This window comes from Protomyctophum parallelum (genome assembly GCF_964188405.1).
Source record: "Protomyctophum parallelum genome assembly, chromosome: 1".
NCBI lineage: Eukaryota > Metazoa > Chordata > Actinopteri > Myctophiformes > Myctophidae > Protomyctophum > Protomyctophum parallelum.
In genome coordinates, this window is record NC_139697.1 from 64,062,967 (window position 1) to 64,205,917 (window position 142,951).

General features: G+C 42.2%; 11 protein-coding genes and 1 long non-coding RNA gene across 17 annotated transcripts in view; 5 read left to right on the top strand and 7 right to left on the bottom strand.

Annotated features, from left to right (window-relative positions):
• Positions 1 to 6,580: 6,580 nt before the first annotated feature.
• Positions 6,581 to 14,421, bottom strand: serpinf1 (serpin peptidase inhibitor, clade F (alpha-2 antiplasmin, pigment epithelium derived factor), member 1). Its single transcript, XM_083780551.1, has 8 exons — positions 14,293 to 14,421; positions 11,728 to 11,788; positions 11,187 to 11,379; positions 10,458 to 10,613; positions 8,752 to 8,955; positions 8,492 to 8,631; positions 7,730 to 7,940; positions 6,581 to 7,307 (listed from the first exon to the last, which is right to left on the bottom strand). Exons 2-8 carry the CDS (start codon positions 11,785 to 11,787, stop codon positions 7,057 to 7,059), a joined length of 1,215 nt encoding a protein of 404 aa, XP_083636677.1. The 5' UTR covers position 11,788; positions 14,293 to 14,421; the 3' UTR covers positions 6,581 to 7,056.
• A 1,529-nt stretch (positions 14,422 to 15,950) lies between these two features.
• serpinf2a (serpin peptidase inhibitor, clade F (alpha-2 antiplasmin, pigment epithelium derived factor), member 2a) lies at positions 15,951 to 23,874 on the bottom strand. Its single transcript, XM_083758423.1, has 9 exons — positions 23,825 to 23,874; positions 22,033 to 22,101; positions 21,270 to 21,519; positions 20,142 to 20,285; positions 19,828 to 19,870; positions 19,090 to 19,235; positions 18,854 to 18,996; positions 17,784 to 17,988; positions 15,951 to 16,542 (listed from the first exon to the last, which is right to left on the bottom strand). The coding sequence occupies exons 2-9, from the start codon at positions 22,084 to 22,086 to the stop codon at positions 16,217 to 16,219; spliced, it is 1,311 nt and encodes a 436-aa protein (XP_083614549.1). The 5' UTR covers positions 22,087 to 22,101; positions 23,825 to 23,874; the 3' UTR covers positions 15,951 to 16,216.
• An 8,126-nt stretch (positions 23,875 to 32,000) lies between these two features.
• LOC310854054 (Na(+)/citrate cotransporter-like) lies at positions 32,001 to 58,553 on the top strand (the record flags this gene model as incomplete). Its single annotated transcript, XM_083758535.1, has 13 exons — positions 32,001 to 32,129; positions 37,230 to 37,358; positions 39,569 to 39,705; positions 39,905 to 40,158; positions 42,651 to 42,845; positions 43,206 to 43,404; positions 43,742 to 43,864; positions 45,659 to 45,871; positions 51,541 to 51,635; positions 51,898 to 52,013; positions 52,230 to 52,391; positions 55,290 to 55,427; positions 58,425 to 58,553. The coding sequence occupies 13 exons, from the start codon at positions 32,001 to 32,003 to the stop codon at positions 58,551 to 58,553; spliced, it is 2,019 nt and encodes a 672-aa protein (XP_083614661.1).
• Positions 58,554 to 61,709: 3,156 nt separating this feature from the next.
• Positions 61,710 to 65,361, top strand: med31 (mediator complex subunit 31). Its single transcript, XM_083784298.1, has 4 exons — positions 61,710 to 61,935; positions 62,441 to 62,515; positions 63,878 to 63,974; positions 64,530 to 65,361. The coding sequence occupies exons 1-4, from the start codon at positions 61,914 to 61,916 to the stop codon at positions 64,741 to 64,743; spliced, it is 408 nt and encodes a 135-aa protein (XP_083640424.1). The 5' UTR covers positions 61,710 to 61,913; the 3' UTR covers positions 64,744 to 65,361.
• A 323-nt stretch (positions 65,362 to 65,684) lies between these two features.
• On the top strand, positions 65,685 to 73,422 carry LOC310862406 (uncharacterized protein). Of its 3 annotated transcripts, none has more exons than XM_083770302.1 (10): positions 65,685 to 65,798; positions 66,520 to 66,735; positions 67,244 to 67,382; positions 67,923 to 68,065; positions 69,534 to 69,586; positions 70,238 to 70,362; positions 70,793 to 70,900; positions 71,243 to 71,452; positions 71,896 to 72,174; positions 73,325 to 73,422. In XM_083770302.1, exons 1-10 carry the CDS (start codon positions 65,773 to 65,775, stop codon positions 73,388 to 73,390), a joined length of 1,365 nt encoding a protein of 454 aa, XP_083626428.1. In that variant the 5' UTR covers positions 65,685 to 65,772; the 3' UTR covers positions 73,391 to 73,422. The 3 variants fall into 3 exon arrangements, with proteins under 3 accessions (XP_083626428.1, XP_083626429.1, XP_083626430.1); XM_083770304.1 differs by lacking the exon at positions 65,685 to 65,798 and adding an exon at positions 66,151 to 66,236; XM_083770303.1 differs by lacking the exon at positions 73,325 to 73,422 and having other exon boundaries at positions 71,896 to 73,323.
• Positions 73,423 to 73,773: 351 nt separating this feature from the next.
• LOC310862394 (P2Y purinoceptor 6) lies at positions 73,774 to 77,098 on the bottom strand. Of its 2 annotated transcripts, XM_083770282.1 has the most exons (3): positions 77,020 to 77,098; positions 75,277 to 75,918; positions 73,774 to 74,766 (listed from the first exon to the last, which is right to left on the bottom strand). In XM_083770282.1, the coding sequence occupies exons 2-3, from the start codon at positions 75,744 to 75,746 to the stop codon at positions 73,851 to 73,853; spliced, it is 1,386 nt and encodes a 461-aa protein (XP_083626408.1). In that variant the 5' UTR covers positions 75,747 to 75,918; positions 77,020 to 77,098; the 3' UTR covers positions 73,774 to 73,850. The 2 variants fall into 2 exon arrangements, with proteins under 2 accessions (XP_083626408.1, XP_083626407.1); XM_083770281.1 differs by lacking the exon at positions 77,020 to 77,098 and having other exon boundaries at positions 75,277 to 76,767.
• A 1,038-nt stretch (positions 77,099 to 78,136) lies between these two features.
• On the bottom strand, positions 78,137 to 88,101 carry LOC310869764 (schwannomin-interacting protein 1-like). 2 transcript variants are annotated; one of them, XM_083780661.1, is made up of 8 exons: positions 87,249 to 88,083; positions 85,777 to 86,016; positions 84,742 to 84,869; positions 84,162 to 84,240; positions 82,771 to 82,887; positions 81,913 to 82,030; positions 78,990 to 81,406; positions 78,137 to 78,837 (listed from the first exon to the last, which is right to left on the bottom strand). In XM_083780661.1, the coding sequence occupies exons 2-7, from the start codon at positions 86,011 to 86,013 to the stop codon at positions 81,312 to 81,314; spliced, it is 774 nt and encodes a 257-aa protein (XP_083636787.1). In that variant the 5' UTR covers positions 86,014 to 86,016; positions 87,249 to 88,083; the 3' UTR covers positions 78,137 to 78,837; positions 78,990 to 81,311. The 2 variants fall into 2 exon arrangements, with proteins under 2 accessions (XP_083636787.1, XP_083636786.1); XM_083780660.1 differs by having other exon boundaries at positions 78,137 to 81,406; positions 84,156 to 84,240; positions 87,249 to 88,101.
• LOC310869776 lies at positions 84,928 to 85,752 on the bottom strand. Its single transcript, XR_014570184.1, has 2 exons — positions 85,316 to 85,752; positions 84,928 to 85,204 (listed from the first exon to the last, which is right to left on the bottom strand). It is a non-coding gene; the product is annotated as an uncharacterized lncRNA (long non-coding RNA).
• A 4,232-nt stretch (positions 88,102 to 92,333) lies between the features above and the next one.
• On the top strand, positions 92,334 to 103,723 carry LOC310869856 (P2R1A-PPP2R2A-interacting phosphatase regulator 1). 2 transcript variants are annotated; one of them, XM_083780819.1, is made up of 10 exons: positions 92,334 to 92,716; positions 93,022 to 93,310; positions 93,879 to 93,963; positions 95,425 to 95,481; positions 97,196 to 97,242; positions 97,485 to 97,542; positions 98,203 to 98,267; positions 98,618 to 98,673; positions 98,856 to 98,940; positions 99,520 to 103,723. In XM_083780819.1, the coding sequence occupies exons 2-10, from the start codon at positions 93,210 to 93,212 to the stop codon at positions 99,641 to 99,643; spliced, it is 678 nt and encodes a 225-aa protein (XP_083636945.1). In that variant the 5' UTR covers positions 92,334 to 92,716; positions 93,022 to 93,209; the 3' UTR covers positions 99,644 to 103,723. The 2 variants fall into 2 exon arrangements, with proteins under 2 accessions (XP_083636945.1, XP_083636944.1); XM_083780818.1 differs by having other exon boundaries at positions 92,334 to 93,310.
• A 4,546-nt stretch (positions 103,724 to 108,269) lies between these two features.
• bacc1 (BPTF associated chromatin complex component 1) lies at positions 108,270 to 113,458 on the bottom strand. Its single transcript, XM_083780839.1, has 6 exons — positions 113,127 to 113,458; positions 112,827 to 112,921; positions 112,071 to 112,172; positions 110,981 to 111,210; positions 110,771 to 110,875; positions 108,270 to 109,475 (listed from the first exon to the last, which is right to left on the bottom strand). Exons 1-6 carry the CDS (start codon positions 113,145 to 113,147, stop codon positions 109,411 to 109,413), a joined length of 618 nt encoding a protein of 205 aa, XP_083636965.1. The 5' UTR covers positions 113,148 to 113,458; the 3' UTR covers positions 108,270 to 109,410.
• Positions 113,459 to 113,804: 346 nt separating this feature from the next.
• rnasekb (ribonuclease, RNase K b) lies at positions 113,805 to 117,154 on the top strand. The gene is made up of 3 exons (XM_083774932.1): positions 113,805 to 114,025; positions 115,822 to 115,904; positions 116,423 to 117,154. The coding sequence occupies exons 1-3, from the start codon at positions 113,948 to 113,950 to the stop codon at positions 116,565 to 116,567; spliced, it is 306 nt and encodes a 101-aa protein (XP_083631058.1). The 5' UTR covers positions 113,805 to 113,947; the 3' UTR covers positions 116,568 to 117,154.
• Positions 117,155 to 141,282: 24,128 nt separating this feature from the next.
• vamp2 (vesicle-associated membrane protein 2) overlaps positions 141,283 to 142,951 on the bottom strand; it is a 7,489-nt gene continuing 5,820 nt past the window's right edge. Inside the window, exons 4-5 of the mRNA XM_083777798.1 lie at positions 142,686 to 142,737; positions 141,283 to 142,240 (exon numbers count right to left, since the gene is read on the bottom strand). Of these exons, the coding sequence (XP_083633924.1) occupies positions 142,224 to 142,240; positions 142,686 to 142,737 (69 nt within the window). The 3' untranslated portion in view covers positions 141,283 to 142,223. The remainder of the gene's footprint in view (positions 142,241 to 142,685; positions 142,738 to 142,951) is intronic.

Consider the following 142,951-nt stretch of genomic DNA (forward strand, 5'->3'; position numbering starts at 1 on the left):
TCATGTCAACTCTGTCAGACACACTAAAATCCCTTTTAATTGAATTTGATAATTTCAATAATAATATAAAGTCCTCAGTTATCTTATAATGGCTTTCAGTAATCAAGTTAAGTAATACAATTCTTTTAATAGTTTTGTTCCAATATCACACTATTATGAAATATCCAATTTCTCAAATCCGTCATTTCAACCTTTATTTTCAATATTATAACATGAAAACCATGTAAAAAAAAAAGGATCATCATTACGTATCATTTCAGTTGGTGTTTCAATACATAAGCACAAAAGATTTAACATTGAATTTTCTATTTCTTTGGAAATTAACAAAAACATCACGGGACGAACGTCTGACGGAGTTGACGAACATCTGACGGAGTTGACAAGTTTAACTGATTTAGGTTCTAGACCACCTAGGATCTTGATTCTGGTGACTAATCCCACATTTTCAAGGATGAGGAATACAGTGGTACTATTTATATTGGCCCTGTGACCATGGCAGCCATTTTCAAAATGGCCGCCACCTGCTGTTATTTTACAATAACTCAAGTTCTACACCACCTAGGATCTTGATTCTGGTGACTAATCCTACATTTTCAAGGAGGAGGAATACAGTTGTACTATTTAGATTTATCCTGTGACAATGGCAGCCATTTTCAAAAATGGTGGACCTGCTATTATTTTACCAATTTAGTCAGGGAATATTATCAGAATAATGTCAAATCTGTGATTACATTTCTTACCAAGACTTTTTTCACCAATGTGTTTGTAAAGGTGTCTACTAACATATCCCAAATTGGTTTATATTGAACCACCCTAGGGGCATTTTTGACAGCTGCTGAAAGTTGGGTACCATACCAAGTGGCTATGGCCAAACTAGGGAGTCTATGGCCAAATTAGGGGTCAAACCCCTTGGGCTAAATTCGGCCATATATCCACTTGCCCAAATGTGCTGACCTCATTTTGTGATGACGGCTATGGCCGTCAGCCCAAGGAGTGTTCTTCATGCATAGCTAATGCTTGGAATGCATTCAGAATCATGAAAACTCCCTAGTTTGACATGTCACATGCTACTTAAAGCATAATGAACATTTTGCCTTATATAGGTTGTTGATGGTACCCCAACTTTCAGCAGCTGTCAAAGGTTCCCCTAGGGTGGTTGAATATAAAGCAATGTGGGATATGTTAGTAGACACCCTTCCAAACACATTGGTGAAGAAAATTCTTGATAAGGAATTTATTACCAGATTGTATTAATATCCCCTGACTAACTCATCTTCTAGACCACCTAGACCCGACTTCACCAACAGAGACCCGATTGACACCTAAACAACAAGTTTGGACAGCCCCACCAATTAGTGTTACGGAAAATAGCAAGTGTCTACCCTAGGCCCAGAGGGAGACACAGAACTTAGATGCGGCTCACATGTTGCATGACTCCTCAACAAGCTGCCACCAGAGATGAGAGCTGAATTCTGCCGCACAATGCTCTGCGGCCCAGGAGCAACCAACACCATGTTGGAGTTCTCTGAGTGGTTGAAGCACGAGTCCTAGCCATATAGCCTGTGCAAAGGCAAACACCTTGAAGACCTGCTTGAGGTGAACAGTGAGCAGTGAACAGTGAGCGAAAGACTGAAGACAGAAGATCTGCCTTCAGGACTATCAGGCAGGATGTGCAGACACTGAAGGCATCAGTGTCGTTCTGTGTCCCCAGCATGTCAACCAAAGCAATGTTACCAAATCAAAGAAGCCTTCACCTCAAGTCACCTGGGGCTGGGTGAGCAATCGTATCCTGTATCTAGCCTCACAACTAAATACAGACACTTGGCCAGACTGCCGTTTGAAAGGGTCAAACCCTTCATCCTGATTGGGGAAGACCACCCCACCTAATTACACCAACCGAACAAGTGAGGTTGGGGCCTCCAGGTGGGCCAGCAGCCATCTGCACAAGACTGGGCTGGACCCTGCAGGAAAGCAATCTCCAGCCAAGACAATGTAAGTTGACTATAACAGAGCCCCAGAACACAGAGCTCATGAGAAGGATGGAGAAACACTGGCAGGAGGCCACCAAGATACAACGCCACACTGCAGTGGCCAGTGAAGTCAAACTGTGCGTATGTACCTGAAAGCGACAAGTCAAAGGCCAGAAAGCCCACCTCCTTTTAATGTCCTGTCAGTAGCAATTCAACCTGCACCTGTCAGACCAGGTGCTCCACTGTTGCAACAAATATAAACGGGACTTGGAAAAGGAGTCTTCAGGCTAAATCTGTCGACAATATTTTCTGATTAATTTAAGACTTTAAAAAAACCTGACGGAGTTGACGGGAGACGTGGGACACACATTTGATATGAGATATCTAATGGAAAATATAAATAAAAATTAACTGTGTATATTGTTTGCTATGTTGTTGACAATCTACTTTAATTTAGTATGTATATTTATGTGATTGTGACAGTATTAGACACTTTTTAGCAGTTTGAAATTGTGACCACTTGCTGGGGACAGGCTAAATACAGGCAGATGTATGATATTATATATTTTATGTTGAGCAAAACTTCAACAGGGACTCAGTGACAGTGTAGGGCAGGCTACTACAGCTGGCCATGCTTGGTCGTTTTGTAGCTTTTGTGACTGTTATTTATTTTCCTTGGGGGGGGGGCGGTAATAGCAGAACATACAGAAAAACATTATACACATTCATACCATTTCCGATGTACATGACAACTAAAATAACAATCTAGGTTTACGAAACTATATTATATATAACTATATATATATATATATATATATAGGCTACTATATAACTCAATTTCTGCTGATAATTAGGTCCTGTGTGCGTGTGTGCATGCTTGCGTGCATGTGAGTGTGTTTGAGTTTACACAGCAGGCGTCAGTTTAATACACACTGAGGCCACAGGGTTGTAGCAGCTCTGGAGAACAGCAACAGAGCAGCAGTTTACTTTACTTTCAATTATAACTGATGCTCCTGTCCGGGAAACATGTGCATGTGATTGGCTAGTAGCTGGTGTTAATTCTAAGCTTAATACCATAAATTACCCTCCCAGACCCCAACTGTTTTGTTTGGGGTCTACTATGTTTTCTATTTTGATGTGTTATATATTTTTTGTGTTATTCTTTTAACACCATTGTATAATCGTACTGCAAACTGTTAATAAAGTATTACATTTGAAATAAAATAAGAAATATTGTCATTCCCAACATTGGCATGTCAGTGGTTAACTGATTGATTGTTAATTGGTGGTTTTCATTTTTTGCAATGATGCTTTCAGGGGGAGACGAGATGACATGTGAACTGCATTATAATGTATGACCATTTTTATTTTGTTTTTCGAGACTGCACCAAAAGAATGCCATCTTCCCACATGGCCTGTGTTATATCTGACCCTTTCCAGCAGGTTGTGTAGACCCAGGTTCATGCAGCCACATAACTGGTGGTAGGGATTCTGAGTTTTGTACATTCTATCTCCTCAGGGTGGACACTAAGAATCTGGGATGGGATGGGTTACAATGTCAACTGTGAATTAAAGTAGCACACCTAGCATAGAGCCCTGGGGTATCCCAGTCAAATAAGTCAGGTTTAAGGCCGGGTAGGGTATGCTCACAACTGACTTTGATTCTGCCTATCTTTTTGCAATGGGAAAAGGATCGCTTTGTTGCCATTGTGCGGATTTCCACAAAAAACAAACAAACAAAAGTTATATTCCCATTGATAGCCATTGCAAAAAGCCACATAGGCAGAATCAAAGTTAGGTGTGACTGTAACCGTTAGAGGTGCATGCTAACAGAATAAACTAGAATACAGGCCTACTGCATCGAGTTGTATGCCTCCGCCAACAAGTTACAGCTATTAGTGAATGAAGGATCTTGAAGGATCATAATTTTAATTATGTTCATGAAATGAAATTCCGTCAAACATTTAGCATCTGAGTTGGCTCCAGTGTGGCAACCAATATTCCAAACCTCTGTAGAGACAGAGACACACACACACACACACACACACACACACACACACACACACACACACACACACACACACACACACACACACACACACACACACACACACACACACACACACACACACACACACACACACACACACACACACACACACACACACACACACACACACACACACACACACACACAAAACCACTACCCAAAATTCAATGTCCAAAAGAGCATAAGGATATTATAGACCCATAGCTCTCACTTCAGTGATTATGAAATCACTTGAAAGAATGCTGTTACAACATCTTGTTAGTATAACCAAAGAAAAATTCGACCCCTGTCAGTTTGCTTATGAAAAGGTACAGAGGACCTTGTTACACTGGTCCACTTCATTACAAAACACCTAGATAAGTCAAATAAGAATCATGCAAGGGTACCATTCTTAGACTTTTCTTCAGCTTTCAGTACAATACAGTCTGATAGTGTAAAAAATGGTACAATTGGAACTGAATCTCTTTTCTTACTAACAGAGTACAGAGGGTGAAAGTGAACAGTGAACACAACCCTCTCCTCAGCATTAACTTAATAATGTTGGTGCTCCCCAGGGGTGTGTGAGCTCAGCTGTACTTTTCACCCTTTATACTGACAGCTGTCGTATTGAGGAATGTGACGTCTGTCTGAATGTCACACTGACACTGTGACACACCAGAACAATATACAATATATTCTAAAATACTCAGATGAGACCGTTTTGATTTCTCTCCTACCTAGATAGTTCCAGTGATCCTGGACTGCACCAATAAGGTAAGGTAAATAAGGTGGTTGAATGGAGTGATAACAATTAACGCTCTCATCATTAACACAAAAAAAGACCAGAGATACACAGATCCCCCATTAGTATTCATGGTGTACAGATCAACCAGGTATGTTCATACAAATACCTAGGAGTAGTAATAGACCATCTGTTGTCATGGAAAGTCAGTGTAAGAAAACAAAGCAAAGAATCTACTTCCTTCGCCGTCTAAGATCCTTCGGTGCTAGTAGACAAATTCTTCTTTTGTTTTTCACTTCCGTTATTATGAGTGTTCTTCAACTAAGTACCACCTGGCATGGATGTTTGTCTAAAACTGAACATTTGTTCAAAGATTGTTGGACAACCACTTTATCAGCATCCTAGCAAGGAATGACACCTCTAATACTAACCATGTGTTGTATGTTGAATATACAGTAGGTTGGTACCTTCAGGAAGAATGAAGATATGGTGTACCAGCATACAATAAGGTCAGACTAAAGAGGTCCTTTGCCCACCAGTCGACATTGAGGCTTAATCAGGAGTTGTAGTAGCCATGGGGTAATATAGGCGGTGGACATTGCTATTGTCTTCAAGTCTTTATGTATGTAATATTGTTTTGTTCTTTGTGCTATGTCAAATGTGTGTATGTGTCCTGCATACTTGACTGCTGGGTCGCAACTCGCAAGACAAATTTCAGTGTGAACTGACAATAAAGTACTATATCATATCATATAATTTGTTACTAGTAGCCCTTATCCTCTCCCATCTGTCTCTGTTGGTTGCAGATGCCTGGTAGTGGGTAGATGTTGTTTTGTTGTTGTCGTTTGTTTTTGGTCTGTCAGGAGGTGTGTTGCTGACTATGTACACTATCACCCTTGATCTAGCTCAGCTGGTAGGTACTCAGAAGAGGTTGGTTGAAGGCTCAAGGTTGATGTTGAGCTTGTTATTTGTCCCCCTCTGGTGGAAAGAATAGGACGGTGCTTCTGTGCCACAGGAAGTAAGATGAATGTGGAGAGCTAGACCTGCAAGAAATCTTTGCCAGTGAGATATTCAACACTGGTCAGATGACGCCGTTGACAGGAAAGATGGTAATTACTTTTTCGAAGATTACTGGAATTATGCAGAACCACTATTCTACAACTGCTGTTCTAAGGCCGGAAGAATGTAGACTGGATGCCAACACTTGGTTCGATCTCCAAATGTTGAAACTTTTCAACAATCAAAGTTGTCAGCAAGCATCTGTCTCTTTCTGTCTGTCTGTGCAACCCTTTACTCTAGTCTACAACATTGTAGGCCTATCCATTTCCAGGCCTACTTTGATTCCATAGCATTTTTTTAACACCCTATTGTTCTAGCTTTGACATTCTTGTCCTGCCCACCTTTCTGAGTTATCCCATCTGAAAATATTACATCTCACACCAGAGTAGGATCACAACATCAAAATGTATAATTTAGTATGCATGGTGAACCCTGGTAATTCCTGTCCTCTTTTTGTATAGGTTCACCTGCTGCTGTTTTGCTCTGAGTCATCTTTTTCCCCCTGTAGCCACAATATTTGTGTGGCTATATCTGACTCATTTTGCCTTACTAGTAGTCATAGAGGTTTACACATATACTTTTGCCAGTTAAAGTGTAATATTGGATTATCTTCGATAAATAGAACACCACCAACTGTAATATGTATGACTCTTTGTTTAATTGGGTTCTCTTTACCTACCGTTGTTAATCTGATCTTTTGGGTCACATTTATGCAGACATAGAGAATTCTAAAAGGTTCACAAACTTTAAATCACGACCACAATCACTATTGTGTTGTGTGTTCATTTTTATTAGTTTATTGTTCCACTGTTTTATATGTTTACATTCATTCTTATTTTTTGTCCTCACTGGATGACAATGACAAAGAACGTGGTACATTTACTTTAGAACTATCATGTTTGACAACTTTTGATTTAAGAAAATAAAATAATAATGATGTTCCTTCTGTTGAGTACAAAGTACCTTTGAGACGTCCATCAGATAAACATGATCAGACTCATTTTGTTTCAACATGAAAACTTCAAATTCTTCTCACATAAAATGTCCAAACCGTTCCAGGGGCTGTCAGTTTTGAGAGTTAAATAAAGTCTAAATACTAATTGGCCTTTTAATACAAAGTCAAATGTCTCCTAGCTGCACATCCATTTACTAGTACATGCACTCATTACACAAAAGCAAACAGCCGTTTTCCCTCCTAGGACCTGCTAAGAGTGTGTGTGTGTGTGTGTGTGTGTGTGTGTGTGTGTGTGTGGTGCCTATTTCCTCAGGTCTTTGGGGCTGACCACCTTACCAATGAAGAGCAGAGCCCCCGAGGGCTCATCCCTGACCAGGTAGAGGAAGGGTCGATCCACGCGGTAGGAGATGGGGCTGGGCAGTGCCGTGGTGCTAGGATACTGCGTTCCCTCAGGGGCCATCTCCATTGCGACCTTGTGATTGACACTGCTGACCTTTAGCGGTTGGGCTGATATCTTGTCCAAGTTCGTCTCTGCCAGCCAATCAGCAAGACCTGGAGATGGAAGGAGGAGAAAGGTGGACAAAAGGTAGGGAGAAGTAACAGTGTCGAGGACATAACGTAGGATTGTTGAATTTGGGTGACAAATAACCACTAGAACCATAGAATCCCCATTCTGGTCATTATAACAAAAATAGACAATCTACAAGCACACAACACATCACATTGTGACATATTTTGGTGCAGAGGGGACAAAGAAGGGGGGCAAGGATAGACCCCTCAGGGGTCAATGTTTAAGTGTTTAAATGCATGGCTCACTTGACTGCTTTTTAGTCCTCTCGTACTATTGTGAAGAGTATCTACTCTATGCTGGATCCCGTGGACATTTTAATGTGTGTGCATCAGTGTATTTTATCTATGAGAGAAAAGGAGAGGGAAAAACAGAGAAAGAAAATGTTTTCTTATTGTCCACTCACCCAGGTCAGTGAGCAAGGGCAGCAGATCTGTGGAGTAACTGAATTTTAGGACAGGCAGAGTGAGGGACACGTGCGCTGGGTGTAGGTTCAGGGAGAGGTCCTGGACGAATTCGGCCGTCAGGCTCTCCTCCATCAGGGTCATGTTCCGAGTGACATCATCAGGAAGGAACACGAACATGCTGACATCATCCTGCATCTGAATCTGAGCGATCTGTGTGCAGAGATTGTGGTCAATGTGGGCTTTAACCACTTCATATCTATATACTTTGTTGTATAACAATTAGCAAAATAGAAGATCTACACGATACAACACCATTTTTACTTTTAAAATTATTATCTAATAATAATAATTTATATTATTATTTTTCTTGAAACATTTTGAAAAATTGCCCAAAATAGGTACACCAGATTTATGGTATAAACATCTTGGCCTTAGCTTAACCGTCTGGGCACCTAGGCTACCAAGCCACTTGGACGGCGTACCGCGGGTTCGACTCCCGAACCCGACGGCCTTTGCTGCATGTCACTCCCCATCTCTCTCCCGCTTTCCTGTCTAATTACTGTACCCTATCAATAAAGGCAAAAAACGCCTCGATAAATTGAGGGAATGGCTTTAGTGAGAAAATTATATTCTTTTTCAGCAGCACCTGTTTTACATTCATATAGCTACATAGTACATATGCAGTGCAAGTAAGTTACACTGTAATTAGGTGAATTGTCAGCGTCAGCCCTTGGCCGTTCATTCAAATAGAAAATACTCACTGTGCAACCCAGGTCTGGGTCAATTCCCATTTTAATTGGGTAGTTGTCCTGTTGCATCATGGGAATGCGGGCGGGACCCTCACCATCGAGCTGGAAGGCTTCCATGGCTCCGCTCTGACCAAACCGAGTCATCCACTTCCCTAAACACAGATTGACAGTATTGACAATACAGACCTGTATATTTGTAGAAAGGTAAAACTTTATAGCAGCTTACATGGTAATATTGTCAACAATATGGACATTTACCTTTTTAGACTTACCTTTGAAGTAGGCAGCGCCTACTGGATTCACCCCTACGGTACGAGGTAGAGGCTTTGTCAGGAAGCGGTCCACCTTCCCACCTGTCTCCTGTTTAACCCAATCGTTGACGTCCTTTGTATCCTTGGCACCGCCCATGAGAGACTTAGGTCGAACGCCATACTGTGTCTCCACCAGGCCAAAGAATTCCTGTTTCTGACGCACCCCTACAGTGAGACAGAACATAAAGAAACGAAGGGCCCTGTATTGGTGCAGGCACACTGGCATGAGGCATGCAGTGGATAGGAGAATTGCAGATTTCCAGAGGTATAGTGGGATTTATTTCCTTTCTTGTAGGGGTGAGAATAGATTGAAATTCTTGCCAGTAGTAGGCCTACCCCAATCTTCATTAAGGGTGTGTGGTTTGGTCATGAATAAATAAATAAAGTATGGGAACAAAAATAGAGGGTATGCGCATGCTTAAAGTGAATGGCACATCGAGTGGCAAATCGAGTGGCAAAGCAACATCCAAAGTGAGCTTAACATTGTTTAATGCAATCAGATAGGACTTTTCTGTTTGGATGCATGGGTTGTCAAGGCCAGATAGTAGTTTTTTGCCACTCAGTAAGCATTCCTGCATAACTTCCAGGTTTGATGATGATGTCACACGCATACCCTCTATACATCAAACCAGCCCGATCTCACCCAAACACGGTGAAATAGCACGGTTTGGCAATTCCGTACATACACGCCTAGAAAACACAAAAATCCGTACTTATTACACGACTACTGTTTTGAGTGGCGTGGCTTTCACTAGTATTGTATGTACGGAATTGCCAATCTGTGCTGTTTAAAGAGATTCTCATGCACATTTATTACATTAAGAGTTGTTTGGCCTGTTTGAATAATGAACATCATGAAAAAACATGACTTTTCTGTCATTTTACTTGGGATATTTGAATCACAAAACAAAGGGAATGAATAGCACAGCAGTGGGGTTCCGCCCTCCAGCACAAACATGCTGGAACAATTTAGAAGCAATTTAGAACTAAACTAATTGTTGTTTATGTGTCTGTGGATTTTGGCAGGCATCTTCTGTCCCCAGTTCCCAGGTACAGTATACTGGACCCTACCAGATGCCAATGTGTTAATGTTGAAGGAGAGCATATAGCAAATGTGTCATATGCAAATCAGCTGCATACTGAAATGCTGGTGTCCCAAGAACCACAATCTGGAAACTCATTTGGCAAAAGTGTTCCTCCCCTTTCATCATGGGTGCTTCTGTTTATTCCTACTAACAACAACAAGTTTAGGGCAGCGCTGCTCACAGATTCTGCTGTTTTGCTATTTTTGTCACTGCGTGTCAATATCTGCGTTTGGAACCAAAGTGGTGGATGGACGGCGAGACGGACAAAGATTGCTATTCTTAGAGATAAAAGAAATCACACTTGTGTGAAGTGAGGGTCGCTCTTATCATCATACATCATCATACATCATTATACATCACATTCCGTGCTCAAACGGACAGACAGACAGACACACATACACACAAAGCTCTGCATAGGAGCGACTAGTGGCCCTCAAAAAGACCAAACATTAAAAGGAAGAAAGAATAACAGAGTAGCTAAGATTTCGTTGAAATCACATGGCTCAAATTGACCCATAATGGTCCATTTTGTTGTATTTGTAACCAGTGTTTACATACAGTATATAGAGTCAATATACTCACTGCGAGCCAGGTAGATGCGTGCAGCAAAGCTGAGGCCCTTTCCAGGGGATCTGACAGAGCCCAGGAGCTCTTTCAGAGTGTTGTGCAGCTGAGGGTCTTGCAGGGTGTGGTACCTCAGAGCCCTGTACAAGTGCCTCTGGCCACGCTCAGTTGCTCCTGGGTGGGGGGAGATTAGGGCAGATTTTAGATTAGACTAAATATTATGAGATTTGTAAACCACATAGTGATAACACTCTTCCTAATTGTGTGGTTGTGTGTGTGTGTGTGTGTGTGTGTGTGTGTGTGTGTGTGTGTGTGTGTGTGTGTGTGTGTGTGTGTGTGTGTGTGTGTGTGTGTGTGTGTGTGTGTGTGTGTGTGTGTGCGCGCGCGCGCATGCGATTAACCTTTTAAAACCGGGAAAGCATGTGTCATTTTAGATTTTAGCTATATACCTGTATATAGCAACATAGGTTTTTCAGAGAACTCTTAGTATATAGAACACTGGTTCTCAAAAATACTGTATACAAGCTCACATACTGTAGCGAGTCACTTGCCACACTGCGAGCTTGTAAAATTGTTGAAAGTGTTTAATTTTTTTGAAATCTTCTCTTCTGGGGGGTCCATGTCACAAAGCCATCACAGATAGGGGCCCACAGCCAAATACATATAATTTTGGGGTGTCCTTAGCACGAAAACGTTTGAGAACTACTCATTTAGAAGGCATTTGTAGAATCGGCCTCAGATACCAACCCAGAGAGAGCTGTGAAAGTGCTGCAGAGATGCTGATGGGGGACAGGAACACGTTGGCTGTAGGGTTACTATTGGTCATGGCACGAAACAGGTTGTAGCCAAAATCTGAGGTGGCGGCACCCATCTTTGTTCTAGGTGTTGTGAAGAGGTCAACGTGCTCCTCCTCGGCTGCTCCTGTCTCCTCCGTGTCTGACTGTTCAGTTCAGTTCAGTTTTATGTTGGTCATAAAAAAGAAAAAGAAAACATCACATTACATATATTCATTTCGTTGTGTTTTTTTTACACTTTTTTTTTGTAGAGGGTTTAGGCTGAAGCCAATGGCTTATTGTGCCTATCCCAGTATCCCAAGGGGGGGGGGGGGGGGCATAAAACTAACAGAGAAACAAACAGAAGAGAGAAAACTGTAAAAGTAAAGTCAACATGGAGAAAAGTCAAGCAGAACGACCACCCAGATAATAGGTACAAGGAAACTGAGCACTATAACATATTGATGACAAATATACACAGTTGTGGAACAAATTTAACAACACGGTCTCATCACCTGCGCTTGAGAAAAGGCTAAGAGCGCTGCCAGAAACAGCATAAAGGTTGTGTGCTTCATCCTGTAACACAAAAAGTGTGATAATGAAATACAGATGTTTGTCTTCGTACACTAAAATGCTCCCTCCTAATGTTTCTCTCTTTCTCTCTCACTCACACACACACATACACACACGCACGCATGCACGCACGCACGCACGCACGCACGCACGCACGCACGCACACACACACACACACACACACACACACACACACACACACACACACACACACACACACACACGCACATACACACACACTTTCTTATGCACTAATATACACATCTGGTTTTCATTGGCCTTGTCTGGTTGAGTTGAAGAATAAAAAAACAAACAAAAGATCATGTGCACCTCAGACCACAAACCACCAAAACCTTTCTCTGTTCCTTTCTCCTGTCTCAGCCATTTTATCTCCTCATCTTTTTCCGCTCCAGATGTTTGATGGTAAACCCAGATGCTCATCTTTCCCCAGAGGTAGACGTCCAAAACCACAGCATCAGTCTTTGTCCCTGCTGCTCTGAAGCAGGTCAAGGCTTTGATTAAAAAAGTGAAATCCTCTGTGTATGTGCTTATTATCTCCCAAATAAGGATATACAGTTAAAATGATGATCTCATACATTTCTTTCAATCCTCTCAGTCAACTCAAACTCAATTGCCCTTTCCTTGCTAAATTGGGTTTAAAAATACATGATACATTTATTATATATATGAAATTACTGATACATTGGTTAAATGACAACCCAAAAGATCAAGGGCAAGAAACAAGTTTTGACATTGGATAGCAATAGCATTCTACTTTGCCCCGATCGTCTACAAGTTCAAACATCACTATTTCACTCTTAGCGTGCCAAACGAAACCCCCAGTTTTGGCTCAAAAATATGTTTCACACAGGACTGGATGGCTTCACAGGAACATTCCATAGGCTTCAGACAGGTCCAGCCTAAAATCTTTGGCAGTCAAACCATTACTCTAACTCTGGCCCTGTGTGTCTGCATCTGAATGCCTCTAATCCACATGCAACATTTTCTCACACCGCAAATGATGGTCCATCTGTCAGAAGAATATGGGTCTTGTGTGCAGAGGGGATATATCAAATAGTAGGATTACCAAGTTATGAATTATGCTGTATGTATTAATTATAATATGTAGCCTACTAATCAATGTTTTTGAATACTTAAGACAGATTAATCTTGGCTACTGGTTCTCTGTCGAACTTTACCATTTAACCCTAAAGAGAGACTTTTAGAGCTGTATGGTTATTTTTTAAATACCTGTCTATTTGTCAATGAGATCATTATCATTACACTTCATGTCACATTACACTGATTGATGCCAGATTGCAGAAACAGCCAAGAAGGTTGAGTAGCACATGTAAAATCATGCTCAACCGTGTCCCAAAATGCCCAACCATGTTTTGGTATGCATTGAAATTGGCTGCAAGTCTCTTTGATATCAGACGAGTGTTTTTCTTTTCCCAAATCTGGATCGGGGCCCAAAGGTGGGGTGCAGGGGCGATTGAAATCTGGAGAAATTGGTCATATTTATTTATTCTAAGCTGTCAAAGGCTTTCACATGAATACATAAAAAGGGAAAGTTGTATGGCACAAGAATTGAAATAGAAAGTTTAAAGAATATTGTCTACTGTTAGTAGTAGTGCCAGTTTCTAAGTGAGAAAATGGAACTATTATGTAAGCCTTGTGTAGCTTGTGGAAAAGATTAGTATAGTATAGTAAATATGTATAGTTTATATGTATAGTGTCATTATGAAGATATGTTCTAGTTACATTCTTAGCTCACGCATGTTTCATGATAAATGCATTTTATATATGTGATGTATTCCCATGCTTTTTTGTTCTTGCCTAATGTAAATCGCTCTGGATTCTGTTAAATGCCTAAATTGTAATTGTAAAATTGTAGTGCCAGTTTCTAAGTGAGAAAATGGAACTATTGTGTAAGCCTTGTGTAGCTTGTGGAAAAGATTTGTCAAAATTGTGTCTCTGGCAGTGGTAGCCTACACGAGAATGGAAAGTAGATGGATTGGGTTGTCTTTTCTGAGAAAGAAGTTGTGTGGAGGACTGGAAAGACTCTGTAGCATTATTAGTATGATGAATCAATGCACGTTAAAGAAAATATACAGTTATTGTATATTGACGGCCTGCACACCAACCCCTATCTGTTTATCCCCCCTCTTGTCTTTCCTTTTTTAAGACACGCTAAATCAATGACAGACATTTTTACCTAAAATAATAGGTATGCCATTCTGCTTGAATTGATGGAGGCTTATTTGACTCAAAACTCTTTCATTGCAACATGACGCACTGGAAACACACATACCTCGTGAACGAATTATGTCCAGAGAACTAACGTTATTCAAAAGGCAATATATAGGCCTATTGGATACTTTACAAAACAGTTTAAAATCACCTAAAATAAATAAATATTAGTACAAAAAAGGGTTTCCTGTTATTAAACAAATGCAACACGTACGCGATGCGAAAAGGTAAAGATGCGTAAAGGCAGCACTCACCTTTCAGCTTGAACAGCCGTATCCACGCCACGGTCGACTCCACTGTCAGCTCAGTTATAGTGCTGCCTGCCTGCCTGGGTTGGGGTTCTAGTGGAGTGAACAGGAGGGAGGAAAACACAGCGGGGTCGACTAGCATGGATTCCATTCCTCCCGCCCCTCTCTGACGTGCATTTGTGCGCTCTGCCTCCTGGAGACTGGAGTAACGCGCGTTGCGTTTAGAAAGCTGAGAGAACTATAGCTGTTGCTTTGTTGTTCACTTTGTTCTTTAATGTTTTCTGTTTGTAATTCCCCCCTGGCTCTATTAATAACTTTGTTGTTTGTGTTTGTTTGTCTTAATTGTTTTGTATTGTAATGTATGTCATGACTGTTATAAAGATGTGCTAATAAAAAATAAAAAACGCGCGTTGCGTTTGCTCAGCTACTGCATTTTGTGACTGCAACTCGGAGAGTGTAGGCTACACAATGTAAACACCACTTCTGTTTACATTTGTAGGCATAAAAAAACATGTTGTCCTGTCCGATCAGGTGCATATCTAACGCTATACGCTATGCACCATAAGGTATTATTATATTGTACAAAACAAAAAATGCACGTGTGAAGTGAGGGCCCCATGGCTGCCACAGACGTCAATCAGATTTTATCAGAATCTATAGTAGGCCTATTTATTTTATTCTATCACATTTTATTTTGCTTAAAGTGAATGGCACATCGAGTGGCAAAGCAACATCCAAAGTGAGTTTAACATTGTTTAATGCAATCAGATAGGACCTTTCTGTTTGGATGCATATGCGTTGTCAAGGTTAGAAAGTAGCTATAGTTTTTTGCCACTCATTAATATTCCTGCAAAACTTCCAGGTTTGACGCGCATACCCTCTAGCTCAAAACAGCCCGATCTCTGCACCCAAACACGGTGAAATAGCTGCACGGATTGGCAATTCCGTACATACACGCCTAGAAAATACAAAAATCCTATACTGTTTTGAGTGGCGTGGCTTTCTTTCACTAGTTAGTATTGTATGTACGGAATTTCCAATCCGTGCTATTTCACAGTGTTTGGGTTTGACATTATCTAAGATTCTGTGCTATTGGGTTTATACAACTCGGAGGTTCCCTACACTTTAGCAAATATATTATATAATTCAGGCAATTGCACAAATATAATATTTAGTCTTATTTTATTTGGCTTTTTGTGAGCAATCATGAAAGGGAAATTAGGCAAGTTTAAAAACATAATATAAAATAATATAAATTATTCTCAACACATGCCATGTCTAAATATTATTGGTATTGTAGGCCTAATACATTTTTACTTCACGTAGGTTTGCATGCTGGATAAAAATTGAAGCAAAAATACATTCAACATTGCACAAGTGTAGGGGTAACAATTGCAAGCAATAAAGTTATAGGGCTAAGCAAATTATAAATTAATATCATCAACTACTCAATATTAATCTAAGAACAAATACATGCATTACAATACACTGTGACAATGATAGCTGTGTTGTGAATTGTTTATCTACAGTAGAATGCATTCAACCCAAGCATTTTTACATCACTTGTATAATACAACAGAGACGCTATAATATTTTGTTCCGAACACAGTCATACAACATAGTACTCATGATTTCTCAGGATGATATATGCTCGCTCAGGATGTGTGTACATTATAATTAACACCTTAAAGTGTTATTATAACAATCTCACTCTTGGAGCTGTGCGCATTCGAATTCTCTATGATGCTGCGGGAGTGAGACCATTGATTTTCAGATGGGGTTGCTGTCTGCTCCATGTCCACCTTCATTTCTGAGACATGTCTGCTGGAGACTGTCCTCGCCATCCTATGATTGTGTGCTGGTATCTCCCAGGCCACCCTTGCTAATCACATTGTCACCATTGTTCGTTATTTACGTCTGTTCCAATTGTTTACGAATCTATACCGGGTTCATCACTCTGGGTGCTGTTGGCTAACGGATCGTCTTGGGGCATCGGGGCATCGTCTGGGGCGGGGTTTGTAACCATGCCCAGGAAGAGGGGGGTCATGGAGGCCTCGTCAATGACCGCAAAGAGGAAAGGAGAGTTGAGGGAGAAGCTCATGGAAATGGAGCGTGAGGTGCTGACTGCAGTGACCGCGGATGCCTCGACCCCATCCTCACTCAGCTCCATTTCGCTGGCGTGACGGACACTTGTCACCCTCAGGGGAAGGTCTGAGATCCCAGAGAGGTCTGGTCCAGAAAACAGAGATCCCAGACCTAAGAGGACAGGGGAAAATAACAAAGAAGAAGTTTGATTGATTGATTGATTGAAACCTTTATTTATTCTCGACAAGAGCATTGATGTTCCCCCTCATTTGCAATGCTGAAGAGATCACATATATATATAAAACAATTTAAGACAGATATAAAACACAAATCAAGTCTACACGTAAGGCATAGAGACATAATATATAGACAGTGAAACAAAACACAAGTTAAAATCACACCCGTATGAACTGAGTGGTGCAACTCCCCTCTCCCCCCTCCCCTCTCTCTCTCTCTCTCTCTCTCTCTCATTAGCAGGCATCAGTGCAGCACATGCAGCACTATCTCTCTCTCTGTTTCTGGCAAACAGCGCTTCTACTGGTTCTAATAGTCATTCTCGTGCTCATGGCCACATAGTTAGGTACACACGGACATTGCTGTTCCTTGGAGTGGTTGCACCACTCAAAAACAGTTACATATTGAGGTAGGGAGGTTCAGAAGCAGGTTATTAAATTGACCATATGATATTGGGGTACCAATTTTCTGTGTTTGCTGTAGAGCTGTAGAGTGTTCCATGTAGTAGGGGCATCGAAGCAGAAAGCAGATTTTCCCAGTTCAGACTGCACAGATGGGACCTCTAGTGTAAGCCATTCACTTGAATCGGTCAGTATTTCTTTTCCAGTTTAGCAGCAACGTGATGTAGGGTGGTAACTTCCCATCATTAGCTTTAAAAATAAACTGGTGCCAGTGCCTGGTTCTCCTCTCAGAGAGGGACAACCAACCTATTCTATCATAGAGGGTGCAATGGTGAGTGCTGTAGCTTTCACCAGTGATAAACCTAAGTGCTGAGTGATAAACTGTATCTAGGGGTAGAAGAGTGGTAAAGGGCAGCATTTCTAGAGAGAGGGTCATCATGAGATACTAGGAGAGTGAAGAGCGAAGGAAGGCAGAGACAGGAGAGTCTGGTCATCTGTCTTCACACACACATTTCTTTTTAATATGTTGCGACTGCAATTATTATAATTTTTATTTAGCAGTTTTAAATATATTCACATGTACACAAATGACCACATAAAACATACAAACACACAACCCCCCTTCCCCCTTTCCACCTCTGTATTGCCCTACCTTCTAAAACAGTGGTTCTCAAACTATTTAATTTCAAGGACCCGCTCAAGGAACCCTGAGGGCCCCTGAACACCACTGTTCTAAAACATGTCCCCTCATCATGTTAGTGAGGCACGTGGTCTTACCCATGCTAGTGAGTGCCTCCTGTAGCTCCTGTCGGTACTGCAGTTTAAACTTGGGCAGGCTGACGTGCATGGCTCTCTCCTGAGGCAGGCGTCTGTACACCTCAGAGATGTTCAACTTGGGAAGCACAGATGAGACATTCCCTCGTCCTGGCAAAGGCATTACAACCAGGAAACTGGTGTTGCCTTTGAAAGGGAAACATGCAATCTAGAAACCCAAGAAAAGACAAAAACATAACATGCTAATAGAGAGATCCCGTTCATTACTGGCTCACTGTCTTTTGTGCCGTTGAAGATGCATAATGATGGATGCACACAATGGCCGCTCGGCTCGTTCAATAAACAGATTAACAACAGAGTCTCCTGACGGACACCTGGATTGTCATTTCCAACACACCACAAAGAGAGAGTTGAGCTCATAGATGGAAATAACCAGCGTTAAGTCTGGTTTCATGCTGGCCTTAATTTTCTTGGTAACACCAAGAAAATGTAATTAGCCATTCCAATTTTCAGCCTCACCCATAGAGTTAAAATAATATGTAGAGGGCGAACTGGCCCGTCCCCAGGTATTTATTTCAATGAAAGTTGCTTAGTGGCATTTGAAGCACCCGGAAAAATGCTCTTGGCCTCACTGGCTGCCACCTATGATGTACTAGCGTGAATTCACTCCAACAATCTGGCTAATGCTGTACTGCATCAGACAGTGTAAGTATTATTAGTACTTGATCATGGCGTGAAGAACAGTATGTAACATTGTTACAAGTAATATATTCTGCCATCCAATGCCAACAGCTTTACACCTCATCTAAACATTATCAACACATACACACATAGTACAGCTCAGTGCAATCCAGTCATAACAGTAATTTTACCCACTCAATGTTTATACAAACAAGTACATGTATCAAACAATGCAGTTCAAATGATCTGTGCCAATGTCACAATTTCATAAGTCACCAATGTCGATGTAATGTGAATGATGATATGATGGTGTGTGTGTGTGTGTGTGTGTGTGTGTGTGTGTGTGTGTGTATGTGTGTGTGTCACTTGGGATCAAAATGCATCTACTGTACCTGAGCCTTTAGTTGTGCATCATGCAGTAACCGTAGAGGGTAATTGCCTGACTTCATCATGTCTACGGACACAGACTTCTGGTTGTCCAAATAGAACACTCCTTTGGAGGTGGCCTGCGGGTCAAAACGGGACTCCCATTCACCTGTCAACAACAGCGGCAGACACAGGGGAGTCATTACAAACAGTGGAATTGCCAAAGTATATTATAATTAGGTTATTATAATAATTATTATACCTTTGAAGTATACTGCATTGATGAGCATAAGGACTACATCATGTGGAAGGTTTGGCAAGAAGTTGGCAATGTGGCCTTTGGTGGCATTCTCCACCCATTGGTTGACTTCCTCTACAGAGGTAAGGGGGGCGGGCTCTGATCTGTATCTGAGGGAAACCAAGACAATATCCTCTCACAACCTCAAACCAACAAAAAGGTGCATGAATCGTTGAGTGAGTTGAATGAATTTACAATTTTCAATGTCATAAACATAATGGCATCGGCATGTACTGTATTTTGATGTTATTTTTATGCTATGTTGATGAATTGAATACAAAGGACCGCAATGGAAACAATAGCTTAAATGTCTGACTGTAAGCCTACCTCATGCCGTTTATATTTCTGTCTAATAAAGCATTCAATCAATCAATCAATATGGCTATTTGCAAGATTCAGAGGTTACTGGCAAATTATGTCAAATGTGTTTCTGCCAGTAACGAATACAAAACAACGAAGTGAAATATATAAAGAATACTAACATGTATCACAAAATGTATCTATATATTTGAATTTGTAGTTTAAACTATTTGGGCAACTCCTCAGTAGCCCACTGCCCAACAGCAGGCAGTGGGCTACAGTTGAGAATGACCAGTTGAGAATGACTGGTCTATTTGAATAATAAAATTGATATATTTATCATCATAGCTTTCACTGTTTGATTAATTAAAATAAACTATTTTTTCCCTCTTTTGTCGGTACCTGGCAAGCGAGTCTTCGATAAAGGAAAGCTTCACATTAAACCCTGAGGAGAAGAGGGATAGAGATAGAGGCATGAGTAAGATAAATGTGCAATATTTGTATGAAGAGGGTGCATGTATACACATAATGTCTAATAATGTTTATGTCTATTCATTTCAGTTTTCTTCTGTTTTAGTTTCCATTATTGCTTTTTTAATGTTTTGTTCATGCAAGAGGGTGCACGCACACGCACGCACGCATGCACGCGCGTGCGTACTGACCTACACACTATACTTAAGCAGACGTATAGTATACAAACATACACCCCCACACACCTGGTTGCAGGTACATGCGTGTAGCCACTTCTAGTGTGGTGTTACTGAGATGACGTTGCAGGCCCCCCAGGATGTGATGGTAACAAGGTAGGTTGTGGGCATGAAGAGACTGTAGCAGCAGTGTTTCTGTTGCATTTTGAGCACCTGAAGCAGAATTCACAGTTACAGATATTCATCATGTGTGCACCTCCATCACAGGCGTTTCATTGAAATAGACCAATGTAGACCCATGTGGTTTGATTTAAATACTTGAATCCTATCATACATTAAGGAAGGTCAGTCACACTCTGTCCCCGCATGGTTCTCCTCACTGGATGGAGCAATTGATCTCAACTTGCACATAGGCACTGACTATTAGAATTATGCAGACAATGAAGAAGCCTGTTTTCCCCCAAATTCAAGACGTTTATTAGCCTTTGGAAACTAACTCTCAACCGTGGTTTTTGCCGCTGTTTTCGCTGAATGTTCGCTCCATAGGTCACTAGGTTTAAAGTGTTTTAAAGTGATGTTAAACTTTGAGCATTATATAAGTCCTAGATGTAGGGTGAACCGAGTCTCAAAACCACAGACAAGACAGACAAAACTGACAAAGTAAATTCTACCATTATAACAAATTGTTCCGGTATAATTTGGGCAAAGTGAAATTGCCCAAATTGTTCGGGTATAATTTGGGCTGTGGAAATACCCTTGACAGAGGTTGTCTAATGTCTAGACTAGCACAGCAGAAATGTCAGAGTGCTGTCAACAGAAGGCGGACATATACGCAATACTATCTAGAATAAAACATATTTAGACAATTTGACTTGGCCAGGTAGCTGTATAACTGAAGATTCTACTAAAGTTCATCAGCATTTTAACAAGCAGATTCGGAACCTATCCCAACTCCCAAGGTGTAACTAGAATGTCCCTACTTGTACTGCCCAGAACGTAAAGCACATACATGCCAAGATTTTGGCAACCACAATCAAGGAAATTGTGGTCAACACAAGTTTCATAAAATAGTAAATGATTGCCATGACCCATGAGACAACTTTGTTCTGTCGTGTTGTGCACAAAACCTGAACACACTGACACACACCCACCCACACATACAGGCCTGCCCACTCCCAAGCAACAATACACACAGACCTAGGGTGAGCTGTGCCAGAGCGAAGGCCACACTGAGAGGGGATATAATGATGTTAGGTTGCTGTGGTCCGACCGGCAGCTTCTTCAACAGTTGCAGACCCAAACGCTCGATGGCACCCCCTACTGCCTGGCGTGCCCGCATGCCGAACACCTGATCTCCTTCACACCCCTGCTCTTCCTCTTTCACCTCCTCCTCCTCCTCCTCCTCCAGCTCAGATGCAGCACTTGTAGCATTAGGGGGGTCATCATCCTGGATGTAAAATGCAGAGCGAGACAAAAGAGAGCTTATGCTGGATGGATGGATGGACGGTTCCCAACAATGTGTAGAAGACACTTAACCCCTAACTGCACCCTGGATGCTGCCCTCGTAGCACCGACTGCTTCTGAAGTAGGATGGGTTAAATGCTCCTATTAACTGTATATGCAAATATACAGTGACAAATACCACAAAGGATTGTGGACCAAATTATTATGGATAGAAGGATGCATGGATAGATGGTTGGATGGATGAATGAATTGTATTGTATGTCTATCAATACTGTATTGATAGACTTGAAATCTAGTAGTAGCCAATAACCACATAGCTGTGTGGTATAGTGTAGCTAGACCTGGTGCAGCACAGGTGATTAATGGTGTGGTAGTGTAGCTAGACCTGGTGCAGCACAGGTGATTAATGGTGTGGTAGTGTAGCTAGACCTGGTGCAGCACAGGTGATGCCATAATGTAGGCCGGTTGATATTAGTATGGGGAGTAGTGTTCTTACAGTTGTTCCCAGACGGCATAAACACAACAGGAGCAGAGGCACACACAGCTTCATTTCAAAGAAACCAGCCTGAAACACACAAACATTAAGTTCAGTCAGGACAGCCCATTAAAATAAGTTTAAAGAATATAAAATGAGCAAGATATTTATTTGGGTTTGGTGTGCTTTAGGTACTCTTCACACTGCATCAACCCTACCAATTAGGGGTCTTCGAAAGGTGGTAGCTGGGGTGGGGAGTGCGAGCAGCAGCATAAGGCACAAAATAAATTATAAACAGTGTGTAGTAAGTGAAAACTTGTTTAAATAGGGTGGTCTGAGATTGAAGTGAGTATGTGATTGGTTCAGTTACTGTAACAAGCCTGGAGCTGAAACCGACCAATAGTCGGCCGCCAGCAGCTGCACTGAGTTTCCTGACTGAACCAAGGTAATTAAAAAGAAGGTACAGTTATGTATGACTATTCGTTGCACAGGGACACAAACTGCAGCCGAGAGTTTGGTATAATACTACATACAAGTCAATGAGAGCTAGCTTATGAATAAACGCTAGTTCTAAACGACCATTGTAAAATTCTCGGACCAGGGAATTTAAAAAAGACATATCACACATTGTTTTCTACTGTGTTGCTTTTCGACACATCATTCAGAAATAGTGTTTGTTCACAAGCTGGTCACAAGCTGGTCCAGCCGACTCTCATTGTCTCCAATATATTTCACTGAACTTCCAGTTTTGCCTCCCATGCAATGGCGCCTGACTGGCCCGTGGACTGACACTACCTCTATCATGCCTTGGGCTGAACTTGCTCTGCGCATCTGTCATGTGTGACACTCATTAGTATATACAGTAATTAGTCATATTTACTTGCATCATGTCCTGCATAATGTTTTGCAGTCTGTGTATATAATTTGGATTTCTTCTGTATTGATAGTTTCATACTGTGTTACAATACTCAATTGTTACTGAATTAGAAGCCTTTGTGCAGCTGACAGAGAGAATACGGGAAGGACTGGAGAATAGAAAACAGAAAAATTGAAAGCAGAGTTATAAGATTCTGAAGGAGTGAAACGTTTTAACACCAATAAATCCTCATAAAAACAACACTGAAAATACACCACTATAATGATATGCATTAGGGACTAAAGTAGATGTGGTTACAGTGGCCTTATTTTCCCATGTCATACACGTTTGGGATTCTGTGAGTTATTCTGATTCAATCATCTCCAAGTCAAACAATTATCTTTACAGCTGGTGCTGCACATGCACGGGTTTTGTACACATATTTGTTGAGCATACAGTAATTGGATTCTGATTCATAATTGACCAAAAACACCAACAACATGTCATACTATTCAGCAGGTAGTTTGCAGTGTGTTCCCTTCCTTAACCACTGTTATTCTAGGCAATTGCTAGTTATTCTAGTGTTTGCCAGAGGAACAAAGGTTATGGTTTCACTGCTCCAGTTCAGATAGTTTTGTTTGGCAGAGCGAGATTTCTCAGACACAAACAGCAAAAAATAATAACCTATAGTCAATCTAGTCTATGTACAGTTATTTCTGCAGCAAGAGCTGCTAGAGTCTGCAGATGCGTGTTTAGTGGTCTTCAATTTAGATTTAATTTAAATTGCAACCGTGATTCTGCCATGCTTAATACTGACAGAATTTTGCAGAATCGCAGATGGACAGGCAGCTAGAATGCTCATGCATGATGTGAATCTTTCCTCTATAATTCATCCTCTATACTATAGAATACAGTCAAGTAATTTCATTGAGAAAACAAAACACTGTCCAAACTCACCTGGACGATGTCTAAGGAGGTGGAGGACAGCAAGAAGAGAGGTTAAACCTTGACAGAGAGGGGTAGAAAGAGAGGGAAACAGTCGATGCTCGTCGATCTGTGTTCTGTACTCAAAACTCGCATCCCGCTCGTTGGCCAGTTAATATTTAATTCTGGATTGACACACAGCAGTTGTTACTCACGACTAAATGTAAATATTAAGACCCGTTGTGCCCAGAGGTCGCTGGTGATTCAACTGTAATAATAATTTGGTATCAAGAAGTTTGCCTGAGTGAACACAGGAGCCTATTAGAAAACCGGGCTCAAATAATATCCATTAAATGATTCATGTTTTTTATTCAATCTAATATTACATTTATCATATAATATTTTACGGCCCTGGTCAGCAGATTGTGGATGTTATCTCGGAGAGCGACGGAGACTGAGAGAAAGAGTGATATAACATTTGCTTGCCATATATAGTAGCTATGTTGCAAATAGAGCACTTTGATTTAGGAAAGGGCCCCTGAACTTTCAAAAGTGTGAGTGTGCCCACACACATGCGCGCCCACGCTCGCACGCACGCACGCACACACACACACACACACACACACACACACACACACACACACACACACACACACACACACACACACACACACACACACACACACACACACACACACACACACACACACACACACACACACACACACACAGAGAGAGAGAGAGAGATTCAAGTCTTTGATCCATGGAAAACTCCATAATGACTTCAAAGACAGTCAACATAGAGATTGTGGGGGTGTATTTTTACCAGACTAACTTGTTCCAGCAGTACACCTACGCACATGACCTTGGCACACACACACACACACACACACACACACACACACACACACACATGCATGCATGCACACTTATGTGCACTCATACACATTTTACACATTCACACACTCACAGCGCCTCGCAATATGTTTATATGGGGGTCACAGCCTAAATGGTTTGGGAACCCTTGCTGTGTGATATTTTTCGTTTGTGTTTGTTCAGTAACCAGTCTCCAACAGCCGTCATCTCTGCAGCTCTTTCGTAAAAACAGAAAATACATTTTCATATGGGTCACCTATTTCATCCAATCAGGAGAGAGACTCCTTTAATCAGCTGAGATTTAAAAATGTGCCTGTTGTTTGTTTGTTTTCATCACTTCCAGTTTCACATCATTCTGTATCTTGCATAGTTCTCTCTTCTGATTGGATAAAAGTGGTATCCTGACCTGAAAATATATTCTCTGTTTACTAAAGAGCTAGGAGTGGAGTTGAGTATAGGCTATTAGGGGGTTAGGGTTAGGTAGAGGTTTATTAAGGTATACTGTAAGTATGGGTTCAATGTTAGGGGTTCAACTACAGTTCAATGTACACAACGGTTTTAGACGAAGATGCTAGATCTACAAGCTGCTTGTAGGTCTGCTATTTTTGGCTCGCAACACCATGGTGTGACGGAGCATAAATTAGGCATTAGGGCTTCCATTAAGGGTACAGTGATAGGGGTTCAAATAAGTGTTCAGTGCCAAGTACATTGATGGAGATTATCCCTGGATAGACACAAGTTCAGTCTTTCTAAGCACCACTTTCTTCTCATCTGTTCATACAAAGATATTAGCCTACATTTATGCACATTCTATTTTGTAAAACAACAGCCTGGCTAGGTCAAGGTCAGCCTGGGTTTGCCAACTGCATGTACTGTATGCAATTCAGTGACCACAGGGTGGCAGCATAGGATAGATTCACAGTATAACATTAGTTCAGTGCATAATGAGCTATATTAATTCATTTAATGAGTGAATATGAATTAGTATAATACATAGTATTCATTATGCACAATACATTACATTGTGATGTAATAATGATCAACTTTGTTCATAGAGATCATTTGCAAAGCTCAGAATGAAAATATCTGTGTTCATTATAAATGCAATAAATGCATGTGTCTGTGTGTGTGTGTGTGTGTGTGTGTGTGTGTGTGTGTGTGTGTGTGTGTGTGTGTGTGTGTGTGTGTGTGTGTGTGAGTCTCACAATTCTCACTGACAAATCAATCATCTCAGCAACCTACTGTTGTTCTGAGGAAACTCCATCCTTCTTCCTCCCTCCCTTCCTTTGTTCTCTGCCCTCCCTCACCTCACCTCACCTCTCCCTCCCCCTCTCCCTCCCCGCCTCTCTCTCTCTTTCACTTTCTCTCCCTGTCTCAGTGTCTCTCCATGACAGAGGGTCTTTGTCACTAGCAGGTTAGATTTTAGACTCTGAGGTCAATTGTCTAAACATGCAGGATAGGCGAAAACGGAAGAGGTGATTACAATTTACAATTTAGGCATTTAGCAGACGCTCTTAATCCAGAGCGACTTACATTAAGCAAGAACAAAAGCATGGGAATACATCACATAAAAGCATTTATCATGAAACATGCGTAAGCTAAGAAAGTAACAGTGGAATATCTATATAATGAAACTATACATATATACTACTATGCTGTACTATGGCGTGCTATGACTATATATAATGCAATTATAGTGCTGTCTACATAACATGCTATAAGTCTGTATCAAATGCTATCTAAGTCTACGGAAGTGCTATCTAAGGGGGTAGGGTAAGTGCTATGGGCCATGATGGAGTCTGAAAAGGTGGGTTTTCAGACTACGGCGGAAGATTGGGAGTGATGCTGCAGTTCTGACTGCAATGGGAAGTGCATTCCACAGTTTTGGAGCCAGAAGGGAGAAGAGTCTGGGACGTGTGGAGCGTTGTCCCAGCGTTTTTAGTGAGGGTACTTCCAGCTTCCCTGCGTTGGCTGATCTGAGTGCGCGGGGGGGTTTGTAGGGTTCAAACAGGTGATCAGAAGCCAAACAGAAAAAGAGTTCAAGATGGTGAACATTTTGTAGGCCTACCTCACTTCTCCTCCTTTCATTCTCTTCTGTACCTGCTCTAATATGCCCTTGTTTGGAAAACCTCTCACTTCTGCTCTCATCACTCTTATTTCATTTCTTGAACTTGTCTTGCACGTTCCAAAAGCACAGGAATACCAACAGGGTATAATGACTCTGACCCTTGAACTCCATACAGTCAGCTACGTGTAGCCTGTAAGGCTGTTGCACACAGAGTCCAGTCTTTAAAACAGACCATAGTACAAGCTCAAATGCATCAGCGTGAGCGTGAGCTTGCAACAGAGTCGTACATCAAAGTATATGGAGGTTGCCAATCTATAGCAACTGAAGCTTTTACTAGAACAGTACATCCTACTATAAATGCGCCACGTCTCTAACTGCGACACACGTGTTCCACACCCCCACAGGGAGGGCAGTGCCCGGCCTCGAGTCGGTGGCATGCATCATTTTCCAGAACCACCACAAAAGGCTCTGGTCAGGCTCTGCCAGTGGGCCTAATTAGGCCAAAGCCTCTGCCTCAGACAATTGATTGCCATGGCAACCTCACACCTGCCAATTGATTACTTAACCAGTCCACTTTTCACAGTCAGTTTGCACTCTTCGGACATAGGCACATACACAGATCTCCATGTGGGACACAGACAGACAGTTAAAATGGGTGCAATGACAACGGGTATTGCATACTACAGAGATCTCCATATACAGTATGGGCACAAAGGGGACACAGACAGATAGTTCAAATGGGTTCTATGACAACGGGTATTATTAGGTTCCCAAGTTTCATCGTTCCCAAGTACTGTAGGCCGGTGGCCGACGGGCACGTACAGGTCTAGTATTGTAAATTTAAGTGAGAGGGAAAGGTATAAATTATGCATGTGTATTGGGGACGTATTGGGAAGGAAAAGGAACGGATAAAGAAAGATAAGTCATTGAAGTATTCAAGAAAGAGAGAGGGAGGTGTATGCAGGAGAGAAGAGAGTGTGGAAGAGTGAAGTTCAGGGGACAGCAACAAAGGATCAGAGTTGTCAGTTGTGACATGATAAAACATTAGCGAATACCACAGTCAATCATATTTCGGCCAGTGTGTGTCTCCAACTGTCTGTCCCATATGAGTTAGTAACTTTGAATACCAGGAATGGTAAATGTAGCACCCAAGTCCTATACTGGTTGCAGAGGAAGTTCAGTCGTATAAATGAGAAAACAACAGGTCATACTCATAATATACTATAATAATAATAATATGAGTATAACCATAATATACTCATACTCATAAGTAAAGGTACAGAAATGTGTCTTGCAGAGACGTATACTGTAGACAGTCTTTCCCAGCATTTGCTAACGCACATGGCAAAGCACGAGAGGACCTCACACAGAGTGCAACGCAGCAATGAAAGTCAGATTATGATGGTAGGCCCAACCTCAAATGAAAGGTTACTGTCTGTCATTTATTTTTTCTTCATTCATAGTTGGTGTGCCATTTGTCTTGCAAAATTATTAGATGATGGTGCCATATGTGTCCCTAGTCCGACTGGGAGTTGAATCACTTATACCTTATACCATACCCCCAGCCCAGGGTTCTATAGTACCATTCTACACAAAATTTCTTCACTGAAAATAGACTATTACATGCTCACAGCGCATCACAAAGTGATATGTTGTGAGTTGGTAGATCTGCTATTTTTGGCGAATATTTGCCCCAGAATAGGGATGCTAGCGTTCATGTGGTTAAATATATTCAATAAAGTCACTGAATCGCTACCATACAATTTCAAACCAGTCCAGTTCATAAATGTTTGACCACTGTACTGTCTCTCGGTGATGACACATTATTATTCCTTGGAGAGAGAAATGTTTATTTCATGATACTGCCACTGTATTGAACCGTGTACTCCACATTTAGCTGCCTGCAATATATGGCATGCGTTTTGCCATGTGTGTGGTACCACAATGTGGTTGTCATTGGTTGACCTAGCTGTCAAGGAGCCAGGAGGCGTCACAACCAACTGATTTAGCTTTTGGCTGTCATCTGTCTGTCTGTAGGTCTGTCTCCATGCGAAGTCGTGCGGCAATTTTTACATTTTTTAAAAACTTTCTGAACATTTTTTAATATATACATATTTATATATATTTCTGTTGTTGGATATCACATTTAGAACACTAGACCTGTACGTGCCCGTTGGCCACCGGCCTACAGTACTTGGGAACGATGCAACTTGGGAACCTAATAATACCCGTTGTCATAGCACCCATTTTAACTATCTGTCTGTGTCCCTTTTGTGCCCATACTGTATATGGAGATCTCTGTAGTATGCAATAACCGTTGTCATTGCACCCATTTTAACTGTCTGTCTCCCACATGGAGATCTTTGTATGTGCCTGTGTCCGAAGAGTGCAGACTGACTGTGAAAAGTGGACTGGTTAAGTAGGCAGAGGCTGGAACCAGTGAGAGGACTTGGCCAAATTAGGCCCACTGGCAGAGCCTGACCAGAGCCTTTTGTGGTGGTTCTGGAAAACGGTGCATGCCACCGACTCCGGGTAATGCACTCCCTGTGGAACACGTGGGTCGAATTTGAAGTCGGTGGGGCAAACGGTTCTCGAGTTACGTGCATTAAAACCGCACACACACACACACACACACACACACACACACACACACACACACACACACACACACACACACACACACACACACACACACACACACACACACACACACACACACACACATTTGGCAAATTAAATGATGACTCCCAGGGCCTCCGCCTACAGGCAGGCATGGGTGACACAGATGCTTCTAGCTATGCAGTGTCTTGTACATTTACATAAGAAGAAACTCCAAAGTAAACATGTCAGTGCAATTTTAAATGAAAATGGTGTCATGATAGAGGATGAGAAAATGAAAAGGGAAACTGTTAGAAACCTGTGTGAAAAAATGTACAGACAAGAGTTGAGGGACGCAATGGTCCAGTTGATTAAGGGTAAATCCCCAGGTCCTGATGGCCTGCCTAATGAGTTGTATCTCTCCTGCACAAACAATTTAGTTGACCTGCTAACCTCAGTTTACAATGATGGAATCAAGGAGGGCAAAATGCATAGGAGACATATTACATTAATGAACGTAGATTATAAAATACTGGCAAAAATAATAGTTAAAAAAGAGGAAAAAAGAAGAAAGAGAGAGAGAAAAAAAAGAGGAAGTGTGTCACTTCATTGACTTGGGTCAATAGGCAGCACCTGTAGACATGATATTATACAGGGTTTACAGTCTATGACCTACAGCAGGGGTCTTCAACAGGGGCTCTGGGACCCCAAAGTTACTACAGGGAGGCCAGCAAATCTTTGTTCCCAAAATAGCAGATAAACTAGCACAAAGCCTCACGCTGAGCTTGTACACAGGCTTTTTTCGGCAAAGAGGTGAGGTTTGGTGTAGAGGAAGTAGGCTACAGAGTGAAAGGTCAAGTTTACTGAAAATACACATGAACACAAATCCAACACAGATGATAGTGCTGTCAAACAAAATGTTGAATCGGTAATATGTTTTATATATATATATATATATATATATATATATATATATATATATATATAAAAATAATGGAAATACTGAATAGGACATATGTATTTTTGTTTATTATTATTATTTTACAAAATTATAAGTAAATTGTTGCCACTGGTAGTCAAAGGCCTTTGGGCCCATTGGCCTGAAATGTAATCCGTCCACGTAATTAAACCAAGTGAATATAGACAGGAAAATGTAAGCCATCGTTCACATGTTAATGATAATCTAAACATTTTTGTAAAAACATCTTGTTTAAAATAAATCTGCCTAATGATGATGTCACTGGAAGACTGTTTCTAAACTGCCCACAGCCCTCCTATAGACTGAGTAGAAAATAATCGTGCCATTTTATCATGATTATTAGTGAGGAGTGAGGACCTATTAAGATAGGTTGAAAAGTGGTGAAGTGGTCATTAAGGAGTTGTTATTTTTTTAGTTTTAGAGGGCAAGTATAATATTTTAATGCATAGCCTATTTGTCTTATTAGCCATGGGATCCTTTTAAAGGACCACTTCACCACTTTTCAACCTATCTTCATATAATAGGTCCTCACTAATAATCATGATAAAATGGCACGACTTCTTTCTACTCAGTCTGTGTCTCATAGGAGGGCTGTGGGCAGTTTAGTCTTCCAGTGACATCATCATTAGGCAGATTATTTTTTAAACAATATTGTTTTACAAAAATGTTTAGATTTTCATTATCGTGAGAACGATATGGCTTCCATTTTCGCATTGCAACTTTTCAGGACTAGAAAGCCTGCAGTTTTTATTAGCTTGTATTCCCCATCGATGATGTCACTGGAAGACGGTTTCTGAACTGCCCACAGCCCTCCTATGAGACGCAGACAGAGTAGAAAAAAATTGCGCCATTTTATCATGATTATTAGTGAGGACCTACTATATGAAGATAGGTTGAAAAGTGGTGAAGTGGTCCTTTAAGATTCTGCGTTTGAGCACGCCGTATAAGTGTGCACACCAGGCACCTGTTGTGTAATTATGTAAATAAGTGATTTAGAGATAACATGAGTGCAGAATTCAGTTTAATCAATGAAAAGCCAAAGGTGATGTTGCCTTTGCGTAAAAGCGGAATATCATTTTAATGTATCTTCAAAAATGTTTACCTTAGTAAGAGTTTACCGTAAACTCGCTCCAAGGAGCAGTCATCTCATCAGAAGTTAATATTTAAAGTATGACAGGAAAAGGCTTGGGAAAAGTGTAACGACTCTACTCACTCCCAGCTGTAGACTAGAGTAAAGTTGCGCCACGCACAGGTACGCGATGGGGGAGGGAGATGGGATGCAATGAAACGAGTATGATAAGACAGAATAATCAATTGTATTTTGTTTCTTTGTTTGTTTTTTAGGGGGCGGATGATAGGAGTTGAGAGGGAGTAGGCCTGGGCCAGTAGGCCTACTTAAGTTTGGGGGAGAGAGTCAGACAGACAAGAGGGCGAGAGGTGGAGATTGGAGAATAGGCAGAGTATAACCTCGCATCACGCAGGCTGCTACAGACTGTGAAAGAGAGAGACAAAGTACATTGGTCACGCCACGTCCTAGTAAAAACACGGTTGGAGTTTGGAGACGGTCAGACACCCCATCACACCACTTCATTGACACAACGGGCAACGGCGAAGCAAATTTTCGGATCCAAACGCGCAACGCGGTCGGTCATCATCACCGTAACGCATTCATTCAATTTCAAACCCATATGGCGCTCTTACCTCTCCACAAGAAGGTCTTCTCCACACTGCGCGCAGTTTGGAGACTGAAGAATGGGGCGATCCTCTTCTGCACGCCGTTCCTCTTGCTGCCACTGCCGCTCCTCGTTGGCACGTCGGTAAGATTATGCAATTTGAATTTGGTAACATATTCCATTGATTTTAAATTAATTTAAAGGCTATACGTTCATTAATTTCCCCCTAAGTGCAGCCTTATGGTGAGTGAGTGTGTGACTGTGAGTATTATAAATTCACTGCTGGAGGGGGAAAGAAATTCGCAATTCCTTTTTTATGACTTATTGGTGACTGGAATTGTTCAACAATGAATGAATCTGCGGTTCAGTAAAGCGCGCAACATTGAAACAACTAAATGTCGTGCTTTAGCCTATCTGTCACCATCACTGTGCACCACTGGAGCGGCATACAGTTTATATGCATATAGCTAGTCAATTAGGCAATTTAATATTTCAATTTAGCCTAAATCCAAAATAAATATTTGAACATATTATTTGAAATGGTCCAGTGCTTCAGTATGTTCATATTTGGTGCGTAATTCTGCACATCTGATGGCATTAGCCTATGCACATCAAGCGTGCGTGTGCACGTGATTGTGCCCCCCGTGTGCGTGTGTGTGAGGAGGGGTCATGATAAATTGAACAGATATTGAAACGGGTTCCAAAGCCCAGTTCAGACCAGGGGGGCAGTCAGACAGATATTTTGTGAAGCCATAAGGAAAAAGGGATTTCCTGAAAATTCATATAATGGCCTGTTGTGGCGCTGTCATTGGGCTCAAAAAACCCCATAGCTCCATAGAGATCCATGTATTTGGGCCCAACTTCACCTAGACTGTATTACCTTAATAAACATGGTCATGAATACTTTCTGCTTCCAGTCACTAGTTTAAAGTCTCATTTCTAATGTCATAATATTCTTTTGGGAAAATTATGGTCCCATTTATTAAAAAAATGTATTAAAAATAAAGTCGCGTATGTTCTGAGGGGCGTGGCTACTGTTACAATCTATGAACGGGATCCCCCACCCACTCAAGTCAAAATAAAAACCAACGAAGAAGAAGGGGGGAAGTCCCGCCTCGTTGTCTGGGCCAGCCAATGGCTCAGCTGGGCCCAAACGGATCCATATCAGACCCGGAGAACGCTTTGTCCATATTTTTTACAGTCTATGGTTCAGACTCAGAGAAGAAGAAAAAAAAATCTGCCACTCTCATTCAGTGTATTTTGGGGTCAAGACCATGCACCGGAAAAACAGTGCCCTAGGCACAAATCTAAGCTAGCAAATATAAGACGATCTCTTCAAAATAATAGTTCCCTAGAGTATTGAAAAAAAGTTTTGCACTTTTAAACTATAAATTAAGCATTTAAACGATGCTACAAGAAAAAAATAAGTAATGTTTCTGTGTAAAGATAAGTAATTAATAAGTTATCTAAATGGATAAATGCTATTCACTGGAGTGCATGGACTTTATAAAGTGGACGCTGGACAAAGATCCCTTCTATGTATCGACTAGTGTGACATACATACGGGGAGACCTCCTCTACAACACTAGGAAAAATCACTGGCCTATAACAACAGACATTGTATGTGTAAAGTGGGCATACTCAATCGGCTATAGAGGAACTACTCACACCGATTCAGATTAATAGTGACAGGCCCATAGTGCTTTTAAAAGCCAGTATGCGTATCTTCAATCAAGATAGCATGAGTATGTACTTGTTACGCTGCTGGAGAATAGTGGTAGGAAAGGCAGATAACAAAGATTTTAATTTCTGTACCATAAGGGCATGTAAGCATGATGGAGGACCTGGAAATAGAGGAGATATCTTTGGATATCAAGTCCACTATTCTGCCATGCCTACTTGTGTAGTGCCCCCTGTATACATGGCACCCATTTAACCCATTTTGACCTGAGGCCGATTCTAAACGAAACGCCTCCTAAAAACCTAACCTAAGGTTTTCTGAAAACCTTCAAATTCTTATAATTAAAATTAACAAATAAATGATGTTGCTATATGACCCGCAGAGGTGTATGAGACACAGAGGTCGCATCCGGCATGACACCAGATCTGAATGATGTGGGACATGGTTTCAGCTTCAGTAGTAATGTCATTGTTCCGACCTCCCGTTAGTCAGACCGATTATAACAAAAAAATACATCGCATGGATGCACCTGGGACGGATCTTCAGTGATGTTTCCTGAGGTCAACGGGGTTTCGGGTCTTCCAACATCATACCCCTCACTCAGGCGATCCAGCCGGGGTTGATCAAACCCCGACTTATGTCCCAGTAGCTACCCTCGATCAGTCCATCGGAATGAGCAAGGCCACACAATCCGTTGCTCCGGAACTACTCTGCCGGGACTGGGAGAACCAAAATCTGGCGCGTGGAAGGACTCGCTCTGTGGGTTGACTCCTGTCCGGGCCCCTCCTACGTCTCACCAGGTCCACTCCTGCTCTCACCATGTCCAGGACCTGTGCATTGCACCAGACTCCCAGCACCAGGCACTCCATTCAGGAGTGGTGGATTATAATGGCCCTCCTAAGGCCTCACCAAGGTTGTCACATAGTCTATTCCTATGAGTCACTATAAATAGAATAGAGAGGAATGAAAAGATTGCAACTTATCGTGCTCAAGACAGTACATTACTGGTATTCACAGGACCTCAGCCTCTGGGCATGTATGTACTGTATGAGTATACTGTACGTATCACAGTGGAACAATCTGTCATCACACACATGATGGATATGAGTAAAAGAAATACACAAGCTAATTAAATCATTAAAACATTTTTCACCCATCATTCTGTCTTGTCTGTCTGTCTGGAAAATGAGAACAAGGATACACACACACACACACGCATGGTTAAAATGGAGTTACAATGGGTTTGTATAGGAAGGTGCCGGGGCAGCTAAAATTAATATCTAAATACTGAATCGAGCAACTTCAAAACTGTCTGGAGTGTCCACATGAGCCTGAGTGGACAATAAACGTTTTTGTAAAATGAGTGAAATATATATGTTGTAGAGGAGGTCTCCCCGGACATGTGCATATGTCACATATTGTCCAGCGTCCACTTTAGTCCACTTTAGTCTGGAAATGGGATGTTTTTTTTTACCTCTGACCTCGCTGTATGGCGTGCCATTTCTTTTTACACCTCTGCTGCCTAGGGGAGGGTGTGGTGTTGTAGAGGAGGTCTCCCCGGACATGTGCATATGTCACACTAGTCGATACATAAAAGGGATTTTTGTCTAAAGTCTAAAGTTTGTATAAAGTCCATGCACTCCAGTGAATAGCATTTATCCGTTTAGATAACTTTTTTTACGTTATTTAATTACTTATTTTTACACAGAAACATAATGTGTGTCTTTACAATAACTGTAATGTAATAATAATACTAATACTAATAATGTAATGTAATAATTATTTAATTAACGGCACTTTTATTCTGAAAGCAACCGTATGTCTTAGATTTTGCTAGCTCTCACACAGGAAGCTCTAGATTTGCCAAAAAGACGGAGCCCATGCACTGGATGGGGTGAAATTCCTTCCTCTCCAGTGGGGGATTTCATTTTCACATGACACAATGCTGACCTCGTCCTTGACCCCTTTGTTGTCTTAGCCAAATCATTGGGTAGACAAACTAAAACCACAAATGGGGAATCTCTCATAGGCCTATATACATACCTACCTATAGCCTACATCTCAAACACACATGACTGGTTCTGTGCATCTATAGTCCTGGATACTATTTAAAAAAAGGTAAAACTAGAAAAAGTGCCCTTCTGGGCACAGGTCTCCACCAGGTTATCCACAGATCCGTGCAGTTAGAGGTAAAAACACTTTTGGGCCAGTTATAGCGCCACCTTGAGGCTGAGTTGAAATTGTTCATGTGGCATTTCGTCCTCGGCCTAGTGGGAATGTGCGTGCACAATTTCAGGGAAATCACGTGATGTGTTCATGATTTGCAGCATTTTGTTTGAAACTGAGCACTCCTGTGAACTTTGGAAGCCAATCTTAACCAATCAGGATGGAATCTGAAAAATCTGAAAGACCCGTTTCGTTGAATGGCTCTAGAGAGACTGTGTACTAATTTGCGTGATGTTTGGACAAAATCTGTAGGTGTACTGTGAAAAAACTTGTTTTGCACAAAGCGGCCTCCTGGTGGCGCTATAACAGGCCGTTCTGGAAAGTTTGGGGCAGAGGTTCATGGTTGGCATCCAGGGAGTGTGTGTGCAAAATTTGGCATCGACCGGGTTAACGGTGGCTGAGATTAGCTGGTCACGGACGGACGGACGGACGGACGGACGGACACACGGACACACGGACGGACGGACGGAGTGCAAAACATACTCTCCCCATGCCTTCGGCTGGTGGAGACAATGAAATGAATCCACTCATTGAATGATTTGAGTGTCTGAGTGCACGCACAGCAGGTGTCTCTGTAGTATCTCGTAGCTACTCCAGTGGAAACGGGTTTTGTTGTTGTAGTAGGCAGGTCAGTGAATAAAAGTAAAAACATTCCATGAGATCCCACGTTTTGAGAAAGAACGGTCTCTGTCATTGTTTATACACTATTCCCATAATCACTGTGGCACCATGGACCCCTGACTTGGTCTGAAACTCAGAGACATATAGGTTTCTTAGGAAAAACAATACATCTGTCTAGTATGAAACATAAATGTAATTGTATAAGTAAGAATCATCACATCACCTGAAATGGAGCTGTTGACATGAACTAAGGTAGCCTATTAAACTGAGGTTTGCATTCATAAGTGTATAGGTGTCGCTTAATCTTATTTGTTTTACTTCTGAGAGTTGTGATTGTAACAAAGAGAGAGCATACAGACATATGTGCATAGATACATACAAACCTATACACTACATACTGTACATGCATACTCCATCTTAAGTGTTATTGTAAGTCTGAGAGTAAACATCTGATTGTGTTTGTGATTTTGAATAGTTGGAGAAGCAGAGAAGTTTCTACTTATAGGAGTCATCTAATGTTTATACTGAGCATATCCTGTGTGTGTGTGTGTGTGTGTGTGTGTGTGTGTGTGTGTGTGTGTGTGTGTGTGTGTGTGTGTGTGTGTGTGTGTGTGTGTATGTGTGTGTGTGTGTGTGTGTGTGTGTGTGTGTGTGTGTGTGTGTGTGTGTGTGTGTGTGTGTGTGTGTGTGTGTGTGTGTGCGTGCGCACGTTGCAGGAGGCTAGCTGTGCCTATGTAATTGCCCTGATGGCAGTGTATTGGTGTACAGAGGTGCTGCCGCTGGCTGTGACCGCAATCCTGCCCATTGTTCTCTTCCCTCTGCTGGGAGTCATGGAGTCCAAAGATGTAAGATTCCTCCTTACAACTAATATATAATGATAACAAAATATTCTTAAAACCATGAACTTCACTCTTCAGTGCATGCTTCCCATTTGTTCTTTACACTGAGACCTTTGTACTTTTCTGCATTGACCAATACTACTAAAAAAATTGGACAGTAAACCTACAGATTTTGTCCAAACATCACACAAATTGGTATACAGTCTCCTCTCTGGAGCCATTCAACGAAACGGGTCTTTCAGATTTTTCAGACTCCATCCTGATTGGCTAATATTGGCCTCCAAAGTTCGCAGGAGTGCTCAGTTTCAAACAAAATGCCGCAAATCATGAACACATTGTTAGATTTCCGTGAAATCCCACTAGGCCGAGGAAGAAATGGCACTGGAACATTTTAAACTCAGCCTCATGGTGGCGCTATAACTGGCCGATTAGTGTTTTTACCTTTAACTGCATGGATCTTTACACCAATTCTACAGATCAGAATACACTTCATGTTGAAAACTTTCCCCTTAAGAAAAGTCTACAGTGTAAGTCAACTCACTAGAATTAAAAGAATATGCAATGTTCCACAACAATATGATAAGTATTGCATTGTGCATGTGTAGACAACAAAAATCTATTACTAAGCCACACCTCATTTTACTACACTACATTCAACCCAAAAGCACATACTTTTAAAACATTGTCATATATTCTAAAATCTAAAAACTTAACTTTTAAAAGAAGAAACACTTGTCAACAAAAGACAGGGTAATTAGACACATACAGTAAGTAGAGTGCAAAGATGCAATTTAGTGCTTCAAAGGAACTAGGATACGAGGCAAACATTACAACTAGCATCTGTCTAAACAACATGCCATCTAAATAACAACCTTAGCATTTGTGTCTTTCACTGCCGCCGAAACCCTCATCCACGCATTCATCACATCCCGGATTGACTACTGCAACAGCATACTCAATGGCACCACCTCCAAAGTCCTCAACAAACTACAACACGTTCAAAACTCCGCTGCCCGCCTGCTCACCAGTACACGCTCCAGAGACCACATCACACCCGTCCTCCACGACCTACACTGGCTTCCCGTCAAACAAAGAATTCACTACAAAATCCTGCTCACCACCTACAAAGCTCTCAATAACCTGGCTCCCCCCTACCTCTCCGATCTTCTTGAACCATATGTCCCCCCCCGCTCCCTCAGGTCCAGTGAAGCTAACCTCCTGAAGGTCCGCAAGGCCAAGTACCGTACCTGGGGGGACAGGGCCTTTTATGTTTCTGCCCCCAAACTCTGGAATGAACTCCCCAACCATCTCAGAGCTGCTCCCTCTCTCCTCTCTTTCAAAACCTCACTAAAAACCCACCTCTTCAGAATAGCCTTCCCCAGTTGAGGCCTCGTTTACCTTTTTATCTTTTTAACCCTGTATCTGTTATTTTTTAGCTTTGATCTTTTTTCTTAATAAAGTCTGTTCCTGGTGTTCATGTAAAGCGCTTTGGGTATTTAGAAAAGCGCTATATAAATCTGAGCTATTATTATTATTAGCTATTATTAACAATAACAACGATAATAACGGTCTGCAGTCTAAGCCTTTGGCAGCATAACTAAGGGCCAGTCCAGGGCACGGCTGAGCCAGTCCTAACTATAAGCTTTATCAAGGTTCCACAGAAAAGGACCATGATCGTTGAAGGCACTGCCTCACATTCTACTTTTGGGACATTCTAGGAACCACAAGAAAGCCTGCATTCTGGGATACAATGAGCAAGATATGGTATGATGGTGCCATCATACCATAGTGAATATCGGAGAAATTGTGAATATTGGAGAAATATGATCTCTTTTCCTAGTTCAGGACCGGCTAGAGAGCCTTGAAAGATATGTTGGGGCAACCTGATAAGGAATTGTAATAATCCCACCTGGATTTAACAACTGTGTGGATTTGTTTCTTCACCTGTATCATTTTGTGCCTGTTTTTGCAATTAAAGGTGTTTTAAGTGTGTTGTTTGTTATGTGTTTCATGATGACCCTGATGATTGTCACAACTTAAGCCAAAACATGTTCTACATACAAGTTATTCTACATACTGTATACTATACTATACTTTACTTTACTAACATCATTTTGACCTCAGACTTTTTCATGTTGTGTGAATATTATTTACCTTTCAGATAGAGTTAGCCATCACATTTTATTAGCTCTAATGTCTACTGTTGTGTGTACTAGGTGTGTATGCAGTACATGAAGGATACTAACATGCTGTTTGTGGGTGGTCTGATGGTGGCAGTGGCTGTAGAACACTGGAACCTTCACAAGCGTATTGCCCTCAGGGTTCTGCTCATCGTGGGCGTCCGGCCTGCCCTGTGAGTAATCACTTACACCTGTTATTGCTGACAAATGTTAATGATACCTCAAAGTTGTGACAGATAAGAGCATGTGCTAAAAGCATTACTTGTACATTGTTGTACATAGAAGAAAGCCTGCACGCATGGTTCAGAAAATAAATGCTTTATCGTGAAACAAATAACCAAATATATATTCCATCGCCCTGCTATCTCCCAGGTTAATGTTGGGATTCATGGGAGTGACTGCCTTCCTGTCCATGTGGATCAGCAACACAGCCACCACAGCCATGATGGTCCCCATCGTCCAGGCTGTTCTCGACCAGCTCAACCAGTCTGAAGATTCCCAAAGAACCCCCAGGAGCCAGAAGAATGGTACAGTCCCATACCAGGACAATCAGAGGAAAGTCACTGTCAACCTGCAAGATGGGGGTGTTGGACAGGAGTACACCGCCCCAAGGATTATAGAAAACGGTATGCCTATATTCAAGGATAGTCAGGAGGAGGATAGGAGAGTAGATTTTATTGTCAGTTCATTGTAATGTTCACTTTCCACCTAAGTGAATGATGAACATCTTACAATAAATGCACCGAATCTCTGTACGTGTCTGTACGTACGTTAGCCCTCCAAGCAGAACCCAAATGCTACTGAAGTTTCTGACATTTGTTCGACCCAGTGCATTGGGTCCTGTAGCACTACTACCATGCCACCTGGGACGCACCCATTTTAAAACATAAACAACATGTTTAACGGCTCCCCGCGCTCTTTGACGATATTTTTCAGTGTGAGGCTTTCTGAATATGTAAAGTATAAGTACCCATACATGCCGCTGCGAATATCTCCTGTGGCGCGGAAGCCGTTAAGTATTTTTAATATATGTTTGCCCGATTTGGAAGCTTGGATTCTTCTCTTCCTTCCTTGTTTATTGACACCTCATTGTACCGCCTATCTGGCTAGCTAGTGGCGCTATAGCTATGACACAGCAGATCAGAGGCAGGGACGTAGCCGGCACAAGCCAACCGCACACCGGGAGGCGGTACAATAAACGGTAAACAAACAAGAAGAAATAAAGCGACCAAATCGGTCAAACAAAGATTAAAAATACTTAACGGCTTCCGCGCCACAGGAGATATTCGCAGCGGGATGTATAGCTACTTAAAGTTACCGAATTCAGAATAACTCAAGGAAAATAATGCCGTCACTTGGCGCAGATCCTATTTTAGAGAGAATTTCTACATCCGTGTACTGGAATTTCCATACGAAAACACATCACCGCACAGGGACCCTACGGGTCAGCCCGGTTCGGTTCGGATTGGGCTGACCCAGGGGGTTCCGAGAGGGGCTATACGTACGTCTGTAATCTGTGTAACTCGAGAACCGTTCGCCCAACCGACTTCAAATGTGACGCACAAATGTGACGCACATGTTCCATGCCACGACACTAAGTGCAATTCCCGGTGTCAAGTCCGTCAGATAGCCGGTTGTCCAGAACCAGCACAAAAACCTCTGCCCAGGCTGTGGACAGGGCCCAAATTAGCCAATTGATCACACCTGATCACCATAACTGGGTGTGCCATGCATTTCCAAACATTCAAGAACAGGCCGGGGCACTGTTCTAGTGTGCATAATAGTCTATTTATTATGCTTGTTTTGTACAGCTGAATGAGCAGTAAATAACACCAGAATGCCAAAGTTAGGCTTTCTTTTGAACACGTGTATGTGTTTAATGGGTGTTGTTCATGAGTGAGGGGAGGATGAAGCGGGAGATCAGCCAGAGAAACGGAGCAGCATGGGAGTAGTATTGTATTCGCTGTACCACACTGTTGTGATCAAAAGACAGCTGAGTGAGAAGGCAAAGCTCTCTGTATACCGGCCAATCTTCCTTCCTACTCTCTGACCTATGGTCATGAAGTATGGGTCATGACCAAAAGAAGAAGATACAAGTGCCCGAAATTATCACAGCCAGAAGGTCCTGGGTTCGATTCCCGCTCGGGACGCTGTGGGTGCTGGCGGCGTGTTTCCTCCTCCGCGTCATCAGTGCTCATACCCGAAGGCGGGGTTGGCGAAAGGGCCTTTCTGTGTGGAGTTTGCATGTTCTCCCCGTGTCCCCTAGGGTAGGTACCCTCACAAAAAACATGCAGTAATCCTGGTCACTAAACTGCCTCCCCCTGGCCAGCCGGGGCGCCTGATGGAGGGGAAAGGAACTGGTTGGAATAACGTGTTCCTTCCACGCGCTACGTCCAACCAGGGAAACTCCCCCCTGTCAGGTGTAAAGGAGCAACTTGGACACTCAGGCATGAAGGAAGCATGAGTTCAAGACCGTTGCTCTCCCCTTGTCCCCCATATATGGGGACTAGGTTGGTGGAGGGTGTGTAGAGCCCAGGATCACATTAGATGATTGACACAGGGGTGAAAAATGGGAATCGTGGGATAAAAAATATATTAAAAAAAAACAAGTGGCCGAAATGAGTAGAGCCACTGCTCCTTCACGTGGAAAGGAGCCTGTTATGGTGGTTCGGACATCTAGCGCGGATGCTTCCTGGGCATCTCCCTAGGGAGGTCCTATGGGCACGTCCCACTGTGAGGAGGCCATGGGGCAGACTATGGACCAGATGGGGGATTTGCCAAGCCCCCAGGGAGGCTCTCCAGTGTTGAAGCACTCGACTGCAGGCGGACCCGTGGATTCATGACGAGGAAACCCCGTGCAGCTGGGCTTTAACATTGAGCGCTCGTTTGCACTTCCTCATTTGACCACCAAAATTTGGTGGTCAAATGCGGAATTATTCCGGGTGCTTCAAAACGCCACTGAGCAACTTCCACTGAAATAGTGGTTCAGTCTTTTATTCCTCTATGGGATTTGCTGGCCTTGGATAAAGTGGCTGGAACTAGAACCCGATAACGGATGCATGTGATAAAGCATGAGTTGTGTTTTTCATCACCTACTTTTCTATTTGTTTTTGCCCAGGTGTGAAGGATACTGACACACGACAGGACAACCAGGAGAAAAACACTTACCTACATGGCATCGTGACACAACAGGACACAATTGGCTCAGAGGGTCACCCGGACAGGTGGGACATAGTAACCTTCCAGGCCGTGCCAGCGCCCCAAGACAAACCTCCCTCAGACAGTCCCAACAGCAAGCGTAACAGTGGGAATGGTGAGTCCATCCATATACCAACTGTTTAAGTCTGATCCTGTGCCTCCAAACTGCTGCTGGTTTTCATTCACAGAATAATTAAAAGTAGTGTAAGTGATATATTTTGGTTAAAAACAAAAGATGCTTAAAATAATTATTTCATAAGGAAAAGGTCTTCACCACAAATGCATAAATAAGTACCGTATATTACAACATATAGCAGAGCTGGTGCAATAGGGCTGTTGCTGCAAAATTCAAAATCCCATTGATTACTGATTGGTCAGGCGCGAGAACCAATGAAATTGAAATTCCAATATTTAACCCTGTCCAGTAATAAGACATCCTGTGTGTCGGTAATTAATATCTCCACTCGTTGTGCAGTGGTTCTGCCCACGGCAGCTCTGAGGTGTCAGATGGAGCTTGAGGAGCTCTGCGGTGGGGACGAGGAGGAGGTAGAGGAGGAGAGGAAGAGGATGTGTAAAGGCCTCCTGCTGTGTGTGTGTTACGCTGCTAGCATTGGAGGCATCGCCACTCTCACAGGCACCGGACCCAACCTGGTCCTCATAGGGCAAATGAGCTCGTGAGTACTACGACAAACATGTTCATGTATACTATACACATGTACGTATCGATACATATATAATACACACCAGGGATGAGTAATGTAACAGAATATAAATGTATCGGTATGTATAATAATTGAGGGATCAGGGACTCAATCCCACTGCGATGTTGAATGTGTCCCATTGAGTCATTCACACTAGTCTGAAACCCAACAATATATTCACTGCAGATCACTATGATTATACAGTAGACTACTTTCATGTCTTAGAATGAGTTATCAAGTGAATGAAAAAAAACATTCGTTTTCCAATCCAACCGCCCTCACTCACTTTCTGTATCGCACTTCCACACAGACTCTTCCCACAGAATGGTGACGTCATCAACTTTGCCTCCTGGTTTGCCTTTGGTTTCCCCACCATGTTGATGATGCTGATCCTAGCTTGGTTCTGGCTTCAGTTCCTCTATATTGGCTTCAAGTGAGTATGGCAACAGATCTACAGCAAAAACCTAAGCTGAGAAAGTAGGCAGAGTTTGTAACAGGTAACACAATCTCAGCGATAGCAGGTACAAGCATAAGTCAGGGAAACAGGCATGGTCATTATTCTGTCCACCCTTTGCATATGAAAAGCAGTGTTGGGCTTTTATACAAGCATTTATGTTATTGTCGTGATAACCCGTCACTTCTCAAAGGCCTAGTCGCAGCTGATAGCAACAGTAGCACTGGATAACAACAAAACATCTAAAGACCCTTTTCCCTCCCCTCTCCCCCCTCACGTTCGTTTCTCTACTCATGCTTTGATTGACAAGCTAAACAAGTTATCAGCGTTTTGTCAATGACCGGACCTGGCCGGTCGCTCATCGACGCCCGACTAGAAGTCCCGGCCCGACTGCACAGAGCTATCTACAACAGGTTGTCGGCAGGTTGTCGGCATGAGATACTTTCCAACGCCGGGTCAGGCTCATATCGGTGCGGTGGAAAGTTGCCTTTACAGGTAGCGGGTTCCCTAATAAGAGCATGTGAAAACTGTAAGTCAGATGACAGGCAGGGTTCGTTACATGTAATCAGAATGCATAATGCTGGAAGACCACGGGTAAGACGCTGGCATGATCTGGCAAGGAACAGGTTAATTGCAGGTTATGCATAGCTCAGACAATAATGAGAAGATGAGAAGCAGGTGCATGACTGGGAGGGGAAGAACATGGAATGAAGTGAGGTGATCTGCAATCACAAGAGAGAGTGACTAGGTGGGGCAAAGACGAAACCAAAAACCCACACATTGCTCACACATTAAACAGAGACACACAAGAAAGAGGAACCGCAGGAAATGTACAATTCAGGAATTTAGCAGATGCTCTTATGCAGAGCAATCTAACCTAGCATCTTTCAAAATATTATGCTATCTAAATAATATTCTTACGTCAAGCATCTGTATGTCTACAATAACCAACATTATAGTATACCTATAGCATCTATCAAAACAAACAGATACAGGGAGCGCCATAGACTCCCTGTATTAGCTGATACGTGTACGATAAAAAGGGGTGTAGGGGTGTATGTCCTAAAGATAAGGGGGTGACATGCTTTTGATTGTCTTGTAGGTCATCATCACCACTCACCAGTGTTTTAAATTGGATGCAGGCAGCAACCGGAAGCACATGAAGAGAAAGATAGGGGTGAAATTGTAGATCAGGCATCCTGGAGGACTTGAATGGGTTTGAGTGAGGATGCCGGCAGACGAGCAAGGAGGAAGTTGCAATAGTCACGCAGATCTCCAGAGATGACTGAGGTTGGTCAAGGAGCTGGACAGAAGTGAGATAGGGTCTGATTCAATGGATACTGTAGTGTAAACCTACAAGATAGGATTGTGCATCTTTGTATAGGTGCAAACCTACAGCATCAGGATGGGATGAAAGCAAACAGGTAGATGGAGAACAAACCGAGTGCCATGCCTGTGATATCAAGGTCAGAAAGGGTGTCCAGTGTCCACTAGAAGCTGGAGGTTGACATTATCTACAGCACTCAAGGAATGGGAGTGTCACTGTGACAGCATGATTATGATTATATGTATGTTGTATGGTGTCTGAACTGATTGTATTGAATTCAACTTTCATGTTGAAAGTAATGCCTCCACAACCCTGAACTGTGTCTAGCCCCGCTCGGAACCCTACGTACAGTTTGTTTACTTTACACTTTACGTAAAGTGTAGTGTAAACAAACTGTACGTAGGGTTCCGAGCGGGGCTAAACTGTGTCTTGCTTTTGTCCTCCAGTCTGAAGCGTACATGGGCCTGCGGCGCGGTCCGATCGGAGAAAGAACAAGCAGCATACGAAGTGATCAGAACAGAATACCGCGGCCTGGGCCCCATGTGCTACGCAGAGCTCAACATCCTGGCCCTGTTTCTGCTGCTGGTTGTGCTGTGGTTCACACGAAGCCCGGGCTTCATGGACGGATGGGCCACGCATATCTTCAACGCCAAGGCTGAGTAAGTACACAATGGAGCTGAATAAATGTGCTTGAGCCTGTTCATCGGAATCGTTTAGTGTAACAAGTGACTTCATTAGGAATTGAAATGGCTTTTGAATTTCATTTTCACCATTATAGAATGTTCATGATTACTGAAGATTGTTTTATACACAAGGGCAAGGGCCACACGTTTAGCAGAGCTGCCATGTCTCACCCTTTGAGTGTGACAGTCACGCAATTTAACCCTTTACCACGCACAACGCCACACATGCCATTTCACACGCATTATAATGATAAATAACAATTTTCTCTGCGGCTCCGCCGCGTAATAACGCACGCTCATGTGTGCGTCCTTACAAACGGTAAAATAGCCGATCTGCATGCAGCGCTGATATATGCAGGAGGGTAAACAGTGGACCAAATGTCAGCAGGGTCCCTGACTGTGTGACGCATGGAAATGAGCCATGCTGAGTTTAATATCGCTTCGAAATATTTTTCATGGAAGACAATATAGCCCCCACAAGTTACAACAAGTGAGTAAGTGACTATCTCTCTTCTATACTGGTGTGTGGCGTCTCTTGCGTGATATGAGGAAGTGGAACGGTGCCATAGCCCATGCACATTATAGGGACAAAGTCGTGTGTGTGTGTGTGTGTGTGTGTGTGTGTGTGTGTGTGTGTGTGTGTGTGTGTGTGTTATTCCGTGGTTAGTCAGACCAGATTTTGTATTGCACTAAACGCAGGGCTGCCATATTTCAGAAAATGTCAAGAGTGAGACTCTAGTGTCTTAATGTGTTCGACGCCGAAAAAAATTGGCTTTTGAAGCTTTTGTGAAGTGAAAGGGAAGGGGCCGCATCGCGACTTGTTTCTGTTCATAGAGAGAGAGAGCCCACAGATGTGTTTGAACTAAGAAAATGTAAAAATAAGGAATTTTCCCACATTCCAGTTTTCTGACATATTCCCCAATTTCCACTGAGATTATAAAATGGTGCATTTATATAGCGCCTTTATCCAAGGCGCTTTACAGAGATTGTGCATTACATTCACCCATTCACACACACATTCATACACCGATGGCAGCGGAAACCATGCAAGGCACCAACTAGCACATCGGGAGCAATTAGGGGTTCAGTGTCTTGCTCAAGGACACTTCGACAGTAACTCTGGGGGAGCCCGGGTTCGAACTGGCAACCTTACGGTTACCATCCAGGCACTCTACCCCATGTTATGGGGTGAATGAATGTGGCCAGACCCATCTTCTCTTTCTGTCATAGTGACATTGTCCTGCATCAGATCATGTCCAAATCAGGTTCTCCAATCTAGCCTCTTCAGTTTTTTGAAGATTTTTTGAGTGGTGCAACCACTCCCTTACGGAGCTATGTGTGTGGCTTGCTGGCTGGCTGGGTCTGAGCACTATGTGTGTGGCTTGCTGGCTGGCTGGGTCTGAGCACTATGTGTGTGGCGTACTGGCTGGCTGGGTCTGACTCTGAGCACTATGTGTGTGGCTGGCTGGCTGGCTGGCTGGGTCTGAGTACTATGTGTGTGGCTTGCTGGCTGGCTGGCTGGGTCTGAGGAGCATAGATAGATAGATAGATATCTTTTTCATTTCTACTTTAAGCATGAGGAGGCTGTCAGTGCAGGGAGAGCAGCTGGCATGGAGGTGAAGACATCAGTGTTAAGGTTAAATATCAACGTTAAAACGGGCCAAATCGACATTAAAAAAAGCCAATTTTTTTCGGCGTTGAACACATTAAGACACTAGAGTCTCACTCTTGACATTTTCTGAAATATGGCAGCCCTGCGTTTAGTGCAATACAAAATCTGGTCTGACTAACCACGGAATAACACACACACACACACACACACACACACCCACACACACACACACACACACACACACACACACACACACACACACACACACACACACACACAAACAGGAATCTAAGGTGAAATGCAAACAGACAAACTGTGCCTTCGCCAACTTGCGTCATGCCAACAGATCAGCCTCTGATATGGACAAGGATCATTCTGGATGATCGTTGGGCCATTAGTCAATAAAACGCATATCATGTCCCACATTTCCCTGTGCTTCTCATTCCCATGCATTTTACTTGAATAAGGCACACGAGGCAGATGGAAAGATCACAGGTTAATGAGGATATTTGTGGCTCTGTATATCTGTTGCTCACATGGTCGTTGACGTCATCAAGCAAGTCCGTAGTAACGTGTGTCATTGCAGCTACAGTTGTAGCTTTGCATCTGGAAGTTGAACCCAGCTCAGCTTCAATTTGTAGCTTTGTAGTTTTTGCAGCAGCTACAAACGTTGGATCAGGACGCATCGGATAAACGTACTGTATAGCATCTGCCCATTTGAAGTAGACATGAAAAGCTTCCTTCCAAGATGTGATATCCATAATTTTAAAATGACACCTGCACATAAAACAATCTATCTAAAAGCCCTGATTATAGCTGTACTGCTCTTTACTGCACCAAAAGAGACCAAAGGGGTGTATTAGCTGGGAGGGAATTCGGCAAAATCATCAAGATTGTGACAGGTTTTACATTTTTGGCAAGGTGTTAGGTATGGACATAAGGTTTTCAAGTTGGGCTCGACCACTAGTGATCTGTTTGCAATGAATCATGAGTCAGGTTGAAACCCCAAATAATTTATAGAATGAGAATTTCAATGGATTCTGTTACTATTGGGTATGCTAAATAACATATTAATATTCAGGAAAATCTAAGTTCTGGAAAGGCATCATTTTCAAGATGGCGTCCATGATGGCTGCCAGGTTTTAGATTTTTGGGTATACGGTTTACAAAAACTATTGCAAAAAATGCAAACTAGTTGGGCTCGCCCCCTAGTGGTCTGTTTGCAATGAATCCAATATTAGACAGGACAGTATGGTTGAAACCCCAAATAATTGATAGAAAAAACTTTTCAATGGATTCTGTTAATATTGAGTATATTATGCTAAATAACATACTAAATAATTATGGAAATCTGACTTCTGGAAAGGCATAATTTTCAATATGGCTCCCATTTTAATTCTTGAACTTAGATTTTCCAAAAAGTTTAGTATGTTATTTAGTATACCCAATAGTAACAGAATCCATAGAAAAATCTCTTCTATCAATTATTTGGGGTTTCAACCATATACTGACTTGATAGCCAATTTCACTTTAGACTCCAAGCCACGAGTCAACATACAACTGTAAAATCAACGATTGTCATTTTAAAATAAAATAAATATTACATAAACCACTAAGACGCGAGAAGACGGGCGAGAAGCGAACCCAACCTTGGGGTGGCTAACCAAACAACTGATGGGAAATGCACAATTTCATAGTAAATGCTACTTGCAGTCGCAATAAACCACATCTTTACTAATACTAGACAATTTGCTGTGCACAAAGCCACGTAAACATGCAAAAAGGTGTGTTGAAGGGCATTACTTTTAAAGGGAACACACGTAAAAGTAGGTCAGAGCAGACTTGTATGTGTAACCCACCACTCACCGAAAATAACAACATTATTATTTTAGGACAAACATCAATGGATATCATACACACTGTGTTTTTCTCCTTACCCCTTTGGTCCCCTGGTGATGAATATGGGTTAAAAGTTACTAAGAATCAAAGGATGCAGACCTCAAAAAGACCATAGTTAGTTTGTACATTATATTGATTTTATGTTATCTTCTCTTGAAACAGCTGGAGTGGATGTCCTATTTAACTTTCATCAAATGCTTGTTTAAATATAATGAATACTGGTAACCATAATTATGAGTTGAATCAGTCACATTGGTCCATCTTGTCAAACTTCGTATGAACTTATGTGAATTGATGAATCATACAAAGTTTTATACAAAAGGTTACATTTACATTTTGTGTTCGAGTCCATACAAAAGCTAAAAGCAAGGTTATTGGTAAATATATATATATATATATATATATATATATATATCCTCTTCATAGTGTGTTGATTTTCAAATATTTATAATGTAATAATAATAGTGTTATTAAATCCAGCATAATTACTAGGACACAGAGATTCAATGTGTGCACATAGAATTTTACAGAAATGACCCAGAAATATTGTTCCATGCTTGTGACAACACAATCCTATTTATTCATGATAATTAGAAATAAATTGTTTTACTTCCATTTTATACGGTTAACTAAATGGATAAAGCATTTGTGCATTCACTAAACAAGCAAGAGTTTTGGACACACAATTTGATCTCTGTCAGGAAATATTTTTGTAAAGCCAGCTCTTAAAAGTACAGAAATAAATGTAACAGCATAATCTCAGTACAGTATTTTAAACAATTAACAATTTAACTGATGTTTCTGCCTACACAGTTGTGACCGAAAATATATTTCCCACAACTCAAGTTTGTTTCCCCACCCAGAGTTTGTGCACCACTAGTCTAATTGAGCTTAGTCTAATGAAGGTTGATGAAGATTCCCCTCGTCCTCCCACGCTCCATTCACTGCAGGTCTGTCCTCCCTGCTTTGTCCTCTTGGCAGTTCCTGCCCGGCCAATTGTAGATGACCCTGTGTTTTTGTTTTTGTCACTGGGTCCATGCAAATAGAAGTCAGACATTGATTGACTCCATGGTGACATCCTCATTCATAAAGTAGCAGGCATTACAACATGGCATCCTGCCATTGACCACATCACAACAGAACATGAGCAGCAAGAGGCCTATAGACGTTGGCAGCAGTACAGGCGCCAGGGCAAATAGTTGCCAAATACAGTTTTATGCTTGAAAGACTTTTTTGTCTGTCTGTGTATACATTACATGCTTAGCTACATGTCTCCTCATCATCTTTGAAGTTAGATAAAACTATAACGTGGCTCAGTGGTTAGCACTGTTGCACAAGAGACTGTAATCTTCTGCTGCCTTATGTTTTATTTCTTTGTTTGAGCATACACTTTGCAATATTATGACATGTTTGTTTTTATTTATAATTGTTATCCCACAAATTTGCAACCCATTTTTTCACCCAGTGTCAATTATCTAATGTAATCATGGTGGTGTTAGGGCACTACACTTCCTCTGCCAACCTGGACTGGATGTCAGTGGAGTGGACTGACATCATGCTTCCTTCTATGCATGAGGAGTCTGCTTCTTTTCACTTGACAGGGGAAAGTTTCACCGGCCGTAGCACGTGGAAGGAACACGTTATTCCAACCTGTTCCTTTCCCCTAGTTTAGAGACCAGGATTACTGCATGTTTTTTGTGAGGGTACCTACCCTAGGGGACATGAGGAGAACATGCAAACTCCACACAGAAAGGCCCTTTCGCCAACCCCGCCTCAGATATGGGCACTGATGACGCGGAGGAGAGAAGACGCCCACAGCGTCCCCAGCGGGAATCGAACCCAGGACCTTCTCTACTAGGACAGCACTACCGACTGTGCCACAGTGCCCCTGAATTTTATGACATGTTGCATTGTATGTTGTAAAGTGACATTTTCCATTGTTTCTTTTTCTATGTTTATATTTTGTCACTGCAAATCGTTGGGAACTTAATTCCACCCACTCATTTACACCTGCAAACATTATAGTTATTGCCTCTTAGCAAGAAGGTAGTTCCTCTGGGGCTGACTACTGCAGCCTTTCTGTGTGCAGTTTGAATGTTGTGCATGTGTGTGACTGTGTTTTCTTTTACTGTAGGTTTGTGACTGATGCTACTGTGGCCGTGTTTGTGGCTGTCCTACTGTTTGTCCTGCCCTCTGAACCACCTTTCTTTTGGAGGTCCTCTGACCCAGGTACAGACAAACACACACTCTCACTTCCTATCTGAGGTATGAACCCCAGGCCTCTTCTACCCTCACAAAGTAAAATACTCAGTGTTCATTGAGATTGTCACAATTGTTATAGATGGATGGAAGAGTTCATTTGGGCCCCTTTTATTTAATTGTAAAAAATGTTTACACTTCCAGAGTTCAATGAACACTTTGCTGTGCATACTGTATGTGATTGACAATGATTGTTGACCGAAAGATGACATGTGTGTGTTTGTCCTATCAGACGTGTCCTATAGTCCATCCCCTGCCCTCCTGACATGGCAGGTGACTCAGAAGAAGATGCCTTGGAACATTGTACTGCTTCTGGGTGGAGGCTTTGCCATAGCAAAGGGTAGTGAGGTGAGTTTTTCTGTGCGTGCGTGCGTGCGTGCGTGCGTGCGTGTGTGTGTGTGTGTGTGTGTGTGTGTGTGTGTGTGTGTGTGTGTGTGTGTTTGTGTGTGTGTGATTTAATTGAACCCCCCCCCCCCCACCACACACACACACACACACACACATACACACACAAAGATCTCCTGGTGTCATCATTGCGGCTAACACGTGCCTCTATATTTCCAGGTGTCAGGTCTCTCCCTCTGGTTAGGGTCTCAGATGACTCCCCTTCAAACCATCCCTCCCTGGGCCATCGCCATCATCCTCTGCCTCCTCATCGCCACCTTCACCGAGTGTGCCAGCAACGTCGCAACGGCAACACTATTCCTGCCAATCCTGGCTTCCTTGGTATTTAACACAGTGTCATACATACAGTACATACATACAGTGCCTAGTCAAAGTATTCACTCCCTTCACATTTTGTTATGTTACAGCCTTATTCAAAAATGTCCTCAAATTTCTACACACCCCGTATACCCCATAATGACAAAATATTCACATGTGCATAATAAGCACTCACACCCACACATTTCTTTAGCTGAGGTGCATCATGTTTCCACTGATCATTCTATAACTTCATTGGAGTCTGCCTATGGTAAATGAGATTGGTTCAACATAATTTACCAATGCTCACACATGTGTCTATCGGGTACCACAGTTAACAGTGCATGTCAGAGCACAAACCAAGCCATGAAGTCAAAAGGAATTGTCTGTAGACCTCTGAGACAGGAGCCACAGATCTTGGGAAGGTTAATACCTAAAAACGTTGCGCTGCATTGAAGGTCCCAACGAACACAGTGGTCTCATTCATTCATAAATACAAGAGGTTTGGAACCGCCAGGACTCTTCCTAGAGCTGGCCAGCCGCCAGAGGCCACCTGGCCAAGCTGAGCAATTCACCCTTTGTCAAGTCCCGCCCGTGGTCGCAGCTTCACACCCCTTAGTTGCCGTTTCGTGTTTGGACAAAAATCCTTTCTCTTCATCCACTAGAACGTGTTTTTCAGTTGCTTTGTATTGATATTCTATGATCTATGTATTCAATTCTTATTTTAAACTTGGTGTCAGTACAAAGGAACATCACAGATGCCTGGGCATATCATGTTTGTTTTTAGTTTTTCCAAAAATGTGGTTTTAGCTAATTCAACATTGGTGGAACAAGGCAGAAATAGCCTGCTGGTTAGTCAGTCAGGGACCAATCAGGAGGCTGACAAATGGTGAATTGGGGGAGATGGGTCTTGCTTAGGGAGGTGTCTCTTGGTCTTTCTGTCTCTACCGTATGTCATGCTCATTAGCAGATAGTGAGAGATAAAGGAGTAGAGACAATTTGTCATCTGTTTTATACATAATCACCAATCTTAGTTAAGCGTAAATAAAACAAGGTGATGTAATAGTATATGACACATTAAAAAAGAACATATTGGACATGACAAATCTTCCCACAACACCGTGGGAGGAGAGATCATGTCATGCATGGTGACCTTTTGATTGTGACCAATCAAGCAAAGTAGTCACTCAACTCCTTGTTACAAAGCAAAGTGCATTAATCAAACAAATACCAACATTTCCGACACAAAGTGTCTTTTTGATTAACCACTTATACCCTATATACTTTGTTGTACTGTATGGCAAATAGAGAGCCGATGTACAAGCTCACAACGCATCACAGCGCTGTTTTGGGACCTTGTAGATCCACTGCATCTGATGAATATTTGTCTATTTTTGTTGAATGTTCACATATTATGACAACGTATCGTACAATCACTGTCAGCAGTGAAAAGTGGGAGGCTAATCAGGCTATAGTGAAGTGAAGATGTGAAGACCGTAGCATACTCGACTCCTCCGTAATCCGTAAGTTTCATGTCCTATACCCTGGATTTGAACAAATTTCTACCATTCTTTAAAACATAATATAAATATTGCCTGAAACTCATAAGCTCAATATATATATAGATATAAATTGAGCTTATGAGCTTCAGGCAGTACTTCTTATCAACCAGTAGGTGACGGTGTCTTACCTGACACCAGGGTCTAAATTTCACTGTGGTAGAGTAAAGAGGCCATGCACCTCCAACCACTGCAGATGTACTATAGTTATATTGTATTGTACAGTATTACAGACACCCATTTTGGTGTCGGCATCATGTCATGCTTTAGCTATTGAAAAATAGCAGATCTACAAGCTCATATCGCGCCACCGAGTGGCGCGATAGGTCTGCTATTTTTGAAAAATCGAAGAACGACTGACATTTTTAGAATCTGATCTCAGGTCAGAATGGGTTCGTCAGACCAGTGTGTGTCCCAGTGGAAACCTCGTATGAATCTGATCTCAGGTCAGAATGGGTTAACAAACTCTGTCATACAAATTGGTTAAAGAACATTATTATAATATTCATTCAAATAATGTTCGGATTGCAGCTTTAACCATGATCTTATATTAGGTTTCCGCCTTGTTAATCCTGGAATGTGCTGAACAGAACATCATAATGGCCCAAATGAAAGTACTCAGTCAGGCTCCCTGTTGAACAGAATCTTTAAGGCAAGAATGAAAGACGGCTACAAAGAACAGAGCAGAATAGTACTGAAAGAAAGAACCAGATAAGACCAGAGTGAAAGAGTGAGCAGGAAAAAGGGTGAAATGGAAGAAGGACCAAGACAAGGGTGCGCACACACACACACGCACGCACACACACACACACACACTCACACTCACACGCACACGCGCACACACACACACACACACTCACACTCACACGCGCACACACACTCACACTCACACACACACTTTTATCAGGCTTTTTTATTATTTTAATGCTACTCTAATTTATAAGTACTATTATAAGTATTTATAAGTACTTTACAGTACAGTGACAGGATGGGCAACAAAGGACAAGATTAATTCATACTCTTGATGATGGAACATATTATTACTTATTGCAACTTTACCCACTAAGTGACAGGGACACTACTTGATGTCAGGCATAATGTCTAACTTTGTACTAGCTCAAAATAAGAATATGCACATTCATTTTGGAGCGCAAAATGAAAGGAAAGGAATAGTCTGCACTTGCTACTCCAATATGTTTCTGTAAGACCAAAGACACAAACAGGTCGTTTGTGTCTTTGCACTGTACATTTTTATTCAATTTTTATGATACAATTCTACATGGATTCTATTCATTAATCTGACTTATTTGCCATTAATATAACTTGATTTTGCATTAATGTGATGTGATTTGTTTGTGTCCAGTCCCAGTCTATAGGAGTGAACCCTCTGTATGTGATGATCCCCTGCACTCTCAGTGCCTCCTTCGCCTTCATGCTGCCTGTTGCCACGCCTCCCAACGCCATCGTGTTTAGCTATGGCTACCTCAAGGTGTCCGACATGGTGAGTCCACTCTCGCGACAGGATATGAAATTCAGTAATTGTAGTAGAATTCTTTGTAGTTTGTAGTTTTAGCACTATCAGTATAGGTGTAGCCATATTAGCCATCCTTCTACCCTAATAGACAGGGGGTACACGAGCACATGGCCGTTTATCCGTGCTCCTTCTCCTACCAAACCACACTGTTAGCACACATCTCTCAATGCAAAATAAAATCTGCACGCTCCCAGAATCCAGCTGCACTACATTGCATCCACATTGTACAGTACAGTACAGTACAGTACAGTACAGTACAGTACAGTACAGTACAGTACAGTACAGTACAGTACAGTACAGTACAGTACAGTACAGTACAGTACAGTACAGTACAGTACAGTACAGTGGAGTATAGTAGAGTCCAGTGCAGACAGACAGACAGACAGAGCTTTACTGATCCAGAGGGAAATACAAATGTCATAGGCTAGCAGCACTGCAGTAGGCACCACAGAAACAGGTGTTAGTGTAGAGAGGCACAAGAAAGGTGGAAAATATGGGCCATCTGCAATTAGACTGGCCATGCTCGATTATTGCGAACGCAGTGATTGCGAATTCAGTGAGCACTAACTATGAGACCCTGCAGATCGTGTCTGTCTGTCTGTGTGTGTGTCTGTCTGTCCCGCTGTGACACCACCCGCCCGCCACCAGAGGGCGCAGCTGTAGCACACACACACACACACACACACACACACACACACACACACACACACACAACCACACACACACACACACACAGTAGAAAACTTAAAAAAATTACTAACTAAAAAGAAAAAAAAAGTAAGTAATTTATTCTAATTGTTGTTATTGCAATTTACGAGCTGCGTTCGCTTCCCACGTTTGCGCGTCTTACTTGTTTATTTACTATTAAATAAAGGCATAAGTAGGCTACCATGCAGAATCTATCACCATGAAAGAAGACTTAAAGTCTGGCCTGACCATCTGCACTTGGACTGACTGGATTATCATCAAGTATGAACCATTTGTAGATATAAATATAGACATGTCCTAGATATAAATAAAGCCTAATTTATACTTGCCTCTGTAAATGCCTAAAGCCATGAGCCACTCTTGGCTCAAAGCTCTGTATGCCCAGATCTATGAGCGATACCATGTCTCATCCACACAGTATACATTAGGTTTAATGATAACCTCAGTAACAATAGCAGCAGTGATAGCAGTAGAATTGGTGGTAGCAAGTGTAACAGTAACAATAACAATAGTTGTAACACATCAGCAGCACCATAATAGTGCAACCACTAATAGCAGACGTGGCATCTGGTCAATGCCAGTTGAAAATGTAACAATACGTGTGCATTGTTCAGCTCTCAGATGCAAGGTTGTTTGTATGTGACCCTCCGTCCGCAAACCCCCTGCAACTAGGTCACTACTTCACAACCAGCTCACTACTTTAAATGTGTCAGTGCTCTGACTCAACATGACATTTCAAAACAAACAGACAGAGACACAACTAAACATATATCTGTAAATGCACCAAGTCTCTGTATGTATGCCTTCAATGTGTACAACGCTTATTTTTAAGTTTAAAAACCAGGTATTAAATACATTATAAAACATTAACATGTTACTAAAACCTCAACCCAAAAGATTTACAACAACAAAGAAAGAAACATAATAATTATTATTACTACCACTATAATAATAATGTTAATGATTATTATTATTATTATTATTATTATTATTATATATTTCTTTAATTATTATTTAAACCAATGTCCAAAAACAAAAAAAAACGTATTGTTATAAAAAATCAGGCCATGTTCATAAAGGGTAGGCAGCATAAGCCTTGGCTTCAGCCTACACCTTTTCTGTGCCACTTTTATAAGTGGATCCAACCGCATGTATGTAGATTTATGTATGTATGTATACTGTATATGTATATATGCATATATTATGTGATCCCTTTGTTCTTTTAAATACACCGAATAAATGTACCCTACCTATGTATGTACATCTGTAATCCATGTAACTCGGAAACCGTTCGCACCCACCGACTTCAAATTTAACACACACGTTCCACGCCACCACAGGGAGTGTAGTGCCCGGTGTCCCTGCCCAGGTTCTGGACAGGGCCCAAATTAGCCAATTGATCACAGCTGATCACCCCTAGATCTCCATATATGGAGCTGTCCTGTTCTGACATCACAATGAGGTTCTGACATCTGCATAGACTCCATATTTGGGCAGGGTACGCACGTTTATCCGACACACCAAAATTCAGACATCAAATCACCCGCTGCTCCCGACATGTGTTGGTCCGACATGCCTTGCATCGTGCTTGCGGTTGGGGATTGGGGTAAGGTGTCGGACTAATGGCTGTCGGACTGTTAGTATGTCTGAACTTATGCTTGTACCCCAAATGGGCATGCCCGACAAAGAACTCCATATATGGGCATAAAAGGGACACAGAAATGATAACTGGGTGGGGCATGCATTTCCAACTTGCATCGTTCCAAGTAGTGCAGCCAAGTGCCCAACGGGCACCGCTCTAGTGTCTTTAAAACGTTAAACTACATGATGGCCTTTCATCAGTATGAGCTCCCTACACTCACACGGACGCACAGTCGCACACACACACACACACATGCATGCACACACACAGTTATATAGCTGACGGATAAAGTATTTTAGATTTAACTTCAATTTAATGAAGCAATTTATAGTTGTTGTTTAACCACTTAAGCCCTATATAATTAGTTCCTGAAATTGTTCGAATTTCCTCTATTTTTGCTGAATGTTCCCTATTTTGCTGAATCTTCTCCTATTTTTGCAGTATTATAACATGCCTGGAAAAGGGATGCAAGGGTTCATGTGCCTAAAGGTTGAACATTTTCCATAATGTGTGTGACACTGTGTACACTGTCTGTGTTCACTATGTACCTACAGTATGTAGATTGATGTATGTACATCAATCTTCTCTTATAACTCTTTCTGTCTCTCCTGCAGGCAAAGACAGGTTTGGTGATGAATATCATCGGGATCCTCTGCATCACGTTGGCCATTAACAGCTGGGGCAGAGTTCTGTTCGACCTGGATACCTTCCCCTCCTGGGCTAACGCCACTACTACTGTCTAGTACTGTAGTGCAAGAACCTTATTCATACTAAAAACCAAAGAACTTGTCCAAACAAACAAACAAAAAGTATTGTTCACTTTTATAAGTGGATCAAACCGCATGTATGTAGATTTATGTATGTATGTAGTGTACTGTATATATGTATATGCATATATTATGTGCTCCCTTTGTTCTTTTAAATACACCGAATAAACTTACCTTACCTATGTACGTACATCTGTAATCCAGAGTTCTGTTCGACCTGGATACCTTCCCCTCCTGGGCTAACGCCACTACTACTGTCTAGTACTGTAGTGCAAGAACCTTATTCATACTAAAATCCAAAATCCTTTTTTGGTTGGCTTTGTGTAAATTGTTTATTAGAATGTGGTGATCTATTCTAACCTGTACTTGAAGGAGTATAGGCTGCAGGCTGCAGCATACTACAAAATGATACCATAAATTTTTCGGCTTTGGCAGGACTTGCCAAACCCAACAAAGTTCTTAGAGCAAAAATAAATGTAGTCACTCCAAGTTCTCAGCGCTAGACCTCGCCCACTCAGTAGTCTGCCTTGCAACACCGCAGCTTGTTCGAGCCACTGCCCACTGAAGCATTGTGTATATATTTTTATATACATTTTTTATCAACCTCCAACATCATTTTTTGTCCACAGAGTCTTTGCGACGCAGACACTCATTTTTTGTCCACAGAGACTTTGCGACGCAGACACTGGACAAAGGGTGTGCTATCTCTCTTAGTTAGTTTCCATCTGGTTGTGTTTGTAGTCACTCAGAAAGGGATTATCCTCAGCCAAAACTATTCATTGTATGTGTCAAGTCCAATTATGGATGGACGGGATTTATTCTCAGAATTGGAGTAAAATATATATTGGGTCAAATTGATTGATCAACTGTGGTTCTCTAACTGTAGAGAGCTGTGGGTCTTCACATTCCATTAGGTGAAAAGAGCTGAGGGAACATAGGGATGACCCCCTCTCGCAGAGAGGGCAGAAGAAATGGTCAGTGGCAAATAATAATGATAATGTAGATTTAAAACCACATAGTCCACATAGTGGTAGCCTACTACCACTGAACTAATCTGAAAACCATCAAGGAACTGAATTGTATCTGATCTGAATGGTTCTAGACAGGGCCGATCTAATGCAGTTTAGAGTGTTCCAGTAAGAGCTATACTTCTACCAGACAGCAGGGTAGGAAATAGACTGTTAGGGTGTGCAAAGCCACATGCCAGGGTACTGTTTTCATCTTGTGTTGGGGAAGTGTGAACAGAACGTGTGAATGTATGTTATGTTATGTGTTTTATGTTTAATAATGAATTAATAAAAACCCTATGAAAAGCATGTTTGAGTTTGTCAAAGATAAGCGATTATTGGAACATTTAGTCCAGCTGTGCGTGTTAAACTCTTGTAATTCTGCTTGTATTCTTGAGCCCGTCGGGCGTTCGACCTAATCTCACCGAAGACCGAACACACAAACACACTGGCATGCCCTAATTTTCTTCTGTAACCATGACCAAATATGACATATTCTTAATAAGAATAACTTCTTGATGATGTAAACAATATAGTTTTAAGATCATTTAGAATTTTTGTATAGCTGCCTATTTAAGACTGACTTTTTATGCAGTAAGATACATGTAGCTATTTATGAGTATACTGTACATAATTAATTTCTAGTTTTTGTATTGAAATGTCTGACTAACAGTTTTGTCTATGATTTTAATAAAAGCATTTAAGCTACCTTTGTGAAGGCTGAGAAATTATAAAATTGACTTTCCTTGTTAACTTCCCTGTCATTGTTTCTGAATAATGTAAATCTTTTGTTAGTAGCTCAATTGTTCAATTTGGAAATGTATTCATTATTATTTTGTTCTACTGTATATTTAATACATTTGGCGCTTAAACAAACACATGCACACATCTGTGTGTGTGTGTGTGTGTGTGTGTGTGTGTGTGTGTGTGTGTGTGTGTGTGTGTGCGCGTGGGTGTGCGCAATCCACATAACTCGAGAACCGTTTGCCACACCGACTTCAAATTTGACACACACGTTCCACACCCCCACAGAGAGTGCACTGCCCGGTGTCGAGTCAGTCGGACCCATGGTTGTTCAGAACTGCCACAAAAGGCCTCTGCCCGGGCCAGACTATACAGCCGGTCACCGGTCTAGTTTTGCAAATGAGAGTGAGGGAGAGAAATAGATGCAAAAGCAACTTAGGCAAGACACTTTTCCACACTGTATAGTCTAAAGTCCGTCCCCTGTTCCTCCGGCCAGAAGAGAAACTACTGACTGACGTTATCTATTCACTCATCACCGACAACCATGTATATCAAAACCAGTGGTGGATAAAGTTTACTTAAGTAAAAGTACCAATACGGCAATGCAAAAATTCTCTGTTACAAGTAATAGTCCAGAATTCAAAATGTACTTGAATAAAAGTACAGAAGTATTGGCATCAAAATGTACGTTTTGAGTGAATGTCTACAAATATTTTGAAAATAGCTATTTTTCAATAAATGTAGTGGAGTAAAAGTACAATATTTGGATCTGAGATGTAGTGAAGTAGAAGTAAAAGTACTGTAAATTGGGAATACTCAAGTAATGTACAAATACTTCAAAATTGTACTTACAGTAAGTACAAATTACAATACTTAAGTAAATGTAATGTAATGTAATTTTACTATACACCATGACAAAACAAGTAACAACTAAGAAATGTCCTTCAGGGCCGAGTGGCGATTGAGTGCAGGACCATAGATATAATGTGCAGGACAACATGGGCAAAGCTAGATTCCATGTCCTATCTGGAGTTCTGGACATAGCCGCCCTATGGAACAGGGCAAAGAGTCAAGTTGCACAGTCTTCATCAGTTCTCAAACTTTTTTATTTCAACTTTTCAAAGACCCCTAGTTTGCTTCTTGGTGATGGACTTTGGCTTTGACACCAGGCTCTGATTGACAGATCTGTAGCTCTAAATGTCAATTCAAATTGAAAATTAAATCTGTTCAGTTCAACTTGAACTTTTATTATCCATAGCAAAGTTTAAAAAACGCACAGGTGACCGACCAAGCACAGGAGACAATACTCCCCTCTTGTGGTCAAATAATTAAACTTCAGTTGTCGTAAACTGTCGTAAATGTTGAAGAATTTGGAGTTGTTGTGCTTTTTGGCAAATGGCTACTACGGTGACTGCTCCCGTGCTAAATGCTAACTGTTGTTGTTGTTGTTGTTGTTGAGCAAACCGGTTCAAAGACATAACCTAAAGGTTTAATTAGGTTCGATTTATATTTTCCGTCGAAGATTATTTATCGATTCACTAAATAGGCAGTTGCTTTTTTGTTCTTTTGGGTCGCCATTTTTCCCATGGCTGGCGTAGTAGAAGCAGGTATGGGATTTATGAAGGAGCTCATACATGGAATAGATGGATTACAATTACATTGAGACCTCGTCATAATGCTATAATAACAATTAGGCTACCGGTATATTAAAACATAATTATAACCATCCCTCTTTGAAAGCTGTATGTAAATGGTACCACCTCTGTTGGTTTATGTATGTGCTTGAAAAGACATAACAAAATGGAGATTGGCGATGAGTAGCCCCAATATGTTCCCTCAGTCCCTTCCCTACGCTCATTCTGGAGCTCCGTAGTGCTGAGGGAACATACTGGGGCTAGGAGATGAATACGAATTTGAATAGAGAATGTGTGTATTTCCACTTGAGTTCAGTATAACGACTGTTGGTGCGTTACAAAACAAAAACAAACTAGTAGAGTATCCATTCAAGATAAATCAGAGTCTTTGTGGTGGTTAAAGTATGTCATGTTACGTAGCCTTATAGCCTTTTCAATCGGCCTACTGTATGATGAATGTATTGTCTTTACTTCACAGAGGAGCAGGCGAGGACCCGCTTTCAGTCAGAGCTGGAGTTTGTCCAGTGTCTGGCCAACCCAAACTACCTGAACTGTGAGTTGACCACACAACTTTGATATTATTACAGATACATTGTGACATTATGAATTGTATAAAACCAAAAACATTGAAAGTTTACTACTGTATGTTTCTGTCATGGTTCCTGTTGGCTCACACAGGTCTGGGTGGCACAGTGGGTTAGTGATCAGTTGTCATGGTTCCTGTTGGCTCACACAGGTCTGGGTGGCACAGTGGGTTAGTGATCTGTTGGTGCTGTTGCCCACTGGTAACCCTTCTACAGGAGTAGCATTAGTTATCACCAGGAAATTCCACAGTTGATTACTTACACGAAGACATGGTTTATTGTATTACAAGTTTACTGAAATTGTACATTTAAATAGGCAAATTAGGCATTGTATAGGAAATATGCAAACAATGAAAAAGCTACTATTGTGGAAGGAAGGGTTATCGTATAATATTAATTTACTTATATTGACCCTATAAACAATTTAATATATGTATGGTTTTGTCCACTCAATTCATAATTAACGCTGGAACTCTGGCTCATGGACTAAGAACCTGGCTGGTTCAACCCTGGTGGAAAGGTGGGTGCAGTCACTGTGGCTGGCTGCCGGTGCCCACTGCAGCTCCTAAGAGAACTGTTCAGTCACTGTGGCTGGCTGCCGGTGCCCACTGCAGCTCCTAAGAGAACTGTTCAGTCACTGTGGCTGGCTGCCGGTGCCCACTGCAGCTCCTAAGAGAACTGTTCAGTCACTGTGGCTGGCTGCCGGTGCCCACTGCAGCTCCTAAGAGAACTGTTCAGTCACTGTGGCTGGCTGCCGGTGCCCACTGCAGCTCCTAAGAGAACTGTTCAGTCACTGTGGCTGGCTGCCGGTGCCCACTGCAGCTCCTAAGAGAACTGTTCAGTCACTGTGGCTGGCTGCCGGTGCCCACTGCAGCTCCTAAGAGAACTGTTCACTTGTTCAGTCACTGTGGCTGGCTGCCGGTGCCCACTGCAGCTCCTAAGATAACTGTTCAGTCACTGTGGCTGGCTGCTGGTGCCCACTGCAGCTCCTAAGAGAACTGTTCATTCACTGGCTGCCGGTGCCCACTGCAGCTCCTAAGAGAACTGTTCAGTCACTGGCTGCCGGTGCCCACTGCAGCTCCTAAGAGAACTGTTCAGTCACTGGCTGCCAGTGCCCACTGCAGCTCCTAAGATAACCTTAATTATAAATGTTCTATTTTGGGCATGTCAAAGGTGTGAATTTTCATAAATGTAAAAGAAAGCGCAACTTCAAGCTTGTAGACACATTGTAAGCTTGTAGATCTTATGTATTCATAGACATGAGGCTAAGTCAAGTTTCTAGTACTCATGGTGGAACTGGAAAATAATCTTATCTGTCTGCATGTCTTCAGTTCTGGCTCAGAGAGGATTCCTGCGAGACAAGTCCTTTGTCAACTACCTGAAGTACTTAATGTATTGGAAAGAACCCGAGTATGCCAAGTTCCTAAAGTAAGTCATGGTAAAAAATAATCCACATTAGCCACAAACCCAAGACAAGATACACCTTTATTAATCCCCATAGCAGCAACAGTAGTAAAGGCGGTTGCACAATACGGTTGTGATAAAAAAAAAAACCCCACAGGCTTCAATTTTAAAAAGAGACACACTGTCACATCACTGCATGGTGTTTAAGAGGTAATAGAAGTGGGTGTTTATTTGAAATGTTTGGGTACAAGTGAAAGTCGATAACCAAACCAAACCACTAAATATTTGCAATGGGTCTCTGTATATGTTGACATCTATCAATAATTGTGTACAGTCAATGAGAGTATATTAATGACTATATGCTGAAGCTCAGGAATCAATCAGTTTTCCCAGTCATAATACAGATATTCTAACCCTGAATGAAGTTTCCCTATGGACCCACATTAAATTCAATTCAACTTTCACACCATAGAGGGCATTTGTGGGTTGGATTTCAGTCAGCATTTCATTGGTCATTCAATGCAACAAAAAATAAAAGTGGCCGATGCTGTCGAATGATGAATAATTATGTTCTTGCAGATACCCCCACTGCCTGCACATGCTGGAGCTGTTACAGTACGAGCATTTCCGCAAGGAGCTGGTGAACGCACAGTGCGCCAAGTTCATTGATGAACAGCAGCTGCTGCACTGGCAGCATTACTCCAGGAAGCGCACGCGTCTTCAGCAGGCACTAGCAGAGCAACAGCAGCCTCAGCTTACACAGCCTCCACACAGCAACGCTGCCACCAAATAATGACTTTGGGTGTGTGGGTTTTTTTTGTTGTGCCAATGCTTTGTGGTTATGTGTGTGTGAGTGTCAGAGAGCATATGTGAGTGCCAGTGATTGGGATGATAGATGGATGGTGGGTTTTTGAGGTTCCATAGGTTTAATAATGTACTGCAAGTATGTGCTATAAAGCCGACAATTTGCATGGTTACATACCTCTGTTAAAGAATATTTATAGTTACATGCCTCTGTTCAGGATTGTTTTTCTTCTCTAATTCATGTTTGTCCTTTTAGACAGGCTCATTCCGACAACAAAAGTGCACACTGTGATGCAAATAGCCTGCATCCTTAGACTCACTCAATTGAGAGATGATGCAATCATGTCACCCTCCAGGGATACTGGGATGCAATACTGTACTCAGTACTGTACGTTGTTGTAGGACTCATAAAATGACCCTGGGTTCCATCTAAAAGACCACCCCTGGGCCCCGGTACCCATTACATTGAAATCCTATTTACTGTGGGGAAAGAGCATATAACAATTGTTGATTTATTAACTGCTTAACTGTGTGTCTCTCTCTGTCAGTCTTTTGCTTTGGATGTTTTTTCTTTTCTTTTTTTCAAAATAAAATATTTGAAATTGAACATGTTTTAGACAGTTTGATTTGGGTTAATAAACAATACAGACAATAACAATTAGGAACAGGATTTAGGATTTATAAACGTATGACTATAGCATATATTTTTGCCATTAACATATAGGTTAATATTTGCTTTAACCCAAATAATTGCATTATTGTTTCTACAAGTAAATTACAAGGACAGGCATTCAAAGGTCAAACCATTATGGAAATCTGACGTGTAACGAATTCGTTTTTGAAAACGCCACAAGATGGCGCTAAAGCAATGCATGATTCAACTTGGTTACTCTTTAGAAACCCGGAAGATAAACATTTATGAAATGTTCTGAACCAGTAGTGCACAATGCACATGATGCACATCTTCCACGGTTTGATATTTTATCTAAAGTAGATGGAGGAATAATGAAAATGGAAAATGACAGCCCTGGGAGTTATTACTCGGTAATTTAACGTACTAGCACAAATAGCAGCACATATTGTTGTACCTATATAAGTGCATGCGGTTATCATGCGTCTGATCATAATAAACCCAAGTAGGCTATGCACATCGTGAATAGCAGTTTTTCCAGTTTGCTATTTGGCCAGAAAATCTGATGTATAACGGCTTCCATGTTATCATTAGCTAATTCTTTAACAGACGAGGGCCAAACTTTGGGTCCAAAACATTGTACCTCTCTTCAACTTTGCACGTAAAACATTTATTGTCACGTGTCTGCATAACAATTCGTTGTACCAAAGTCCAGCTGTGGTACCGTACTGCTAGTCTATACAGTCAATGAATGGCTATACAGAGAGGGAGGTTGCAACTTTGGCTGTTACAGCCTTTAATGTCACTTCTCAGGCCAGACTTGACAGGCGTTTTTGACACCACCAGAGCAGGTATCATCACTGGTCTTTGCAAAACCGTGAGGGTGATTGATATGATGTAGGCCTAGGCCTATTGTTGGATAATAGTTTGCTGTTTCAGTTCTCCTTTTGTTTGTCTGTCTGTCTGTCTGCCCCGTGTCTCATTCTGTCTGTCTGTCTGTCTGTCTGCCTGCCTGTCTGTCTGTCTGTCTGTCTGTCTGTCTGTCAGTTTATCAGCATTATGTCCCTTGATCATTTGTGAATCAATTTGAGACAAACCAGGTTTATCCAATGTTTGTCATTTCATTTCTCATAGAGCCGTGAGGATGGCCCGTTTGCGTGTGGCAGTCATAGGGGCTGGGGCCGCTGGCCTGTGTGCAGCTCGACACATCCTGGCTCGTCCCGAAGCCTTTGAACCTCCTGTGGTCTATGAGCTCACCGAGCATGTCGGTGGCACCTGGTTCTACGATGAGCGTGTGGGCTGCTACGACAATGGCCTGCCCATTCATAGCAGCATGTACAGAGATCTCAGGTGTGTTGCTATGCTGACTGGTCGACTGACCAAACCATTTTGGTTTCATGGTAGTCTTGGGCCCTGGGCAGGTGTCCAGCATGCCGTGTTTCGGTTTGTAATTGTGCAAGCTCTCTCTGTCTCTGGCACTCATGTTTTTCTTTCTACAGAAGTTTGATTCCGTTTAGTCATTAACGTTTAAAGGGATGTAAGTGCTTTTATTTAAACATCTCGCCAACTCTAGTAAACATAAAATACATTTTCAGGTCGGAGATGAAACAAAAAATGAGCAGAGGAATTTTGAATTGGAACACTTTAAAATTGAAGCCGATAAATGCATTCTCTCTTCTGATTGGATGAAATTGGTGACCCGGCCACCTTATTTAAGGAGCTGTAGAGATGGCGAGACCCCTGGTACTGGACAAATAATATAGCAATGATCAGAATATAGTGCCTAATTGTTTAAATGGAAAAAATGTTTTAACAAAGAAATATCACTTTTCAATTTTCATCCTGTCATGCGTCATAGGACCAATCTCCCCAAAGAGGTGATGATGTTCCCAGACTTCGCCTTTGACCACCAGCTGCCCAGCTTCCTGCTACACCAGGAGGTCCAGCGATACCTTGAACGCTACAGTGACAGCCATCACATCGTGCCTCACATCAGGGTAAGAATCATAACGCTACAGTGACAGCCATCACATCGTGCCTCACATCAGGGTAAGAATCATAACGCTACTGTGACAGCCAGCAGGGTAAGAATCACCCCTATAGGTCATGCTCATTCATGCTTCTTAACTTATTTACCACTGAACTGTCTTTCATGAAGCATATTAGATACTGATCAAATGGTGGTTTCAGTTAATTCAGTTAAGTGCACCATGTCTGAAGCTCTCACCACCTGGAGTACAGATTCAAAGCAGTGACTTTCTTACCATGGCATGGGCTCTAACGTTTAGGATACTGCCTGCCTTAAAAAAAAATCAAAAAGCGAAGACATTTAGGGATAAGGTTTAAGGCACCAGCAGAAATAGGGCCCCAAATCCCCCACCTCCCCTTTCTGACTTACTAATTTGGTATGTCACAGCACATTGTGTTTCAACACTTATTATTTAGTGGAACCTTTTGATAACAGTTTTTTTTTGTATTGTATTTGTAAGTAACTGTATTTGACCTGGAATCTCTCTTCTTGTTTACTGACTGTTCAGTTCAACACAGTAGTGGAAGAGGTGAATCCTGCCACTGTGGAAATTAAAGCACAGAGGTCAAAACAGAGCTGGGAGGTGACGACATCCGACAAGTCAGGATCACAGAAAACAGAGATGTTTGACTCCGTTTTTGTCTGCACTGGGTAAGACGTTTGATGGGGAATCCTTATACACTTGTCTTGGCTGTGTCTTTTATATTCTGTACTAAATATATGATTCGTTCACATTACAAATACTTTGTCCTGTGGACACAAAGATAATCATATTATCTTATATATTTTATATTACCTTTTGCTATTAAGCTAAATGTTGCAAATATAATAGAAAAGCTTATATTATAAGCCTTTGTGTAGTGCTCTGTTTTCCCATAGGGGGTGTGTCGCCCCATTGCACACACATTATAGGCCAGCCGTCACTGATAGAAGCCTCTGTTTCCATCTGTGTGCATACCATAGACTGTAAAAAATATGGACAAAGTGTTCCCCGGGTCTAACATGGACGTAAAATGAAGCCTGTAATTCCTTGCACTGTAAGTCGCCATATTTCTAGATCCGTTTGGGCCCAGCTGGCCAATGGCTGGCTCCGTTTGGGCCCAGCTGGCCCAGACGACGAGGCGGGACTCCCCCCCCCCCCCCCCCCCCTTACTCTTCGTTGGTTTTTATTTTGACTGAACGGGGGGTGGCTCCCGTTCATAGACTGTAACGGTAGCCACGCCCCTCAGAACATACGCGACTTTATGGTCATTTTTTTAATAAATGGGACCATAATTTTCCAAAAAGAATATTATGACATGAGAAATGAGACTTTAAACTAGTGACTGGAAGCAGAAAGTATTCATGACCATGTTTATTAAGGTAATACAGTCTAGGTGAAGTTGGGCCCAAATACATGGGCCCAATGACAGCGCCACAACAGGCCATTAAGTCCCGATTTCCTTAGTGGCTTCACGAAATATCTGTCTGACTGCCCCCCTGGTGCATACTGTAGGATTTTCTGCAGCAAGGTGAAGATTGATAATAACAAGCCTTATATGGTATAGATATAATGCTAAAGTGCTGAACTATATACTATGCTGTCTCTGAAAAACAACCACACTAACTAAAACATTTACTGAGCTGTATTTTGCGTGTCTTACCTAACTTGAGTAAACTAAAGACCCGGAGGCGTGATCAATGCTCTTTGGCCACTCAGAATAGCCAAATGGCATTGATCACGCCTCCAGGTCTTTAGTTTACTCAAGTTAGGTAATAAGACCTGGTACTTAAGACACGCAAAATACAGTCCTGAGACTCCAAAAAGATGTGCTCTCCAGTTCTTGCAACCATTAAACCCAACCAATATTGATTTGTGTATTCTTATACACATGCATGGCAACTTACTGTTATACATATACACATGTGTTACACATTAGTAATACACATAGTTTTACCGCAGCATTAGCTGCAGCTAACAAGCATCAAAGCATATTAGTTATTGGCTGTTTTTCAAAATTCAGGAGCAGCATCATATTTGTTCCTGTCCTTAAACTAGTCTACATCCTTTGTGAACTCGTACTGACTGTATCTTCGTCTTATAGACTCTAAAGTAAATGAAAATGTACTCCTCTTCTAGGCATTACTCTGACCCGCACATCCCATCCATCCCGGGGATAGAACATTTCAAAGGTGAAGATTAAAGCAATGAATCTCCTTTCCATCCATCTTTCTTGATGCTAATGCACTCTATAGGTAGAGTGAGTGATACACAGTGAGTCCTACAGGTATCCACATCCTTTCTCTGGACAGTCTGTTCATTTCTAAAAATGCTATATCACATTTAATGTGATATACGTTATTTTTATTTTTTTTGTATTATAATATAGCCGTTGCCAATTTCTCATATGTATACAGTATATATGTGTGTTATCTGAGGAAATTGGGTCTCTGTGGTGGTGGGCAACTGTTTTTAACTCTTTAGCTCCACATCCCCCCCCCCCCCCCCCCACCCCCCCCAGAATATGGACGCTAGGGTTCATATGGTTAAATCTAAGTCTAATGTCCTGGTTCAGATCAACAACCTGATATATAGCCAGTGCTGTCACAGTACGGTTCAAAGGCTTTTTAAGGCTGAAAGTGTAGAGAGACAGGAAGCTGAGGGACCTTTAAAGACTGACAGCCATTCAGCCCAGTTGTAACTTATAGGTGTAAGTTGGAGATTGGCAACGGCAAAGACTCCAGTACGCATAGCAATGACAAAATTAACTGACAATGGTGGAAACAAACTTGAAGCCGATACCCCCTCTGTCCAACCTCTGTTTGTCAACCTTCTATCCATAGGTAGAGTGATACACAGTCACTCCTACAGGTATCCACAGCCTTTCTCTGGACAGTCTGTAGTGGTCCTAGGAGCTGGGGCGTCAGGATTAGATATCGCCATTGAACTTGCCAGTGTTGACGCCCAGGTAATTACTGTTCTCTCACTCATTCCCTCTACATTATTAAAAGAAGAGTGTTTGGTTTAAATAGCGCCCCAGGTTCAAGGGGCCACCGTGTGCGTCGCTCACAACAGGTTGTCAAAAGGATAAGCACAATAAAGCTAGATTGCTCATTTCCATTGTGATCGTTTGAGTGTAACTACTTCCTCCTCCTGGTTACACGAGCGAGGCACTGAACAGTTCCCGATGAGTGGGTTTGTGCCTTACATGGTTCCTCCGCCATCGGTGTACGAGTATGTGTGAATGGGTTTTATTGAACATATAATGCACATTGTAAAGCTCTTTAGAGAAAGGCGCTATAGATATGCAGACCATATATGCATATGCCATTTCATGACCACATTATAAGTTAGTACACAATGTAGTGTCTCATGTTCTTCTCTACCTCTCTCTACAGGTGATATTAAGCCATGGTAAGCCCACTCTGACAGTCCCTCTGCCCTCGGGGGTTCGGCAGGCCAGTCCAGTGGTTGGGGTCCAGGAGGACGGGTCGTTGTGCTTCCAGGTTAGCTTAAAATATGATACCATTCAACGTTTAAATTTTACGGCCTGACACGCTTTTCCAGGGTGACTTAGTAGTGCACTGTGCAACCCCAAAGAGTGTAGTAAGTACTAAATGTCAAACCCATCTTTAATTCTAGTGTAAAGTGCATTGAATTGGTATTGTAATAATTGTATTGTACTTTTCCAAAGATGTTCCTGTGACGATTAGAACAATCACAATGGCATATTGAATGTTCATATTTTAGGTCACTCTTTTTCTTGTGAAACCACAAAACATGGGAACTAAAGGAAAACGCAAAAGGAAAACAATTGATCAAATGTTCTAACATTGCTCTGCTATTAGGACGGGTCGTTTTCCCGGCCGCAGGTGCTGCTGCTGTGCACAGGGTACAACTTCACCTACCCCTTCCTTAACCCAGCTAAGCTGGGCCTGGAGATCCTACCACATTTGGTGACTCCTCTCTACCGGTTCATGATGCCACCAGCATTCCCCTCGCTGTTCATCATTGGCATCTGCAAAATCATCTGCCCCTTCCCACACTTTCACTGCCAGGTGTGTACTCTAAAATCATTGGGACCCAAATTGGTGAAAATATCAGATCTACAAGCACACAACACGTCGCTTCGCGCCGCATTGTGAGCTTGTAGAGCAGCCATTTTCACTACTTCATAAACATCTGTTTTCTGAATTTCTCATTTTCTTTGTTTTCTTTATGAAATTACTGAAAGAATCATTGAACTTTGCTTTTAATTCATGTTTTTGTTTTTGCTTTTTTAGGAATGTTTTTTTTTTAATGTTTTGAAATAATTAAAAACAAAATGTAGGAAACTAAAAATATCCGTAACCCACAAATGGGTCCTGAGTCCTGACCCAGTGTTTGGGAAACAGTGCTCTAAATGGGTCCTGATCAAATTCACATACCGGTGAAAAACCCATTCTACACACCCAGACAAATAGTCACCGTCCTACTGCATCGTCTCTACTCTCTCCTGCAGGTCCAGTTTGCTCTGGGCACTCTGGAGGGCACTGTGTCGCTGCCGTCCAGGGCTGAGATGGAGGAGGAGGTGCAGAGTGAGAAGGACATCAAGGTGGAGCGCGGTGTCCAGCAAAGACACTTGCTGAAAATGGACAAGGACCAGTGGGAGTATTGTAGGACTCTAGCCCGCAGTGGGGGTTTCCCCTCGCTCGCCCCAGTCGTACAGAGCCTATATGAGGAGGTCTGGAGGCAGAGACAGGTTCACCCTCGGAATTACAGGAAACTCAACTACCGACTGGTCAGTGACACCCAGTGGGAGCTGAGGGAACGACAAAGTCGTGAATGAGTGCCTTGATATGTGATTATGCGTACATCTATATATGCATATCAGATGATAATAGATCTTATCTAGGATATTTTAGGCTTACCCCATGATGCAAACTCTACATTCTCATTCTTGATCATAGACTGACACCTAGTGGTCGGTTAATTTAACAGTAGCAGGATGTGCATCCATTTTATACACAGTCTGGGTATGTTTTTAATGAACGGGCACCACACACACACACGTGAGTTGTTGATCCTCTCACTACTATAAATTGATAGCCATATTCATTTATTAATAGTAGCCTACTACCTCACTGACCAATTTCATGTTGATGGGTACCGTACTGTTAGATAAACCTGTGTTGTAGTTTCAATTGGAATCAATTTTAATATTTTTGGGGGTGGGTTCAAGTCCCATATGCAGTATGTGGGTTAGAGTCTTATTTGTTGTCGTTCCGAGTTCTTCTGTTATTGCGGGTTTAAGTCCCATATCTGTATTTCTCTTTAAATGCATTTTGTATAGAAAGCACACCTTTGTGTATGTGCTATATAATTAAACTGGCCTATTCTGTGCCTCTAAAGCCCTAACCACACCAAAGGGTCACCATGCAACTCCTTGGGTCCAAACGGTTGCAAGGAGTTAAAACCGTCTTGACCCTTTGGTGTGGTTTGGGCCATTGAATTCCATGCGTTGAATCACTAGGGTGACGGGTCAACGTGGGTCAACGTGCAACAAGACTTATCACACCGCAGGGACAAAGCTAAAACCGTCTTGACCATTTGGTCAAGACACCTAACTATGTCAGGTGGTCAACACCTAACATAGTGAAGTGAAACTCAAAATAAATTATTTATCTATTTATTTACTACTCTACAAAGTCCATAATTCATATTTAAATTTAAATTTAGCAATAGTTTCTGAGTCACTCCATTGCCAATAAAGTGCCAATAATCTCCAGAGGTGTTTGTTGATGTTTATTCTATGGACCAACATGTGTGAGACAGCGAGAGCATGTGTGTCTGTGTGTTTATACTGTGACAGAGTGACGGACAGAGAATGTATGACTCAGCAATGACTTGAGGATGTTTTTAATGAATGAGCATTTTTGTTTTTCACCCAGCGGATGTGTTTCCTTCAGATGAATGGAGAAGATCATTTACCTTCCAGAGCCGGCGGCTTTTATTGATCCACAGTACTTCATGTTAACCATAAGCAAGTTAACAATGGGGACGATAAAGCTTAATGAAGTGGGGGCAAAGTACCACCACCCTGGAGACTGGGATTAAAATACAACACGGTGCAATGTCTTTTGAAGCAGGAATGCCCCCACCCCCAACCACATTTTCATATTTTTAGCATTCATTGTATTTATCACATACAAACGAGACCATATATAGTCTATATCTCATCACTAATGATAAAAGTGCTGAAATCTTTTGTGTACAAAGGTCCCGGACTATGATCTCCCTTCATTTGTTTGTCCATAGTTTAAAATAGATTTAAGACCCCTGCTTTGTCTAGGATAGCGGTTCTCAAAGTAGGTTCTGGGGACCCCCAGGGTTCCTTGAGGGGTTTCCTTTCCCTTCTTAAAGGTCTGTAACTCTGAGAGTGTACACTTTTGTACAGGTTTGAGAACCACTGCTCTATTAGAAGATAACCCTTGAAGACTTGGACTCCATCTCCGTGCCCACCTCCCTTTCTGCTTCTACCTTCTCAGTCACCTCCTGATCCTCCTCTCCCACCCCCTCCTTCTTTAGGAGCTTCAGTGGCCACCAGAGGGACCCACTGCGGCGGTCCCGTCGGAGAGTGGGTCCTGCCAGCCAGCAGCAGCTGGTGCCCTTGTCCCCCGTCAGGAAGTAAAGGAGAGCATTGAGCCAGGCATTGCAGGAGGCCAGTGGCCGGGTCACCTTGTAGCAGATGGAGACGGTCTTCATGGTGTTGCAGCCCCCGACTTTACCTCTCCGCATCAGCAGGAACAGCGTCCGGGTCACATGGAATGGCAGGAAGCAGAGGGCGAACAGTAGTGTGATGGTGACGATGGTCTTGATGGACTTCCTGCGACGGCGTATGTAGTGGGAGTGCTGCGAGCCAGATATGGACACCGAGGTCCTTTCCCTAGCGCCGTCATTTGACCCGTCTCCGGCCACCCCGTCCTCACCCCCTTCCACCGAACTGGGCGGAGAACGCAAGGTTCGAAATATTGTCCTGACCACCTGGGAGTAACACCATGCGATGATGACAAAGGGGACAAAGAAGCCCAACAGGTGAAGGACGATCCCGTATGGTACATAATCGGCGAACTCCTTATCTATGGCGTCGTCCCAACAGTTCACATATCCCTGAGAGATGCCACCACTGATAGCGATGTTCCCACCCTCCCCCTCGGACCTGGTCATGTTCTCTCCTGCGACTCCCCCTCTCAGCACATAGCCAGTCTGGGCGAACCTGAAGATGGGGCATGTGAGGATGAAGACCACCACCCACACCAAAGCGCATGTCCCTTTCACCACTCTCCTGCTCTCCAGGGTGATGGTCCTCATTGGGTGGCAGATACCCAAATACCTGTGGACAGAGGATCATGTCTGAGGTCACTCTGCTTCTACTCAATCATAATGTCGCTAACATTTGTTATTTCGTCTTGTGGTTACAGAGACTGCCAGGTAGACAAAGGAAGGTTCACAGGTTTTATCCCTGCAAGCCAGGCCCTGTGGCTATGTCCTGTAGTAAAGATGTTGGATCCCTACTGTCCTTTTTTCCCCAGTATACTTCAAAGTGAAAGGCAGGTTTTGTGTTAGTGACCTTAGGGCCAATACAGGTTTCATTCATTCATTCACAGGTACACTTTGTGGCCTTTTCTTTGAACCACAAATGTTGACATTTTTGGCTCTGTATCCTCCACTGAACTTCTGGAAGTACAAAGCTAAAATGACAGCCTGTTTCTAACTTTCTTTCCAACGAAAGACTGATATGGGACAACAGACTGCATTCACACATTGAATTCCTTTTAGGATGATGACATTTGTGTGTAAGTGTGCATGCCAACTTGATAACGGGGAATTCAAGGCGCCCTACCTGTGGATGGAGATGCAGGTGAGGAAGAAGATGGAGCAGTAGAGGTTGAAGTAGAACAGGAAGCGGACGAGGCGGCACATGAAGTCCCCGAACACCCAGTGGTCGCGGAGCACATAGCTGGCCACCAGGAAGGGCAGGGAGAGGCCGTACATGAGGTCAGTGGTGGCCAGGTTCACCATGTAGATCAGCGAGGTGTTCCAGCGCCGCCGGGCGCCACCGTGCCCTCGTCGGTGGCAACCGCCGCGGTGCCGGCAGGAGCGCAGGAGGACCACCGAGTTGAGGGTCAGGCTGAAGAGGAAGGTGAGGGAGTAGCACACGGGGAGGAAGACATACTTGTAGGATTCGTCAATGCTGCAGGCGGAGGTGGACAGAGGTGGGGCGGGGATTGTGCCAGAGGTGTTGGGGTGGAGGATCCCTGACAAGGTGCCAGCACTACCAGGTGTGGCGTTGGAAGCTTGGTTCAACCCCATGATATCTGGCCGCTATTTGGGGCTGTTCTGAAGTGGCTTGTCATGTTCACGCTCCGCTCTCATTGCAGGGCAAATTCTGTCATTTCTATCTGTCTATTTATCTATCTATCACTCTCTGTCATTGGTGGAGTATTACTCCACTGTGCAGTCCGTTCCTCAGATAAGGTGTATACTGTGGGGAAAAAAACACGGTCATTAGTTTGGAAACACTCTCAGAATGTACCGCATGTGTTTTGCTGATGAAGACTATGTCTCGGACTATTAGTCCCTCAATCATTAACACAGTTTTCCGGAAACCTCCCTCAACTCATGTAGGCCTACCGTATGTAGTATGTTCCAGCAAAGCTACTTTGACCATGGTTAAATTCAAGCTCATGTTTTGGAACAAGGTCACTGACTGTTTCGCAACATAAGAATCCCTATACCGTAATTGCAGAGAGGCATGCTGGTCATAAACTGAATCACTTGAAATGGTGAGAATTTGTCGTGGCGACAATGGAGATACATTTAACAGTGAATAACATTCACGTGGCAAGACAACTGAATGTCACATCAGTGCAACAGGACAGTGCATGGCTGTTCTTTGCAACAATTCTTTAGCTGTGTGCAGTTGAACAGTGGGGCATATCTCATGGATGCAGCTGTAGAGGAATGTTTGTATGCACATGTACATGTGTGTGTACTGTAGTTGTAGACCACCGTGTGGTACACTGGTCAAGTGTACAACAAGGAAGTTATACTGGGGGAGAAATGTGTGTTTGAGAACTTATGTTCCAAGGTCCATTTTACTGCACCAATGCCTGAAAATAAAATGTGTAGCCTATGTACTGTATGAATGAATGAATAATGTATAATGCATATTTGTGGAGTGATAAATATGAGTAAAGTGATATGTATTGATACAGTATTTATACTGTATATCATATGTCGAGCACATTCTCAGTATATTATGTACTATAACGAATTCAACTTGATACTTCTCTGCCATATCATTTTACACAAATCACTGCGTTCTGTATAGTCGCTCAGTACCTTGTAACTCTTGTAAGGAGCATTATAAATAATAACGTTTACTTAGAATTCCATGTCAGCCTGGATCAAAACAAAATGATGTGTATGCACTAAATGTTTCCCTCCCAGTTTACATTAAAGATGTTAATAACGGGAATTCCACTGAACACCAAGTTGACATGAGTAAGCGATTAAAACACAGACCCCCACATACACTCACATTCAGAGGCATAGTTTAGCATAAACTACGGTAAGCGGTTACCTGAAGATGCTCCTGTCCAGAAGGTCATTTACAGCATATATCTCGTCCTGCCTTTCCACAGTGGATGTAGTTATAAATGTCTCGGTCCAGAGCTAAGGGTCTCAGGCCCAATCCACTGACCTTCAGTGTGGCTGTAAATAATTGATCACCATTCATTCAGTAAGAACTGCAGGAATGAAACCCAATACAAGAAGCTGCAGGGACTCTGATCATATCATCACTGCAGTGCTGAATCCAACAGAGTGGAAAGTACATAGTTTAATGAATACGTTAACAATGCTTTCTATTGTTGGTTCACTCATGAATGCTGATGCTTTGAGGGTATGGTATCTTATTAAATTAACCAGTTAGTTTCCTAAACTTAGACATGTATTCACCATTTTTATACATAGGCCTACTGTATACAAGACACATTTATATGAAAATAAACTTTAAGTTATTACTTATTAGTGAAGTAGACTCAACACGTTCTTATTCTTACAGAACAGAAAATGATTAAATCTAGTTGTTGAAGGATAGTTACTCAACATGCATTTAGATGTGATATGAATTAATTGCAGAATAGTATCAATGTGCCCTCTTTCTGTGATCTTGCTTGAGGCTGTGAGATAAAAAATGCACAAATTACTCTGATAAAAATTATAGATTGATAAGTACACTGAGGGTCAGGTGCACTAATTCACTTACCTACTTCTGTAGTTACAAGTGGTTTTTCAAAAATGAAAACCTCTCCAGGGATTGCTCTGTTGTCTCAGTCACCCATTAGCTAAACGACTATGGAAGAAACGGCATCAGTAGCTGCTTGTCTGTTTCATCTCCAACACAGATCATAGGTTGTAAAGAAGTCAATCCTTCGTGTTCCTCCCCCCCCTCCCTCCCTCCCTCTCTCTCTCTGGGTCAGTCATCCCGAACACTGTTGCCCCCCCATCATCATCCCTCGTTTTTTCACTGTTTGTGTGCTTCATTAACACCAAGCTTGTCAACTGACATCCACAAACACAAAAATGACAAGCGTCATGATGTTTATTTAAGCGTGCAGTGATATGTGCTCAAGCATCACAGGTCAAGCAGCACATAGGTAGCCGTGGTATGAATAAACAAAGCAAGGGCAAGAACGTTAAATAACCCTATGACGTTTATTGAACATAAAATAATTCAGATAAAAATAATTACTTAAAGATAACTTTTTTAGGTAAGTACAAAAGTCCAATGCCCTTAACACTAACCTATTTTTCTTTCATGATTATTAGGCTATATGACCAAACATTAGTGGACAAGCAAATCATGGTCATTGATTGGTTGCTCCATCCTAATAACATTCTCTACTATATTCTGGGATGGATTTTCACAAGTTGGAACAACATTGCTGCTGCAATTAATTAGCTTACATTCATTCAACCATAGCCACAAGAGCAATAATAGTGAGGTCAGACACTTCGGCGATTAGACCCTATATACAACACCTTATTCCAGAGATGTTTGATAGGGTTATGGTCAGGGCTCTGTGCAGGCCAGACAAGTTCTCCCTCACTCATCTCAACATCAAAACATTTCTGTATGGGAGACATGGGGTGAATGTCATTCTGCAACTGTTTAATGGAAATCACAAAATAGGTATAGTTTTTAAGTAAGGCACAAGATCACACAAAAAAGTGAGTAGCAGCATCCCGTCTCCTAATCTGGTGGTACTTAAATGGTAAACAAATGTTGGAATTATGATAGAGGACACTTTCCCATATCACTGTTGAAACCACAGATGATACCGCTTTTATTAAGCCAACTTTAGAAGTGCTATAAGCCTGTATCTCAACACGGTCTCTGCCTTCAGACCTTACTTTCAGAACAATGCCCTTGCAATAGTGTAATACATTTTCATCACGGACGGGGTTTGTAGGTTTCAACAAAACCTGGTCATCCTCTTAAAGATCACGTAAACCTTCAGTTCAAGTAAACACAAGTCAAATGTCTACTCTAAAATACATGTTTTGTACTGTTCATTTGTAACCTATCCATAGGTCCCTCCTAAAATAGAACAGCTATCTCAAAGTTGACAAGTAGTACTTACATTTCTATTGACTGACTGGCCTTGTGGACCTTTGTAGCAATATATTACATTCAAATTATTTTCATAATAAGTATAATGAGTAGATTATTCCCTTGTGATAAGTAAACGATTATGAAATGAATGATCAAAACCCAACACAAAACCTTTTTATGGAACCATTAAAGAACAGCTTCATCAAAAGATGGCATTATTCAAGTTATTATGCATTACTGTTAGGTCTGATATGGCTAAGATCCTAAAAGTTAGCATTTCTAGTTCTGAAATCTGAACCAAACAAAAATAATTGAGGAAAAATAAATCTCTTTAACCTCGTGCACAGTCTATACTGTAAGTGGAGTATTCCCTTGTTATAGTAACAATAAGTTATGTACTAAATAAAAGAAAGCACAATAAAACTTGTGAAAAGCTGGTATCTCTCATTTTTATATAAATGATTGTCTGGATTTACTCAAGCAGGCTGAATGCCCAAATCTAATTTTATGATCTTATGTGATAGTGTGGCAGGGAAGGCCACACACTGTCTCTATGAGGCACAAATCATGTCTGTGTATCTGTGTTTTGGCAAACACAAGTTGAAATGGGGACACGTAACCCTGTGGTTGTCAACGTGGGGTCTGGGGACCGCCAGGGGTCCCACCAGTTAATGATTATAGTTAGGAACCGAATGGATCCTTATGGATCTGTAACTCTGAGAGTGTAACAAATGGACCATCACAGGTCCATTTGGAAAGATTTGTGCATTCTCAGAGTTAAATTAATACTCATGATGTTACAGTGCACATTGGTCCAGAGATAAATCAAATGGGGATCAGAGGCCTAATGCATATCAAACTGTGGAAACTGTGTTAAAACGTTTGAGAATCAGCCACTGGTTGCTTGGTCACTAATAGGAACATTGCAGCCGGTTTTGGTTCAAAATGCACAACCCTCTGCTGAAAAAAGACCGATCACTTTAGTTGTTCCACTCTCGCTGGGATGACTTTGCATTTTGATAATTGAGACTGTATATTGTGTTGTTGTCCATCATGCCTTTCGTTTCAACAATGTCAGAGGATTTCCTGAAGAGTGCAGGAGGAAGCCTTCACTTTCCATCACACTCAAAAAGTCACGTCACAATCACCTCCTCCTTTTCCCTAAAGGACCCACTCTCTTCCTGTGATCTGACGTCCTACTCAAGAACAAAGGGAAATCACACATTCAGCTCCCAAGCTTGGTCGAGTGTGTTGTTTGGCACTGTTGTGTGGCGTAAACTGCACAGCACAATCTTTGCCAGGGTTAGGAGCCCATTCCCTTTCTATATGGACCTGTAACTAACAGCAATTGTCCTGGATTCCCTTCTCACTGGCACTATTGATCAAATGTACAGTATGTAGCCATTTAAGGTACATTGAATGTCCACCAGATGGCACTTTAGAGCTATATAAACATGTTTTACTGTTCCTGTTATGTTCCATTGAAAGCAAGATTAGACATTTTATTAATCTACTAGCCCATTGCAAATGGCTTCCATAGCCACTAGGCTAGCGAAATAGTGTCTTCATTAGCCAGAATTTAACCGTGGCTATAAATGGATGTGGCATGGATATGGCTGTCACTAATGCTTACCAAAATCCCTAAGATCTATCCTTGATTAAATGTTTGATGTTTACTTTATTTTACTCAGGGAGCCGATGATGTTCTGCCACATGTTAGTCTTATTAGGTTGACATGGTTTTATGGCAATGTCATTTCCAGTTGTCCTGGATGTTCAGGTTATGTCACTTCCTGTCCAGTCAACAGGGCGGGATTGAATTCTCAATAATGTGTCATTTCTCATATTGAGATGCCCAGAGTAATGGTTATGGCTGCTATCTCTACAGCCACCTGTATGTACATACATCTTCCAGGTCTACAGATGAGCCAGGTCCCACCGAGATCTTAACTCATGTCCCTCCCCGAGTCCCCTATGCTGACTCCCTCATTGATGTCCTACTACAATAAACACAAACTGGAGTGGAATGGCCACTCATGTGTTTATAGAAATGTAACCTGAATATCCAAGTTTAACACACCTCATTGTTCCACTGAGGACTATAAACCACCAGGTCAATCACAAGTCAAGCATTGTTTGGCCAATGCAATAACAACCTGGTCCTCATGCTGGTTCCACAGTGGCCACACATCCATGTTGGCGGCAAGGGAGCTTGATGGTTCTGTGTTGGCTTGGTAGCAGCAGGTGATCCTGGTGCTACGTCATGTCCTGTACGTCCAGAAGCATGGCGTCCTGTTTGGTCCTCAGCTGGTCTCGCACCAGCAGGTGGGCCACCAGCTCAGAGCTCAGGTCTAAAAGAGGAGAGAGATGGGGATGGAAGGAGTAACATATGGTTGTTAGGATAACTGTTGATAGACAAGACAGTACATATTATATTCACTATGCTCTACACAACATATAGTATTATTGAATGACTGCAATGTACATGCATTCATTCAGAGACCGACGTTAGGGAAGCAGTAGGACCCGATCAGGTTTCAATTTCTACTACGAGACAACAAGCAAAACAACATTGTAAAATCCTCAATTGAACTCAGTGCCTTATAAACGTAATTCATGCTTAAAATAGGATGTTAAAATAAATTGTTGTACACTCTTGGGTGCCACAGGTGCACCTGTGCGCTGCTCCAATCTGCACCAAACTTGGCACAAACACTGTTCAGGGGTCTGCCATGTGTGGCCCCAGAGGCCACATTAGGGTCCCCGGGGGCCGCAGGCACACCATTGCTTCAATGTGTATGCGTGCGTGCAAGTGAAGTTGTGTGTGTTTGCATTACGTGAATGCATGTTTGCATACCTTGTATGTCCTGTTGGAGTGATTCCTTGAGGCCAACCAGCTGCTGCGCTGAACAGTTCTGTAGCTCACAGTGCTCCAGACGCTTCCGTTTGGCCACAGCACTGCTGCTCCCCAGATTCTACACACACACACACACACACACACACACACGCACACACACACACACACACACACACACACACACACACACACACACACACACACACACACACACACACACACACACACACACACACACACACACACACACAATGCAATGCACACAAAGAGATTGACTTCATCTGGAACAGCAAACATAAATCTTATGTTTAAGAAACAATAATCTTATGCCCTACATAGTTATTTCTCGCTCTTCCTCTATTCTATCTCTACACTTACATTCGTTTTCCAACCTTTTTTCCCTATTCATGTGTTAGAGTTTGTTTGTTAGATTTTTTGGTCCCACCATGAATCTCTTTCCCATAATTATGTAATAATCCATAACATACAGTAGCTGTATTAAAAAACTAGAAAAGTGCGCTCCTCGGAGTGCATGTCATCACCAATTTGCGTGGATCTTGGACACAATTTGTAGGAGGGTTACGGTTTGCAAAAATAGCAATGTGTTGTGAGTTTGTAGATCGGCTATTGTTTGCTATTTTAGTTTGTTTTGTCTTGAAAATATTCACCAATAATGACATGCCCCAAATCCCCCCTCCCCAAATTGATTATTTTATTAAAATCACAATTAACTGCACCCCTAATTTACGTAAATCAACACCAGCTCCTATTACCACATTAAGCCAATGTGGAATGTCGGCAGTAGATTTGCAGCTTTCAGTGCAAATGGAAATAGGGCTTCTGAAACGTCCTACTCACCTCCTCCTTCTGTCTTTGTTCATTCCACAGTTTATCTCTCAGAGCCCTCAGAGCCACTACTACTTCCTGCTTCAGACCAGAAGGATGGTAACCATTACAACCTCTCCCCGTGGAAACCTGGCCAAGACATCGTACAGTTAGCAGCCAAAGTAAAAGAACGGTGAAATAAAGCACTGGTTCTCAACTGTCTTTTCTTTGTTGGGCCCGGACACCGGTTTTCACAAGCCATTGAACTGGGTTTTCCAACCTGGAGTCTGGGTAGGAAAGAGCATGCAGGGTTTGCGAGACCTCGGTCTCAGGTAGTCAGGAAATAAGATTTTGAAAACATGTTGCACAAAATCTAACTTTCTAAAATAGATCATCTGAATTTATAGAAGCATTTATTCTATCTGCATATCTAGCCCTCACTCCAAAATGGACATAATGGTCTTACAGTTTGAGCTCTGGTCCCAGAGTGCTGCTCAGTGCTTATACTCCGCTCCTTATATGTAGTTAGGAAGGGAAGGGCCAAATGATAAGGACCAACTTCCCCACAGGGATCAATAAAGTATAATATTACAGCTTGTGACCAGCATTAGAGATTCTGTTTTCATCCATTATCACTAGCAGTGGAAAGAAAAAACAAGTCAGAGAAATATTAAGTGAGTGTGTGTGTGTGTGTGTGTGTGTGTGTGTGTGTGTGTGTGTGTGTGTGTGCGTGTGTGTGTGTGTGTGTGTGTGCGTGTGTGCACGCGCGTGTGTGTGTGTGTGTGTGTGTGTGTGTGTGTGTGTGTGTGTGTGTGTGTGTGTGTGTGTGTGTGTGTGTGTGTGTGTGTGTGTGTGTGTGTGCATGCATGCGTGCGTACGTGCGTGCGGTTTCCTAGAACATCTGCCAACCCACTTTGTGATAGCAAACGACTGGCTGACACATAAATAAATGTCTATGAAGAAAGACGTTTCTCGCATTCCAGCCACCAAAGCAGGGAACTGTAGGCTGAACTGGTGCTCTCTAAGCAGAGCAACATTGATAGAGGAAATCAACTCCAGGAAACTCTGGGAAAGGCCTCAGGATTATTGTTAAACCTTAAGTAAAGCCCAGTAATGTTTATTGCCTGATATCTGTGTGCTCCAGTGCTTTACTGCAGTTTTTCTGGAGTTGTTTGTCCTCTTCTTGCTGTTATTGAATCTGTTGAAAACACTTCACTGACTTTGTTTACACAGTGATTTGCTATGAATGCTCTGTGTACACACTCATTTATTGCTTCATGGGTTAACCTTGTGGTTTCCATATTGTACAAATAATATGCAGACATCAAGTTTTGAGCAAATGTGAATATGCGCTGATTAAAACTAACTAACTATGGTATTTAAATCTTCGGGATGATGTGGTGGAGATCAGTCAAAACCCTGACCTTTTTATGGGCTCCCTCATCTTCTTCACTGTCGCTGTCGTTGATGAAGCACAGCTGTAGGTTTCTGTGATTGTGAAATCTGTGAACACAACAGACGCAAAAACACATGACATTCCTAAATTATATTGCAATATTTAGTATGAAAGTCAACCATAATGTTTTTTCTTTTGTCTTTCTATCCATTTTTATGTTTTAAGTTATCTGTGCTATTAATTTGTTGTCCGTTATTATGTTCTGATCATATGGATTTCCTTTTGAGGAAAGTACAATTTTTACCTTGATTTGTCAGTTTGCACCATTTCTGCCTATTTCATATCTGTGTTTGCATGCATTTCAAGTGAAGCATGTCGAGTTTCAGGGGGGCTGTATAAAAAGGGCTATGCAAATTATTTTTTTACTTTACTTGCGATGAGAGCGCGGGGGGAGCAGTTGGGCCAGCCAATGGTTGAACCTGTGACCTTCCGATTCCCAGACGACCTCTCTACCCTCTCAGCTACAGCCACTGCCAGCGGCCCACTCTTAGTGTTCATTGCACTTTTGCACAGTCACTGTCTGATTATTCTGAATTGTCCTTCATTACCTAGACGTAACTCTACATCTCGGCGTGTCCTCCTCATCCTCCTCCTCCCAGTTGGCTCCCCACAGCCTCCTGTGCCTGTCCTCAGCTCCGCCCCCTGACTGGGTCCTCAGCTCTATGCCACCTCCACTCTGGAGGACAGGAGAAGAGGGGCAAGGAAATCAAGAAAAGGTCAAGCCACATGTAGGCTATTAATCACTTTGAACAATGCTGTGTCTGTTACCATGTGCTTGACAGGGCACTGAAGCACATGCAATCAGCATTGCCGTGGCCTTGCAGAAGCATAGAGGCTGTCCTATAATTGAAAGGTCCCAGATTTGATTGCCGTCACAACAGCCAATTATGTGTCAGTCCAACAAACAAGTGCCTTTGATGAAAGCACAGAGTTAATTGGGATTAGATTTATAATCCACTTTTTAGGTGAGAATCGTGACTTCATGTCTTTGCAGCTTAATCATTTTTAACCCTGAGAGTGTACAAAATACAAATGTAGCCAAATGGATACTTGAGCTGTATGTCTGACTGTCCACAAGTGTTTCTTCCCAGCTTAAGACACAAGGTGCTCAACTAAAAAAACGCTTTAAAACACCCAAATTGAAAATATTTCAACTCTCAGCAAGCTGATAAACACCAGATGTAAATGTGCAGTGCAGAATAGGGTAAATACTCTGTGCTCCCATTGAAAACCATTTAAAACATATTCTGCACTCTCAGCTCTGGAAGAAATGTCTCAGGTCATTATTTTCCTTGAATAGCCAGAAGCGGCACCAGGTGCTGAGCATCTGCGGCGCTTGTTCACAAACTTCACATCAACATATTGACAAGGTTCAAATGTTTTCAACTCTGTGTGTTTGGAAGTGTTTTGAGTGCACAGTGACGGCTCGTCTATATGTCTCTTCGTCCCCCACCCTGAAAGATTTGCCACCACTGATTCAACTTTGGATAAAAGGCTTTGGTATGCCTTACAGGTCCATTTGTCTATGTGTAAACTCTAAAACTGAGGATTTTACTGTGTAACATAGGGCTGAGTCGGCTGACCTTTGACCGTTCCTTCCGTTCTTCTTCCTGTTTCTCAAGCTCTGCGATCCGCAGGCTTAGATCCTCCCAGTGCATGATGGGTGCCGGTGGTTGGTTCTGTTGGCGCTCTTCACAGGAGCCTGCAGCAGCACTCTGCTGATGATCAAGTCCGTTCTCATCTTTCTCTTCTTCCTCCTTGGGATGATCATCACTCTCTTTTTCCTCTGAGCTTTCTTTCTCCTTGGTTCCTCTCTCCATTCTCTGAAAAGGAAAAGAACGTTGGCAGAGAAGTGTAGCGCCCAGGATTACATTCAATAATTGACACTGGGTGAATAAATGGTTTGCAAAATCGTGTGATAAAATTTAAGGAAAGGTCCCACCATTTTCAATTCATCAAAACATTTAGAGACGTACGGATATACACAACTATATAGTCGAAACAGGAAATCATCATAGAGGAGGTAAAAGGGGAAAAGAAACATATGCAGTGAGGGGGAAAAGGGGTGGGTGGGGGATTCAGATTTTACGGGAGCCAGTTTCGAATTGCAGCCGTCCGTAGGTGCCCTTTGAGAGCAGTTTTGAAGGAGTCAAGGGATTTGCATCTCTTAATGACTTTTTGGTAGGGCGTTCCACATTTTGGTGGCATAGGAGCGAAATGAATTTAGTCCCTTGTTTGTGCTGAATCTGGGTTGCACATGGTTTGTTGAACTCCCTCTGGTGTTGTGGGTGTGGACTTTGTTGACTATCTTGGTGGTGTATAGCTAATCTTGTGGACCAGACCCATTGCAAGATGCTGTACTCTGTCGTCAACCCTAAGCCATTCCAGCCTGTCAAAGTGGGCAGGGATGAGGTGGGTTCGGAGAGTGAGGCCAAGTAATAGCCTGACCAGTTTGTTTTGGGAAGTCTGGAGCCTTGTTGAAGGGTTATGCCTATACTTACTACAGCCTTAGAGTTAGTGTATATAGACTACAGCCTATGACAGTTAATAATAATAATAATAATAATAATAATAATAATAATAATAATAATAAACCAAGGCTATGTTGGTCTCTATTCTCCATCAGAATATGAGCCAGCTAGCGTTTCATTTGAGTAGCCTATACGTGTTAATTTAGCAACCTAATCAAATCTTTATCTGCTCATTTACATGAATTACCCTAATTGTAAACCAGCGCACGCCTACACAGCTACACTTCTGCAAAAGACCAACTTCGGCTACTCCTCCGTAAGATGGTGTCGCGCTCCGAAAATAGTCAATAGTGCGACGCGTTGTGAGCTTGTAGATCTGCGCGCGACTCGACACCGCGTGTACGAGGAATATATAATGGCAGTATTTTATTTCCGTACATTTTAGCATTTCGTCTCATGTCGTCCAGGGAGGGACCCCCAGAGAGACTCCCACGAACGCTCCTCTTCTCTATAACAGAACACAGCAGAATGAATGTTGTTGTTTACAGAGTGGAAGTTTGCAGACAACATTTAACATTACCTACCTATTCATATCCAAGCATGCCTTAGCTCCTCTGACATTGTTTTTCCTCCTTTCCCCTGTCCGTTCTCGAAACGTGCGTTTTTAACCATCGCTATAATTTGTCAAATTAAAAGACTTGTTATTATGAAACTCTTCCTTCCAGAAGTCAAGGAAACACCCCTCTTGAAGGCAACCCCTTCCTCCCTCCTTCCCTCTCCAGCTCCCCTCCTCCTCTTCTCTTCATGGTCTCAGTCTGTTCCCACTTTTAACCTCCTCTGCTATTTGGCCCTATGCAATGCAACGCACACACTGTCCCATCCAGACTCAGAGCGCCTTTCACCGTTTCACACGACTGCTAAAATGTCCCGTTTGGCGACGCCCAGGCCAGGATTCCTTGAATGATTGACATTGCATTGTTGTTGCATGTACATTGTCTCATAGGTATTGTATTGGAAAGAAAGTGCGCGGACGGACGGGTGGCTTTGTGGTGGCCTGGCTGGGATTTCTGATGAAACAATGTTTAGGACACAATGATGTCTGTGCCCTGAAAGGGTTATTAACAATGAGCTTCGTTCTGGGTGTCCAGTTTCACAATTTTTGGAGATGACGACTCAAAACAGATGGGAGATTTCTGTCCTGTGTGGGAGATGAGAGCCAGAGGAGCAGATATAGTTTGTAGGATGAGGCGCAGTACATCTCAGATAAACACATGGGTAAAAACGACTAACCGCAGTATGGAAGAATACACTAGTTCATTGTAGGCTAGGCAGGCTACTTTACAAGCAAGCAACAAGTGCTCATATAGGGACGACCAGCCGGACAACGATCCCAATGAGCAGAGCTTAAACGCTGTAAAATGTAATTCTTCAAGTTCAACATTCATCTGATTTTATGGCCTGGCTGATATCGAATAGAACAGTTGTTTTAATTTAATAATAATAATAATAATAATAATAATAATAATAATGGTAATAACAATAATATTACACGGCGGCACATGTGTATGTGGCTAGTCAATATGCCTATAGTCAATATAACAGTAAGACGCCCTGAGGGCTCTGAGGTGCACGCATCCGCCTGGGTGACGGCAGACTGCTGGGCGAGCGTTGGCGCTTTGGGATGGGGGGTCAGATCAACATATGGATTGAATTCTGTACTAGTACTGGTCATATATGGAGGGTGTCTTGAGTACAGTGTTTGATGAGGTCAGATCAACATATGGAATGTATGTCAGAACAGGTCAGCTCCATATATGGAGATCTAAGCGTGGCAGCGGGGGCAGGTCAGTGTCTACTAACTAATAACTTTGGGCCCTATAGAGTCTAGAGTCTGATTGGACAGGTATCAGTCAAAAGGGAGACATCGAAGAGGAAGTACGGGTGGGGAGGATCAACATATAGGTCAGCTCCATATATGGAGATCTAAGTGTTTGAGGTTTGAGGTCAGATGTAGAGTTGCTGGCCGGCTACATATGCAGATCTAGGTGATGATCCAGTCTTCTATGCCTATCCACAGTTTGATGAGGTCAGTGTCGTGATCTTCATATAGGCCTATATGGAGACGGCCATATGGTGGCGTGATGGCACGAGGCGTGACTGTAGCTGTCCCAGCAATGGGTATTTTGTAATATTCAATTTGATTGCTTACCTTTCTGAAAATGTATAATATGTGAACATTATATGTATGTTTATTTGGGTACACATTGTATTTGCATGGTGAGATAGTGCCATCTACTGTGCTCTGTATTTGTGGTCTGTTTGTCTGGTTCATGGGCAGGTTGAATTAGGCTCACCTAAGCAGCTAATCACCTCATTTCAATCACCTGTTGGGTTTGGGCATAACAAACAGAGCAGAGGTGAAGAGAGGAGCTCTTTCATGTCAGAGAGTAGCCCCTTTCGGGACCCTACGTAAAACTTTTTTGATATTTTGTTTAGTTTTACGTTGGGTCCCTGCTCGCTAGTGTATTTTCGTATGGAAATTCCTAAATGCGGATGTGGAGATTCTCTCTAAAATAGGACCCGCGGCATGTGACGCCATTATTTTCCTTGAGTTATTCTGAATTCGGTAACTTTAAGTAGCTATACATCCCGGTGCGAATATCTCCTGTGGCGCGGAAGCCGTTAAGTATTTTTAATCTTTGTTTGACCGATTTGGTCGCTTTATTTCTTCTTGTTTGTTTACCGTTTATTGTACCGCCTCCCGGTGTGCGGTTGGCTTGTGAGGCTACGTCCCTGCCTCTGATCTGCTGTGTCATAGCTATAGCGCCACTAGCTAGCCAGATAGGCGGTACAATGAGGTGTCAATAAACAAGAAGAATCCAAGCTTCCAAATCGGGCAAACATATATTAAAAATACTTAACGGCTTCCGCGCCACAGGAGATATTCGCACCGGGATGTATAGCTACTTAAAGTTACCGAATTCAGAATAACTCAAGGAAAATAATGGCGTCACATGCCGCGGGGAGGCGTTTTAACATGTAAACATGAGCCAGTAAATGTTTTAATCAGGTGGCATGGACGACGTGGAACAGGACCCAATGCACTGGGTCGAACAAATGTCAGAAACTTCAGTAGCATTTGGGTTCTGCTTGGAGGGCTAGTCAGAGAGTCTCCACAAAAGATAAGAAAGAAAATAATATAAAAAAGAACAAGAACTGAACTCCCAAAAGTCTGTGCAGAAGGCGCATACGGTATGTTCCCAGTTGGTTTGTTTGTGTCTGTAAAAGTTATATTGCCATTGTATCGTTTAATTGTTTGTGTACATTTCATTTAATTGTTTATATAATACGGACATCATGATTGACTGACAAGGACATTCATATTTCATGTTTCATTGTGTTTAAAAGAATATTGTTATGTTTTGTGTTGCAGTTTTTCACGTTGTCGCTTGGGATAAATAAAAAGCCCTCTCGATATCAGTTGGGACGTTGTCTTATTTCTGCACCAGATGAAGATGGTTTAGGAGCAGTTACAGTGACCATAATGGAGGCGTGACATGACGTGTGACACGACTGACTGACAGGATATGCAGGTTTTCATAGTAAACTGCGACCTATGGTCGCAATTATTATAGGCTAAATATAGGCTATTCTAGTAGGCTGCTAGCCCCTCTCGGAACCCTCCATAAAGCTTTTCTGAAATTTGGATGTCACTTTATGTATAGGGTCCCTGTGCGTATCTATATTTTCGTATGGGAATGTTGGAACGCGGACATAAATATATATGCTCGGTAACATCGTATCTGCGGTGTTTGACGGCCTCTTTTTGTTTGAGTGATTCTGAATTTGTGAACTATAAGTACCTATACATACCGCTGCGAATATCTCCTGTGGTGCGGAAGCCGTTAAGTATTTTTAATCTATGTTTGACCGATTTGGAAGCTTGGATTCTTCTTGTTTATTTACCGTTCATTGTACCGCGTCCCGATGTGCGGTTGGCTTGTGCCGGCTACGTTCCTGCCTCTGATCTGCTCTGTCATAGCTATAGCGCCACTAGCTAGCCAGATAGGCGGTACAATGAGGTGTCAATAAACAAGGAAGGAAAAGAAGAATCAAAGCGGAAAAAAAATACTTAACGGCTATTCGCAGCGGTATGTATAGGTACTTATAGTTCACAGATTCAGAAGCCCTCAAAGGAAAAAAAGTCCTCAAAGAGCGCAGAAGGAGTTATCCGAAGGTGTTTACGTTAATTTATGTGTGCGTACCCGGTGGCAGGGTGGAGGTGGAATAGGACCCAATGCTCTGGGTCTAAAAAATGTCAGAAACTTCAGTAGCATTGGGTTCTGCTTGTAGGGCTAGTAGGCTGCCTACTTCAAGCCACACTATGTAACATTTTTAATGAATAAAATATGATTTGTCCAATCTCTATGGTAGAGTAGCCTATGTTAAAGGACAACTTTGTTTTTTTCAACCAAGGTTCATGTTTTAGGCTGTTATTAGAGAAAGTAAAAGATGAGTGTTATTTTCTTTTTTTTCATTTGCTGCTTTCTTTCGTTTTAAGGAATTTAGCTATTTTTGCCAGACGGCTAAATACGTCTTTTTTTTTTAACAATAAATTATGGCGATTTCTTTATTATTATTTAGTAGTACTGCATGGGTACTGGGCGGGGGGTCCTTTAATATTTTGTCTTTTATTGAGACATTTAGATCATGTCAAAGGTCATGTCTCAGTCTCACCTAGATCTAGGGTCTGACACAAATTTTAACCTGAACAATTTATCCCCAGCTGGTGTCAGCAGGAAACCAGGTTCAAATCCGGGGTTACATATAGTGCTGCTTTAATAAAAAATAGAACTTTATCCTACAAATCCCAGTCTTTTCTCATCAGTAAAGTGATGCACACTTCTGCAAAGTGTGAATCCATGATATGCTTTGGTGAATCAGCAAGTTTAGGCCTACTGTGGTGTCCTTGTGCAAGGTGACGATAAAAATAAAGGGTCAATTTCTGTAATCTATTTATTATTAAATCATTTTAACCTACACTTCCTTGAGGTCTCCTTGTGGGGCCTGGAGTTTATCCTCTTTCTCCCCTCATTTTTGTCCGGACTCTCTTTGCCTATAATAGCAGATCTACAAGCTCAATCAATGCAATGTGAGTTTGTAGATCTGCTATTATAATATGACATACCCAGAATAGGGAACTCAAGTGGTTATATTATACATTATAATCTTTACTTTACATATAGCCTACATCAAATGGATTATCTCAATCCTGATGTTAGTGATAGCTTTGAACTGATATTTTATATATTATTTATTAGCCTGTCATGCTCATCTGAATTGTTAAAAGGTCCAAAAGTCGGGGCGGCGGTGGCTCAGGGGTAGAGTGCCTGGATGGTAACCGTAAGGTTGCCAGTTCGAACCCGGGCTCCCCCAGAGTTACTGTCGAAGTGTCCTTGAGCAAGACACTGAACCCCTAATTGCTCCCGATGTGCTAGTTGGTGCCTTGCATGGTTTCCGCTGCCATCGGTGTATGAATGTGTGTGTGAATGGGTGAATGTAATGCACAATCTCTGTAAAGCGCCTTGGATAAAGGCGCTATATAAATGCACCATTTACCATTTACCAAAAGGAGGTTGTGTTATAGTTCTAATCAGGGTATAATGTTTATTTTACATGCAGATTACTGACAAACATTAAGTCATGTTTCACGATGCACTCAGTCTAGTAGGCGTTAGTTCTCATGCACTGGTGAACTACTGTTGCACATTGCAATATTATATAGAGCAGGGCTGCCTGCTATACTGGCTACTGGCAGATCACGAAGTCTCTTCTCATGTTGCAATTTGTCATCTTTGCCGCAGTATTTTATTTGGCCAGCGAGTGGCGCTATTTTCACAGTTGATGAACTACCTCTATTTGGTGAGGGACTATGTTGTAAAATCTTTCAAATAGTTTTAATTTCGACCATGCTTCTCAGCGTTTGAAGATTTGGTGATTATCGCTGAGGGCGTAATGGACAACTTTACCCGAGAAACGTCTAAACGCCCTGGTAGGTTTGGGAAAGGCTGCTGTGCGATTTTCTCCTTTTAAACGTTAGCTGAACAGCTAATCCTAAAAGTCACGTCACTTTCTGGTACTCGAATTAAAAGTTGCGTCGTGTAGCGATGACACCTAGCTGGGTGATATTTATATACCTTAGCAAAAGTTATCAGTGTTTTCGTATGGGTTTTTGTTGAGCTTTCTCGGATCCGCAAGATTTGCGTTTTGAGACACCAACACATCAAGCATATTGCATTGGTACAAATCCCCGAGTGAAAGGACTCCATTTCATCTAGTCGCTGTACATTTTCCTAGGGAAAATGCGATAGAGCAAAGGAAACTGGTCCGGGACTATTCCCCCGCTGACTTGGCGGCTCTGGCTTGTTGCATCTGAGGCCTGCGGGTCAGGCTTCCAGCGGGCTCGAGTAAAGCCCAACGCCGCCTTCGAGTGGTTGCACGGCGGCAGGAGACGCTGCCAGGCGACGGGCCGGAGAATCGTCAGAATGGAACGGATGGAAGTGGATCAGTGCGCAGGCGCACCCTCCGCGTCCGGAGGAGGGGCTCTTCGTAGATCGAATAGCGCCCCCATGATCACCAGTGTCAGGTCAGACACACTTTTTGATTGATTGAAATATTTATTAACAGTTTGCAGAATTACAGTACATTTCAAGCACAAACTCAATACAAAGACTGTTAACTGTGAGTGGACGACCCAATTAAGCATTACACTTGTTTACAACAGGGTCCACCATGTTCAATTCATCAAAACATTTAGAGAGACACACACACACACACACACACAGGTTTTTGATTGATTGATCATTGAAGTGTGTGTGTGTGTGTGTGTGTGTGTGTGTGTGTGTGTGTGTGTGTGTGTGTGCGCGCTTTCAGCCTCTGGGACCAGCCAGTGTGTACTATACATCAGTAGTACATGCACACACGCACGCATGCACGGACACACACACACACACTCTTGTCATTTTTGAATAATGTAGATGTGCTTTTAACAAAACCGGTATGTCTAGAGTTTGACCTATTAAGTAGCAAAGGACATGAATGCTCAATTAAAACAGTAGACAAAGAAATACCTACATCACAGACACAGGTCTTGCTCTCTCTCACTGTCTTTTACTCTCTGTCACCCTGGCCTGGACCTGAATCGCCCTTTCCAGTGATGGCATGACGGTGTTCAGTCCTATGAGCTCATCACGGTACCGACGCAGCAGTGTCTCTGTCAACCCCAGCTGCCCTTCAAGGGTGAGAGTCTGTGAGAGAGTATAGGAGTGGGTATATGCAGTTTAGCCCATAGCAATGTTTCTAATAATGTACGTTTTGCCATTTTCACTAAAGTACAACCCCTGGACATGATGCTAGTATGTCGCAGGGACTTGTCCCAATCCAATCCAATGTATGTCAAAGCTGTTGGCTGAACGTGACCGCTATTAAGAGAGGGAGATATGGTAAATGGTCTATTTATATACTGTAGTGCTTTTATCCAAGGCGCTTTACATACACTGACACAGAGCAAGACAGGAAAGCCCAAAAACGTCACATCCGGTTTTTTACCCTGGGCAGAATTTTCTATGGCTGCCAATGCAACTTTTTCCAATCCTTAATCACATACGGACAAACATCTATGCCGATAATATCTAACTTGCGGAGGTACCGTGCCTTGTCCACGGGCAACAGATCTTTCAACGTATGGCATTGCAAATACATTTGATAATCGCTACTCTGCGCAATATTGTTTTGGAAATGCCGCAAATTGCATTGCAGGGAACGAGAGCAAATCACAACTTCCCCTGGGGGTGGTGACTCCGCCCTGAATACGCGTTGTCGTGTCAGTGTATAGATTGTGCATTACATTCACGCATTCACACACACATTCATACACTGATGGCGGTGGAAACCATGCAAGGCACCAACCAGCACATCAGGAACAATTATGGTTCAGTGTCTTGCTCAAGGACTAACTCTGGAGGAGCCCAGGTTCGAAATGGTAACCTTGCGGTTACCAATCGGCCACCATCCAGCCACCCTTATGCTGTGTGCCAAGCACTGGTTACAGTTTTTCAGAGTCTTAGGTACAAGTACAGGGTACACCCAGTGCACAATGACGCTAACACATTTACATGTAGGACTGAGGACGTTTTCTGAAAAACTTCAACAATTACAAATATGTTATGCTGCTATATACAGTACTGTAGTGTACATAGCAACAGGAACCCCAAAACGGGTTCCTGTCTTGAAGGGTAAAAACGCCAAAAGGGGTTCCTGTCCTAAATGGGTTAAATTGACTCCAGGGGAAGGTCATACACATAATGTATGTGAAAGCTGTTGGCTGACCGTGACCGCTATTAAGAGAGGGAGACATTGTGGGCTTCATATGATATGACAACATATGATTGAAAGCAAGATTTTGGCTTAACTTAATTTCGTGTAAACCATGCATTGTGGAACATTGGCTTCTCTTTCAACCTCCACGGTGGTAGTGGTGAGTTGTCTTGATCTCATGCTGGCTAGGATAGACTAGTGCAGCAGCACAGAACTCGACTACAACACATTCTCAGTTGTTCTCCATAAACATTTGGAATTCATATCCAGAAACAATTAGTAAAAGATTTCCACATGCAAATACATTGTGTGCTTGCCGTGGTTTGTCTTTGAGAGTGAATGTTGGCTGGCCTGCCAATCATAATCTGTCCTGTCTTGTTGTAGGCACCTCCCCTGTCTCCTTTCTCATTGACCAGTGAGAGGTCAGACCACAAGAGGCAGGTAAGGACAATGGGGGCTAGTTATTAGTATGTACTCGGTGCTACTTTTGTCATGAATGCCTGTGTTATTAAGGCCTGTATAAAGTACACACAACAGAAACCAATGAGCGAGAGATCACAGTAAACAACCTAAGCATTCATCTGAACGTTTGATGGGATGCATTTTTGTCTCCACCAGCCGAAGGCATGGGGAGAGTATGCTTTGCACACTGTGTGTGTGTGTGTGTGTGTGTGTGTGTGTGTCTGTGTGTTTCCGTCCGTCCGTGTACAGCTAATCTCCGTCACCGCTAACCCGGTCGATGCCAAACTTTGCACCCACTCCCTAGATGCCAACTATGAACCTCTGCCCTGAATTTTCCAGAACGGCCTATAGCGCCAACCATGAGGCAGCTTTTCACATTTTTACCTATAACTGCACCGATCTGCGTGAAATGCTACATGCACACTCTATCCCTAAAGGCCAAGGACAAACCTTTGACCTTTTTTCACATTGCCTTTTATAGTGCCACCAGGAGGCCGACATTTTTGGATATTACTCCTCCAGATTATGTCCAAAAATCCCACAAATCATTACACAGTATCTATAGTCATGCGCTCAAGAAGGATCTGTCCGATATTTCATATTCCATCCTAATTGGCCAACATTGGCTTCCAAAGTTTGTAGGATTGGTCCGTTTTGAACAAAAAGCCTCAAATCATGAACGGAGCATAATCTTTCACACACTTTACTACTAGGCTGATGAATATATCCCACCCTTTTCACATTGGCCTGTTACAGCGCCACCAACAGGTGGATTTTTGCAAGACACATTTTGGAAACAAAATGCCTCAAATCATCCAATTGCCATTGTAAGAAGAAATGGCACCCTTTTCACATTGGCCTATTATAGCGCCACCAGGAGGCCACAACCTGACCTAGCCTGGTGGAGACCTGTGCCCTGAGGGGCACCTTTTCTAGTTACACATGTGGCTGTGACCACATTAACATTGCATCTAATGAGCAGTCGGTTTCTTTTGGCCCCGGCCTGCGTGCGCATACTGGTTCTTATCAGTGTGACGTTGTCTGGAAATGCGTCTATGCAGATAGGTCAACAATGTCTTAATACAAAATTGCGATCTGATCAGCTTGCAAACAATAGTTGATAGTCAGTCCTAAAGATCAGATTTGAGAAACAAGTCAGATTTGCCTGCAGTTTGAACACTTATAATGTAGTGTATACTATGTGTTCTCATTGAGAGCTGTACAATATGTGCAAAGTTTGTTGTAGATTAGGAAATCCTTGAATGCACACACGTCTATTGAAAACGCACTTTATCATACCATCTACCGGTATATATGCACTTTTACCCATGGCCCAATAGAGCATGCCTGCTTGCTCAGGGAAGATACCAGTATTTAATTGTGACCTTTAGACGGGTCAACCAGTACCAGACCACAGGATCTACATTTTTAAATAGAATAGCAGGTAGACCAACTGGGTACAGGCTTCACTGCAATCACTGCAGATGTGCTATTACATTGTATCAACATACTGTACTCTACCTTACAGATTGGTCAAAATGATATTTAATTCACTGAAAGTTACATAGTGTAGCTTTTGTTACATTTATTTATTAGTATACACACACCTTTGAAGAATGCTTCCTCTTATTATCACATGCATGGATAGATATGTAAACCCACATGTCGTTGAGTGTGTGTTTGGTTATTTCAGGAGGAGAATATGGAGATGACACTCAGGGAGAGTCTACAGAGACATAGGTACTTGTCTGTCTGACGCACGCACGCACGCACGCATGCACACATACCACCACACACACCCACACACACACACACACACACACACCCATAGCTCACTTCAGTACCACTGAATTAGTTATCTCTCTTTCTTAGCCTTGTTTTTCACATTCTCTTTCTCATATGTATCTTATTTCTCCCTCCTCTGACCTACTCCTCCTCTTTCTCCGCTACGCTGTTCGTCCCTCTTATTTCACTCTCTGCAGTGCTTCCAGTCTAATCCCTTTGCCTCCTGTCAGCCAGTGGCATGACCACTTTTCAGGGGTAAGTAGAACAGTAATTCTCAACCATTTTCATTTCAAGTACCCCTAGTTTGATATGAATTAGACCACAGACCCCCCCCCCCCTCTCTATTCAACAGACCCATAAGGGTTCATTTTGACCCCTGGTGGTCTCTGCACCTGATGTTGTAATTGTGCCACTGTCACCGATTCTCAACAGGTGCTGGATCACAAAGGCAAATACTGAAGAGAAATCGTGAAAATGTGTGCAAATCTTTGAATATATATTATTTCACACCGAATGTTTTTAACTCAAATATTTGCTTCTGGGGGGGTCCCTGGAACAACATATTTTGAGATGGGGGTCGTGGCCAAATACACTATTTTGGGAGTCCTTGACATGAAATAGTTTGAGAACCACTGACATAAAAACATAGGTAAGACATTTTATAGGATCAGGTCTCAGGTCTAAATGGGTTTAAAGAGAATGGTGGGTTGGTGAAGTTGACAGTTCTGCTCCAGTTCTAAACACACTATGGGCTGTATTTTGCGTGTCTTTAGTAGTACCAGGTCTTATTCCCTAACTTGAGTAAACTAAAGACCTGGAGGCGTGATCAATGCCATTTGGCTATTCTGAGTGGCCAAATGGCATTGATCACGCCTCCAGGTCTTTAGTCTTTAGGCCTCTTATGTTTCCACCCAGGGCTTCCAATCACAGGACAGCGGTGTTACGCCTAATTCATCTCCCAGCCCTACGAGGAGGTTCAGGTATATCACATTAATCAACCTTATCGTCACTGGTATTGATATTGTGGCTGTTAAAGTGAAATTCCCCTTGAATCAATCACACAGCTAGTATAAGCCACTCTGTTTGTCCAGTTTGTCAAACGCAAAATGACAGCTTATCAAGAATTACAAGCTTGTTTATAGATGCAACAAGGTTAACCAATGTTGTTTATTTTACTTTTATTTAAATCACATTGTAGTGCATGTCAGTCTATTCTATGAAATGTGCCAACATAATTAAATGGGTTGTTTTAGTCATGGAATGAGATTTGATACATCTGTATCATTTTGATGTAAATCTACAGTGACTGGATTCCTTTATTTTTCATCAGGCCAGTTTTGAGCTCCACTGTCAGATGGCCAGCATTAACTCCACTCAAGAGGAAAGGTAGTTGTGTGTGTGTGTGTGTGTGTGTGTGTGTGTGTGTGTGTGTGTGTGTGTGTGTGTGTGTGTGTGTGTGTCCTATTATAAGATCACTCTACTCTAATCAAGTCCTCCAATCTGCCAGGATGTGCCCCTGCTTTACGGTTTGTTTAATGGGAGTTCTGTTCATCTGCTGTGTCCTTCAGGAGGGGTTGAGTCTGACGGGCCACCCAAAAAGCTGTTTGTTGCCGGGGTAACAGATCCCGCCCACTCCACCAGCTACACAGTCAGGTGCGCTGCCTGCTTTAACAGTGGCAACACACACACACACACACACACACACACACACACACAATCAAAACAGTATGTGAAAACAAATCAGAGCGCAGATCTACTCACGCTTTCATATTACTTTCACTGCCTCTCTGTTTGCCTTGCTCTCCCTTTCTCTCCCTCCTATTCATCATGAAGGTACTGTAATGTTGGGCCATTAACAACAGTCAGTAACAGGATATCGGTATAGCTATAATGGCAATACAGAAACACAGGAAGGAATATGTACCCAGGTCTGGACAGTCTAAAATACACTGGGCAGAAGCTCCGAATAAAGGAATATGAACCAGCATAACTAAACCCTGTGTGCATTGTTTACTCTGGTATAGTACTAAAAAGACTAAAGTCTAATTTGTACTTAGCTGCACATTGCGCACAGAAAATAGCAGATGTACAAGCTCACAGTGAAATGTGTGTTTTTGGGACGCAGCTGAGCTTAACTCAGGGCTACTGTACTCCTTGTTGGACAAGCCTTTTGACGAGAGTTGTAAAACTGACGCGATTCCCTCCCTACTTCTCTCTCCGCCCTGCCATCAGTGTGTCTCAGGCCGTTGCAGTTTCTGCTCAAGGAGGAGCCATTCCGCTGTGTTCCAGTCCGCCAGGCAGCCCTCTGTCTTTATCCCCTCCTCCATCCTTCACCCACCACCACCCTGGTCACTAAATTGCACCTGACCACCCACACGTACAGTAACTCCCCCGGAGACACCAGTCTGCCACCATGTGCACAGCACAGCGCAGCAAATCACAAAAACAAAAAACACTGCAAGTCGGAAGCCCATTATTTTTCTACAACCGGAGAACCTGATATTTACCATAGGTGCCTTATTTGCTCCTTTGTCGGCACAGAGGAGTTCTGCCCGGAGCAGAACCCACAACAGCTGTGTGTCATACGTATATGTGAGAGATCAAATCGGCCATTGGATACTAATGGCTTTGGCAGAGTGGTCGCTGGTGGTTTGAACAGAGGGTGTCAGCCTACAGTAGGTCAATTGGAGTCTACTCCCTGCCCTACATGCCTACAGGGGTATTCATCACTAGGCTTCTACCACCGTGCCATGAACCTTACAAGGGTGTACTGTGTGGTATATGTATCAGTCAGGATCTGCCTCTACCCTAGGTAATGCATTGGCACACTGTGTGTATCAGTATCTTTGGCCCTGTGCACAACACCTTGCATTTCATGGAAAAAACTGCTGACCATGGATCATACATTTTTCAATGTTACATTGTCTGCTGCTGACTAAAAACTACAGCGTGTATATTCCATCATGCATTGTGGCCTTTAAAAGGCTGGCACTGGCCAGTTGGAATGGAACAATAAGGACACTTGACTATTTAGTCATCTGGATTTCCTCTTCAGCCCAATTTATACTTTGTCGTACAACAGAGTTGTGCACGAATATAGCCGAACTACAAGCACACAATGTGTCGCAGGCGCAATGCATTGTGAGCTTGCAGATCTGCTGTTTCCAGTGATGGAGTATATTTCGGGCATTACTCTCTTTGAGTAAAACTTCATGTTGGACTGCGCTTTGCAAGCCGATCTGACAGATAAACATCGTTTTTTCCTGCTTGTTAGGTGAATGGAGCGTCAATGTCCCATACAAATATCTCAGAGAGAGCAGGTCCCCAGAACCAACCATAAAATCTCTTTTGAAATTACAAGTCAGATCTCTTCTGATTCTCTGCAAGTTTTAATTAAGATGTAGTCATACAGTATATTACAGTATGTTACTACAAAGTGGCACCTTGATTTGTGAGGATGAATAACAGCATGGAGACAACGTGTTTGCTTGATACTGCAAGGGTCAGATTGTCTTGACCAGTCCACAGCAATTTAACTAGAAGAGTCTTGTCGCGTTGCATACTGGAAAATTCTTAAAACCATCAATGTTCCACTGGGAATTCAACATTCATTTCTCACAGGGCAGCATAAGCCAAAACTTAGCTTACAAGCTGAAATTATATTTGTTGTCAGAAAAGACAACCGCACCAGCATAGAGCACTTACAGAAACAGTTGGAGTAACATCTGCATACCATTGTGTCAAGCTGGTACATATTAACCTGGGATAGAGCAGCACTTGAGTTATTCCCTAGCCTGTCATGCTGAAAACTCCGCCTTCAATCTGTGTGATTGGCTGAGACGCACAGACGGAGCGCTCGTTTTGGTTTACGGTATAAGCTATTCCATCCACCCTGCCATGCCAACTCGGGATAGTGCCCTCATTGACGAACGAGACCATTGTCTGTGCAGTGTGCACACTTGCTCTGAGAGTGGCGTGCTTTAAAAAGTTGTGCATTTGTTATTACTCTTGCACATACGCAGGACGAGGATGAGTCAACTAAAATGAGTGCTCCCAAAAACAACTGGCTTGACGGCTGGTTTGGGAATAACACATGGTCCAGTCCAAACCAGATAATCTTTTTTTCTGAACCAAAACAGAGTATGAGAGCTTTTTGTCTGAAAGTATATATAATATTTTACTTTTTGATGATATTTTAAAACCAAACTTAGACATAAACCCAAGAATTCAATTCAGCACACCCCAACTTGTGCTCATTGCCAGTAGCTAAATTGTAGATAGCATGACCCCAACAATACTATAGTTCAAATTAGCCTTAAGAGATACTTTAGAAGTTCTCTGTATACATTTTGCTGCTCTTCCATCCTCAGAGATGTTTTAACGGCACAGTCCGAATTGGTTTTCCAGGTGTTCTAGAAGAAACTTTTGCAAGCCTTATGGCTCATTTATAATTTGTACAGCCTTATGGCTCATTTATAATTTATACAGCTGTTTCGCTTGCCGGAAATATAAATAGGCTTCATGGACATGAAGTGTCTTGCCTACATCTCCCTAGTTTCGATAACTAAGGAACTGGAGTCCAAAACGGGTCATGTGTCACTACTTCTGTCAGGTCCCAACATGACGGGCACAGAAATAGTTTAAAGAGCCTGGGGAGCAGGTTCAGAGACCACAAGTCTAAATTGGGGCCCGGTCTAAAAACGTATGAAGCTGTGGTCTAAGGGCCTTAATGGCTCTGTGTCTATATGTTTATAGTGTATCTATATGTGAATATTCAGAACGGAAGCTTTACTATAAGTTACTTTACCCTCAGTTTTAATCCAATGGGGGTTTTGACGACAGATATTAAATCCTCAGGCAAAGCTCTATGCTAATGACTGTGCTCTTTCATTCCTGTTCTTCAAAAGGTGTTTTAAAGGCCCAAAAAGAAGTGGTTTGTCTGAGGAAAAAGAAAACTTGCCAGATCTTATTGAGTGGTCTAATATGGTGTTTTGCAAATGCGATGTTATGGTGCATATTTAATTTGTTTGCTTAGTTGCCTTCCTTTAATGGTCATAGTTTGCAGTAATTGGCCATGCCGTACATACCAGTGACACTTTTCAGCTGTTTTGTCAGAATACTTTGAAGCGCTTTATTTGAACAATATATCATTCTTCTATAACTATTTTCCAGCAGATGGACTAAAGTGTCACTTTCTTCTTTGGATGTGTTTTCTTATGAATGTGATCATTGTCCTCAGGTTAGAGCATTGTTTTCTTACTCTTCATGGGTACTAGGGTAGGAAATTGGCTTAATTAGTTCCAAAACATTATATTTTTGTTATTTTGTTTTATCTTGGGCAGACTATCCAGTATTTGTGAATATTAATAACACTCCCCGAGACAGATTCAAAATAACTTAAGATATAACGTGAGGTCATAAAGATGTATACTTTGGAACATCTGCAGAGCAGTTTTTCTTACACTTTACATGGGGCGGCAGTGATGTGAGAATCTAACACTTCCCCATAGATTTTGGAGCACTTTAATCACCATAATAGTGTAAGAGTTTGCTAATCTGCACATCCCTCTGTGACACATTTCACCAGAGGCGTCAGAGACCAGGGGGGAGACGTGTAAATGGAGCGTTCGGTTGTCAGGATGATCTCTGTAATTACTGGCTCACTCCTATACATATTTGGCGTCATATTATGTGGATATACATGTACATAGTATATGCTCAGAAGGAATATTGCCTTGCTGTCCACACATCCTTGTGCCTCAGTAGTATTTTACCCATGGCCTATTGCAGTTTTTCATCACTCCATGGGTCGCTGATGTTCTGACAGAGTCACAGGCAAAGAACAACATTGTTGAAACAATGTTTACGTATTCGCTTATTTTGCAATTACTTAGATGGCGAGGTGAATGCCAACTTCTGGTCCGAGGTAAATCATTTGTAAACCATTATGTTCTGCTCTGGACCCTAAAATATAGCCCGCTGGGATGTCATGTACTGTACATTCAGCAAATATGCGGCCATATATTTTTAGATGTAAATCTATGGGGAAACGGATAGGGCTGTCGTTCCCACACTCTTATGCTTCATTTATACTTAGTTGTGTGCCATTGTCACACGCCAAATATATCAAATATATCAACAAGCTCACAACATGTGATGCGTTGTGAGCATGTAGATCTGATATTTTCAGCACGCAACTCCACAAGTATAAATCACCCTTTTAAGGATGTGATATTTCCAGCACACCATGTGTTACTTTTGAGAACATTTGTTTATCAGAAACTATTGATTAATTTGACTATTGAACATGGGATAAAAGTGATCTAAAAGTTGTGTTCTCCTTATGTTGACGCATGTGTTAAAAATTCCACATCCTTTCCTCCTGACCTTTCACTTGTGAAATATGTACATAATTTCTTAAACTGTCTGTGTTATACCAGTGCTGTTTTTATGTTGGGAATGGACAAAACATTTTTCCAATCTACACTATTTGTAGATTTTACAATCAATTTTCACAATTTTGCACAGAAATTACTATACCATTGTAAAAAATAAATAAAAATAAAAATGTTTGTTACATGAATGGATGCATATCTAGATACAATGGATGCTGTTTATCCCCCTGCCCCCACCCCACCCCCTCTAAGTCTTGGGGAGTTGGGCCCACTCTCTGATGTTGGTGGTCAAAAAGCACATTTAAGGACATGTCTGTTAATCCTACTATAAATCTGTAGGAGTCAGAAAGAGGTTGATTTCATAACCGTGGTGGTGCAATGTGATGCAATATACCGTACATCTGGTCCTGAGATGGAAATTCTACGGGACATTATAATGAATATGATCAAGCGGTTGAGCCACCATGGTATGTCCAACCTCTAGATAAGTGGTTCTCATTCTCAAAGTGGCATCCGGGTTCCATGGGGTCCCCAGCAAAAGGAGTTCATATATACTACTGTAGTATCAAAATCAGTTTAACCACTTTAACCTTACAAGCCCACAATGTGTCAAAACATTTTAACAACACCAATCTTGTACCGGGATCCCTGGCAAAAATACTTTTTCAAATGGGGGTCAATCCAAATACATATTTATTCGGGGGTCCTTGACCTGGAAAAGTTTGAGATCCACTGCTCTCAATTTCAAAATCATCAGCATTGGTTATTCTTCACAAATGGGGATGAAGAGTGTTGGTCCCGCTGTTCTGCAGTGTCAAAATAAATATTATTTTATCGTCATTGTCTAACCGCAATAATGGACAGACCTTGACATCTCTCAGGAACTCCCGAGAACCCCATAGAATAGAATCAATAGATGGTTGTGAGGTACACAGTAAAATCACAGGTTATGTATTAAAATGTACCCGTATTGCTCCGTATTTTCCTCTATTTCTATACTATACTCTATACTAAGGACAGTAGGACTTTACAGTGAAACAACAGATTGCCAAATGCTAAGCAAAGCAAATTATTTTCAAAGGTGTACAGAAATAGGCTGTAGTGTGACATATTTAAGTGTATTTTATGATGGAAGCATGCCATTAAATGTTCTGCTTTATTTTTTATGCTTTTGCTTCTTTCAAAGAGCAGTGATAACTGTTTTTCATGCATTCAACATGAAATGCAGTGAACATTGCAATGGGTTTGACTGGAACTGCTCGGTTCTGACAAGCCCAAACTAACCCATTGAGTTGCCATAAAATGGCACGACACATACACTGATCTTGGCATGGATCGCTGCATCAAAGAATCGTTTTTTGGGGCCATTTTGTTAAAAAAAGAAAATAAATATACATACATTTGTGATACTTTTACTTTTTTATCTGGTTTTTGCAATTGACAATATGTCCCATCATTCGTTTTAAGATTTTCATTAACTGATAGCTAGTATTTTTTCCAGTGTGCTTCAATGCATTCAGAGTGAGTTCGAAGTCTTGTTTATTAATTTATCTTCCATTCTTGTGTTCTCCCGAGATGATGACCTTTTGTTTTATTTTTAGAATGACGGATGTCCTATTTTATGAACATATTTTTTCTTTCTTTCTTTTTTTTAAATTTAAGTTTGAGGTTGAGTTCATAGCATTTGCCTGACATGATGTTCATGCCTTATTAGCCTAGCAGTGTCAGTTTAAGTGACCTGTTGCATAGGGTCACTTCAAGGTTTCCCAGAAGCAACTCTGTGCTTAGAATAGATAGATCATCTTGTTGCATTGGAAGCCGCTGGCAATAGTGATTTGTAGTGCTAAAGAGGCCTTCTGGGAAACATTCTCCAGGCAAACCTTGCCACGTCTTTCAAATCTGGGTTTAATGAAAATAATATCTGGCCACTGAAACCGATGACAAACCATATCCCATCTCCCCCACCCTTAATCTTCATTTGTGGTCACAACGGTTTACGTACAGTATAGGTAGAAGCTTCTCTGAAAACATTACAATAGAGAAGCTGTGGTCAGTGGGAGTAGTGATTTAAGAGACAAAAACCTTGTCTTGCCACCAGTGACCAGACCAAACTTCACAGTTAAAATGCCAAATTCTGAGAGCATACAAAAAACCAAAGGGGTCTATTTGGGTCACTGGGTCCATTTGGACCCATAATGTGGTTGTACATTTGTACGCTGAGTTATGGGGGATTTTACTGTGTATGACGTTGTCCTCAATTTGACACTGTGCTCTTATCTTCCTTATATTCATGCTGATTTACTCTTCATTGTTGGTTTGTATTGCTGTTATTGCCGTTCCTATACCGTTGTTAAAAAAAACCCAATATTCACATTTCTATCGGCCACAATCTGAATGTGTGATACTTTCCGTAAACTGTGTCAGTGTGTCATTTGTGTCAAGTGACATTTGTCTGTGGTAGAATATCTTCATTTTTGTGTGCATACCTCTATAGCATTATATGGGCACAATGATTAACCTTCAATACCAAACCAAGTTTATCTTTTAGTAATGATTTTGCACTTTTGTCAATCAATATTGGGCACTCGAGCAAGTATAAGGCATAGGCTTACGTCCCACTAATGTAACACCTCAGAAAAAAGTACAATCAATGATTTGCTTTATTATTTTAATTTTTTTAGAATGATTCATGGCTGGATTGTGAATCATCATTAGACATCATATAGTATCTAATGTATGAGCTATAGCCTAGTTGCATTGAAGATGTAGGGTGTAGGCTATAGATTAATCCATAGTGGTGCCTTGTAGGCCAGATGTAGGCAATCAGTGCTGCGGTGTCAAGCTGTGCTTAATGTGACACCGCAGTCCGCAGCTATGATTGCGCCCTAGGGCACCCTTCCTTGGATTGGTCTATACTTGACATGTGTGCCCTCCAAAACTTCAGGAGTCATGATTGGAGGTTGATGGTCCCAGAATGCTTGTGGAGTGTGCTCACTAGAAATGACATTTTCAACTGGGGTGAAAATATCACTTTAACCACTTACACCGTATTTTATACATACAGAGGCAGCACAAAGCAAAAATAGCAGATCTACATCTAAAGATGGCTGCTAATTCATCTTACTCTTCAGACAAAAAAAAGTATGTAAAGAGAAGAGAGAGAAGTGAAGGATGAGAGAGTAATGAACTAGATCATTTGAGAGTGGAAAGAGGCGAGCAAGAAAGGGAACTTAAAGCACATCTAAAGCCTGATATATACACTTGGTTGCACTGACAATAGCCCATCTACAAGCTCATAACACATTGCAGCACAACGTGTTGTGAGCTTGTAGATTGGCTATTTTTGTTGTTCCACATCTGTGTGCAACTAACTAAGTACAAATTAACTTAAGCTGTAAAATCCTGAGTGTTACTTATCAGAGTCCATTTGTACCATCTCAGTCAAATTCAGACTTTTACTATGTATAAGAACATTCAGCAAGTATTTTCAAAATGTAAATAGTTTTTCTTTTTCTTGACAAATACATAAGATAAAGATGATGTATTTTTATGGATCTGTAAAAGAATAAAAAATAAAATACTATATTCATTCATTCCCTCCAGACGAGTCCAGAGTATCTCATGGCTGTAAAATTGACGCAAAATGTTACGTTTTTAGTGAAAACAAAGCCATGTACACCATATGAATTGATCTCATATTGTATATGAAAACAATCATGTAATTAAAATATATATATCATTAGAAAACGTGTTCTCTTGAATCTTCTGATTTGGAGCAGATCATGTGTACATTTCCGAAATAAACCGAATTTTTGATTTCATTAGCCGTTAAGATTGCAAGTAGGCCTATTTGTGTGTATGGCAGATTTCACATTTTTAAAACAAAGCACAGCTAATGATACCTACCTCGCTCATTGCTATAGATTTTTGTATTGTAATTGTTTAGAAGATATACTGTACTATAAATTTGTAGTTTTTGTATTTACTGTGTGCATATACAGCAGGGGTCCTCAACTAGAAATGATGAAGGTCCACAAATATTTTTTTGAATAAGACCGAGGTCCGGTCCCATGCGCGGCGTCCATCGGAGAGCGGGGCTCTATGCCCGCCGTTTAGTATGGTCAAGCCAAGCTTATACAAATCAGATCCCCTTCCAACCAACCAATAATGGGGTGCAGAGTGCAGGCCCGGAGTGGAACTCCAAATCACACTGCGCGCGCCAGAATTTTGGGGGCCCTTGGGGGACATTTTGGGGGCCTTTGCAGCAATTTCACATGAGAAATGTACCATCTGATGTTATTTATATTATTAACTTCTTCCCTCCATTAACATAAGACACATAATGTAGTTGTGCTGCAGCAACACTGCCTGAATTGAATTGAAATTGACTGTGGCTGGCCTGGCCTGAGTTTAGGAGAGATTTTTTTTGCTGGCCTGACCTGATGCAAAAAAAGAAAAAAAAAGAAAAATACATTTTTTTTTCTTTTGCCTAGGGTCCGCAGAGAGGTGGTCCGCGGTCCGGTCGTGGACCGCGGTCCGCCAGTTGAGTACCCCTGATATACAGTATAGAGGGTGGAAACCACTTGTGTGTCTCTGCCTCATCTGGAATCTTTACTTTTACGTTTATTTTGTATTGCATCGTTTTATTTAGCATTTTGAAATTGACTAGTGAGGATGTAATGAGATATAATATATTTCACCAATTTACTGTGTGTACGGCAGTGATGTTTTGGTTGTACTGTAAAATATTGTAACATTTATGCCACCACAATGGACCGTAAATTATAATGTAGAAAAAGGTCATATCCGGCAGAATTGAAACGCCAACCACAATGAGACACAGCAAGAGAATTTCAGTTTAGGTTCTTATCCTTTTTTTCTTTTTTTTTTAACTAAACAGCATAAAATGGATCCGAATGTTATTCACCGACACTGAAAACAGATTATATTCAAATTGACTGGATTCTATCCAAGTTATTACTGATAATATGAAAGAAATGAGGACTCTATGTAACAAATGTGGGAGGGAGCATACAAGCATCCTACAACCTTTCCCATACATGTTATTCCTATGTTTTTCGTTTTAAAATGGCACTTTTCCTAGAAACTAATTTCTTTCTGTGGAGTGAACTATGGAGTACATAATAGCTTGCTAAAAACATGGGCTTAATAGCCTAATAACCCATTACATCACATACATTATATTGCATTTTATTTTAACCATCTCCAAATAAAGAAGAGGGATATTTGTTAGATATGGCTGCCGTTGGTCCAACTTGCACACTGCCAGCAGAATATCACCGACAAACCCACAACCACATCTTCAGCTCACCATACACTCGGCATTGATTTATTTCCAGTTGAGTAGCTGATGAAACTCGACTGCCAGATAACTGTCCTAAAACTTGAAGCCAATGTGTGAGAGAAGACCGCACTACTACTCCAAACTTTTGTGCGACTCGTTGTCTGTGCATTTCCAAACCTTCACCGGAAGCCTGCATACTGATTATGTAACAAAAAAAAGTCTATTTTGAAAACATGATAATAAAAATGTGCAGGAGGTGGAGGAAGAAAACACTTCCTAGTTAGAAATCTGTCCCCAATGAGCAATGTACAGAACATGGAACCACAGCTCCAGGATTCTGCAACCAAGTTTGTCTAGAAGCGATGGGTTCACAAAGTCTCGCCCCACAAAGTTACACTGGGCTGCCAGGTCACAGGTAAAACGTCAACGGGACAGGAGGGGAAGGTCACTGGAGTTCATTATAAGGCTGGAGTCCAGGTTTAAGCTTTCTGTGAAATACATGGAAATGACATGACAAATGTTTAAAAGCTGTTGCCATTTTGGTAGACGTTTCAGCGTACACCGAATATTAATAATGTCACATTTCTGCCAGGTCAAAAGAAACATTTGAAAATCTGAGAACTTTCACATATCTCAATGCTAGTTTTTCTTTTGAAATGTATTTATCTGCAGTCCACATGCCTTGATGATTATAACCATTAACCTGTCCTACACCAGGGGTATTCAATTAGATTAGGCCGGGGGCCACAACTGTAGAATGATTGTGTGTGGGGGGCCGCACAGTGTGCGCGCGAAGCGCGGAAATTTGTGGGTTCTCAAAATGCTTTTTGTGCTCAAACACGAAGATTTATGTATATTTCCGCACAGTAATGAGCAGGATAATATGTCTATACAGGTATATGCCACCTTAGAATAGATGTAGGCCTAGACCTATTTGACAGTGCATAAACAGCATTGCTTTGACATTAACGACCATCAGCTGGACGGACACACACACACACACACACACACACACACACACACACACACACACACACACACACTCTGCTGTGGGCAGTTCAGAAACCCGTCCACGACCACCAGTGACATCATCGTTAGGCAGATTGCTTTTTAAACAAGATTTATTTACGTGAGAATAGTTTATCAGACTATAAAGATCAGATTACATAGAGCAGTGATTCCTAAAGTGGGGTTCGGGGTCCGGGGACCCCCAGGGTCCTTGAGGCAGTTCCAGGGGGTCCCCAGGGAAATGGTTTGGAACCAAATGGACCCTTATGGGTCTGTAACTCTGAGAGTGTACAATTGGAACCAAATGGACCTGGAACAGGGTTTATTATTGTGAGAATGATGGCTTCCAATTTCGCATTGCAACTTTTCAGGACTAGAAAGCCTAAAAAGTTTCTATTAGCTTGGATTCTCCATTGATGTCACTGTTGGGTGGGTTTCTGAACTGCCCACAGCCCTCCTATGTGACACAGACCGAGTAGAAAAAACGTGTCATTTTATCATGATTATTAGTGAGGACCTATATATGAAGATAGGTTGAAAAGTGGTCCTTTAATGATTACCGTCATTATGGTAATCTCACAATTAATATCGCACACACCATACCTGTAACTTTTATTAGCCCTCTTATTATTTTCAAAATTCTTCCAGGGGCCACAAGGGGGGGGCCGCCATTTGAATATCCCTGTCCTACACCATACCATATACTGTATACAAAACCAATTCAAGCATATTCAGAAGAAAAGAACCAACTTATGAGGCTCTGTACTACTCTCACCTTGATCAAAGTTGAGCTTCTTATTGGAGGAGCCATCGCCCAAACCTTCGATGTCCACAAGGTCACTGTTGACATCAGAGTCATTGAGAGCACTCAGTGTCACATCTGCAGAGGGACAAAACATTTGTTTACTATAAGGTAGTGCAGTACAAGATTTAATACATTTTACCACACACACACAAACACAATATAAGTTATAAGTTAAGTTACCTGCAGTCTTCTGCTTTTTGATGGGTGGGGCTAAGGAGGGGCTGCTTTGCATTCCTGTTGCCACGACAACCTGCGATGTTGGCACCGTGATCATGGCAGGGGCGACGGGCGCTGCGGCAGGTGCCATTGAGACGCTTGTTTTCTTGATGGTCTTTTTGGGGGATTCTGATGAGATGGGCACCCTACTGTCCTCATACAGTTTCCTCTTCACTGTGCTCTTTATCTGGGCTCTGCAGGGAATTCCATTCATAGAGTTAGAACAGTGATTCTTAAACCATTTGATACAATCTCTGGAACACCAATCTACACTCTAAAATGCTCTGTATTAATTTAACTCTCAGAGTGAACAAGTTTGAACACTCTCAGACCCCCTTTCCACCGGTTGGTTCCCAATGGGAACCGGTTCAGTTCTTTTTGGTTCTTAGTCCATGAGCCAGAGCTCCAAAATTGGAACGTTAATTATGAATTGAGTGGGCAAAACCATACCTATATTAGATTGTTATCACCACAAAACTTCCCCAGTTGATTACTTACACAGAGACAATGATTTATTGTATTACAATTTTTAATTTTTTAAATATGCAAATGAGGCATTATATAGGACAATATGCAAAAAATAGAAAATATGAAAAAGCTACTACTGTGAAGGGTTATCATATATAAATTTACTTATATTGATCATATAAACAATTTAATATAGGTAGAGTTTTGCACACTCAATTCTTAATTAAGATGGCCCTGGCCTGGACCTTCAAATGTGCTGTAAGTGATTTTACATTATATATAGAGTAGAGAGTATTTGTTCTGTAACAGGGGTCTCCATGTCTCTCCAGCCCTTTAGAAAACATTAAATGCATTTTCAGGTCGGTATTCCAATTCCAAATATGAAAAATAAAATTAACAAACTAAATTGGAACTGGAACACAGCAAATGGGTTCATGCTCTTGATTGGTCTGTTACTAACCAACACTTATTAAGAAAACACCTTTTTATTTTTTTGCGGCTTACGCCTTTTATTGATTATTTATTTGTTTGTGCTAGCGCATGAACACATTGACACACAAACAGCATTTAAGACATGCAGACTTACACAGTGCGCTCTTTAATCACTGTGCTGATGTTGTTCAAATCATCACCAAATCGCCGCACTGCTAAACGCAGCATTTCAATCTCTGTCTCTGTCCACTTGGCTCTGTAATTAAATGATGCAAGGTTACAGACAAGCTTAGCAACTTTATCACTTTCCCTTACAGTAGATCCACATGCGTACATACACAATTACACACACAACAGATGGCGATTTGAGTTTGAGCTCTGACACACACACACACACCCTCGAGAGACCACACAAGTGATCAGTGATGTGAAAGGAAATAGATATCAAGTTCTATCAGCATTTCCTCTAGCAAAGTACCTGACATATCTACTTTTGTTTCAGATAGTTTATTAGATCCATTTAACAGTGGTAAATGTAAAGGTGATGTAAGTGATAATGATGTTAGGTACACCTGATTTATGCAAAGAAATGCAAAGTGACTTGAGCTGGTTGTTGTTTGTGTGTGTGTGTGTGTGTGTGTGTGTGTGTGTGTGTGTGTGTGTGTGTGTGTGTGTGTGTGTGTGTGTGTGTGTTTCATTCATTGCTACTAGTGTTGATTGTGTTTGGTTTATTATTAAATGTCTAAATGAATTGAAATGTAATACACAGGGCCATAATGGAAACAATTAAGCCCCAATAAGGCTTTTTGTGTTATCCTTTTAACAATCATTGCAAACCGTACCTCTGTACAAAATCAAATAGTAAACTGTTAATAAAGTATTCATTCATTCAATCAATCACTTATCTTACCCTGCGGGGCTGGAATCAGACACAGGGTGCAGTTGCATGGTGAGCTCTCCCAGCTTGGTGAAAGCAGCTCCCGCCGCGGAGAAAATCTCTCCCACCTGTCCAGCCATGCATGAAGGTGATCACAACACATGATTAATGCGTGCAATAAAGATAGGGGTAGTAGTGACAAATAAGAATGCCCTTAACGGTGAGTGAATCAATTAAATCGCTTCGTTCGTTTATTATAAACAGTCAATCAACCTTTGTCCTTTATGCATATTATAAACAAAGAGATCTCAAATCCCCGAGGCGACAGTTTACCTTAGCAGATGCCGAGGTCATGTTGAGTTGTTTTGAACCTCTTATAATAGCTTGTAGAGTTAAACCAAAACAATGCGCACACACACCGCTAGCTGCTAGCTAAAGTTAGCTTCAGTAGCTAACGTTAGCGGGCTTCCATAGAAGCTTACGAGCCTATGCGTCAGTCAAAGCAACAAATACACAAATGTGACCTAAATCACACCAGCGGGTTAAACTAGTTTGCAAATAAAAGCATATTTTCGGGGAATATAATAACAATAATCTATCAACAATGGTTCAGTTGCAAAATCCAAGGGGGATAAAGAGAATGTTGCGCGAATATGTTGCTTCGGCGTCATTGGTCAGTCTCAGTCTGACAATTCAAGAACGTCTCACACATCTTTTCTGATTGGTTGTCCTAGTTTAAGCTCGCGGCCGTCAGCATGGTTTACTGCTCCGTGCACAGATCCTGTCTAGAGCCAGTGTGTTGATTCGGCCTGGTTTAGCCAGGTTAAGTGTGTACTGTACACACACACACACACACACACACACACACACACACACATGCACACACACAGTTTCCGTGTCCGCTTTTAACCGGATCATCCCTCTGCAAACTGCAAGTGCAAAGTGAATTCACTCCAGCCTAATCTCTCCAACAGAGCCGACCATCGCCGAATCCTACCGGGAATCGCCGAGCGTCGTGATCGCATATCAGCTGATGGTGGGGGGTTGAGTTGACACGGAATACGCGGACGCCTCTGTTATCCATGAAGCGACGCTTCTCGTTTTAGTGGATCGTATTTTTCTGTAACTGATTGAGAAAAGGGTCAAATTGAGAAATGCCGTCGCTATTATTCTGCGGTCCGAAGATGGCCGCGTGTGGAATAGTGATCAGTATATGGGGAGTGATCATGCTGGTAAGGAGATGGTGCCATTATGGCCGCAGCATCACAGTTTGTATTGAGAGAGATGTGGGGGGGTCGATTAGTGAATGGAACAGACTTTAACGCAACATCTATTTTTCGCAAGCCAGTGAAGCCACTTATATTATGCATGTCAACTTGTTGAAATTAGTCAAACGATAAAAGATAAGATATTTTTGCAATACATAGGCAGGTGCACCCTCCATGTAATTCCAATACCTAGGCTACTTCCAGCAAATAGACTGGTCCCAGCTAGGCCTGGCCTCTTACAGTTTACCACACAGCATTTGATATAATACATAACGAATTAAGTTATGTAAATTAACCACCGCTATGGATTATGAAATTACTGTGTTTAGCATATGGGAGGGAGATGGTGTGCACTGTGCAGGTGCATTGTATTGCGATGTGGTTAACACAGTTTAGTTGATATCTGAATTTGATCAGATTTAGGCTACTTGGATTATTTTAAATGTGACACTCTGCCCTTCTATGTTATGTAGACATGTACATGCTAAACGTGTATTTATTGATATGGTATGGTACTATTCTTTTCTAGGTAGGACTAGGAGTGTGTACACTGTAATACACCACACCATCTTTTCAAAAATAAACGTTCCTTGTAGCCAAAATAATTCCCTCGATTTAATAGAATACAAAGCATTCACAATGCCATTGGAACCTTACTATCTTGTCACATAATTGTATAATATGTTACACAATATTACAATTGGTTTGAAAGGGCTGGCAAATTAAAAACAATCTTGATATTCCATTGTGTATTGCTCGCTAACCCAGCCGAGTATATGATTGATATGTTTAAAATATTCTACGTGTCTAACAATTTCGTATTATTTTGTAACAATATAACATCTACTATTTGGGTAGCCCGCTCGGAACCCTACGTAAAGTTTCTGACATTTGGATGAGTTTACGTAGGGTCCCGTCCCATCTCTCCCACGCTAAATGGAATACAGACGTACATACGTTCGGAAATAGTCATGCTGCGCTTTTTTGATGGGAGTTAGATGTTTCAAAAGAAGCATATAGGAGCAATAGGAGACGACGTCAGAGAATTTTCCTTTGGAGCAGAAGCCGTTAAGTAACAGTATTTGTTTGACCGTTTTGGCAGGTCTAAAATTCTCTCTTCCTTCATTCCTTCCTTGACTTCCTTATTGACATCCCATTGTACCGCCTCCAGCACCGACACTGGCTAGCTGCGACAGAGCAGATCAGAGGCAGGAACGTAGGGACGCGCAGCTAGCCACTGTCGGTGCTGGAGGCGGTACAATGGGATGTCAATAAGGAAGTCAAGGAAGGAAGAGAGAATTTCAGAGCTGCCAAAACGGTCAAACAAAGACCTTAAAAACAGCTTCTGCTCCAAAGGAAAATTCTCTGACGTTTCCGTTGACCCCTATAGCTCCTATATGCTTATTTTGAAACATCTAACCCCCATCAAAAAAGCGCATTTCAGAACGTATGTACGTCTGTATTCCATTTAGCGTGGGAGAGATGGGACAGGACCCTACGTAAAGTCATCCAACTGTCAGAAACTTTATGTAGGGTTCCGAGTGGGGCTACTATTTGTGGTGCGCTGGCACATCACTCAATGCAAATTTTGAATCACTGATCAGCTATATTTTCAACATTCATCTTTTTTTTATCCTGTGTTTTCTTTACCACCATTACTGTGATCTATGGGCAACATCCCCAAGTTGAATTATTTTGTACAAACTTACTTTATGAACTATACTTCCAAGTTCTGATTGTGTTGCTCTCTGATATTACAGGCCATGCTAGGCATTTTCTTTAGTGCCAAGTCAGCCGTGCTGATTGAGGATGTACCCTACACTGAGGAGGACATTCGTAACGAGTAAGTGACCAGAGCTGCTCTATATGGGACTGTAGGCCTACACATCTCTTACATTGCAACTGAAGTTTCTAGCAGTACATAGATTATCGCTTTGGACAACCACATCGACTACTGTACATTTCACAAATAGAAATGCAGAGAAGATAAGGGTCCCGCACACTGTCTTCACTTATAGAGCAGTAGTTTTATTCAGATGACAACGTTAAACGACCTTCATCAGGTATCTCGTTTCGACCTAAAAGGTCTTCAGAAAACCTTTTAGGTCGAAACGTTAGTCGTTTGTATACTAGCACCTACATTAAAGGCTTAAAATGTCCGTGCTGCTCCAGTGTCCTCTCCTCCTTCTGCATTACTGTTATCTCTTTGTCTCAATTTTACATGTTTATTTACAGTTATGTTGCTTCTTGAGCATTAGAGTAAACTGTATCATGTTGAGCTACATATAAATGGGTTAAAACAATTACTTCATATTCACTGCTGCTGATCAGCTTAATGTGGCATTTTTTTGTAACCCACAGCAAGAACCCACCAAGTAACATATACAGCCTGTACAACCAGGTGGGAATCAACTGCTTCATCGCTGCAGCCGTCTACGTAGCAGTCGGGGCCGTCTCCCTGTGCCAGGTCCGACTTAACAAACGACAGGAGTACATGGTCACATAAGGAGGGAGAGAAATGTGTTGCACTGGTGGTTTTATTTAATGTGTGTAGAGGTTATGTTATGAAGTTATTGTATGGGTGGCCAAGCAACCCATTGGTGTGTACTGAAGAACTGTTACATATCAACATGTAGGCCGACATGTAGACATGTCATGTGGTCATGTACCAGTTTAAAAATGCATAAAATGAAAACAAAAAGAAGCGAATTGCAAACGGTTATGCATTTTACCCACTTTATTATTCCAGTTTATGTTACCAAAGGGAAACAGAGAGCCTTCTAATGGGCCAATTGATTTAAGTTAAGATAGTTTGTGTGCTCATTGTGTTTCTGTGCGGTGTACTGGCGTTGTATGTTATCATTCCTCTGGTAAAGTTCATAAAACTGACCAAAAGTTGGACCATGTGAATAATAGACTGTAAATCCGTAACAGTGTTTGATGAAACAACCCATGTGTTACTGTTTAAAGGCAAGGAAACGTTTGATGTGTACATTAACTGGAGACGAAACAAATGTATATTGTGATGAACGTTTTATTGTGGATATTCCCTGCAATAAAGAGGATCTCTAAATATGAGAATGTCTCTGACTTGGAGAGGAAATGTAAAAGTAAGTACCAACGCGCCTCAAGCCTGAAACTGCTGATCCGGTGCTTCACGGTTACAGGGACATAAGTTGCAGAAGGAGAAGAGACTGGAGCAGCACGGACATTTAGAGCCTTTTACAAAAACGACGTTAGTTGTTTTTGTATACTTAGCACCTAATAAGGCTCTAAATGTCCGTGCTGCTCCAGTTTATTTATTCAGACTCCGGTCCAGTTAAAAACAGACAACATAAAATACTACATACAAACTGATGTTTTTATGGGTTAGGGGTAACACCCCTAACCCATAAAAACATCAGTTTTACAATAAACAGTCATACCAGTGCTTCCAAAAAGCAAACCGATACCTAGTGGTACTGAAGGTGGGGTTGCACAGCAGCATAATTATACACTTTTGAGACTCCACTACCTTTTTCTTTGCTCATATAGTCCCATCATTTTCATGTAGGCCGTTCTGTGCAAGTTCTCTCCTGATTGGTATCCTTACCTGAAAATGCATTTAGCAGGAGAGATGGGGAGACTCAACAACAAAGAAGACTAAAGTACATTTTGTTAATATGTGAAGGGTTTTGAGTGCTTTTAAAATGAAGTCGACGTTATGCGCCCTGGCCAGGATGTGCGCTATATGGGAATTAAATTGAACTTGGACTTGAAATGAATAAACAATGAAAAACAACAATGGTGATATTTTTAATGTGACAGTTTTGTTTTTAAGCACTAAGTAGAAAATTCGAACATATTCCTGACAAAATGACTTTTAAACTCAAGCTGTAGCCTATAGTGAATCGGCATGGGAACCCGTTTGGCTTTCCAGTCCTGCAGTGGAAAGCCCCAAAAGGGGCTCCCAACTCCCATGCAGCCACGCATTAACACATGTCTTTGTCTTGTTTTTGTGATTTCCTGTAAAATAGAATTTGGTTCCAATTTAGATTTTTATTATCATGAGAAAGATGGCTTCCATTTTTGTATTGTAACTTTTTAGGAATAGAAAGCCTGCAGTTTCCATTAGCTTGGTTCCCCATCATGCAGGTGGATGGGTTTCTGAACTGCCCACAGCCCTCCTATGATTCACAGAGTAGGCAAACAATTTGGTGTTCTATCATGATCATTAGTGAGGACCAAAAGTTTTATTCTTTTGTGCTTTATCCTAGAGATGAAACCAAACAAGGAAGAGAAGAAATGGAAATCCATGAAGAAAAATAAATTAAGAGACGAGATGCCGCAAATAATAATACAACACTTGGGAATAAAGAAGTCAATTCTCAAAATGAAGAATATTCTGGAAGATATTCCAAGGAGAGACTCTGTGGTCCAAGATCTACTGCGCCCCTTTGTGGAAAAACAAAGCAAGTCCCCAGAAGAGAATAAGGATAATAATAATAAAAACTAGAAAATTCGCAATTTAAAAAAATTGCAGAGTGTGGTTGCCGCAGTGGCTTACATATGCCCCTCCCACTAGTATTGCCAGCCAATTACAATTTCAAGTCACGCCTTAGATCATGCGTAAGTAATTCGGAGGGGATTTAACCCCCGAAATTCATGTTTTTGCGACAAACGGTTACATTTCTCGCATTTGCGGCGCCCCCTATGGATGAAAATGGAATTGCTTTTAGAACTTGGTTGATTGAACCACCCCGGACATGTGATTGAAATGTGGGATGGATTGGACATTCCGTTCGTGATTTATGGCATTTTTTGTGATATAGGCCCCTCCTAACTTCGGAAGAGGATTACGGCCGAACGATACGCACTTTCAAAATTCTGCAGTTCAGTTTTAATTGGATGGGTCCAGAGATCACGTGTGCCGATTTCTGTGAGATTTGGACAAAATCTGTAGGAGGAAAAGCAAAAAGTGTGTTTTGGACAAAATTCAAAATGGCGGAAAATCTATCATGGCGGAAATGGGCGTGGCCTATATGGGGAGATGCGTCATGACCCAAGGAATCCAGGGAAAAAATATTTTTTATTTTACGACCTACGGTTCAAGAGTTATAAGCCAAAAGGTAAAGTGGGCTGTTATAGCGCCACCATGAGGCCGACCGATAAAATTTTAGGGTTAAATAATTTTAGGGATAATGTTGAATTATCCCTAAAAGTTTTGTAACTATAGTGATTACAGTCTCCGAGGAACAAATACTTGAATGTGAATTTTTGCCTTTTCCCATTCATGTCAATGGGGAAATTTAAAAATCACTTTCACCTAGAAACTACATTCACACTTTGTTATTCAGCTTACTGTGGAGACACATGCTGGAACTTTTTAGTATTGAGTTTGTGCTTGAAATGTACTGTAATTCGACAATCAATCAATCAATCACTGACCTTGAGCAGTATAAATGACCTTCATAAGATTAGTAAATGACCTTCACCAGTATATATGACCTTGACCAGTATAAATGACCTTGACCAGTATGCGGTCCGTGACCATGGACTATAGCCTTTCTCTTTTCCGCGATTTTCACCTTTTTTTTCAAATCCTCCGAAATCGAAAAAAAACGACATACTATTGTATGACCTCCGAGACCATGGATTAATGACCTTGACATGTATAAATGACCTTCACCAGTATAAATGACCTTGATCAGTATAAATGACCTTCACCAGTATAAATGACCTTGATCAGTATAAATGACCTTGACCAGTATAAATGACCTTGATCAGTGTAAATTACCTTGACCAGTATAAATTACCGTGACCAGTATGCAGTCCGACACCATGGACTATAGCCCTTCACTTTTCCGCGATTTTCACCTTTTTTTAAATCCTCAACAATGATGAAGAATCGCGCACTATAGCGCGCCGCTCAATGACCTCTGAGACCATGGACCAATGAACCATGTAAATACAACACATTGAGCAGGGCACTGCAGGGAGTTGAACCCCGTTCAATGAACCATGTAAATACAACACATTGAGCAGGGCACTGCAGGGAGTTGAACCCCGTTCAATGAACCATGTAAATACAACACATTGAGCAGGGCACTGCAGGGAGTTGAACCCCGTTCAATGAACCATGTAAATACAACACATTGAGCAGGGCACTGCAGGGAGTTGAACCCCGTTCAATGAACCATGTAAATACAACACATTGAGCAGGGCACTGCAGGGAGTTGAACCCCGTTCCGGTAAACCAGAAGTACGACACCAGTGCCTTAGGTTTTGTGTTGTCCTTTACAGGTCCTTTCGTTGAAATGTAAATTTTACATTTCAAACAGTAAAGTAATGTATAAAGAAGAGAAACACAAAAGCACAAAAATAACATTTTCGAATTACCTTTGCTTTGATTTTTTAAACTTTCTCTTTTGCCGACCTCCCACATTTCATTCGATGATTAACAAAAAACAGTGTTGGATCTGTAAGGATCCATTTGGTTACACGTGCGTGCGTGTGTACATGCTTCGATAACCAGTGTTGGACCTGTAAGGGTCAATTTGGTTACATGTGTTACACTCTCAGAGTTAAAGACCTGTAAGGGTCTATTTGGTTACATGTGTTACACTCTCAGAATGACAGACCTGTAAGGGTCCATTTGGTTACATGTGTTACACTCTCAGACTTACAGACATGGACCAAATGGTCCATTTGGTTACACTAGACTTGTACGTGCCCGTCGGCCACCATATATACTCTCAGAGTTAGAGCTGTAAGGGTCCATTTGGTTACATGTGTTACACTCTCAGAGTTACATTTGGTTAGCGTGTGCATGCACATGTGCGCCCGTGCGTGTGTAGGTGCATGTGTGTGTGCGTGCGTGTGTGCACGCTTCAATGACCATGGGGATCAAGGACCTCAGGGAGCCACCCATAATTCACAACGATCACAGCGAACTCTGTTGCATCACAACTGGTGGCCAACAGTCATAACCAACACCGCCGCCGACCCACAGGAGAATACCATCGCACAGTGGTATCAGACCAACCACAATCAGCCAGCCCTCAAACCAAACCCTTCGACCTAGAAGAACTCGAAACTGCAATGGGAAAGTTGAGCACCTGGGACCTAACGCAAAGACCTGGCTCGTGGGGATACTGAATAATTGCATGGCACAGAAAACCATCCCTGGCAAAGACCCATCATCCCCAAAGAGCTACCGACCCATTTCCCTCCTCTGCATCACCTACAAGAGAGGCTGCTACTCCAACGCCTCATGCCACTCATAGACACCAAGCTGACTAAAGACCAAGCTGGTTTCCGTCCCGGCCGCTCCTGTGCTGGACAGAGCTCAACCTCACCCAACCTCTGGCTTGCTCAGCTCGCATTCTGAGCTGGCTGGCTTGCCAGAAAGGCTGGTTCTGTTGCTGCAAGGCAGGGCGGAGCAGACTGGGCCAGGCAGACAGAGCCAGGCCTCGAGAGAGGCCTGGCTGAGCTGACTGAGCAAGGCTAGTATGGCTGCAGTGGCTGACTGCAAGGGCTGATATGCTCTGGCTTGGCAGCCTGACTTTCTACACTGGCTGACTGGCGGAGCTGACTGGCTGCGTTCGCTGACTGGGCAGGCTTGCTGGCTAGCTGGCTTGCTGAGCTCCCTGAGGGAAGCTTTGGGATGGATCTCTAGGGGCATCGGCTTGTGTTGAGCCTTCCAACGGCGTCTACCTTGATCTCCGTCCTAAGAAAGAAAGACAGAAAAAGAAAGACACGCACAAACCCAACTATGCAGCTTCCACCTGAGGAACCGAGACGCGAAAAAAGAACTGAGCGTCACTTGGGATGGTCACAAACTCTCCAACCATACCCACCCCATGTATCTTGGAGTTACACTGGACAGGACCCTCTTCTTCAAAAAACACCTGGAGAACACAAAAGCCACGGTCAACACCCACAATAACATCCTGTGAAAACTAGTGAACTCCAAGAGGGGCGCAGACCCACAAACAATCCGTGCAACTGCCATGGCCCTGTCTTTCTCTACAGCAGAGTATGCCTGCTCAAGCTGGAGCCGATCACGTCACACCAAATTGGTCGACACAGCCCTAAATGACACCTGTCGCATCAACACGGGATGCGTCAAGACAACACCTGTCCCGTGCCTTTATGCACTAGCCGGCACCTCCCCCCGCACATCAGACAACTGTGTATCGCTCAAGATGAATGGAGAACACAGGAGATAGACAGTGAAGTTGGGAATGAACGAAGGAAAGTCTGGAATTAAATGATAGAGAACACCTCACACACACATAGTTTCCTTTCGTGGCTGTTTACATTCGAGGGTTGCCGGTCCTCTCGAACGGAACAGTTTAACGTCATGCCCAGGACGAAAAGATATAGAGAACACCAACATGACAAATAACAGCAGGAAGGCATGGGCCACAATCCACCGTCTTGGCAAAGACCACACCACCCATAATTCACAACGGTCACAGCAAACTCTATTGCATCACAACTGGTGTAGTTATTGGATGGAGCCCGCACACCACCAAAAAAAGAAAAACAACATACTATAGTATGCCCTCCGTGACCATGGACTTTAGCCTTTCGCTTTTCTGCGATTTAACCTTTTTTCAAATCCTCAACAATGATGAAGAATCGTGCACTATAGCGTGCCACTTAATGACCTTGACCAATATCAATGACCTTGAGCAGTATAAATTACCTTCAATAAGACTAGTAAATGACCTTGACCAGTATAAATGACCTTGACAAGTACAAATGACCTTGACCAGTATAAATGACCTTCACCAGTAGAAATGACCGTGACCAGTATATGACTGTGACCAGTATACATGACCTTCATGAGACTAGTAAATGACCTTGACCAGTATAAATGACCTTTATAAGACTAGTAAATGATCTTCACCAGTATAAATGACCTTGACCAGTATGCGGTCCGTGACCATGGACTATAGCCTTTTGCTTTTCCTTGATTTTCACCTTTAAAAAATCCTCAACAATGATGAAGAATCGCGCACTATAGCGCGCCGCTCAATGACCTGAGACCATGGACCAATGAATGAAATACAACACATTGAGCAGGGCACTGCAGGGAGTTGAACCCCGTTCCGGTAAACCAGAAGTCCGACACCAGTGCCTTAGTTTTTGTGTTGTTGTTCATTTACAGGTCCAGGTGTGCATAGGCATGTGCGCCTGTGCGTGTGTAGGTGCATGTGTGCATGTGTGTGTGCACGCTTCAATGACCACTGTTGGACCCAATGGCGATCAAGGACCTCAGGGAGCCACCCATAATTCACAACGGTCACAGCAAACTCTGTTGCATCACAACTGGTGGCCAACAGTCGTAACCAACACCGCCGCCGACCCACAGGAGAATACCATCGCACAGTGGTATCAGACCAACCACAATCAGCCAGCCCTCAAACCAAACCATTCGACCTAGAAGAACTCGAAACCCGGAAAAGCAGCAGGGATTGATGACATACTGGCAGAAATTATACAGCACCTGGAACCTAACGCAAAGACCTGGCTCGTGGGGATGCTGAACACATGCATGGCACAGAAAACCATCCCTTCTGTCTGGAGAAAGGTCAAAGTGGTTGCAATCCCCAAACCTGGCAAAGACCCATCATCCTCAAAGAGCTACCGACCCATTTCCCTCCTCTGCATCACCTACAAGAGAGGCTGCTACTCCAACGCCTCATACCACTCATAGACACCAAGCTGACTAAAGACCAAGCTGGTTTCCGTCCCGTCCTGTGCTGGACAGAGCTCAACCTCACCCAACACATTGAGGATGGGTTTGAGGGAAAACAAATAACTGGAGCAGCAACTGGAGGGCGAAGCAAGCACGCAGGCAGCTTGTGCCTGCCTGCGTGCCTGCCTGCCTTCCTGCCTGCCTTCCTCATGTGGAAACTGCATAGTTGACTTTGTGTGTGTCTTTCTTTTTCTGTCTGTCTTTCTTAGGATGAAGATCAAGGTAGACGCCGTTGGAAGGCTCAACACAAGCCGATGCCCCTAGAGATCCATCCCAAAGCTTCCCTCAGGGAGCCCAGCAAGCCAGCTAGCCAGCAAGCCCGCCCAGTCAGCCAACGCAGCCAGCCAGCTCCGCCAGTCAGCCAGTGTAGAAAGTCAGGCTGACAAGCCAGAGCATATCAGCCCTTGCAGTCCGCCATTGCAGCCATACCAGCCTTGCTCAGTCAGCTCAGCCAGGCCTCTCTCGAGGCCTGGCTCTCTGTCTGCCTGGCCCGGTCTGCCCTGCCCTGCCTTGCAGCAACAGAACCAGCCTTGCTAGCAAGCCAGCCAGCTCAGAATACGAGCTCAGCAAGCCAACGCAGCTGGCAAGCACGCAGTTAGTCTAAACCAGTTTCAGACAGGCAGGCCAAGGCAGACAGACAGGAAGACCGAGGCGCCTAGGCAGGCAGACAGGCCAGGAAGGCAACAAAGTGCAGGCAGGGGGACTATCCGGCCTAAGGCTGCGCTGCAAGGGTTGGAGCCTGGCCAGCTCCTGCTGGTCTTGGCTGAGTGGCTGTGGCTGCACAGTAAGGCTGCGGTAACCTAGTCTGGGCTTGCTGCTGCACTGGCTTGCTCAGCTCGCATTCTGAGCTGGCTGGCTTGCCAGAAAGGCTGGTTCTGTTGCTGCAAGGCAGGGCAGGGCAGACCGGGCCAGGCAGACAGAGAGCCAGGCCTCGAGAGAGGCCTGGCTGAGCTGACTGAGCAAGGCTGGTATGGCTGCAGTGGCTGACTGCAACGGCTGATATGCTCTGGCTTGGCAGCCTGACTTTCTACACTGGCTGACTGGCGGAGCCGACTGGCTGCGTTCGCTGACTGGGCAGGCTTGCTGGCTAGCTGGCTTGCTGAACTCCCTGAGGGAAGCTTTGGGATGGATCTCTAGGGGCATCGGCTTGTGTTGAGCCTTCCAACGGCGTCTACCTTGATCTCCGTCCTAAGAAAGAAAGACAGAAAAAGAAAGACACACACAAACCCAACTATGCAGCTTGCACCTGAGGAACCGAGACGCGAAAAACCGCCACCGACCCACAGGAGAATACCATCGCACAGTGGTATCAGACCAACCTCAATCAGCCAGCCCTCAAACCAAACCCTTCGACCTAGAAGAACTCGAAACTGCAATGGGAAAGTTGAAACCCGGAAAAGCAGCAGGGATTGATGACATACTGGCAGAAATGATACAGCACCTGGGACCTAACGCAAAGACCTGGCTCGTGGGGATACTGAATACATGCATGGCACAGAAAACCATCCCTTCTGTCTGGAGAAAGGCCAAAGTGGTTGCAATCCCCAAACCTGGCAAAGACCCATCATCCCCAAAGAGCTACCGACCCATTTCCCTCCTCTGCATCACCTACAAGAGAGGCTGCTACTCCTGTTTACATTCGAGGGTTGCCGGTCCTCTCGAACGGAACAGTTTAACGTCATGCCCAGGACGAAAAGATATAGAGAACACCAACATGACAAATAACAGCAGGAAGGCATGAGCCACAATCCACCGTCTTGGCAAAGACCACACCACCCATAATTCACAACGGTCACAGCAAACTCTGTTGCATCACAACTGGTGTAGGTATTGGATGGAGCCCGCACATCACAGGTGTAAAAAAAACGTTCTGTATTGAAATACTGACAACGTTTCGATCTATTTGATCTTCATCAGGTCATGTGTACACAAAACATACACTTTTATACTAAGGGAGTGCCCCCATCAACCAATCAAAACACCACATTTTGGTGCCCCTCCCATCACTGCAGGTGTGACACGTCAACCCTGAGTGAGTATGTGGGGACCCAGACATATTGATGTAAATATAGTCTGTTCAGAAATGTTAGTGCCTCTCATAGAGCTTGTAGGTGATGCAGAAGAAGGAAATGGGTCGGTAGCTCTTCGGGGATAATGGGTCTTTGCCAGGTTTAGGGATTGCAACCACTTTGGCCTTTCTCCAGACAGAAGGGATGGTTTTCTGTGCCATGCAAGTGTTCAGCATCCCCACAAGCCAGGTCTTTGCGCTAGGTCCCAGGTGCTGTATCATTTCTTCCAGCATGTCATCAATCCCTGCTGCTTTTCCGGGTTTCAACTTTCCCATTGCAGTTTCAAGTTCTTCTAGGTCGAAGGGTTTGGTTTGAGGACTGGCTGATTGTGGTTGGTCTGATACCACTGTGCGATGGTATTCTATGTGGGTCGGTGGCGGTGTTGGTTACGACTGTTGGCCACCAGTTGTGACCAACACCGCCACCGACCCACAGGAGAATACCATCACACAGTGGTATCAGACCAACCTCAATCAGCCAGCCCTCAAACCAGACCCTTCGACCTAGAAGAACTCGAAACTGCAATGGGAAAGTTGAAACCCGGAAAAGCAGCAGGGATTGATGACATACTGGCAGAAATGATACAGCACCTGGGACCTAACGCAAAGACCTGGCTCGTGGGGATACTGAATAAATGCATGGCACAGAAAACCAACCCTTCTGTCTGGAGAAAGGCCAAAGTGGTTGCAATCCCCAAACCTGGCAAAGACCCATCACCCCCAAAGAGCTACCGACCCATTTCCCTCCTCTGCATCACCTACAAGAGAGGCTGCTACTCCAAAGCCTCATACCACTCACAGACACCAAGCTGACTAAAGACCAAGCTGGTTTCCGTCCTGGCCGCTCCTGTGCTGGACAGAGCTCAACCTCACCCAACACATGGAGGATGGGTTTGAGGGAAAACAAATAACTGGAGCAGCATTCAGAGATCTCTCTGCTGCCTATGACACTGTCCAACACCGCACAATGGTCGGGAAAAGCCTCCTCAACAACAGGCGCTTCTATGTCCAGTTAAATGACCAGAGGAGTAAATGGAAAGCCCAAAAGAGCTACCGACCCATTTCCCTCCTCTGCATCACCTACAAGAGAGGCTGCTACTCCTGTTTACATTCGAGGGTTGCCGGTCCTCTCGAACGGAACAGTTTAACGTCATGCCCAGGACGAAAAGATATAGAGAACACCAACATGACAAATAACAGCAGGAAGGCATGAGCCACAATCCACCGTCTTGGCAAAGACCACACCACCCATAATTCACAACGGTCACAGCAAACTCTGTTGCATCACAACTGGTGTAGGTATTGGATGGAGCCCGCACATCACAGGTGTAAAAAAACGTTCTGTATTGAAATACTGACAACGTTTCGATCTATTTGATCTTCATCAGGTCATGTGTACACAAAACATTCACTTTTATACTAAGGGAGTGCCCCCATCAACCAATCAAAACACCACATTTTGGTGCCCCTCCCATCACTGCAGGTGTGACACGTCAACCCTGAGTGAGTAGGTGGGGACCCAGACATATTGAGGTAAATATAGTCTGTTCAGAAATGTTAGTGCCTCTCATAGAGCTTGTAGGTGATGCAGAAGAAGGAAATGGGTCGGTAGCTCTTCTGGGATAATGGGTCTTTGCCAGGTTTAGGGATTGCAACCACTTTGGCCTTTCTCCAGAAAGAAGGGATGGTTTTCTGTGCCATGCAAGTGTTCAGCATCCCCACAAGCCAGGTCTTTGCGCTAGGTCCCAGGTGCTGTATCATTTCTTCCAGCATGTCATCAATCCCTGCTGCTTTTCCGGGTTTCAACTTTCCCATTGCAGTTTCAAGTTCTTCTAGGTCGAAGGGTTTGGTTTGAGGACTGGCTGATTGTGGTTGGTCTGATACCACTGTGCGATGGTATTCTATGTGGGTCGGTGGCGGTGTTGGTTACGACTGTTGGCCACCAGTTGTGACCAACACCGCCACCGACCCACAGGAGAATACCATCACACAGTGGTATCAGACCAACCTCAATCAGCCAGCCCTCAAACCAGACCCTTCGACCTAGAAGAACTCGAAACTGCAATGGGAAAGTTGAAACCCGGAAAAGCAGCAGGGATTGATGACATACTGGCAGAAATGATACAGCACCTGGGACCTAACGCAAAGACCTGGCTCGTGGGGATACTGAATAAATGCATGGCACAGAAAACCAACCCTTCTGTCTGGAGAAAGGCCAAAGTGGTTGCAATCCCCAAACCTGGCAAAGACCCATCACCCCCAAAGAGCTACCGACCCATTTCCCTCCTCTGCATCACCTACAAGAGAGGCTGCTACTCCAAAGCCTCATACCACTCACAGACACCAAGCTGACTAAAGACCAAGCTGGTTTCCGTCCTGGCCGCTCCTGTGCTGGACAGAGCTCAACCTCACCCAACACATGGAGGATGGGTTTGAGGGAAAACAAATAACTGGAGCAGCATTCAGAGATCTCTCTGCTGCCTATGACACTGTCCAACACCGCACAATGGTCGGGAAAAGCCTCCTCAACAACAGGCGCTTCTATGTCCAGTTAAATGACCAGAGGAGTAAATGGAAAGCCCAAAAGAACGGCCTACCACAAGGTAGCCTGCTCGCCCCCTCCTTTTCAATATCTACACAAACGTCCAGCCACTACCCAAAGTAGTAGTACTGGAATGAAATGATAGAACACCTCACACACACATAGTTTCCTTTCGTGGCTGTTTACATTCGAGGGTCGCCGGTCCTCTCGAACGGAACAGTTTAACGTCATGCCCAGGACGAAAAGATATAGAGAACACCAACATGACAAATAACAGCAGGAAGGCATGGGCCACAATCCACCGTCTTGGGGGAAAAAAAATAGCTGATCAATAAGCCCCAAACGCGTTGCACTGTGACCCGTTTTGAGCTTGTACATCGGCTATTTTTGCTACAACAGTAATATGCAACGTGGCCCTCTGGAGTGAGAGTGGAAATATAGTGGAAATATAGTCTCCATCGTCAAAGTTGCCCACCCCCATTCTAAACACTACAACATGCAGAGGAGAAGTCATAACAGAACCATCTAAACACTACAACATGCAGAGGAGAAGTCATAACAGAACCATCTAAACGCTACAACATGCAGAGGAGAAGTCATAACAGAACCATCTAAACACTACAGCATGCAGAAGAGAAGTCATAACAGAACCATCTAAACACTACAACATGCAGAGGAGAAGTCATAACAGAACCATCTAAACACTACAGCATGCAGAGGAGAAGTCATAACAGAACCATCTAAACACTACAACATGCAGAGGAGAAGTCATAACAGAACCATCTAAACACTACAACATGCAGAGGAGAAGTCATAACAGAACCATCTAAACACTACAGCATGCAGAGGAGAAGTCATAACAGAACCATCTAAACACTACAGCATGCAGAGGAGAAGTCATAACAGAACCATCTAAACACTACAACATGCAGAGGAGAAGTCATAGCAGAACCACCTAAACACTACAGCATGCAGAGGAGAAGTCATAACAGAACCATCTAAACACTACAGCATGCAGAGGAGAAGTCATAACAGAACCATCTAAATACTACAACATGCAGAGGAGAAGTCATAACAGAACCATCAAAATACTACAGCATGCAGAGGAGAAGTCATAACAGAACCATCTAAACACTACAACATGCAGAGGAGAAGTCATAACAGAACCATCTAAATACTACAACATGCAGTCATAACAGAACCATCTAAACACTACAGCATGCAGTCATAACAGAACCATCTAAACACTACTCTGTTCACCTCTAGTCAATTATTTATTCAGCCACGGACCACCATTTGAGGCCATTTAGCCTCTCAGACCCATTTGAGCCACTGACCACCATTGTGAGCATAGAGTATATTATTATGAATAGAGAAAAGGCACCCAGAGGAAACCCTGAGGCCAAATGGACATAGTGGCCGAATGAAGGTATTGCAGCCTGGCCCCAAACACATGAACGCGCTGGTCCGTTGACTATCATTGTGCACGTTCACGACGGCAGCACGCTAGCTTGCTAACGAACACGCTAGTTCGTTAGCTAGCTAGCGTGCTGCCGTCGTGAACCAGAATGCTCGGTTCCTACTGTGTTGTGTTCATATATGTTACTAACTACATTATAAAACCATGATCCAGTAGCCCAATGGATACCGTAGATGGTATGTGAACAACCGGGCCCGGGTTCACTTCCCAGTCGATGACCGAGTTTATTTTCTTCTTAACAAACACAACTGTTTGTTTGCATCAAGTCGAGGTCCTTTATTAATTCGGTATCTGAGCCACGGGACCACCATTTTTAGGCTCAAATACTGAATGAATAATGGACCTCGACGAGAAAAGCTAAAACAATTGTGTTAGTTTGGTAAGAAATGAAGCTAAACTCTCAGTCCTCGATGGGGACTCGAACCCGGGCCCGTTGTCTACTAGGCGCCGACGGTAACCATTGGGCTACTGGAACACGGTTTTACAGACTGGCACGAACATAATATATAAACATCACAACAAAGTTATCATATAAAGTGATCACAGATGTTTGAACAACAACAACGTTAAGTATTAAATAACATTTAACGTACCTGCTTGCTGCGGACACGACGACGCCACGGCGGACATGGTGACGTGGCAAAATCAAAACAACACTGAGCAAAACCCCCCTCCACGCGTCTCTTCCGTATTTAAGGGGTTGGCGTCACTTCCTTCCGGGTGTGACGTGAGGCCACGCCCGCGAGTCTTTTGCCGCGTTTGTCTTGTAGTCATATATTATTGTAGTCCTCCTACGTTACATCCGGGTCCCGTCCGCTTCTATAGCTATATATTATTATGATTCTGAACGCGTGAATCTTTTTATTTTTTACAATAACGTTATTTTTCAGAAAGGAAGCCATTGAGGGTTAAAATGTGTCTTAATGCTTCCAACTCGAGTATAATTATTATTAATGTAAACTGTAAAGTGTCCATGACAAAGAAAACGTATGACGTGAGCTTCCTTGAGTAAGACCCGGAAGCGGGTTACGTCACGGCTTAAATAGTCAATACAGACAATCATGAGTCCCTTTCCTGGCAGCGTCCTCAGTGGTCTAGCGGTCTAGACGCCCGACTTCTTAATACAACTTTATAGAACTTCACGGGTTCAAACCCCTTTGATGTTTTTCTCAATCATTGATTCACAATATACCAGAATGCACGTTTAATCATAATACATAAAGCAGACAGCCCTGTGATTAAACCTTCAGCATTACATTACACTGCAACCCCACTGTGGCTAATACCTTTTTATTCACAATGCCAAGTTATTGTAGGCTACTCCTAATAATATATCATGGTGTAGTCTAGCTCTGGTTTGATTGATTGATTTAAATATTTTATTAATAGTTTGTAGAATTACAGTACATTTCAAGCACAAACTCAATACAAAGACTGTTAACTGTGATCGAGTGGACGACCCAATTAAGCATTACACTTGTTTAAGAGGGTCCACATTGTTCAATTCATCAAAAGTCCACATTGTTCAATTCATCAAAAAACAACATTATTACAAACCTATACATTATGTGGGATCCTTTAGCTTACAAACGGAGTGACATTTCTGGCCACAACGTGGGTGTCGCTGGGCTGTGGCGCTGCCAACTGACTTTTGTGTTTCCCTCTGCTTCATGATCACCTTTTAGTTCCTTTATTACAGCGAATCAAAGGTGTGTGAAATACTTCTGTAATTAATGACTTGCTTGCTGACTATCTCGCGATTTTAGCCTGGATTTAGTGTTCACGCCACATATGCTATACATTGAAGACCACATAGGCTATAGCCTACATGAAGACCCGACTCCAGCAGCAGAACTGACAGGTAGGCTACAGTACCAAAAAAAAGCCCTATCTTGACCACAGAAACGCCCCTAAAAGACACGGTATCCTACCGTCGGTATACGTGTAACATAGTGTGTATAAATTGGCAGATTTTATTTTTTATTTTGCACGTCACTTTCCGACTTTCCAAAGGAAACGTTTTAATGCCTTATTGCTGTGTTGTTGGTGATTTGTGGATTCGTTTTTAGATCAATCAGGGATCTGTTAATAACTTAATACTGTAGGCCTACTGCAGTCTGCAGTTGTTCCCAAATCCACATTTGTTGAGCCCCCATTAGACCCCCATTAGACACTACTTGATATGTATCAAACAAATTTGGCTAATAATAAATTAATTAACATAATTTCAAACATTAAACCATTTAAACTTCTTCACCTGAACTGACCAGCTCGGTGAAATAACTCAGTACTCAAAACATGTTAATTGATATCAATTTTATTTATAACTGCCAATGTCATGTAAATGTACAACGCACAAAATGTATGTCACCATAACCAAACATGTATTTCTACTTGATAAACCTTATTTATTGGAAGACGGAGCACTTGCAGCATGTATAGATTTTGAGTCTATAATTTTGTTCTAAATACCTGCAAATTGACAAATTGTACATAACTCCTGTACTGGACGCTTTATCGTATAAAGTAAAGAAAATAAAGAACCAGACCACGTGATTAGACAAAAAGTCTCTGCAAGCTGAAAAAAACAAAAACAAAACAGTTTCTTACCCAAACTTACAAGTGAAACTTCAGTAGTATTTAACCCATTCTGACCTGAGATCAGATTCATACGAGGTTTCCACATGGACACACACTGGTCTGATTAACCCATTCTGACCTGAGATCAGATCAGATTCATACGAGGTTTCCACATGGACACACACTGGTCTGATTAACACGGTTCTGAATGTGAAAATCTGACATAACATTTCTATGTTCCGCATCTAGAGCCATACTGTAAAATAGATTCCAGCCTCACAAGAACTATGCATACATTTCACCTGGGCTGGTGGTGATTCACATTAAATGCCGGCAAAGCCATCCATCCTTTAATCACTTGAAACATGTGAAATTATCCTTTACAAATGTTCAAAAACAGCCTCACAATGCTGTTTTGTGAGTTTGTAGATCAGCCATTTTTACAATTGAACATTGTTGTGCGACTAAGTGTATATATTATGTAGGACTTAAGAGGTTAATTACAAAATGATGTAACAATAACTGAACGACTTCTACAAACATCTGTCAAAGGCATCACAAATTTAAAAAAATTGCAGAGTGTGGTTGCCGCAGTGGCTTACATATGCCCCTCCCACTAGTATTGCCAGCCAATTACAATTTCAAGTCACGCCTTAGATCATGCGTAAGTAATTCGGAGGGGATTTAACCCCCGAAATTCATGTTTTTGCGACAAACGGTTACATTTCTCGCATTTGCGGCGCCCCCTATGGATGAAAATGGAATTGCTTTTAGAACTTGGTTGATTGAACCACCCCGGACATGTGATTGAAATGTGTCAATCACAAGCTTATAATTTGTTGCATTAAAGGTATATTCAGTGATTTCACTCAAAAAACCTTAGGTTTCGTTTTTGGCTGGGACCTAAGCCTTTCGTCCAATCAGGATAGAGAGTCAAAAACGAAACCTAAGGTTTTTTGACCCCCAGGGGTTAACTGGGGACAGGGAGGAACTCCTTATATGGTCAGCACACTATAGTAGGGAGGATTATCACAAAAAAAAAAAGAAAAAATTGAATTAAGTGAAATCACTGAATATACCTTTAATCATTGTCATCAGAGTCAGAGGCTGCGTGTAAGTTAACGCTCTCTCTCGACAGTTCAGTAATGCTCAGATACTGTGTACATAATGGAGACGATTATATGTGCATGAGTGAATGGTATTTGTTTTACATTCTCAGCTAAAAAACGGAAATATGTAAGTGAATCAGAAACAGAATCTGAAGAAGGTAAGGTAGACATGCAAATAACACATACACACACCCGCACACATGCACACACACGCGCGCACACACACACACACGCGCGCACACACACACACACACACACACACACACACACACACACACACACACACACACACACACACACACACACACACACACACACACACACAGTCACACACACACACACACACACACAATTGTATAGCACAAAATAGCCAGGTAGCCTAACCCAAAGGATATCAAATCATCCACATAATGGAACTAGAAAAAGTGCCCTTCCGGGCACAGGTCTCCACCAGGTTATCCACAGATCCGTGCAGTTAGAGGTAAAAACACTTTTCGGCCAGTTATAGCGCCACCTTGAGGCTGAGTTGAAATTGTTCATGTGGCATTTCGTCCTCGGCCTAGTGGGAATGTGGGTGCACAATTTCACGGAAATCACGCGATGTGTTCATGATTTGCAGCATTTTGTTTGAAACTGAGCACTCCTGTGAACTTTGGAAGCCAATCTTAACCAATCAGGATGGAGTCTGATAAATCTGAAAGACCCGTTTCGTTGAATGGCTCTAGAGAGACTGTGTACCAATTTGCGTGATGTTTGGACAAAATCTGTAGGTGTACTGTGCAAAAACGTGTTTTGCACAAAGCGGCCTCCTGGTGGCGCTATAACAGGCCGTTCTGGAAAGTTTGGGGCAGAGGTTCATCGTTGGCATCCAGGGAGTGTGTGTGCAAAATTTGGCATCGACCGGGTTGTTTTGCACAAAGCGGCCTCCTGGTGGCGCTATAACAGGCCGTTCTGGAAAGTTTGGGGCAGAGGTTCATCGTTGGCATCCAGGGAGTGTGTGTGCAAAATATGGCATCGACCGGGTTAACGGTGGCCGAGATTAGCTGTTCACGGACACACGGACACACAAACGGACGGACGGAGTGCAAAACATACTCTCCCCACATGCCTTCGGCCTGGTGGAGACAATGACTAATGACTCTTTCTGACTTATTTTTAAGACCGTGAGGAGAAGAAACATCAAAGTGATAAGGTAGGTGTCAGAATGTTAAGCTTTGTTTATACGATGTAGCACTTGCTGCAAATAAATGCATTGCTAATTATCCTGAAAAGATAAGTTAAGTGACACTGTTTTTAAAATACAACTTGACATTGGCTGGCTGAACGAGTCTTATAAACCACTATTGAATACTCAATTTCAGTTGATGTGAAATGTTTGATTATTCAAATGATCTTTGCCAATGGAACAGACATAACTAGAAAAAGTGCCCTTCCGGGCACAGGTCTCCACCAGGTTATCCACAGATCCGTGCAGTTAGAGGTGAAAACACTTTTCGGCCAGTTATAGCGCCACCTTGAGGCTGAGTTGAAATTGTTCATGTGGCATTTCGTCCTCGGCCTAGTGGGAATGTGGGTGCACAATTTCACGGAAATCACGCAATGTGTTCATGATTTGCAGCATTTTGTTTGAAACTGAGCACTCCTGTGAACTTTGGAAGCCAATCTTAACCAATCAGGATGGAGTCTGATAAATCTGAAAGACCCGTTTCGTTGAATGGCTCTAGAGAGACTGTGTACCAATTTGCGTGATGTTTGTACAAAATCTGTAGGTGTACTGTGCAAAAACTTGTTTTGCACAAAGCGGCCTCCTGGTGGCGCTATAACAGGCCGTTCTGGAAAGTTTGGGGCAGAGGTTCATGGTTGGCATCCAGGGAGTGTGTGTGCAAAATATGGCATCGACCGGGTTAACGGTGGCCGAGATTAGCTGTTCACGGACACACGGACACACGGACGGACGGACGGACACGCGGACGGACGGAGTGCAAAACATACTCTCCCCACATGCCTTCGGCCTGGTGGAGACAATGAAGCCATTATGTTCTTTACGGGAGAATGCTGGCCCAAGTTGCGAACACTGGGTAATGATATCTTATGTTCTCTAAGATTCCAATCTTCTTCAGAACAATTTTTAAAGATCCATTAATATGTATGAAATGATGTTGCTCATACCTCCACCCCCTTTTCTCTATATATATTCAGAGACAAACTGTCCAAGACCTGAATGCCATAAGTTATCTTACCCCTGTTAAGGCCATTATGGGAAAAGTGATCCAGAAATCTGGGCTCCGTCCGAAACAAAGAAAAAGGAAAATATATTTTGTTTTTTTGTGGGCTTTGCTGATGACACAGGTGCTACCAAATTAACTGTGTATGGGAGACCGCTTTTTGACAGAATTCAAGAGGGGCATTTCTACAAGTTGACAGATCTGCTTATAGTTAAGCAATTAAAGGGTTACATGTAACAGTCACCGACAACTAAAAGTTCGGTCACAACACTCCGCTCATAATTTCTGCTAACCTTGAAATGAAGGCCAAGGGGTTTATTAATATCCAGTGGCCAGTGTTCTCCATTGCAGAAGCTAAGAATTTGCAGGGAAAAACTGAAATGACCATCAAGGGACCATAACAGATGTGAGTTGTCATCAGTTAATACAAATTAATGATGACAATTTATTTTTTAAGATAGTTAATAACATAGTTTTGCAATAGGACTTCTCATACTGCTGTCTGTTGTTCTCATTATTCAGATGAACAATGTGGAAGACAAGAAGGTAAAATGAGCGAGGACCAGGAATAGTAGGCTACTACGAAGCTGCGTAAGCTCTGCAGAATGCCTCTGGATCTATTCGAGTGTGTTTCTGGGGTGATCAGATTGGCCAGTGCAGTACATTGTTGGTTGGAGACATAATCAGGGTGGCCAATGTCAGGTCCACTGAGTTCACGGGAACAATGTCCCTCAATTCAACTGAAATGATCTCCGTTTACCCGGTAAGTTAACTACAGTGAAAATTTCGTGTAGTGTTGTGAGCTTTAGGTATAGGCTATTTGGTGAATAGGGAAAAAATACGGACTAAATACCTGGGGGACCTGGTCAACTAAGGGCTGTGTCGCACAGTGGTTCTCACTCCTGGTCCTGGTTTCAGGAATACTTGTTAATCACCAAACTAGTTAGATTGTGTCTGTCTAGTCAGTGTCTACCCATCAACACACACACACACACACACACACACACACACACACACACACACACACACACACACACACACACACACAAAGCATACACAGAAGAACAAAGCATGACAGTAGGCTCGCTGTTTTTCCAATATACATATATTTCATGATGTTCATCAATATAATAAGACATTGATAGATTTACACTACAGTTATTTTATGTACTTCTGTTTTTCAATTCATTTCCTTTCACGTTGAACCACCTTATAGTTTACCTTCTAATCCCATACCAAACGACAGCACAATAAATCTATCAATAAAGAAAAATAAAGAAAAAACCCAGAGCACATTGCCCATGATCCTCCAGTCTTTTCCCTCCTGATAAGGCTAGATGAGCAGAGGCAATATGAGCCTTCAACCATAAAACGCCATTCCCCCCAAAACCTTACCAAAATCTTTCTTAAAAAATAAACAGATTCAAAACAAAATATATATATAGATTAAAAACAGCAATCTGTTTAAACCATTCTAAGCATTCTGGAGTAAAAATACTCCTTTTTTCCTCCATTAACTTCCACATTTTCTTGACCTTTATTCACCAGTGCTTGCACACAAACAATTCAATGACATCTGGAGTTATTACTAAATTGAATCAAAATAAAAGAAAGAAAGAAAAACAAAAAAACAAAACAGCATTTGGTTCAAAAATAAAAACAAGTTAATGTGTAATAAACAGAATCTTGTACATTTATAGCCATCCTGCAAAGGCTTAGAGTCTCAAAAAAGGTTCCCTCCTATTGCTGCTTTCATACCATTTGGGGGTAAAAGCAAGAATAACTTGAGCTGAACCTGGCATCTTAGCAAATCTTTAGGAGCAATCAATCACTCAACTCTGTTTTGCCCCATCAGCTACTTTGCTTTCAGCTGATGCAGTGTATTTGCTTTATTGTACAAAACTGTACCTATTTAATGCAACAGTTCAGCTTGCAATTCTAATTTATAGTTCTAACTAAGTTGGTAGAATTACCCCCATATGACTTGACAGCAGCATGTTTGAGATTACTAAACAACTCTGGGGGCTGACATGAAACAAAATCATCCAACAAATCATGTTCAAGACCCAATCCCACCAAATAAATGAACATTAAAAATACAGAGAAAGTGCCACGGTGTTAAAATATGTGCACTTCTTTTCTTTTACAGACAAAGAAAAAGAAAAATAAGAGCGCTCACTTTAGTTTCATCATTTGCATCCAAATTTGTTGAGCGCTCAACAAACAACAATTGGATTCATGGATTTAACACAGAGGTCCTACCCCAATCAGTAGTTTCATGTCACCTCAATCCTCTGTGATGATGATGCCTCCTTTGGGAGGGTTTAAACGACCATGTTTGAAACCCTGAAACATTTTCATGTTGCAGAAATATCCAATTGATTGGTTAATAGATTACTACTGTAGTCCTCACCTATGTGTATATTTTCAATAATTGTTAAAATCTTGAACCCTGAGGATAAAGGACCCCCCCTACCCCCCAAAACACCCCCATATAACAACACCAAACAATACCGATCTTTTTTTGTTCATGTTTTTCTTGTTTTTTGTTTATGTTACAGCTATAGTTTTTTTATTTTTATTATTTTATTTTACTGTTTGTCGGCACTACAGAGACAGAAAAAGAAGAGTTGTGCTATTCTTAGTTATAGGATCATTTGTCTAGAGACTGATTACAGATTAAAGTAGCTCCTCAGACCTGCATACACGGCCTTATGGTGGCGTAGGCATTGTACTGTACTTGAATTTAATGCATGTTGTTCATGATATCTATTCTTTTTTTCTTGCATATGCTAAAATATTCACATTTATTAAAAATGTATTGAGCCAGTGAGACACATCACAGATACAATCTGTAGGGGTCAGACATGCTAATGCTAGGTTATTTTAGGGGTCAGAGTAACCTTTTTAAAACAATGGTGGTGGTAATAGTAGTAGCAGTACTAGTGTGATTGCATTTCAAAAGTTGTTGGCGAAAACGTGTCCTTTCACTTGTTTTTGATGGCAATCGGCAGCATAAGCATGAAAATCTGGTCTTTGGTAATATTATGTGATTAGTTTTGCTCTATTTTGGAGGAAATGAAAGGGGAGCGGGTAATTCTAAGGCATTGGGGTCGAGGGGACAGATACATTTGGCGTCATTCACATACAAAAGGCAGACACCTCTTTCACAGAGCTGGCTGGCAGAACTGTGACCTATCTGCTAGTGTAATTTCGTTGTCAAGGAAACAAGTCACCCTTCTGTGAGATTTAAGCGGCCTAATCTGTCGGGATAAACAAGGGATATTCCTATGACAGGCGGAGCTACTCTAACACACATGCATGCACGTGTGTGTAGTCTGCGTACGCACGCACACACACACACACACACACACACACAGACACAAGATTTGTTTCAAATGAGTGAGTTGAGGGGGAGTATGTTCACCTACAGTATACTGTAGAATAGATGACAAGGATAAGAAATCATTCTGAAAAGTGTTATGGCTACTAAAGATTTGTACACACTGCAGATTTCAAAAGATGTTGCCACGATTCCCAATGTACAAAGGCCAAAGCACTCATTAGAATGTTTGCAAGAGCAGTTTGATATTACAATTGGCTTTCTCAACACAGCACAGCACCAGCTCAATTGCTTTCTTTAATTTACTCCCCCTTGAACGTGGCCACTGGAAGCCTTTTCATTTTAAAATATGGACCCTGTATGGTTGAACGTAAAAAGCTGTTGCAGTCCCTGAATGTGAATTCAACAGTTTTAAGGAACTATGCTATATATGTTGCAGTTTGCGGATGCATACAAGGCCTAGTGTGACTGGAGATTTGAGAAGAAGCAAGCACATTGTACTGTCCTGCACTGTGGTTGTAGCTTTAACGGTCAATTGCACAGGAACAGATGCCAAAATAGTAGAGCAATCATTCAAAACTAAACCAGCGAGGGCACCAATGAGGAAACAGCTGGAACGACAATAAGAAAAGCCTCTCCCTAGTTAATTGGCAGTGTATAATGCACATAGCAGAATTACAAAAACACACATTACACAGGTAGAGAGGAGCGCTCTGCCCATGGCAGCAAATAGTACAGTGTACACGCTACTCTTTACCTGCCTGTTTCACACAAAAATATACTATAATATAAATATAATCTATTATATTAAAAAAAGAAAAAGGCCTTAACTATAGGGAGAAACATAGAAAGAGAAAGAGAGAGAACCACTGCGTTACCAAAACACTCTAGCTAGCTTGTTTGGAATGCTACAATTGTTGAAACAACTGGTTTCTCTTGTTTCTCGGAATGCTCACTCAAGTCAATAGCTTTGAATCTAAAAAAGAATAACCCCTAACATTATCAGTTCATTGTTCTAGCACTTACTTTACTTTTTAAGTTGTTGTACTTTTCCCTCGTTTGACTCTGTTACTTTGCCTTGGTTCACAAATAAGGCAGAATACCAGAATTGTCTCGGTTTCATGTGCTCATTAAATGGTGAGGTTTTGCTGCAAGAGAATCTCTTTTGGGCCAGCCATACTACTGACCAGCCAGACAGCGCCATCAAAAACAAGGACATTTTGTGCATTTTAAACATATCCCCCTCTTTGTTGGGAACTCTCCCTACAGGTATACACAAATTTAGGTGTACAATAATGTTTTGACTGTATAAGGTCAGTCAGCGGCCACTTAGACTTCATGCAGACAACAGTACACAAATGCATGGGTTGTCAAATTATTAAAACCTCTTGTAACAGTATCGTGTTTTTTTTCTTCTCCCAAGTCTATCTACGGTATGATATTGATTAATGACATCTCTGTAGTATAAATGTAATGTTTCAGCAACGTCACAGATATTACAAAAGAAAATAATTTTGGACAGATTTCGAATTGTAATCTTATCTATCCAAAAACGAATGCTTACAGCTAAGAATCGTTATGTTCCATTATGGTTTGTAGGATTAGTATTGGCGACATCTATCTACACCTTGTGTAGTTTTTTCTTCTCAAAGATACTTAACATGTGCTACATTAAGAGCATTTGCACTAGACTGCAATGAAGGAATGTTCTCGAAATAAGACACTAAGTAAATCTTACAAAAAAAGAAGAAGAAGAAAAAACATCTACAGACATTGGTCCAACTGTACTATGACAGTTTTGAATTCAACAGAAGAAATGAGGCGCTAAAGCATGCAGAGAGAAAAGGAGAGAGTGGTGTTAAAAGAGACTGGATGGATGGACAGAAATGAGAGAGGTTGGGAGTGTGGGGAGAATCATGGGAGTGATGATTTAACAACTTAATCCCCATATGGAGTCCCTCAGGACACTATACAGGACACTATACTCTGTATTCTCTGTGTATTCTCTGTTATGTTATTGTGGGGAGAGCTTTAGCCGAAAATAGCATATCGGCTATTTTCACCTAAAGCTTTCCCCACAATACAGATGCTGGGGTTTAAGTGGTTAAGGGAAACATTGCTCCAATTAGGGTTACTGGACGATCTGGGACAGCCAATATTATTCATGGACATTGAACAACTCGTCACCAAAGCCAGCAGCTATAAAGCAAGGAATCTGTGATAGTGTCAAAATGTTAAATCTGGAGTGACGAAGTTCCAGAGAAATCAATTTCCCATATTATGAAGCAGCTTCAGATTTTACAACTTGGCATCATCTCAGGTTTGAGTTGCTTTGTTGCCATGTTTATGGCTTTTGGAGAGTTTCTCCACAAATACTTATTGGATCGCCTTAGGGTTAGCACATATGAACTCAAAAAGTGAGTGGCAGTTCCTTTAAGTAACTTAGTTACAGAAGGCCGACTCCATTGTTGTGCATCAATACTCTATGACAGATGGACTAAAAGAGCCATGGACAGATAGACAGTGATAACATGCAAAATACACACTTTGATAAATAGGCAGTAGTTAAGTCTGAAGCATAACTAAAATAAATACAAAAACTTAAAAAATACAAAATGCACATACGCACACTCACACACACACACACACACACACACACACACACCTACAAAACAGTATATATCAGAATAAAACTCTACAAAGAACTATATATATATATATATCATATAAGTTATGTCACAATTATTCGCCAGAGTCATTGTTTCCTTTTCTATTGTTGCATCGTCACAAGTGTTTGGTTTCGAGTATGGCAGATTAGAAAGAGCCAAAAGTATCAAGAAAAGAGACACGGCCACAGACTCACGGGACAACGATCGACAGGGGTCCAGAGGCGAGGTGGTGGAAGTGGGGGAGCCATGGGGCCCGGAACGGGGTTAGGGGTGTCATATCAACACTAACTGGGGGAGAAATGTAATTACATCATCATCAGTGGTAATTTTTGTCGTCAATTTGATGGTTTCTTCTGTTGCAAGGGAGCGGTTTCAGACTGGGGTAGGAACAACTCTTCTTAGGTGCTGAAGTACACTGCATAAAGATGGGGGGAAAGGTACGGTTGATAAAAATGTTAGTTGAATGCATGCATGAGAGCTGTTTCAAAATGTGGACAGTTGGACACCATCAAAATGTACTGTATCTGGAACCTGATATTTACTAAATAATAACATGAACTAACAATAGTCCCTGTTGTCCCAGTTGCCTGTGAAACATTTTTTACATTTCATACGTATTCAGGTCCCGTACAATCCCATTCACAAAATTACTCATCAGGACTCAGTGTCAAGTGATGAGTACACAGTAAAGTCCTCAGTGTTGATGGACTGCAGTTTGTACACTGAGTTAAATTTACACTGAGGACTTAATTGTGTAACTGTCAGCATTACTCTACTTAGTCATTTGAAATATATGTATTGAAATATGCATATAATCCATACAATAGTTGTTGTTGAATTTAACAATGACTGAGTCTTACCGATAATGACGATGAGCACAATCAGGCATATCACACCCAGGATAATCATCATCTAATGACAGTAGAGAGAGAGCATCGTTGTTAAAAAGTGCATGACAAAAACAACAAAGTATGCATTTTAAATTTCTTGGCATAGAGGTAGATTGTGAAACCAGTGAATGTCCACTAGCTCTAGGAACCAAATATTTGATGTTGACCCAGAAGCTAAGACATAATCTTTTAAATAGTAATAGTTCATTGGTCAAAATATCATTATGCCAAACATT

Excerpts from the sequence above, each read along its gene's own strand:
- serpinf1 (XM_083780551.1), bottom strand. The coding sequence starts at position 11,787 with ATGAAGCACACAACCTTTATGCTGTTTCTGGCAGCGCTCTTAGCCTTT. Across the intron at positions 10,614-11,186 it reads ACTTTCACAGCTCTCTCTGG|GAGCAACTGAGCGTGGCCAG; the intron begins GTTGGTATCTGA and ends CCCCCCACCCAG. Across the intron at positions 7,308-7,729 it reads GCCCTTGCTCACTGACCTGG|GTCTTGCTGATTGGCTGGCA; the intron begins GTGAGTGGACAA and ends TTCCATCTCCAG.
- serpinf2a (XM_083758423.1), bottom strand. The coding sequence starts at position 22,086 with ATGAAGCTGTGTGTGCCTCTGCTCCTGTTGTGTTTATGCCGTCTGGGA. Across the intron at positions 20,286-21,269 it reads TCTGGCACAGCTCACCCTAG|GTGCTCAAAATGCAACAGAA; the intron begins GTCTGTGTGTAT and ends ATTCTGCTTCAG. Across the intron at positions 17,989-18,853 it reads ATGCACAACTAAAGGCTCAG|ATTGCATGTTTCCCTTTCAA; the intron begins GTACAGTAGATG and ends TTGGGTTTCTAG.
- med31 (XM_083784298.1), top strand. The coding sequence starts at position 61,914 with ATGGCTGGCGTAGTAGAAGCAG. Across the intron at positions 61,936-62,440 it reads GGCTGGCGTAGTAGAAGCAG|AGGAGCAGGCGAGGACCCGC; the intron begins GTATGGGATTTA and ends TTTACTTCACAG. Across the intron at positions 62,516-63,877 it reads CAACCCAAACTACCTGAACT|TTCTGGCTCAGAGAGGATTC; the intron begins GTGAGTTGACCA and ends GCATGTCTTCAG.
- LOC310862406 (XM_083770302.1), top strand. The coding sequence starts at position 65,773 with ATGACAGCCCTGGGAGTTATTACTCG. Across the intron at positions 66,736-67,243 it reads AGCATGTACAGAGATCTCAG|GACCAATCTCCCCAAAGAGG; the intron begins GTGTGTTGCTAT and ends CATGCGTCATAG. Across the intron at positions 70,901-71,242 it reads ACGGGTCGTTGTGCTTCCAG|GACGGGTCGTTTTCCCGGCC; the intron begins GTTAGCTTAAAA and ends CTCTGCTATTAG.
- LOC310862394 (XM_083770282.1), bottom strand. The coding sequence starts at position 75,746 with ATGGGGTTGAACCAAGCTTCCAACGCCACACCTGGTAGTGCTGGCACC. Across the intron at positions 74,767-75,276 it reads ACCTGCATCTCCATCCACAG|GTATTTGGGTATCTGCCACC; the intron begins GTAGGGCGCCTT and ends CTCTGTCCACAG.
- LOC310869764 (XM_083780660.1), bottom strand. The coding sequence starts at position 86,013 with ATGGAGAGAGGAACCAAGGAGAAAGAAAGCTCAGAGGAAAAAGAGAGT. Across the intron at positions 82,031-82,770 it reads AACAAAGACAGAAGGAGGAG|AATCTGGGGAGCAGCAGTGC; the intron begins GTGAGTAGGACG and ends GTGTGTGTGTAG. Across the intron at positions 81,407-81,912 it reads ACTCCAACAGGACATACAAG|ACCTGAGCTCTGAGCTGGTG; the intron begins GTATGCAAACAT and ends CTCCTCTTTTAG.
- LOC310869856 (XM_083780818.1), top strand. The coding sequence starts at position 93,210 with ATGGAACGGATGGAAGTGGATCAGTGCGCAGGCGCACCCTCCGCGTCC. Across the intron at positions 93,964-95,424 it reads ACCCCAGCTGCCCTTCAAGG|GCACCTCCCCTGTCTCCTTT; the intron begins GTGAGAGTCTGT and ends GTCTTGTTGTAG. Across the intron at positions 98,674-98,855 it reads AACTCCACTCAAGAGGAAAG|GAGGGGTTGAGTCTGACGGG; the intron begins GTAGTTGTGTGT and ends TGTGTCCTTCAG.
- bacc1 (XM_083780839.1), bottom strand. The coding sequence starts at position 113,147 with ATGACCTCGGCATCTGCTAAG. Across the intron at positions 110,876-110,980 it reads CAAAAAGCAGAAGACTGCAG|ATGTGACACTGAGTGCTCTC; the intron begins GTAACTTAACTT and ends GTCCCTCTGCAG. Across the intron at positions 109,476-110,770 it reads GAAGCTCAACTTTGATCAAG|AAAGCTTAAACCTGGACTCC; the intron begins GTGAGAGTAGTA and ends TGTATTTCACAG.
- rnasekb (XM_083774932.1), top strand. The coding sequence starts at position 113,948 with ATGCCGTCGCTATTATTCTGCGGTCCGAAGATGGCCGCGTGTGGAATA. Across the intron at positions 114,026-115,821 it reads TATGGGGAGTGATCATGCTG|GCCATGCTAGGCATTTTCTT; the intron begins GTAAGGAGATGG and ends CTGATATTACAG. Across the intron at positions 115,905-116,422 it reads GAGGAGGACATTCGTAACGA|CAAGAACCCACCAAGTAACA; the intron begins GTAAGTGACCAG and ends TGTAACCCACAG.